This window comes from Oncorhynchus mykiss, chromosome 12 (genome assembly GCF_057628025.1).
Source record: "Oncorhynchus mykiss isolate SJ-2025 chromosome 12, ASM5762802v1, whole genome shotgun sequence".
Taxonomy (NCBI): Eukaryota; Metazoa; Chordata; class Actinopteri; order Salmoniformes; family Salmonidae; genus Oncorhynchus; species Oncorhynchus mykiss.
This window is the reverse complement of record NC_143033.1, coordinates 91,041,581-91,185,759: the sequence shown is the minus strand read 5'-3', so window position 1 is coordinate 91,185,759 and position 144,179 is coordinate 91,041,581. Positions and strand designations below refer to the sequence as shown.

General features: G+C 42.6%; 8 protein-coding genes and 1 long non-coding RNA gene across 15 annotated transcripts in view; 6 read left to right on the top strand and 3 right to left on the bottom strand.

Annotated features, from left to right (window-relative positions):
* The first annotated feature begins 1,960 nt into the window (after window positions 1–1,960).
* On the top strand, window positions 1,961–5,800 carry LOC110511909 (uncharacterized). The gene is made up of 4 exons (XM_021592605.3): window positions 1,961–3,200; window positions 3,400–3,666; window positions 3,880–3,986; window positions 4,462–5,800. The coding sequence occupies exons 1-4, from the start codon at window positions 2,908–2,910 to the stop codon at window positions 4,701–4,703; spliced, it is 909 nt and encodes a 302-aa protein (XP_021448280.3). The 5' UTR covers window positions 1,961–2,907; the 3' UTR covers window positions 4,704–5,800.
* A 2,286-nt stretch (window positions 5,801–8,086) lies between these two features.
* Window positions 8,087–10,851, top strand: LOC149979440 (uncharacterized). The gene is made up of 2 exons (XR_016484812.1): window positions 8,087–8,474; window positions 10,327–10,851. It is a non-coding gene; the product is annotated as an uncharacterized LOC149979440 (long non-coding RNA).
* A 37,875-nt stretch (window positions 10,852–48,726) lies between these two features.
* Window positions 48,727–76,618, top strand: LOC110485232 (heparan sulfate glucosamine 3-O-sulfotransferase 6-like). The gene is made up of 2 exons (XM_021556291.3): window positions 48,727–49,830; window positions 74,469–76,618. Exons 1-2 carry the CDS (start codon window positions 49,262–49,264, stop codon window positions 75,085–75,087), a joined length of 1,188 nt encoding a protein of 395 aa, XP_021411966.3. The 5' UTR covers window positions 48,727–49,261; the 3' UTR covers window positions 75,088–76,618.
* Window positions 76,619–83,129: 6,511 nt separating this feature from the next.
* LOC110486843 (oxaloacetate tautomerase FAHD1, mitochondrial) lies at window positions 83,130–84,584 on the bottom strand. The gene has a single exon (XM_021558667.3). The coding sequence runs from the start codon at window positions 84,413–84,415 to the stop codon at window positions 83,759–83,761; it is 657 nt and encodes a 218-aa protein (XP_021414342.1). The 5' UTR covers window positions 84,416–84,584; the 3' UTR covers window positions 83,130–83,758.
* A 215-nt stretch (window positions 84,585–84,799) lies between these two features.
* Window positions 84,800–90,849, top strand: LOC110486842 (hydroxyacylglutathione hydrolase, mitochondrial). Of its 2 annotated transcripts, none has more exons than XM_036972969.2 (9): window positions 84,800–84,939; window positions 85,651–85,841; window positions 85,940–86,004; window positions 86,156–86,273; window positions 86,368–86,476; window positions 88,263–88,366; window positions 88,596–88,697; window positions 89,222–89,301; window positions 89,536–90,849. In XM_036972969.2, the coding sequence occupies exons 1-9, from the start codon at window positions 84,867–84,869 to the stop codon at window positions 89,633–89,635; spliced, it is 942 nt and encodes a 313-aa protein (XP_036828864.1). In that variant the 5' UTR covers window positions 84,800–84,866; the 3' UTR covers window positions 89,636–90,849. The 2 variants fall into 2 exon arrangements, with proteins under 2 accessions (XP_036828864.1, XP_090050161.1); XM_090194035.1 differs by lacking the exon at window positions 84,800–84,939 and adding an exon at window positions 85,186–85,492.
* A 427-nt stretch (window positions 90,850–91,276) lies between these two features.
* narfl (nuclear prelamin A recognition factor-like) lies at window positions 91,277–98,631 on the bottom strand. Its single transcript, XM_090194034.1, has 11 exons — window positions 98,533–98,631; window positions 97,754–97,849; window positions 97,282–97,425; window positions 96,985–97,117; window positions 96,729–96,863; window positions 95,455–95,573; window positions 93,845–93,974; window positions 93,650–93,722; window positions 93,342–93,479; window positions 92,935–93,092; window positions 91,277–92,603 (listed from the first exon to the last, which is right to left on the bottom strand). Exons 1-11 carry the CDS (start codon window positions 98,596–98,598, stop codon window positions 92,362–92,364), a joined length of 1,434 nt encoding a protein of 477 aa, XP_090050160.1. The 5' UTR covers window positions 98,599–98,631; the 3' UTR covers window positions 91,277–92,361.
* A 122-nt stretch (window positions 98,632–98,753) lies between these two features.
* LOC110486830 (hexosaminidase D) lies at window positions 98,754–116,621 on the bottom strand. Its single transcript, XM_090194033.1, has 14 exons — window positions 115,791–116,621; window positions 112,148–112,243; window positions 111,688–111,946; window positions 110,919–111,028; window positions 110,581–110,668; window positions 106,995–107,159; window positions 106,544–106,727; window positions 106,223–106,294; window positions 102,812–103,016; window positions 102,300–102,382; window positions 100,881–100,956; window positions 100,448–100,546; window positions 100,199–100,288; window positions 98,754–100,031 (listed from the first exon to the last, which is right to left on the bottom strand). The coding sequence occupies exons 2-14, from the start codon at window positions 112,231–112,233 to the stop codon at window positions 99,839–99,841; spliced, it is 1,710 nt and encodes a 569-aa protein (XP_090050159.1). The 5' UTR covers window positions 112,234–112,243; window positions 115,791–116,621; the 3' UTR covers window positions 98,754–99,838.
* On the top strand, window positions 116,616–128,112 carry LOC110486828 (transcription factor E4F1). 4 transcript variants are annotated; one of them, XM_090194030.1, is made up of 14 exons: window positions 116,616–116,798; window positions 117,290–117,432; window positions 117,535–117,625; window positions 117,852–118,033; window positions 118,213–118,333; window positions 118,440–118,592; window positions 121,468–121,640; window positions 121,929–122,168; window positions 123,436–123,550; window positions 123,894–124,111; window positions 124,370–124,568; window positions 124,866–125,038; window positions 125,340–125,423; window positions 126,775–128,112. In XM_090194030.1, exons 1-14 carry the CDS (start codon window positions 116,702–116,704, stop codon window positions 127,141–127,143), a joined length of 2,358 nt encoding a protein of 785 aa, XP_090050156.1. In that variant the 5' UTR covers window positions 116,616–116,701; the 3' UTR covers window positions 127,144–128,112. The 4 variants fall into 4 exon arrangements, with proteins under 4 accessions (XP_090050156.1, XP_090050157.1, XP_090050158.1 ...); XM_090194031.1 differs by having other exon boundaries at window positions 116,624–116,798; window positions 117,843–118,033; window positions 121,929–122,126; XM_090194032.1 differs by having other exon boundaries at window positions 116,625–116,798; window positions 121,929–122,126.
* A 1,771-nt stretch (window positions 128,113–129,883) lies between these two features.
* LOC110486827 (glutamate receptor, ionotropic, delta 2 (Grid2) interacting protein, a) overlaps window positions 129,884–144,179 on the top strand; it is a 65,217-nt gene continuing 50,921 nt past the window's right edge. The window contains exons 1-5 of one of the 3 annotated variants that reach the window (XM_090191517.1): window positions 129,884–130,438; window positions 132,157–132,213; window positions 133,316–133,569; window positions 133,873–134,205; window positions 134,385–134,539. In XM_090191517.1, coding sequence (XP_090047643.1) covers window positions 130,357–130,438; window positions 132,157–132,213; window positions 133,316–133,569; window positions 133,873–134,205; window positions 134,385–134,539 — 881 coding nt within the window. In that variant the 5' untranslated portion in view covers window positions 129,884–130,356. Of the gene's footprint in view, window positions 130,439–132,156; window positions 132,214–133,315; window positions 133,570–133,861; window positions 134,206–134,384; window positions 134,540–144,179 lie in introns of those variants that run through there. The other 2 variants (XM_090191516.1, XM_090191515.1) reach the window with 2 other exon arrangements.

Genomic DNA, 144,179 nt, shown 5'->3' with positions numbered 1-144,179 from the left:
TAGGAGAAAACAGAGAGACAGAGAGAGAAACAGCCATTTCCTTAATGTATCCATTGGCTGTATTATACAGCCCAAACATCAAGGGACTGACAATCTCTCTATCTTCTTCTCTCTCTCTGTTTTCTTCCTTTCAGTTATTGGTAGCCTAATATTTAATCCCTTAGCTAAGTGGGCAGGGGGGAACACATGACAGGGAATCATTTGAAATATGTAGTTAGGCTGTTATAAGGTATTATATAAACCAATTGTCATCTATAAGGCATTTATTCAGTGATTTTCTTCTTTGCCTTGCGAAAGTATTCGGCCCCCTTGAACTTTGCGACCTTTTGCCACATTTCAGGCTTCAAACATAAAGATATAAAACTGTATTTTTTTGTGAAGAATCAACAACAAGTGGGACACAATCATGAAGTGGAACGACATTTATTGGATATTTCAAACTTTTTTAACAAATCAAAAACTGAAAAATTGGGCGTGTGGCAAAAGGTCGCAAAGTTCAAGGGGGCCGAATACTTTCGCAAGGCACTGTATTGGACTTTTCTGTGATGTTTTCTGTGTTATAGGTGGCAGAGATGTGTCAATCAGTATATTGGACTTTTCTGTGATGTTTCCCAGCTCTGTGTTCTGTCTAATTCCTCCCCCTCCTGTTGACAAGGAGCTGCTGGTATAATCTCAGACTCTCTTGCTAACGGCTGGTCCTCCCTGTTTACCTGACCGGAGAATACGCTCACGGGTGGGTCACACTCGATAAGTCCTGCGTATCAGGCTTCAACCAGTTTTCTCTGGTCAAAGGCAGGGGTTCAGCACTTCGTTTGGGCAAAGGACTAATGCTCAACAGGCTAGACTCCCAGTGTCCTTTATGTGTGCCTTAAACACCAAGCCCCTTTTGGTTTCCTGCTTGAGCCCACAATAATGGTCTGGTAACGGGCTACCTATGGTAGAGCCCCTTAAGCTAAGGTTGTTATCAGTGTTCCCTTTTCTCCTGAACACTTTATTCAACCAATAGAGTAACTAGTTAGGGAAAACCAGTAAGACTTCATGTTTGGTTTCACAAGTGATATATATATATATATATATATATATATTTTTTTTTTTTTTTTCAATACAATTTGGTTCTTTCAGAAGAGGTTGTTTGCTTCTTTAACTCTCTTTCACAAAACCGAAACAATGACTTTTAATAGTTCTATCTTACCCTATAGCTTTCCTCATTACAACACTTCAAGGTGTCAATGCCCCACATTCTGCACTCTTCTGGCAATTAAGCCCATGCCTTCCTCAAATAGAGTTATACAACACATCATTTCCTTCACGTGATGCTGTTCATTAAACAAAGTTAGATGACACCTTTTCCCCTTCACACATGACGACGACCCACGGTGATGTCTCCTCCCACCTGCTGTTCTACAGCTCTATCAGCTCTGACCCAGGGCTTGAGTTCAACAGGTTGCTTCCATATAAGGTGAACTTCCACCCTCCTGCAGCAGAATATCTGTACTTTTAATGGGTCATGCTGTATTCCAGCTGCTTGAGGCTGGCTTTTCTTCTGCTGCTGATGATTTTTCTCCTTCTGGTTCTTTGTTTTACGACCAGCAGAGTCATGCTGGGGGACTGGAGGAGTCATTAGGTCACCAGGACTTGGGCCAATCACGACAACCCCTCCATGGAGTCATCCAATGGTTTTGAATCCTGTGACCCTGCCTCGTTCAAAAACATTCTGTTACCCCGACCCCCAATAGTCTCTTTATGTATTCTGAAAATAAATAGAAACTTGTAACAATTTCAAAGTTTGTAGTTACTTACCGTTCATATCAGGAAATCAGCCAATTTAAATAAATACATTAGGCCCTAATCTATACCTTTAAAAAAGGTAGGAATTTGTATTTTATGAACGTGTTTTTAAAAGGTTGGAATAAACCTTTACATTTCAAACCTTACAAACCTTTATCATGCTGACTACAAGTTTAGACAGCTGGCCCTAGACTCATGTAGCTGACATTGGCTAATTGTAGGTGACTTGCACCTTCTGTACCACAGATGATGTTTTAGGTGTTTGGTTGATAATGCACAGCAGTGTACCAGTAGTGGATCCAGAGACCCCCCCCCCCTTCCTTCCAAAGGCTTTAAAACTTTAAGAGGTTATTAACCAAGGAAATGTAAAGGTTTGTACCAACCTTTTAAAAACACGTTCATAAAATATAAATACTGTATATAGACCTAGTAGATAGATATATATGTAGATCAGCTGCGTGTCTGACTTGTATGTAAATAACACAGGCCCAAACGTTTGGTCAAGGAAGGATGTTAGGGAAGAAAAGGATGTTGTCAGGGAAGGATGTTGTCATTATGTTAGTGATTCTTCACCAAGTGTTTGCTTGAAGCACTTTATTCTACTGTAGCATTTATAAATGAACCACTTCATAACTGTACACCTTTGGCTGTTTGGGAGGGTGCGCCATTCTAGAACATTTAGATAGAAAGTGTGGAACAGGCATGGTTCTCAGTCATAAACAGTAGGGCATCATGTGAGCTGCTCTATACATTGCATTTCTATATGGAACACTCAGAACATCGCCCCACCCACTTAATAAACCCCTGTTCAAACCCTTACTATCCTACAAGTTCTCCCTTAAAGTACATATGTTCAGAATGTGGATATGAGCTCTTCTCCAGCAATTCCAAGTTTGAGCATTCCTCCCCATGGCCTGCCTTTTCCAACACAAACAAACAGGCCTATTTATAAACTTCATGACTCATTGTTCATTTGCTGCTCTACAGCACCACCACTGTTCTGTGCCGTCTGGCAAACATTTCTAACTGCGTCAAGAGTATAAGAGCTCAGCTCAGAGAGGACATTTGCTGAGAAACCAGAGTTGGGCTACAAGACATTGTCGGCTACCAAGAGTTGAAATGGGTCTTCCAGCCTTGGGTCTGATACCGTTTTTGGGGCCCCTTGCGTTTCCAGTAGCATTGGGAACAGTCGCAGTAGGGGGGTTTATATTGATTAAGGCGATTCATAAGAAACCTTCGTATCATCCAGGAAGTCCCATAATAACACGTTCCGTGAAGGTAAAGTCAAATAATGCTTCTGGAAATGAACCCACTGGAAATGCTGCCAGCAAGACGACAGAAGGACAGCAGAGCAGCAATGAAACTACCATCATAATTGCTTACGGCCTTGGAGTGGTTGATACTTATAAAAAGTAGGTCTATCATTTTTTACATATTTCTATCAAGTCTTCTTTACTGAGTACAATGTGCCTTTTTATTCATAAGAGCATGGATAGGCCTACCCTAGGCCATTATTTTCATGATATAATTCCTATTACATTGTATAATTCATTTTGAATTGACACAAGAATGATGTTAGCCCACTGATACTTCCTGTTCTATCCTCATAAGTGTTAAAAAAGGTAGACCATCTCAGTTTGGTCCGGGTAACTTTCGCATGGCAGAGGCAGACCATATTCCACCATTGGCTTCTCTGAGGATAGCCCGAAACCATGAACGACTGGATCGTCTCCTACAAGTGAATCCAAGGCTTCATGAGATGATCATGAGCCTTGATTATGACCCAACTGGACAGAACCTGTTAACCATGAGGGTTCTTTACCAGGATCACAGAGATGCTCTGACTACTGGAAACAGCAGGGAATCTCAAGTATCCAGGTGAATGCTTTAGAGTAGGCAACACCTTTTCTGTGTTATCGTGTATGGTTTAGCAGATATCAAGGAAAATACATTGTCCAGTTAAGGCAGAATAGCAAAATGGCCACCATGAGGATGATGTGTGACGTCGTACATGGCACCGTAGTTATTCTCAGCCATCAAAACATAGGTGTGGTCATCACCTTTTCCGTTGTCATGTTTTCTCTGTTCTAGTCGTCTGCTGGCAGAGACAATCGTAGACGGAGATGCTGCACTTATGCTGAGGAAGGCTTTTATCATGGGTCATCCTATATCTTCCTGGCAGCTCAGAGAAGACGCAGGTAAAAACACTGATTATTTCCCTGTTCCCTCATCTTACAGTAGACACTGTAGATCTTTAGTGTCTCTTACAAAAGTAACATTTTCACTAAGTTTGTCTTAGTCGCTGAGTTTGCCTGTATGTTATATTAGGAGTATTTTACAAAAAAACTAAGATATGCATACAGTATATTTCTCACCAGTCCACCATTGATATGGTCTCAGAATATCATCATTTTGAATAATGGAGCATCAGAGCTAGACTAATAGAAAACTTGTTTAGTTCCTAGAATACTGTTATCAACACTTGCTCTTGCTTTCCTGGCGACTTGAAGCTAAATGCCTTGAATGTGTGGGACAATTTGAGATTTCATAAAAAATGGACTAATGAAAAACATATTTTTTAAACATAAAAATAAAAATGCATAATTGCTTTTTGAGTAAAATGCCACTTTAAAGTTCAAATGTTCCCTATTTGAAACTATGTACTTATTCTAGGATTGGCCGCACCATATACCGATGGTAACATTGACATGTCTGATGAAGGAACAAGGCAGTACTACAGATATGGCTACATTGAGCTGGTCGAAGCATACCACAAGAAGGGGATAATCAACAAGAATCAAGCAGAACAGCTCATTTCATGGGTGAAAAGAGAGATGTACCTGGACCGGGATACCCAAGAGTATAAGGAGATCCTTGATGACATTAAACGTCATATTCGTGTTTTCCGGTGGTAGAAATAGCAAACAAACTCAGACAACACAGAGTAAATCCAGATTGTGTAATCTAACATGCTGGCTAGACCGGACGCGTCACGTGCACGAGCGTCGCAAAATACATTTTGAAATACATTTATGTACGATAGCGCACGTGCATAGATGTTTGGGTGTAACGGGAGTTCCCAAGTTAAAAACGTTTCTATGATATGCAAATTATGGAATTCAGTATAGTTGGATTCTAGTTTGAAATATACTAATTCATGTTGCCATTCTAGAACTCATTGATTAATTTACATGTATAAGGAATGCATATGCTGGGGTCAAGGAAGGGTAGATAGGGACTTGTGGAAAGTTACAGTGTAGAAAGTTCATATTCTGCTCCATGTTTCTAAGGAGGGAGTCGAAGGGCAATAGTTAGTCTCTGATAAGGCAGGCCAGCTGAGGAACTAGGGAGGGGCGAGGAATGCATCTCGAGGTCAAGTCAACAAATGAAGTGATAAGAAACCTCGGAGGCAGGCCAGAGAGACCCACCACAATGACTCTCCTACTGCAGTCCTATTTCACACATATACTTCCATGCATGAAGGTTTTAGTATCAGGCAGTGCTATAACTACACCAGTGAGAAGAACCAATTACGTTTCTGCCTAGCAACAGCGATGTATTGGCTGTCTAGATGTGTAAGGACATGATCCCACATATTAGAAGGTAATAAATATATCTGCTTGTGTAATCATGCCTTGTCTTTGCAGCTGTGTGACCCAGTGGGTGAATAAACTTGGTTTGAGCTTTGTGTAGTCGTCCGTTTGAGTTTTTGCTCCGTTTGTTCAGAATCTCACAGTATAAATATCATAATGAGGAGTATAATTTATTGTTGATAATTGTTGCCAAGTTTTGTTGGCCTACTGTATAGTCTGTGCCTGGTTGATTATGTTCAGCAGTGTACTAGTAGTAGATCCTGTCTGCCTGTTGCATTTGGTAAATGTACAGCCTATAGATTCTCTGCAAAATGTTTAGATTTCCTGATTCTCTGCAGTTATTGTAACATTATGCAGTGTGGACTAGCTCAATGTCTGGGAAAACCGTCATTAAAATATCATCTATTTTGGAAGCAGCAGACAGTGAGTGGACATTACTTTCTTATTTGTATTAAATCTTCTGTTTGTCGTGTGTAAAGTTTAGCTGTGTGTAAAACCCTCTACTTCCACAGATCCTTCATCTACCTGAAGAGTGCAGTAGCAGGTGTCCACCTGTTGATGGTGCCGTCCTCTTTCATAATACAACTCTGAGGTCCTGGTAAATAAATGTGATCAACGCTGCCGTGTGTTTTGTCCATAATTATGACACACCAATGGACAATTGTAACGATGTACGCTGAGAGTCGGGAAGCACTAAGACTTGCATGGCTTAATCTTTGGGACAAGAATATGGCAGGATCAACCAGGTAGAAAAGGGGGGAACAGTCTCCAAAAGAAGCACAGCTGATGGGAGGCCTCCCAGGGTGGATCACGTGGCTCATGGTCAAGAGGAGTGAAACTGGTAGGACAGACAGAGAAGGAGGAAGGGGATGGATGGTCTAATGCAGGGAGCGACAACCATGAATGCAGATAGTCCGGGTAGCCATTTGAATAGCTGTTCAGGAGTCTTATGGCTTGGGGGTAGAAGCTGTTAAGGAGCCTTTTGGACCTAGACTTGGCGCTCCGGTACCGCTTGCCGTGCGGTAGCAGAGAGAACAGTCTATGACTAGGTTGGCTGGAGTCTTTGACAATTTTTAGAGCGTTCCTCTGACACCACATGGTATAGAGTTCCTGTATGGCAGGAAGCTTGGCCCCAGTGATGTACTGGGCCGTACTTACTACCCTCTCTAGTGCCTTGCGGTCGGAGGCCGAGCTGTTGCCATACCAGGCGGTGATGCAACCAGGCAGAATGCTCTCGATGGTGCAGCTTTAGAACTTCTTGAGGATCTGAATTGTGTTACATCAAGTGGACATTGCTTTTAGGAACAAAATATAATCAATCAGAACTATTTGGAAATATGGACTATTGTTTCTTGAAATAAACTTATGTGCTATAACTAAAAGAGTAAGTGAAGGGAATTTGATTCATTATTTTAATTCATTTACTGAAGTTCAATGTTCCACTACCTTACATGGGACCGTCACACCATGGGACAATTGTCACGTTTGGTTCGAAATTGTAAGAAAACATTGCCTAAGAATACTCATGATACAATTAAAACAAAATCTAAGCTATTTGTGTTTGCCACCATGGACAAAACAATGGGTCGTCATGTCAACTACCCATATGTGTTGTAAGTATCCCTATTAATCACTCATTGCAGTATTAAAAGTGTTGACGATAATAAGTATGAACACACTTATTAACCATGACTATATATCCAATTAATTATATGTATAATTATACGTGTTAATATATACAGTATCTAAATCATCTGCCGACCGTTAATTAATACTCTCTTAATGATTTCATGAACCAATAACAGGTCTGTTACAACTGGTTTGTAATTGCAATAATAATAAATGTATATCTAGTTTATAAATCAACTATAAAGTATGAAAATACAATTATCAAACACCTTTTAATGGATCTTCTTAATCATTAATACATCATTTATAAGAGTGTTTATGAATTGATAAAATGCCATTTATGAATAGCTTACTAATATGTATACATTTAGGCACAATGCTCTCTAAATGATTAATAAACTATTAATCCATCATAAATACTTTATTTGAACAGTGTTTTTGTTTTTAAAGCTGTTGAATGCAGACTTCTGGGGCCAAAGCTGTCTGTATAAGTACACCTTGGACAAATGTTCTGGTGGTATTGTGACCATTTCCAGAAATCATATGAAACTTCACTGAATGATACTAGACACCTTGAAAATGGATATTATATTACCCATTTGTTGATAAGTACAACTTTAACTTCTCTAGAAACTCTAAAGTACAACAGCTGCCACAGCTATAAAAAATATTTTTCTCGAAGTGTGTTTAAAGAGTAGGTCTATACTTTTGCTTAATTTTTGTGTGGAAGTACAGGTAGACCTAGGCCGAAGCGTAGAAACACACAACCAAATATTGAATTGCAGATAGAAAGGCCATGAAAAGAGACGACATGATTCCTTGATCTCCATGTCAGAGAGATATGTTTGTTCCACATAGCATATTTCTGTTTGAATGTGTGTGTACAGTATGTGGGTGTGCGCATGTGTGTATGTATCCAGGCACTCCTCACCCAGTAATGTATAAAATATCTCTTTCTCTTTCACTTAGAAACACACACGCACACACACACACACTTAGAATTTGGACTCATTGGTCATATATTGCACAACTCCGCCCATCCCACAAGCCGCATGACAAACCTGTGTGTCAAGATTATAACTTTTCAGAGTTAAGATCAGAGAGGACACATTTGCTGAGAACCAAGAGTTGGGCTACAAGACATTGCAGACTACCAGGAATGGGTCTTCCAGCCGGGCTGTTAGAGTTCTTGGGGCCAGTAGGGTGGGGGGCAGCAGCGCTGGTAGGGGTGGTTATATTCATTCAAGTGGTTAAAAAGAACAGGGAGGAGAAACGTTCTATTTCTCCAGGAACTCACAAGTGTTTTGGTGACGAGAGAACACGGTTGAAGGAGGAAAAGTCGAATGAAGCTTCTGGAAGAACTGGAAACTCTAGGAAGAAGAGAGTAGAACCGTGCCGTCATGACGAACATGAGGATGACGTAATAAAAGGTTACGGCCTTGGACATGTTCACAAATATAAAGAGTAAGTCCTTCATTTGGGTCCATTTTTGTGTGGAGTTACAGGTAGACCAAGGCCTAATCTCATCAACCCAGAATCAATTACTGTGTGAGCGGAATACTTCAGCCATCTACTCGATGTGTGTCAGTCTAAGTTACATAATAAAAATATCCCCATCAAAATCTGTCAGTTTAAAGTGAAGATAACAGATATTTTGGCGTGGGCTGCTTCTCAACCCACAGCATCCTCCTATGTCAGCGTCCCACATCTGTAGTGGAAGGTGGCCGAACTACAGACCATGAGACATCCCAAAACTCGGTCTTCTCACGAAAACGTCTGTAGCGACCAGAAGGTTTGGCCTACAAACTTATGGAAAGTGGAGAATTAACACGATGGTGTTCTCTGTTTGTCTCTTTGACCCACACAAGTGTCCCAGTACTCGTCTGAAGTTAACCAATACAAACAATGGAAGTCTGATGGTAACCCATACAAGCTAATGGAAGTAGAGATGTAGTTTTGTGCCCCAAAAAAGAAGGTGTTAAATATGTGTAAAAACAAAAATAGAAATCACTACTGTCATTTATCTGCATGTCCAACCCTTATATTTAGCCTCACAGTGAAGTGTTTCAGCAGTTTATTTTCAGGACAACCAGGGCTACAAGTAAATTACAAAAACAGTAGCATTCATGAGTTTTATTGATGGATGTCAATAAGAAAAATAAGGTCCGCCAAACAAGAACCTGATTAAAAGCAATTTATAAGAATGCAGTAAGTATAGAAATTGTTTACTCATTGGGAAATTAATATTTAACTAGTCAGTGACAACTGTGTGGAGTTTGGAGTTTGTAACAGCAACTATGTGAACTTATTAGAGTATTATAGACACTATTGATTTCCTTTGATCTTCCATGTAGAATAACTCTTTACCTTCGACCTACTATTGTGTAGCTTGTGAGCGTCATAGAGCAAAACAGATTACAAGTACATGTTTGTGAGAGTCTCAATAGTTTCTAGCTCAAACCATTCGAACTCGACCAACGTTTTTGTGAACCCCTTCGGGATCCACCCTTGTCTCACAAACATTGCTAACGTTAATCACACAGACTAATGGTTACTATCAATGGACGCAGAAGAAATAGATGAACAACAAACATATCATGTTTAAAAGGGGTTAGAAGCCCCAAGTGCCGGTGTCATGATTAAAGTCTACTTTGATAGCTGAATATAATAGGCCTTCTTATGGATAGGCCTAGGACATAATGTTCATGACAGCATGTATATAATTCCAACTGCATTGACAAACTAATAATCTTGTCCACCAGCTGGCTCTCTGTCGAACCATATGGTTTCACAGGGCCTCAGAATGGAAGTTGAATAGATGTCTATGGCAGAAGCGGATGAAACAACCTCTGGTTTTAATTGAATGATCTCTCAGTCCATCCTCTAGCCTAATCCTTAGAACCTCTCCCCTACATTTTGGACTTCAGACGCCAGCACCACGAGGGATTTAAAGTGAGCTTAGAAAATCGGAAAGTACGCATCTTAGAAATAGTTTTCAATTGGGCTTCTCAAAAATAATACGGTCAATGTGATTTAACAGACATTTTCCTCGCCGATTTTGTTCTATTTTTTAAGTCCCATCTACTGTCACAGGCTCGCTCTCCATTCCCGTCTCCATTTAGAGCCACGCCTCATAATCGTGTGATTCACTCAGAATTTTAATTGATTAGCATTTCACTCAGTAAATCCACACCCCCAGAATTCCAAATAGTTCCACACTGTTACCAGGCTCTACGCGCCAGCAATTCGAGACTGGTGACGAGGTTAAACAAATGATGTAAACCTGACCTACTAATTCTTCTTCTCTCCTCATAAGTGACAAAAAATTTCGACCATCTTGGTGTGATAAGGAGAATGAAGGCATTACAGAGGCAGACCATATTCCACCTAAAGATTCTCTGAAGAAGGCCCTAAACAATGTACGACTGGATTGTCTCCTACAAGTGAATCCAAGGCTTCATGAGATGATCATGAGCCTTGTTAATGACCCAACTGGACAGAAACTGTTAACCATGAGGGTTCTTTACCAGGATCACAGAGATGCTCTGACCACTGGTAGCAGCAAAGAATCTAAAATATGCAGGTGAATGCCTTAGAAATGCTCAAGGCTTTCCCCCGATATGTGTACTAGTTCCCTCCCCTTAAAGATTGTAAATAGTTATTCATCCTTGAGCGCAGGGTTGGGGTCAATTCAGGAAGCATCATTTGAATTGAATTTCAATTGCAGGAAGTATAATTTCATTCAAAGCAATTCAAGCCAAATCAACTGAGACATGAAACAAATGTTTTATCCAAAGGATATGCCACTTATTAATGCAATAAATACACATACCATTCCAAATATTTGTTTTATTATATGAGATGTTAGATTGTTCCCTTCCATACTGTCGTGTTTTATGTAATGCATTCTTGCCAAAAATGATCTGATGTTAAAAAATATTGAGGGATTTATTAATTATTATAGACAACCCACAATATGATCTTAGAATATTTGCAGGCCACTGTAATTATTTAAAATTGTTTTAGGAGAATGCATTTTTTAAATTAAATGTATGCTACATGGTGTTGGTAACCATACATGACAGCCTGGTCTCATAGTCTAGACGTAACATAGTGAATGTAAATCCAGGACACAATTTAGTATGACATGTTACGTTTGGTATGGTTACATAAGACAGATGGTAACTTAAGGCAAAAAACGAAAGTAGAGTGGTTGGAATACAGAAATATACAGAAAGATAGTCCTATTTGGCAAAAGACCAAGTCCAAATGATGGCAAGAACAGCTCAAATAAGCAAAGAAAAACGACAGTCCATTGACTGACATGAAGGTCAGTCAATAAGGAACAATTCAAGAACTTTGAAAGTTTCTTCAAGTGCAGTCGCAAAAACCATCAAACACTATGATGAAATTGGCTCTCGTGAGGACCGCCACAGAAATGGAAGACCCAGTTCCCTCTGCTGCAGAGGATAATTTCATTAGAGTTACCTGCCTCAGACGTTGCAGCCCAAATAAATGAATCACAGAGTTCAAGTAACCAACATATCTGAATATCAACTCTTCAGATGAGACTGTGTGAATCAGGCCTTCATGGTTGAACTGCTGCAAATAAACCACTACTAAAAGACACCAGTAAGAAAAGGAGACTTGCTTGGGCCAAGAAACACGAGCAATGGACATTAGAGCGTCCAAATTGGAGATGTTTGGTTCCAACCGCTGTGTCTTTGTGAGACACGGTGTGGGGGAACGGATGATCTCTGCATGTGTATTTCCCACCGTAAAGCATGGAGGAGGAGGCGTGATGAGTGGGTGTGCTTTGCTGGTGATACTGTCTATGATTTAGAATTTAGAATTTATTTAGAACACACTTAACCAGCATGGCTACCAGAGCATTCCGCAGCGATACACCATCCCATCTGGTTTGGGCTTAGTGGGACTATCCTTTGTTTTTCAACAGGACAATGACCCAACACACCTCTAGACTGTGTAAGAGCTATTTTACCAAGAAGGAGAATAATGAAGTGCTGCGTCAGATGACCTGGCCTCAAACAAATTGAGATGGTTTGGGATGAGTTGGACCACAGAGTGAAAGAAAAGCAGCCAACAAGTCCTCAGCATATATGGGAACTCCTTCAAGACTGTTGGAAAAGCATTCCAGGTGAAGCTGGTTGAGAGAATTCCAACAGTGTGCAAAGCTGTCATCAAGACAAAGGGTGGCTACTTTGAATAATCTCAAATCTAAAATACATTTTGATTTGTTTAACACTTTTTTGGTTACTATATGATTCCATATGTGTTATTTCATAGTTTTGATGTCTTCACTATTATTCTACAATGTAGAAAATAGTACAAATAAAGAAAAACCTTCAATGAGTAGGTGTTGTAAAACTTTGGACCGGCAGTGTATATTTTCCCCTCATCATATGGACATTTAGTGTTAAACATAAATCTTACAAAGGTATCCAGTATTTGTTTTTCCGTCAATGTTTTAGATTGTTTTATTAACTTGTAGTAGCCTAGGCACCCGATAGCGCACCCGATAGCGCTAGATCTGCACTATCATTTAGCATAGCTGCGGGAAGATGTTTGGGGTGAAGGTGCTGTGATTTGACATAGAAAAAGGCTCAGTGCACTACTTTTGTGAGATTATTTGTTTTGTGTGTAATTTTTGTTTTATTATGATTTTTCAGTGGGTGCACAGCACCCTCAGCACCTCTATGTCCTGCTGCCATGTCATTTAGGCTTGATGTGCATTCCCAGGTAATGCATTCATGTCCCCCATGGACCAGCTCATACATAAAGCATCCTCCATTCAGGCTGTAAAGGCATAATTGTCCTCACTTTAGTGGCGAGAAGGTGGGCGGGGGGTGGAAACAGGGAAAAAAATGCATACTTTCTTTATGAAACACCATTTCCACCACCATTTTTGTATTTTCTGATCATTTAGGATGTTGGACTCCTTTAATTGGCTGAACGCTGTGTGCAGCATCCTAAATTGTCTGAAAATATGAAAATGGTGGTGGAAAAAGGTGTTTCATAAAGACAGTATGCATATTGTCCCTGTTATTTTCTGCCTTCTCACCATTAAAGCTAGTTAACAAGGTAAACTATGCATTTGCAGCCTGAATGGAGGAGGCTTATATACGAGCCGTCTACGGGAGACATGAGTGTATTACCGGATATGCACATCAAGCCTAGTTTGATGATTGATGGTGCAGATCTAGCGCCCGTGCACTATTGGCTGCCTAGGCAAAATATGTAGTTGAGAAGGACTAGTGTTTGAATCACTAACATTAATTCTCTCAACATGTAAAAATCCCTTGTGAATGTGAAAATCTGCACTCTTATTGTAGGATTTGTTGACGCCGCACTACGTACCGAGGGTAAAGTTGACATGTCTGATGAAGGCACAAGGAGCTACTACAGATATGGCTACACTGACCTGGTCGATGAATATCTCTACAAGGGGATAATCAACGATGGTCAAGCAAAAGACCTCAAAATATGGGTGAAAAGAGAGATGCACCTTGACCGGGATACTGCAGAGTATAAGGAGATCCTTGAAGACATTAATGATTTCTATGACTGTTTTCATATGTTGTAGGCTTACTCTTACAGCAGTATCCAAGGGGAAAGAATCAAAAGTATACCTTCCATCACTTATCGATCATATTTTGGAGTAGCCTACAATTTCATGAATTTCATGTTGATAATCTCATTTTATAATTATAATGTTTTGCTTTACAACATTATTGGTTGATCCACAGATGTTGCAATCTCTATTGCACTCCACACTGCCCTTTCCCACCTGGACGAAAGGAACATCTATGTGAGAATGCTGTTCATTGACTACAGCTCAGCGTTCAACACCATAGTACCCTCAAAGCTCATCACCAACTAAACACCTCCCTCTGCAACTGGATCCTGGACTTCCTGACAGGCCGCCCCCAGGTGGTGAGGATAGGTAGCAACACATCTGCCACGCTGATCCTCAACACTGGAGCTCCCCAGGGGTGCATGCTCAGTCCCCTCCTGTACTCCCTGTTCACCCACGACTGCATGGCCAGGCACGACTCCAACACCATCATTAAGTTAGCTGACGACACAACAGTGGTAGGCCTGATCACCGACAACGATGAGACAGCCTATAGGGAGGAGGTCAGAGATCTGGCCGAGTGGTGCCAGAATAACAACCTATCCCTCAACGTAACCAAGACTAAGGAGATGATTCTTTACTACAGGAAAAGGAACACCGAGCACGTCCCCATTCTCATCGACAGGGCTGTAGTGGAGCAGGTTGAGAGCTTCAAATTCCTTGGTGTCCACATCAACAATAAACTTGATTAGTCCAAACACAGAGGGTAGTGGGTACGGCCCAGTACATCACTGGGGCAAAACTGACTGCCATTCAGGACCTCTGCACCAGGCGGTGTAAGAGGAAGGCCCTAGAAATTGTCACAGACCCCAGCCACCCCTGTCATAGACTGTTCTCTCTACTACCGCATGGCAAGCGGTACCAGAGTGCCAAGTCTAGGACAAAAAGGCTTCTCAACAGTTTTTACCCCCAAGCCATAAGACTTGTGAACAGGTAACCAAATAGTTACCCGGACTATTTGCATTGTGTTCCCCCCCCAACCCCTCTTTTACGCTGCTGCTACTCTCTGTTTATCTTCTATGCATAGTCACTTTAACTATACATTCATGTACATACTACCTAAATTGGCCCGACCAACCAGTGCTCCCGCACATTGGCTAACCGGGCTATCTGCATTGGGACCCACCACCCGTCAACCCCTCTTTTTACGCTTATGGTACTATCTGTTCATCATATATGCATAGTCACTTTAACTATACCTACATGTGTTATGGTGAGTGAATGAGGACCCAAAAGCGAACTAACTTAAACAGAGCTTCTTTAATAACCAAACATAGGTAGGCTCAGATAGACCGGCAGATTCCGACAGGACAGGACAAGGTTACAGCAAACATGACGATAGTCTGGCTCAGGCATGAAACACAACAAACAAGAATCCGACAAGGACAGGAACAAAAACAGAGAGAGATATAGGGGACTAATCAGAGGGAAAGGGGGAACAGGTGGGAGAAGGGGTGACGAGGTAGTCAAGAGGAGACAAGGAACAGCTGGGGGAAAGCGGGGGAGAAAAGGTAACCTAACAACGACCAGCAGAGGGAGACAGGGTGAAGGGAAAGGACAGAGACAAGACACAACATGACAGTACATGACAGTACCCCCCCACTCACCGAGCGCCTCCTGGCGCACTCGAGGAGGAAACCTGGCGGCAACGGAGGAAATCCTCGATCAGCGCACGGTCCAGCACGTCCCGAGAGGGAACCCAACTCCTCTCCTCAGGACCGTACCCCTCCCAATCTACGAGGTACTGGTGACCACGGCCCCGAGGACGCATGTCCAAAATTCTACGGACCCTGTAGATGGGTGCGCCCTCGACAAGGATGGGGGGGGGGGGGGGGAAGACGAGCGGGGGCGCGAAGGACGGGCTTGATGCAGGAGACATGGAAGACCGGGTGGACGCGACGAAGGTATCGCGGAAGAAGAAGTCGAACTGCGACAGGATTAATGACCCGAGAAATACGGAACGGACCAATGAACCGCGGGGTCAACTTGCGAGAAGCCGTCTTAAGGGGAAGGTTCTGAGTGGAGAGCCAAACTCTCTGACCGCGACAATATCTAGGACTCTTAGTTCTACGCTTATTAGCAGCCCTCACAGTCTGCGTCCTATAACGGCAAAGTGCAGACCTGACCCTCTTCCAGGTGCGCTCGCAACGTTGGACAAAAGCCTGAGCGGAGGGGACGCTGGACTCGGCGAACTGAGATGAGAACAGCGGAGGCTGGTACCCGAGGCTACTCTGAAAAGGAGATAGCCCGGTCGCAGACGAAGGAAGCGAGTTGTGGGCGTATTCTGCCCAGGGGAGCTGTTCTGACCAAGACGCAGGGTTACGAAAAGAAAGACTGCGTAAGATGCGACCAATAGTCTGATTGGCCCGTTCTGCTTGACCGTTAGACTGGGGGTGAAAGCCGGAAGAGAGACTGACGGAAGCCCCAATCAAACGGCAAAACTCCCTCCAAAATTGAGACGTGAATTGCGGACCTCTGTCCGAAACGACGTCTGACGGAAGGCCATGAATTCTGAAAACATTCTCGATGATGATTTGTGCCGTCTCTTTAGCAGAAGGAAGCTTAGCAAGGGGAATGAAATGAGCCGCCTTAGAGAACCTATCGACAACCGTAAGAATAACAGTCTTCCCCGCTGACGAAGGCAGTCCGGTGACAAAATCTAAGGCGATGTGAGACCACGGTCGAGAGGGAATAGGAAGCGGCCTGAGACGGCCGGCAGGAGGAGAGTTACCGGACTTAGTCTGCGCGCAGACCGAACAAGCAGCCACGAAACGACGCGTGTCATGCTCCCGGGTGGGCCACCAAAAACGCTGGCGAATGGAAGCAAGCGTACCCCGAACGCCAGGGTGGCCGGCTAACTTGGCAGAGTGAGCCCACTGAAGAACGGCCAGACGAGTAGGAACGGGAACGAAAAGAAGGTTCCTAGGACAAGCGCGCGGCGACGGAGTGTGAGTGAGCGCTTGTTTTACCTGCCTCTCAATTCCCCAGACAGTCAACCCGACAACACGCCCCTCAGGGAGAATCCCCTCGGGGTCAGTGGAGGCTACTGAAGAACTGAAGAGACGAGACAAAGCATCAGGCTTGGTGTTCTTAGAGCCCGGACGATAAGAAATCACGAACTCGAAACGAGCGAAAAACAGCGCCCAACGCGCCTGACGCGCATTAAGTCGTTTGGCAGAACGGATGTACTCAAGGTTCCTATGGTCAGTCCAAACGACAAAAGGAACGGTCGCCCCCTCCAACCACTGTCGCCATTCGCCTAGGGCTAACCGGATGGCGAGCAGTTCGCGGTTACCCACATCATAGTTACGGTCCGACGGCGACAGGCGATGAGAAAAATACGCGCATGGGTGGACCTTGTCGTCAGAGAGGGAGCGCTGAGAAAGGATGGCTCCCACGCCCACCTCTGACGCGTCAACCTCGACAACGAACTGTCTAGAGACGTCAGGTGTAACAAGGATAGGAGCGGATAGAATTACTAGACCAATTAATGGAAGGATTATGACAAACTAGCCAGGGATGGCCCAAAACAACAGGTGTAAAAGGTGAACGAAAAATTAAAAAAGAAATGGTTTCACTATGATTACCAGAAACAGTGAGGGTTAAAGGTAGCGTCTCACGCTGAATCCTGGGGAGAGGACTACCATCCAGGGCGAACAAGGCCGTGGGCTCCTTTAACTGTCTGAGAGGAATGTCATGTTCCCGAGCCCAGGTCTCGTCCATAAAACAGCCCTCCGCCCCAGAGTCTATTAAGGCACTGCAGGAAGCTGACGAACCGGTCCAGCGTAGATGGACCGACAAGGTAGTGCAGGATCTTGAAGGAGAGACAGGAGTAGTAGCGCTCACCAGTAGCCCTCCGCTTACTGACGAGCTCTGGCCTTTTACTGGACATGAAGTGACAAAATGACCAGCGGAACCGCAATAGAGACAGAGGCGGTTGGTGATTCTCCGTTCCCTCTCCTTAGTCGAGATGCGGATACCTCCCAGCTGCATGGGCTCAGCACCCGAGCCGGCAGAGGAAGATGGTAGTGATGCGGAGAGGGAGGCGACGGAGAGCGCGAGCTCCTTTCCACGAGCTCGGTGACGAAGATCAACCCGTCGCTCAATGCGAATAGCGAGTTCAATCAAGGAATCCACGCTGGAAGGAACCTCCCGGGAGAGAATCTCATCCTTTACCTCTGCGCGGAAACCCTCCAGAAGACGAGCGAGCAAGGCCGGCTCGTTCCAGCCACTGGAGACAGCAAGAGTGCGAAACTCAATAGAGTAGTCTGTTATGGATCGATTGCCTTGACGTAGGGAAGACAGGGCCCTGGAAGCCTCCTCCCCAAAAACAGATCGATCAAAAACCCGTATCATCTCCTCCTTAAAGTCTTGATACTGGTTAGTACACTCAGCCCTTGCCTCCCAGATTGCCGTGCCCCACTCACGAGCCCGTCCAATAAGGAGAGATATGACGTAGGCGACACGCGCAGTGCTCCTGGAGTAAGTGTTGGGCTGGAGAGAAAACACAATATCACACTGGGTGAGGAACGAGCGGCATTCAGTGGGCTCCCCAGAGTAACACGGCGGGTTATTGATTCTGGGCTCCGGAGATTCGAAAGCCCTGGAAGTGGCCGGTGGATCGAGGCGGAGATGGTGAACCTGTTCTGTGAGGTTGGAGACTTGGGTGGCCAGGGTCTCAACGGCATGTCGAGCAGCAGACACTTCCTGCTCGTGTCTGCCTAGCATCGCTCCCTGGATCCCGACGGCTGAGTGGAGAGGATCCGAAGTCGCTGGGTCCATTCTGGGTCGGATTCTTCTGTTATGGTGAGTGAATGAGGACCCAAAAGCGAACTAACTTAAACAGAGCTTCTTTAATAACCAAACATAGGTAGGCTCAGATAGACCGGCAGATTCCGACAGGACAGGACAAGGTTACAGCAAACATGACGATAGTCTGGCTCAGGCATGAAACACAACAAACAAGAATCCGACAAGGACAGGAACAAAAACAGAGAGAGATATAGGGGACTAATCAGAGGGAAAAGGGGAACAGGTGGGAGAAGGGGTGACGAGGTAGTCAAGAGGAGACAAGGAACAGCTGGGGGAAAGCGGGGGAGAAAAGGTAACCTAACAACGACCAGCAGAGGGAGACAGGGTGAAGGGAAAGGACAGAGACAAGACACAACATGACAGTACATGACAACATGTACATACTATCTCAACAATCCTGACTAACAGGTGTCTGTATATAGCCTTGCTACTCTTTTTTCAAATGTACAGTGCCTTGCGAAAGTATTCGGCCCCCTTGAACTTTGCGACCTTTTGCCACATTTCAGGCTTCAAACATAAAGATATAAAACTGTATTTTTTTGTGAAGAATCAACAACAAGTGGGACACAATCATGAAGTGGAACGACATTTATTGGATATTTCAAACTTTTTAACAAACCAAAAACTGAAAAATTGGGCTTGCAAAATTATTCAGCCCCCTTAAGTTAATACTTTGTAGCGCCACCTTTTGCTGCGATTACAGCTGTAAGTCGCTTGGGGTATGTCTCTATCAGTTTTGCACATCGAGAGACTGACATTTTTTCCCATTCCTCCTTGCAAAACAGCTCGAGCTCACTGAGGTTGGATGGAGAGCATTTGTGAACAGCAGTTTTCAGTTCTTTCCACAGATTCTCGATTGGATTCAGGTCTGGACTTTGACTTGGCCAATCTAACACCTGGATATGTTTATTTTTGAACCATTCCATTGTAGATTTTGCTTTATGTTTTGGATCATTGTCTTGTTGGAAGACAAATCTCCGTCCCAGTCTCAGGTCTTTTGCAGACTCCATCAGGTTTTCTTCCAGAATGGTCCTGTATTTGGCTCCATCCATCTTCCCATCAATTTTAACCATCTTCCCTGTCCCTGCTGAAGAAAAGCAGGCCCAAACCATGATGCTACCACCACCATGTTTGACAGTGGGGATGGTGTGTTCAGCTGTGTTGCTTTTACGCCAAACATAACGTTTTGCATTGTTGCCAAAAAGTTCAATTTTGGTTTCATCTGACCAGAGCACCTTCTTCCACATGTTTGGTGTGTCTCCCAGGTGGCTTGTGGCAAACTTTAAACAACACTTTTTATGGATATCTTTAAGAAATGGCTTTCTTCTTGCCACTCTTCCATAAAGGCCAGATTTGTGCAATATACGACTGATTGTTGTCCTATGGACAGAGTCTCCCACCTCAGCTGTAGATCTCTGCAGTTCATCCAGAGTGATCATGGGCGTCTTGGCTGCATCTCTGTTCAGTCTTCTCCTTGTATGAGCTGAAAGTTTAGAGGGACGGCCAGGTCTTGGTAGATTTGCAGTGGTCTGATACTCCTTCCATTTCAATATTATCGCTTGCACAGTGCTCCTTGGGATGTTTAAAGCTTGGGAAATCTTTTTGTATCCAAATCCGGCTTTAAACTTCTTCACAACAGTATCTCGGACCTGCCTGGTGTGTTCCTTGTTCTTCATGATGCTCTCTGCGCTTTTAACGGACCTCTGAGACTATCACAGTGCAGGTGCATTTATACGGAGACTTGATTACACACAGGTGGATTGTATTTATCATCATTAGTCATTTAGGTCAACATTGGATCAATCAGAGATCCTCACTGAACTTCTGGAGAGAGTTTGCTGCACTGAAAGTAAAGGGGCTGAATAATTTTGCACGCCCAATTTTTCAGTTTTTGATTTGTTAAAAAAGTTTGAAATATCCAATAAATGTCGTTCCACTTCATGATTGTGTCCCACTTGTTGTTGATTCTTCACAAAAAAATACAGTTTTATATCTTTATGTTTGAAGCCTGAAATGTGGCAAAAGGTCGCAAAGTTCAAGGGGGCCGAATACTTTCGCAAGGCACTGTATTTTTACTGTTGTTTTATTTCTTTACTTACCTACACACACACACACACACACACACACCTTTTTTCCCCCGCGCCATTGGTTAGAGCCTGTAAGTAAGCATTTCACTGTAAGGTCTAAACTTTGATGTGATTATGTGCAGCAGTGTGCTAGTGGAGCCAATCTGCTTACGGTAAATAGTCTCTTGAAGCTTATCACTGTTTAAAGTCTCTTTCTAATCTACATTTATCTGGAGGTCTTCATATTGACCACATTGGTAAATGTATAGACTTCCTGCAAAATGTATACATTTCCAGATTCTCCACTTTTACACAAATGGAAGGCCGTGCAGCAATTGTTAAATTAATACTACTAATAATAATATGTAATTGGCCAAAAATATATTGTTTTTCTTAATTGGATCTGTGTTGAAACGTAGGCCTATCTATCCCAGAACAGCAATAATGAAATGCTCAAGTATACTGAACAAAAATATGAATGCAACATGCAACAATTTCTAAGATGTTACTGAGTTACAGTTCATATGAGGAAATCAGTCAATTTAAATGCATTCATTAGGCCCTAAACTATGAATTTTAAATGACTGTGAATACAGATTTGTATCTGTTGGTCAAACTCTCCCTCAATGTGAGCAAGACAAAGGAGATGATTCTGGACTACAGGAAAAGGAGGGCCGAACACGCCACCATTCACATCGAAGGGGCTGTAGTGGAGCAGGTCGAGAGTTTCAAGTTCCTTGGTGTCCACATCACCAACAAACTAACATGGTCCAAACACATCAACACAGTCCTGAAGAGGGCACAACAAAACTTTCCCCCTCAGGAAACTGAAAAGATTTGTCATGGGTCCCAGATCCTCAAAAAGTTATACAGCTACACCATCGAGAGCGGTTCTATCACATCCTGGTATGGCAACTGCTCGGCCTCCGACCATAAGGCGCTACAGGGGGTAGTGCGTACGCCCAGTACATCACTGGGACAAAGCTTCCTGCCATCCAAGACCTATATGCTAGACGGTGTCTGAGGAAGGCCCAAAAAATTGTCAAAGACTCCAGTCACCCAAGTCATAGACTGTTCTCTCTGCTACCGCACGGCAAGCGGTTCCGGAGCTCCAAGTCTAGGTCCAAAAGGCTCCTTAATTAACAGCTTCCATCCCCAAGCCATAAGACTGCTGAACAATTAATCAAATGGTCACCCGGACTGTTTACATTGACTTCCCCCTTTTGTTTTTACACTGCTGCTACTGTTTGTTATCTATGCATAGTCACTTTACCCCTACCTACATGTACAAATTACCTCGACTAACCTGTACCCCCGCACATTGACTTGGTACCGGTACCCCCTGTATATAGCCTCGTCATTGTTATTTTATTGTTACTTTTATTAAATTTTTTCCGTTAGTTTATATAGCAAATATTTTCTTAACTCTATTTCTTGAACTGCATTGTTGGTTAAGGGCTTGTAAGTTAGCATTTCACGGTAAGATCTACACCTGTTGTATTCGGCGCATGTGACAAATAACATTTGATTTGATTTGATGGTAAAGAAATTAACATGAAATTCTCTGGCAAAGCTCTGGTGGACATTCCTGCAGTCAGCATGGCAATTGCACGCTCCCTCAAAACTTTAACATTGTTAAACATTGTGTTGTATGACAAAAAATGTACTTTTAGAGTGGCCTTTTATTGTTCACAGCACAAGGTGCACCTGTGTAATGATGTTTAATCAAAGTAATGATGTTTAATCAGCTTCTACATATGTCACACCTGTCAGGTGGATGGATTATCTTGGCAAAGGAGAAATGCTCACTAATAGGGTTGTAAAAAAACATGTGCTCAACATTTGAGAGAAATAACCTTGTGCGTGTGGAACACTTCTGGGATCTTTTATTTCAGCTCATGAAACATGGGACCAACACTTTACATGTTGCGTTCACATTATTGTTCAGTGTACATTTACAGAACTTCTGATCATTTTCTTGCCTTAGTACCCGTTCATGGACTATTAACACATTGTTTTCATCAGAAGAGAAATGTGTGAAATTTCCCGGCAATCAGTAAATACTACTAGGCAAAATTCTAAATCATCCCATCAGTGTCATACTATGTACAATATATGGGAAGATCTAGACAATGGGGACTGTCTAATTGTTATGATTTTTTTTTGTTGCAGTATTGCGGACATGCAGAGACGCAAACAATTAAGTTGGGTTCCTTTTCATCTCCCACATTGTGACCTTCCAGTATAGAGGTTTGCTTTGGTGTGGATTTAGACTTATATGTTCACATCAGTTGTGTTTCTCCATTGTATTCACTTTTCCATGTTCTATTGTGAATTGTGTTTCTGTGCAGCTATGGAACGTTTTTTTTAAACTATCAGCGAACCAACTTTTGAATTGAATACATGGAATTGGATTGTGATGATACCGATGAATGAGTCCTGCACACAATGTGCTTATTTTTTTTCAATGTTTTTACCAGGAATTATATTTGATTTCCTGTGTATGAAATTGTTTGGTGAAATAGTATTTGCCCATCATTCCACAGCTTTAGATAGTTGTGCTTCCAATTTTAATCATCAGGATTTAGTGACCAAAAAATAGAAATATAAATAAATGTGTTGATCTACTGGGATTTTTAAAATACTTTTAACTTCCTGTTTTGTCTGCTTGGACTCGGGAGATAAGTATGGTTGTGTTAATGTTCTTGCAGGCAGTCATGTTCTTTTGATGAATTTACTTATGTTTTGAGAAGGCAACTTCACCTTGAAAACCTTTGCAAAAGCCCACAAAGTTCTGTTTCTTGTGGATTCTTGTTATGAAAATCGACAAAAAATGCTTGTACCGGATTGAGATAGACTGTAATAAACTATGAACTGTGGTACTCTAGTAATCTAAACATTTCAATAACTAAGTGGATGGAAAAAGCTTACTGACCGCGACTGGACAGAATATAGTGGTCAGGAGGACAGGCAGGCTAGCTCTCACCAGCTCTGCATACTGTAACTATCCCAAACCTTCCACCTTCCATGAAGAGTGCAGTTACAGCTTTTCACCTGTTGATGGTGCTGCCCACTGTGATAATATTCCTCCCTTGCAGATCGAGATCCATGCTTTCTTTGTAACCTACAGTATGTTAAGCGTTTGGCTGATGGAAGATTTGTACATGAGAGGATGTATTTTGGTGTTTATTGTAACCTCAATCAATCAAAGGCCATGTGACCACAATGTATCTGACATGGAGATGGTATCAGAGATGAGTCAAGCCACTAGCCACTTCAATACGCTTTTGTGTCATTATTTCTATGTTTTGTGTCATTATTTCTATGCTTTTGTGTCGTATCATTATTTCTATGCTTTTGTGTCGTATCATTATTTCTATGCTTCTGTTTTATCATGTTTGTCATTAATTCTACAAATCATCCGGCAACTAAAGAGGTTATGCAGCCATGCAGCCCTTTTGTTAGAAAGATTCTCTGATGAAACCTCACCAACCCACCTCTCTATCCATATATCACATACAGTAGCTACAACGTCACACCTCTCTATCCATCTATCACATACAGTAGCTACAACGTCACACCTCTCTATCCATCTATCACATACAGTAGCTACAACGTCACACCTCTCTATCCATCTATCTCATACAGTAGCTACAGCGTCACACCACTCTATCCATCTATCACATACAGTAGCTGCAACGTCACACCTCTCTATCCATCTATCACATACAGTAGCTACAACGTCACACCAGCATGGTACAGTAGTACAGTACAGTATAGCACCAACAACAGCATGGTAGAGTAGTACAGTACAGTATAGCACCAACAACAGCATGGTAGAGTAGTACAGTACAGTATAGTACCAACAACAGCATGGTAGAGTAGTACAGTACAGTATAGTACCAACACCAGCATGGTAGAGTAGTACAGTATAGTACCAACAACGGCATGGTAGAGTAGTACAGTATAGTACCAACAACAGCATGGTAGAGTAGTACAGTATAGTACCAACAACGGCATGGTAGAGTAGTACAGTACAGTATAGTACCAACAACAGCATGGTAGAGTAGTACAGTATAGTACCAACAACGGCATGGTAGAGTAGTACAGTACAGTATAGTACCAACAACAGCATGGTAGAGTAGTACAGTACAGTATAGTACCAACAACAGCATGGTAGAGTAGTACAGTATAGTACCAACAACAGCATGGTAGAGTAGTACAGTACAGTACCAACACCAGCATGGTAGAGTAGTACAGTATAGTACCAACAACGGCATGGTAGAGTAGTACAGTACAGTATCGTACCAACAACAGCATGGTAGAATAGTACAGTACAGTATAGTACCAACAACAGCATGGTAGAGTAGTACAGTATAGTACCAACACCAGCATGGTAGAGTAGTACAGTATAGTACCAACAACGGCATGGTAGAGTAGTACAGTACAGTATAGTACCAACACCAGCATGGTAGAGTAGTACAGTACAGTATAGTACCAACAACAGCATGGTAGAGTAGTACAGTATAGTACCACCACCAGCATGGTAGAGTAGTACAGTACAGTATAGTACCAACACCAGCATGGTAGAGTAGTACAGTATAGTACCAACAACGGCATGGTAGAGTAGTACAGTATAGTACAGTACCAACACCAGCATGGTAGAGTAGTACAGTATAGTACCAACAACGGCATGGTAGAGTAGTACAGTACAGTATCGTACCAACAACAGCATGGTAGAATAGTACAGTACAGTATAGTACCAACAACAGCATGGTAGAGTAGTACAGTACAGTATAGTACCAACACCAGCATCGTAGAGTAGTACAGTATAGTACAGTACAGTATAGTACCAACACCAGCATTGTAGAGTAGTACAGTATAGTACAGTACAGTATAGTACCAACACCAGCATTGTAGAGTAGTACAGTATATTACAGTACAGTATAGTACCAACACCAGCATTGTAGAGTAGTACAGTATATTACAGTACAGTATCGTACCAACAACAGCATGGTAGAATAGTACAGTACAGTATAGTACCAACAACAGCATGGTAGAGTAGTACAGTATAGTACCAACAACGGCATGGTAGAGTAGTACAGTACAGTATCGTACCAACAACAGCATGGTAGAATAGTACAGTACAGTATAGTACCAACAACAGCATGGTAGAGTAGTACAGTACAGTATAGTACCAACACCAGCATGGTAGAGTAGTACAGTACAGTACCAACACCAGCATGGTAGAGTAGTACAGTATAGTACCAACAACGGCATGGTAGAGTAGTACAGTACAGTATCGTACCAACAACAGCATGGTAGAATAGTACAGTATATTACAGTACCAACAACAGCATGGTAGAGTAGTACAGTACAGTACCAACACCAGCATGGTAGAGTAGTACAGTATAGTACCAACAACGGCATGGTAGAGTAGTACAGTACAGTATCGTACCAACAACAGCATGGTAGAATAGTACAGTACAGTATAGTACCAACAACAGCATGGTAGAGTAGTACAGTACAGTATAGTACCAACACCAGCATCGTAGAGTAGTACAGTATAGTACAGTACAGTATAGTACCAACACCAGCATTGTAGAGTAGTACAGTATATTACAGTACAGTATAGTACCAACACCAGCATGGTAGAGTAGTACAGTATAGCACAGTACAGTATAGTACCAACAACAGCATGGTAGAGTAGTACAGTACAGTACAGTACCAACACCAGCATGGTAGAGTAGTACAGTATAGTACCAACACCAGCATGGTAGAGTAGTACAGTATAGTACAGTACAGTATAGTACCAACACCAGCATTGTAGAGTAGTACAGTATAGTACAGTACAGTAGAGTACCAACACCAGCATGGTAGAGTAGTACAGTATAGCACAGTACAGTATAGTACCAACAACAGCATGGTAGAGTAGTACAGTACAGTATAGTACCAACACCAGCATGGTAGAGTAGTACAGTACAGTACAGTACCAACAACAGCATGGTAGAGTAGTACAGTACAGTACAGTACCAACAACAGCATGGTAGAGTAGTACAGTACAGTACAGTACCAACAACAGCATGGTAGAGTAGTACAGTACAGTACAGTACCAACAACAGCATGGTAGAGTAGTACAGTACAGTATAGTACCAACACCAGCATTGTAGAGTAGTACAGTATAGTACAGTACAGTAGAGTACCAACACCAGCATGGTAGAGTAGTACAGTATAGCACAGTACAGTATAGTACCAACAACAGCATGGTAGAGTAGTACAGTACAGTATAGTACCAACACCAGCATGGTAGAGTAGTACAGTACAGTACAGTACCAACACCAGCATGGTAGAGTAGTACAGTACAGTATAGTACCAACAACAGCATGGTAGAGTAGTACAGTACAGTATAGTACCAACACCAGCATGGTAGAGTAGTACAGTACAGTACCAACACCAGCATGGTAGAGTAGTACAGTATAGTACCAACAACGGCATGGTAGAGTAGTACAGTACAGTATAGTACCAACAACAGCATGGTAGAGTAGTACAGTATAGTACCAACAACAGCATGGTAGAGTAGTACAGTACAGTAGAGTACCACCACCAGCATGGTAGAGTAGTACAGTACAGTACAGTACAGTACAGTACAGTACCAACACCAGCATGGTAGAGTAGTACAGTACAGTACAGTACAGTACAGTATAGTTCCAACACCAGCATGGTAGAGTAGTACAGTACAGTACAAACACCAGCATGGTAGAGTAGTACAGTATAGTACCAACACCAGCATGGTAGAGTAGTACAGTATAGTACCAACACCAGCATCGTAGAGTAGTACAGTGCAGTATAGTACCAACAACAGCATGGTAGAATAGTACAGTACAGTATAGTACCAACAACAGCATGGTAGAGTAGTACAGTACAGTATAGTACCAACACCAGCATGGTAGAGTAGTACAGTACAGTATAGTACCAACAACAGCATGGTAGAGTAGTACAGTATAGTACCAACACCAGCATGGTAGAGTAGTACAGTATAGTACAGTACCAACACCAGCATGGTAGAGTAGTACAGTACAGTATAGTACCAACAACAGCATGGTAGAGTAGTACAGTACAGTACCAACACCAGCATGGTAGAGTAGTACAGTACAGTATAGTACCAACAACAGCATGGTAGAGTAGTACAGTATAGTACCAACACCAGCATGGTAGAGTAGTACAGTACAGTATAGTACCAACAACAGCATGGTAGAGTAGTACAGTATAGTACCAACAACGGCATGGTAGAGTAGTACAGTACAGTACCAACACCAGCATGGTAGAGTAGTACAGTACAGTATAGTACCAACACCAGCATGGTAGAGTAGTACAGTATAGTACCAACACCAGCATGGTAGAGTAGTACAGTACAGTATAGTACCAACAACAGCATGGTAGAGTAGTACAGTATAGTACCAACAACAGCATGGTAGAGTAGTACAGTACAGTACCAACACCAGCATGGTAGAGTAGTACAGTATAGCACCAACACCAGCATGGTAGAGTAGTACAGTACAGTATCGTACCAACAACAGCATGGTAGAATAGTACAGTACAGTATAGTACCAACAACAGCATGGTAGAGTAGTACAGTATAGTACCAACACCAGCATGGTAGAGTAGTACAGTACAGTATAGTACCAACAACAGCATGGTAGAGTAGTACAGTATAGTACCAACACCAGCATGGTTGAGTAGTACAGTATAGTACAGTACCAACACCAGCATGGTAGAGTAGTACAGTACAGTATAGTACCAACAACAGCATGGTAGAGTAGTACAGTACAGTACCAACACCAGCATGGTAGAGTAGTACAGTACAGTATAGTACCAACAACAGCATGGTAGAGTAGTACAGTACAGTATAGTACCAACACCAGCATCGTAGAGTAGTACAGTATAGTACAGTACAGTATAGTACCAACACCAGCATTGTAGAGTAGTACAGTATAGTACAGTACAGTATAGTACCAACACCAGCATTGTAGAGTAGTACAGTATATTACAGTACAGTATAGTACCAACAACAGCATGGTAGAGTTGTACAGTATAGCACAGAACAGTATAGTACCAACAACAGCATGGTAGAGTAGTACAGTACAGTATAGTACCAACACCAGCATGGTAGAGTAGTACAGTATAGCACAGTACAGTATAGTACCAACAACAGCATGGTAGAGTAGTACAGTACAGTATAGTACCAACACCAGCATGGTAGAGTAGTACAGTATAGTACCAACAACGGCATGGTAGAGTAGTACAGTATAGTACCAACAACGGCATGGTAGAGTAGTACAGTACAGTACAGTACCAACAACAGCATGGTAGAGTAGTACAGTACAGTATAGTTCCAACACCAGCATGGTAGAGTAGTACAGTATAGTACCAACAACGGCATGGTAGAGTAGTACAGTATAGTATAGTACCAACAACGGCATGGTAGAGTAGTACAGTACAGTATAGTACCAACAACAGCATGGTAGAGTAGTACAGTACAGTATAGTACCAACAACAGCATGGTAGAGTAGTACAGTACAGTAGAGTACCACCACCAGCATGGTAGAGTAGTACAGTACAGTACAGTACAGTACAGTACAGTACCAACACCAGCATGGTAGAGTAGTACAGTACAGTACAGTACAGTACAGTATAGTTCCAACACCAGCATGGTAGAGTAGTACAGTACAGTACAAACACCAGCATGGTAGAGTAGTACAGTATAGTACCAACACCAGCATGGTAGAGTAGTACAGTATATTACAGTACCAACACCAGCATGGTAGAGTAGTACAGTACAGTACAAACACCAGCATGGTAGAGTAGTACAGTATAGTACCAACACCAGCATGGTAGAGTAGTACAGTATATTACAGTACCAACACCAGCATGGTAGAGTAGTACAGTACAGTACCAACACCAGCATGGTAGAGTAGTACAGTACAGTACAGTACCAACAACAGCATGGTAGAGTAGTACAGTACAGTATAGTACCAACAACAGCATGGTAGAGTAGTACAGTATAGTACCAACACCAGCATGGTAGAGTAGTACAGTACAGTATAGTACCAACACCAGCATGGTAGAGTAGTACAGTACAGTACCAACACCAGCATGGTAGAGTAGTACAGTATAGTACCAACACCAGCATGGTAGAGTAGTACAGTATATTACAGTACCAACACCAGCATGGTAGAGTAGTACAGTACAGTACCAACACCAGCATGGTAGAGTAGTACAGTATAGTACCAACACCAGCATGGTAGAGTAGTACAGTACAGTATAGTACCAACACCAGCATGGTAGAGTAGTACAGTATAGTACCAACACCAGCATGGTAGAGTAGTACAGTACAGTATAGTACCAACAACAGCATGGTAGAGTAGTACAGTACAGTATAGTACCAACAACAGCATGGTAGAGTAGTACAGTATATTACAGTACCAACACCAGCATGGTAGAGTAGTACAGTACAGTACCAACACCAGCATGGTAGAGTAGTACAGTATAGTACCAACAACAGCATGGTAGAGTAGTACAGTACAGTATAGTACCAACAACGGCATGGTAGAGTAGTACAGTACAGTATAGTACCAACAACGGCATGGTAGAGTAGTACAGTACAGTATAGTACCAACAACAGCATGGTAGAGTAGTACAGTATAGTACCAACACCAGCATGGTAGAGTAGTACAGTACAGTATAGTACCAACAACAGCATGGTAGAGTAGTACAGTACAGTATAGTACCAACAACAGCATGGTAGAGTAGTACAGTATATTACAGTACAGTACAGTACCAACACCAGCATGGTAGAGTAGTACAGTACAGTACAGTACAGTACAGTACCAACACCAGCATGGTAGAGTAGTACAGTACAGTATAGTTCCAACACCAGCATGGTAGAGTAGTACAGTATAGTACCAACAACGGCATGGTAGAGTAGTACAGTATAGTACAGTACCAACACCAGCATGGTAGAATAGTACAGTACAGTATAGTTCCAACACCAGCATGGTAGAGTAGTACAGTACAGTACCAACACCAGCATGGTAGAGTAGTACAGTATATTACAGTACCAACACCAGCATGGTAGAGTAGTACAGTACAGTATAGTTCCAACACCAGCATGGTAGAGTAGTACAGTATATTACAGTACCAACAACAGCATGGTAGAGTAGTACAGTATAGTACCAACACCAGCATGGTAGAGTAGTACAGTACAGTATAGTACCAACACCAGCATGGTAGAGTAGTACAGTATAGTACCAACACCAGCATGGTAGAGTAGTACAGTATAGTACCAACACCAGCATGGTAGAGTAGTACAGTATAGTACCAACACCAGCATGGTAGAGTAGTACAGTATAGCACCAACACCAGCATGGTAGAGTAGTACAGTACAGTACAGTACCAACACCAGCATGGTAGAGTAGTACAGTATATTACAGTACCAACACCAGCATGGTAGAGTAGTACAGTACAGTACCAACACCAGCATGGTAGAGTAGTACAGTACAGTACAGTACCAACACCAGCATGGTAGAGTAGTACAGTACAGTACCAACACCAGCATGGTAGAGTAGTACAGTACAGTATAGTACCAACACCAGCATGGTAGAGTAGTACAGTATATTACAGTACCAACACCAGCATGGTAGAGTAGTACAGTACAGTACCAACACCAGCATGGTAGAGTAGTACAGTACAGTACAGTACCAACACCAGCATGGTAGAGTAGTACAGTATATTACAGTACCAACAACAGCATGGTAGAGTAGTACAGTATATTACAGTACCAACACCAGCATGGTAGAGTAGTACAGTATATTACAGTACCAACACCAGCATGGTAGAGTAGTACAGTACAGTATAGTTCCAACACCAGCATGGTAGAGTAGTACAGTATATTACAGTACCAACAACAGCATGGTAGAGTAGTACAGTATAGTACCAACACCAGCATGGTAGAGTAGTACAGTACAGTATAGTACCAACACCAGCATGGTAGAGTAGTACAGTACAGTACCAACACCAGCATGGTAGAGTAGTACAGTATATTACAGTACCAACACCAGCATGGTAGAGTAGTACAGTACAGTACCAACACCAGCATGGTAGAGTAGTACAGTATAGTACCAACACCAGCCTGGTAGAGTAGTACAGTATATTACAGTACCAACACCAGCATGGTAGAGTAGTACAGTACAGTACAAACACCAGCATGGTAGAGTAGTACAGTATAGTACCAACACCAGCATGGTAGAGTAGTACAGTATATTACAGTACCAACACCAGCATGGTAGAGTAGTACAGTACAGTATAGTACCAACAACAGCATGGTAGAGTAGTACAGTACAGTACAAACACCAGCATGGTAGAGTAGTACAGTATAGTACCAACACCAGCATGGTAGAGTAGTACAGTACAGTAGAGTACCACCACCAGCATGGTAGAGTAGTACAGTATATTACAGTACCAACACCAGCATGGTAGAGTAGTACAGTACAGTATAGTACCAACAACAGCATGGTAGAGTAGTACAGTGCAGTACAGTACCAACAACAGCATGGTAGAGTAGTACAGTACAGTACAGTACCAACACCAGCATGGTAGAGTAGTACAGTACAGTAGAGTACCACCACCAGCATGGTAGAGTAGTACAGTACAGTACAGTACAGTACAGTACCAACACCAGCATGGTAGAGTAGTACAGTACAGTACAGTACCAACACCAGCATGGTAGAGTAGTACAGTACAGTACAAACACCAGCATGGTAGAGTAGTACAGTATAGTACCAACACCAGCATGGTAGAGTAGTACAGTATATTACAGTACCAACACCAGCATGGTAGAGTAGTACAGTACAGTACAAACACCAGCATGGTAGAGTAGTACAGTATAGTACCAACACCAGCATGGTAGAGTAGTACAGTATATTACAGTACCAACACCAGCATGGTAGAGTAGTACAGTACAGTACCAACACCAGCATGGTAGAGTAGTACAGTACAGTATAGTACCAACACCAGCATGGTAGAGTAGTACAGTATATTACAGTACCAACACCAGCATGGTAGAGTAGTACAGTACAGTACAGTACCAACAACAGCATGGTAGAGTAGTACAGTACAGTATAGTACCAACAACAGCATGGTAGAGTAGTACAGTATATTACAGTACCAACACCAGCATGGTAGAGTAGTACAGTACAGTACCAACACCAGCATGGTAGAGTAGTACAGTATATTACAGTACCAACACCAGCATGGTAGAGTAGTACAGTACAGTACCAACACCAGCATGGTAGAGTAGTACAGTATATTACAGTACCAACACCAGCATGGTAGAGTAGTACAGTACAGTACAGTACAGTACCAACACCAGCATGGTAGAGTAGTACAGTATAGTACCAACAACAGCATGGTAGAGTAGTACAGTACAGTAGAGTACCACCACCAGCATGGTAGAGTAGTACAGTACAGTATAGTACCAACAACAGCATGGTAGAGTAGTACAGTACAGTATAGTACCAACACCAGCATGGTAGAGTAGTACAGTATAGTATAGTACCAACAACAGCATGGTAGAGTAGTACAGTATAGTACCAACACCAGCATGGTAGAGTAGTACAGTATAGTACAGTACCAACACCAGCATGGTAGAGTAGTACAGTATAGTATAGTACCAACAACAGCATGGTAGAGTAGTACAGTATAGTACCAACACCAGCATGGTAGAGTAGTACAGTATAGTATAGTACCAACAACAGCATGGTAGAGTAGTACAGTATAGTACCAACACCAGCATGGTAGAGTAGTACAGTACAGTACAGTACAGTACAGTACCAACACCAGCATGGTACAGTAGTACAGTATTGTACAGTACCAACACCAGCATGGTAGAGTAGTACAGTATAGTACAGTACCAACACCAGCATGGTAGAGTAGTACAGTATAGTACAATACCAACACCAGCACTGTAAAGTAGTACAGTATAGTACAGTACAGCATAGTACCAACACTAGGATAGTAGAGTAGTACAGTATAGTATAGTACAGTACCAACACCAGCATGGTAGATTAGTACAGTACAGTACCAAACCCTAAACAACACTGCTGAGCAGATGTGTGTTAAACACCTACAGCCACTGCTCCAGAGGAATCCCAAACAAAGGAAGGATTGGGGGCACGTTCAAGGTCTCTAGTTCTTTATATTTCTGTGGAGCAGGTGTGGAGTAGCTCATTTCAAAGGACAGAGGATCAGAGAGGGAGAGTTCAAAGGTGGCAGTGTAAGGTATGGGATTAGGGGACAGGGAACACAAACATGCATTGTGCTTTTGAAGCAGGTTGTCAACTAATTCCTCAATATGACTGGTGTTGTTTGTTTGTCAACATTACAATAAATACCATTGGAATAATGTGTTGGTTTGATCTCTAGGATCTTTAGTCAAGAGAGAGTTGTGGTCAATCACAAATGGTCAAGTGAAATAAATCAACTTTGATTTGATTTGATAGCATATTGAGTTTCAGGCATGTCCTCTGGGGGTTCACATTCATTTATTGCAAATACTTGTTTATATATATACCTACACCATAAACTTTAACACCATAGGTACTACCAGTGGTGTACTTAAGTACAAATACTTTAAAGTACTACTTAAGTCGTTTTTTTTGTGTATTTGTATTTTACTTTACTATTTATATTTTTGACAAGTGGTACTTTTACTTCACTACATTCTTAATGAAAATGATTTACTTTGACTTTTTCCTTTACTCCCAAAAGTAGTCGTTACATTTTGAATGCTTAGCAAGACATTAAAATGGTTCAATTCACATACGTATCAAGAGAGCATCCCTGGTCATCCCTACTGCCTCTGATCTGGCAGATTCACTAAACACACACGCTTCATTTGTAAATTATGCCTGAGTGATGAAGTGTGTCTCCTTGCTATCCTTGAATTACAGTGCCTTGCGAAAGTATTCGGCCCCCTTGAACTTTGCGACCTTTTGCCACATTTCAGGCTTCAAACATAAAGATAAAAAACTGTATTTTTTTGTGAAGAATCAACAACAAGTGGGACACAATCATGAAGTGGAACGACATTTATTGGATATTTAAAACTTTTTTAACAAATCAAAAACTGAAAAATTGGGCGTGCAAAATTATTCAGCCCCTTTACTTTCAGTGCAGCAAACTCTCTCCAGAAGTTCAGTGAGGATCTCTGAATGATCCAATGTTGACCTAAATGACTAATGATGATAAATACAATCCACCTGTGTGTAATCAAGTCTCCGTATAAATGCACCTGCATTGTCATAGTCTCAGAGTTCCGTTAAAAGCGCAGAGAGCATCATGAAGAACAAGGAACACACCAGGCAGGTCCGAGATACTGTTGTGAAGAAGTTTAAAGCCGGATTTGGATACAAAAAGATTTCCCAAGCTTTAAACATCCCAAGGAGCACTGTGCAAGCGATAATATTGAAATGGAAGGAGTATCAGACCACTGCAAATCTACCAAGACCTGGCCGTCCCTCTAAACTTTCAGCTCATACAAGGAGAAGACTGATCAGAGATGCAGCCAAGAGGCCTATGATCACTCTGGATGAACTGCAGAGATCTACAGCTGAGGTGGGAGACTCTGTCCATAGGACAACAATCAGTTGTATATTGCACAAATCTGGCCTTTATGGAAGAGTGGCAATAAGAAAGCAATTTCTTAAAGATATCCATAAAAAGTGTTGTTTAAAGTTTGCCACAAGCCACCTGGGAGACACACCAAACATGTGGAAGAAGGTGCTCTGGTCAGATGAAACCAAAATTGCACTTTTTGGCAACAATGCAAGACGTTATGTTTGGCGTAAAAGCAACACAGCTCATCACCTTGAACACACCATCCCCACTGTCAAACATGGTGGTGGCAGCATCATGGTTTGGGCCTGCTTTTCTTCAGCAGGGACAGGGAAGATGGTTAAAATTGATGGGAAGATGGATGGAGCCAAATACAGGACCATTCTGGAAGAAAACCTGATGGAGTCTGCAAAAGACCTGAGACTGGGACGGAGATTTGTCTTCCAACAAGACAATGATCCAAAACATAAAGCAAAATCTACAATGGAATGGTTCAAAAATAAACATATCCAGGTGTTAGAATGCCCAAGTCAAAGTCCAGACCTGAATCCAATCGAGAATCTGTGGAAAGAACTGAAAACTGCTGTTCACAAATGTTCTCCATCCAACCTCACTGAGCTCGAGCTGTTTTGCAATGAGGAATTGGAAAAAATGTCAGTCTCTCGATGTGCAAAACTGATGGAGACATACCCCAAGCGACTTACACCTGTAATCGCAGCAAAAGGTGGCGCTACAAAGTATTAACTTAAGGGGGCTGAATAATTTTGCACGCCCAATTTTTCAGTTTTTGATTTGTTAAAAAAGTTTGAAATATCCAATAAATGTCGTTCCACTTCATGATTGTGTCCCACTTGTTGTTGATTCTTCACAAAAAAATGGTTTATATCTTTATGTTTGAAACCTGAAATGTGGCAAAAGGTCGCAAAGTTCAAGGGGGCCGAATACTTTCGCAAGGCACTGTAATAAAAAAACTAGAAAAGGGTGCCATCTGGTTTGCTTTATATAAGGAATTTTAAATGATTTATACTTTTACTTTTGATACTAAAGTACATTTTAGAAATTACATTCACTTCTGAGTATATTTAAATCCGATAACTTTTAGACTTTTTCTCAAGTAGTATTTTACTGGGTGACTTTCACTTTTGCTTCAGTCATTTTCTATTAAGGTATCTTTACTTTTACTAGTATGACAATGGGACTTTTTCCACCAGTGGAGGGTAGTGTATTTGTGTACTTGTATCTCCAAGCCAAGTTCAGACATTTGTAGACATTGGGGAACCGAGTCTTGATATCATAATGGAGGAAACAGATGGGGCTCTGCTGAAACCGTGTCTAATCCCCTTACTGGTTAATTAATGACTAGTTCCTCTTCCTCTGATACAAGACCGATGACCGGCAGCATTGACCTTGCCTGAGTCCCAAATGGCATCCTATTCCCTATATAGTACATCACTTTCGACCATCCAGGGCCCCTAGGGCTCTGTTCAAAGATAGGGCTTTGGTCAAAAGTAGTGCACTAAATAGGGAAAAGGGTATAATTGTGAGGGTGTTGGTGAATGGTGAAAGGTAGAGTCAGGCGCGGGACACAGAGATGAGTATAGTCCGACAGTTTACTCAAAAAAAAAGAAGAATATTCCAACATGGAAAACACAAAAATCCAAAGCACAAGAACACGAACCCACATGACAACAATAACGCACAAAACAGAGAGGGAAGCCAGAGGGTTAAATAAGGAACATAATTAATGTAATAGAAATCAAGTGTGTATAATGAAGACAAAACCAAACAAGTAGAAACCTTCAGATAGAATATGGTGGAACAGAGTGAGGCTCTAACTCTTGTTTTCTTCCCCTGACCTTTGGGGCTTTTCCTCTCCTGACCTTTGGGGCTTTTCTTCTCCTGACCTTTGGGGCTTTTCCTCCCCTGAGCTTTGGGGATTTTCCTCCCCTGACCTTTGGGGCTTTTCCTCCCATGACCTTTGGGGCCCCATTCTGATAATAAAGGACAGGAAAGCCTTAATCAGATTAAAGCACTACTACCTCCCCCCAGCATCAAGTCTAAACACTCTTCAGATCACACACACACATATCCACTGACTCATTCATAGCACATCTTGATCTGATGATACCACAGCCACTTGTCGGTAGATGTTTTTCATAGAGGCACCTGTTTTTATTTGGAACCAAACGGTAAAGAACCATTTCCTGTGGCAGTTGTACTGTACATACAGTATATAGGCCTTTATACAGCCTCATCAAGGTGAACACATACTCAAGGCATCCATCAGCAATTACACTGGTTTGGTGGTTTGCTTTGCACACCACAGAGGTCTTGGTCAGATGTCGAAGGCCCCTGCACGTACTGCACTGTGTATACAGAGAACAAAGCTTTTGTTTCCTGTCCTTAACACTAATACACAACCATCCTTTCATCATGGAATAATATCTACAAGATGTGTGTTACCACCACCACCTCACCATCTTACACATGGTGCTATAGGACGGCTGCCTGGTCCTACATAAGGAGGCTGCCATCCATGTGTTTCTCAGGGGCATGCCAGACCTGGTTTCAAATCCTCTTTGCTAACCTTTCAAATACTTGATCAAGCTCTTAATTGAGCTTGCCTGTTGCAATGGAACCAATAGAATAGTCCCAGAAGTCCAAACCCCACCAACCTGGCATTCCATACTGGCTAAAGCAATTGCTCAAAGTATTTGAAAAGGTTTCAAATAGTATTTGAACCCAGGTTCCGAGGGGCATACATAGCCTAGCCAAACATCTGTCTCTCTCCCAGTCCCTACGTGATGAATGAAAGCATAAACAGTGCTTTATAAATGGAATGGGAATGTGATTTTCTACTGAGGATCAAAGGGAACGTTCAGAACACCCGGGTCCCGTGACACTGCTCCAGGCTGGGCATTGTTCTAATTCCACTCTGTCAGGTGAACATGTGTTATAGACGGCGATTCAAGTGTAGAGGAGAACCTGGGAAATAATGAGGTTATTAGGTCTCTGCCTCTCAGATAGAGGTGAAGTGCAACGTAACCTGATGTGTAGTTTACAGACTGCATAAGATGAACGGTATCTATTGGCAGCATGTCTGTCACAACATACAGACTATAAACATTGCAACATTGTACAGTAAAGGCCTTTGGTGTGCTAGAACTTGTGAGAAACCGACATTGTAACAATATGATTTAAAGCTAACTCAGTCTTTCTCTTACTAGCCTCTCTTACTTAGTTCATTTTGGTCAGTTCATTTATAGTGAGAGGGTATGTTGTGGAATTGGACGACAAGTACAGTAAAATGTGAGGTACTCTACGTGAACTGCCGAGCAAGAGGGTCTCTATGTGGGTCTCTACTGAGAACATAAACAACGTGAAACATCTGAGAAATGATATAGGTCTTCAAATGGCCTAAGCTCCTTTATAGCAGACTTTATCACACCATCTACTGTACCAGGCGTAAAGCTGACATTCCTGTAACCTCCCTGCTCCAAGGGTCAGTTGGATGTTGGATGAATAGCAGGTGTTTGGAAAAACAACCTCTTATCTGGGCTGTCATCGTTGTCTTTGGAGATGGAACCGCCAGACAGAACCGGCTGGCTCTGAGAGCCTCAAAGTGAATATTACACTATACACCAACCGACCACGCTGCTGGTATTGTACTGGGTGTCTCTTGGATCAGGGACAAGTTTCCTTTTTGTAGAGGGACGGAGGGAGGACTGGGGGGGGGGAAGAGAGAGAGAGAGAGAAGGTTAATTATGTCTCTGATTGTTTACCTTTGTCTGCTTTTATCATCAAACATGATGGTACAGTAGACCAAAGCAACAGAATAAGAAAGGAAACGCATAGCAACACTATATGAAGAGAGGCTGTGTTCAGGTTACAATGTGTTTATGGTGTTGAGGCTGTGTTCAGGTTATAATGTGTTTATGGTGTTGAGGCTGTGTTCAGGTTATAATGTGTTTATGGTATTGAGGATGTGTTCAGGTTATAATGTGTTTATTGTGTTGAGGCTGTGTTCAGGTTATAATGTGTTTATGGTGTTGAGGATGTGTTCAGGTTATAATGTGTTTATGGTGTTGAGGCTGTGTTCAGGTTATAATGTGTTAATGGTATTGAGGATGTGTTCAGGTTATAATGTGTTTATTGTGTTGAGGCTGTGTTCAGGTTATAATGTGTTTATGGTGTTGAGGCTGTGTTCAGGTTATAATGTGTTTATGTTATTGAGGATGTGTTCAGGTTATAATGTGTTTATGGTATTGAGGATGTGTTCAGGTTATAATGTGTTTATGGTATTGAGGATGTGTTCAGGTTATAATGTGTTTATGGTGTTGAGGCTGTGTTCAGGTTATAATGTGTTTATGGTATTGAGGCTGTGTTCAGGTTATAATGTGTTTATGGTGTTGAGGATGTGTTCAGGTTATAATGTGTTTATGGTATTGAGGATGTGTTCAGGTTATAATGTGTTTATGGTGTTTAGGATGTGTTCAGGTTATAATGTGTTTATGGTGTTGAGGCTGTGTTCAGGTTATAATGTGTTTATGGTATTGAGGCTGTGTTCAGGTTATAATGTGTTTATGGTGTTGAGGCTGTGTTCAGGTTATAATGTGTTTATGGTATTGAGGCTGTGTTCAGGTTATAATGTGTTTATGGTATTGAGGCTGTGTTCAGGTTATAATGTGTTTATGGTGTTGAGGCTGTGTTCAGGTTATAATGTGTTTATGGTGTTGAGGCTGTGTTCAGGTTATAATGTGTTTATGGTGTTGAGGCTGTGTTCAGGTTATAATGTGTTTATGGTGTTGAGGATGTGTTCAGGTTATAATGTGTTTATGGTGTTGAGGCTGTGTTCAGGTTATAATGTGTTTATGGTGTTGAGGCTGTGTTCAGGTTATAATGTGTTTATGGTATTGAGGATGTGTTCAGGTTATAATGTGTTTATGGTGTTGAGGCTGTGTTCAGGTTATAATGTGTTTATGGTGTTGAGGCTGTGTTCAGGTTATAATGTGTTTATGGTGTTGAGGCTGTGTTCAGGTTATAATGTGTTTATGGTGTTGAGGCTGTGTTCAGGTTATAATGTGTTTATGGTGTTGAGGATGTGTTCAGGTTATAATGTGTTTATGGTGTTGAGGCTGTGTTCAGGTTATAATGTGTTTATGGTGTTGAGGCTGTGTTCAGGTTATAATGTGTTTATGGTGTTGAGGCTGTGTTCAGGTTACAATGTGTTTATGGTGTTGAGGCTGTGTTCAGGTTATAATGTGTTTATGGTGTTGAGGATGTGTTCAGGTTATAATGTGTTTATGGTGTTGAGGCTGTGTTCAGGTTATAATGTGTTTATGGTGTTGAGGCTGTGTTCAGGTTATAATGTGTTTATGGTATTGAGGATGTGTTCAGGTTATAATGTGTTTATGGTGTTGAGGATGTGTTCAGGTTATAATGTGTTTATGTTATTGAGGATGTGTTCAGGTTATAATGTGTTTATGGTGTTGAGGCTGTGTTCAGGTTATAATGTGTTTATGTTATTGAGGATGTGTTCAGGTTATAATGTGTTAATGGTGTTGAGGCTGTGTTCAGGTTATAATGTGTTTATGGTATTGAGGATGTGTTCAGGTTATAATGTGTTTATGGTGTTGAGGCTGTGTTCAGGTTATAATGTGTTTATGGTATTGAGGCTGTGTTCAGGTTATAATGTGTTTATGGTGTTGAGGCTGTGTTCAGGTTATAATGTGTTTATGGTATTGAGGATGTGTTCAGATTAAAACGTAAAATCCAAACAAACACATCCACATGTCTCCATAACCCTCCTCATATGCTGGGGGATGATTTGAATTATGGGTAATTGCCATGGTGTCCTCTTAGACCATGGTGTCCACTTAAATTATGGTGTCCTCTTAGACCATGGTGTCCTCTTAGACCATGGTGTCCTCTTAGACCATGGTGTCCACTTAAATTATGGTGTCCTCTTAGACCATGGTGTCCTCTTAAATTCAGGAGAAGAAAGGGGATCTGGATCTCCTAAGACACCCTGAATTTTTACCACAGATGTTAGCAATCAGGACTACCATCTGCGTCCTGGGGGGTCCTAACTTGCAGACACACACACGAACACACACACATGCAGACCTATGCATGCAATGCACACATACACACACACAAACACGCACACACACGCACACAAACGCGCACAACATGATCTGCATCTCATATAACACTAGAAGCCCTAACCAGAGACGAGAGAGAGGATGTGTGTGTTTGGATGAGAACAGGAGATACTGTGATGAAATAGATGGGAGATATGGAGAAGGGCTGTCTTTCTTTAGTGTGGATAAACACCAGAGTTGGAGGAAGAGAAGAGGAGAGACGGGATTGTTCCAAATTTACACCGTGGAGGAGACATGGTGTGTGTGTGTGTGTGTGTGTGTGCACGTGTGAACATGTGGGTTCATTTCTATTAACATCTGGATCCCCCTCATCACCTGATTGAGGGGAATTCCGTATTTCTACAGCTTTCTGCCCTTCAGCTCCTCCTGTGTGAACACACCTCCCTAACCTGCTTCACACACACACACACACACACACACACACACACAAACACACACACACACACACACACACACACACACACACACACACACACACACACACACACACACACAAACAAACACACACACACACACACAGAACCAAAAAGGGTTCTCCTATGGGGACAGCCGAAGAACCCTTTGGAACCATTTTTTCTAAGAGCATATAATATCCTGACATGAAAGAGATGTTGAGGGATTCATTGACATTACTTTATACTGTATATGAACAACGCCAAGACCATCAACTTCACCAGATCCTGACTATCACTTTTTGAAATAACAAAAATAATACATTCAAACATGATTAATATTTCACCATTGAAAAAACGTTGATTTAGTATCTAAAATTGGCCAGTTCAGTTTTAATATTCACACATCTGCCTTCACATGTTGCTCTTTGAATGGCGTGCCAAGGAGGCAAATACCTCCTAATCCTCCAAATCATTCAACTTATTTATTCTGTCTATTCGTCAGCTTCTTTCCACTGGGTTCAATGTCTTTGTAGCCATGTACGGAGTGTACCGTGAGTGTACTGTGGACCAGACTGACAGGTATTAAGACTTGGTTAGGAATGCGTGTTGTGTGGTCCATATTCATCAAAGACATGAGAGAGGGTTAGATTAGTCCGCTCTAAATATGGATGGTGAAATGAAATGCTGTAAAATCCTCATATTCTGTGCTTTATGCTTGTGGTTTAATAAAGTTGGGGAACCACTGCTCTATGGATAAACGTTACTTCAATTCAACAATACAACTTTTTATTAATCCAACTGTTACGTCAATGAGAAACTGGTGTTCTGCTCCTCTCTCCACCCCCATACATTTTCGAGGAGCGCAGGTTCAGCCACAGTGCAGCAGCTCTTTCAAATGTACTGGATGTTGGAACTGTTACAGCATCTTTACTTTGCTTTCAGGCTGGGGGTTTTAAACTTGACTCAGTTGTAAATCATTTTGTTACAGCAATCTGTGACAAACAAACTATCAACTGTAGAAACGGATTATGCGAATGAGGTTGAGAGAGAGAGAGAGAGAGAGAGAGAGAGAGAGAGAGAGAGAGAGAGAGAGAGAGAGAGAGAGAGAGAGAGAGAGAGAGAGAGAGAGAGGGAGAGAGAGAGAGAGACCAAACCCCCTCCATCCACTGCGGGAACACAGACGCCCAACTCCAACCCTCTCCTCTACACAAGACTGAGGTAGAGGTACCCAGAGTTCCCTAAGAGTGAATATACCAAGACTGAGGTAGAGGTACCCATACTTCCCTAAGGGAGTGACTTTTGAAGGAAACCCCCTCACCCCCCTTGAAGTTCCACTCTCATAACTGTGTCTTGTTACAGAGGAAAGACATTCTTAACCTAATACTCAGTGTCCCCTCAGGAGCATTGGCCATCCACAATGGCTCTCCCCCTCACTCTCTGAAGGAAGACATCAGACATGCACATATCTAGGTACACTCCTGTCCCCTCCGGTTGAAGACACCATGGTCTAAGAGGACACTATAATTTAAGAGGACACATGGTCTAAGAGGACAGCTATGTACTACGTATATATGCATATATTTATATATATATATATAACTGACAAATAAAATAATTCCATTAATCAATCAAGAGAGCATTGTCTCATCTATTGTGTCTCTGTGAGATCTCAGGTGATGTCAGGGTGGCATGCCACATTCCTTTGGTGACAGGGGAATTTCAAAAGGCGCATTCTTGACCAATCAATAATTACTGACTCCAGAAAACCAACAAACGGCTGCTGTTTTTGTTCTCCTCTCTCTCATGCTCTGTCTGTTTCTGTTTCCACAGCCACGTGGTATTGTGGATTGATATAGTGTTGTGGATAGGCTTTAAGTGTTAAGGAGAAAATCCAGCTGGAGAGTGATTCTGGTGTGGTCAAGCCAACCAGCCCAGGATCCAGTCTTCCCTTTCCGGTACGTGAATCGTTCAATGGAAGAGAGAGCTGGGTGGAAATGCATGGTGACAGTAACACATAAAACAAGGGGGTTGTGGTTTCATGTTGACGTCATTGCAGTAGAGGTTAAGACTATGAGGCTTGAATGAAAGAAAGCCACAGGGACTCTCCCAAAAGCATTTAGACAACACCTCAGTGTGTGTGTGTGTGTGTGTGTGTATGATACTGCAGAGACAGTTGTGCACGTGAATATGGAATACAGACAAAGATTAAAGGGCATCTTTCCCCCCCCCCCCCCCCCACACACATTTCCTCATGCGTGTGCACATATGCACTCACACTCCACAGGCACGCGCGGACATGCACACACACACACCTTTACGGGGCTGTCAGCTTTGCAGCCACAAGTCTTGGTTAATCCCTCAAGCGAGCTCCAAGGCAGGAAACTGTATACTGAGCTAATCAGAGCTCTCTCTCCCTCTTTCTACCTCTTTCTCCTTCTCACTCATTTTACTCTCTCTATCTCTCTCTCACACTCTTTCTCTCTCTCACGCTCTCTCACACAAACACACACACGCTACAAATGTACACACACTCTATACACATGTACACACACACACACACACACACACAAACACTTTGACATTCTGAACCCCTTTCACCACAGTGTTTTGGATTAGTAGAGCAGGCGTTTCCCAAACACTGTGTAGCTTATGTGATGACATAACTGTCATACAGAGTAATACCCAGCATTACTGTCAGAGTGCTCTGTACCTGATTCCCTCCCTCGGTACAATAGAGACTCCTGTGAAGGTAAATAAAACTAGATGAAAGACTCCTGTATGGACTTGTCCCTTTCAAAGACTTTGAAAAGCTCTTTAGAGCCAATGTGATAAAAACAGAAAACAAACGGTTTCTCCTCAGCTGGCTTCTGGATGTGTGACAAAGACCTGCATAGATCTTGTTCACAGTCCTATCACAGTGGATACTGTAACTATACATGTATTAAATAGGAACACATTTTTATATTGATCTTTCATAATGAACAAACCTCCCACCAGGCAAAAATACATTACATCAATTTTTTAAAAATTCAGCATACTGATCAATATATAGAGATTGTTTTCTGTTGGATTCACAAAACATATGCATATTTTAACCAGACTTCAACCACAAGTCAACAACTGGTGTGTAAACCAATGTTTCCAATCACACATCACACATACACCATCTACACCATATCTAAACCCAGCAGCATCATGTGTGCAACAGTCTGTTGATCCAAACAGCCTTTGAGGTTTTTAGAGTAAGTTCCAATAACTTTCTATTCCAAAAGACCACCTTATTAGTGGTGTCCCTACAAGCCTTAGGGTCTGCTATGCTATGACAGCCAACCTGGAGGCCAGCTGCATGGATGCACTTGTATGGGTCTGGGTAGTGCTTTAGGCTGGGGGGATGGAAGAGGGGAGGGGAGGCCTGGGGGTAGGATATACACTGGTGTAGGGACCCTGGAGGGTGGGTTAAATGGAGAGATCAGTCACCTCACCTCACCCAACCCTCCATCTCTCCATCCATCTATCATTCACCTGTGGCATTCAGATAAAAGAGGGAATGAAAAAAAGGGAGGGAGGAAGAGAGGAAGGGTGGTGCTTTCACTGTATAGAACTGTGTCACCATCGACTTTGTTGTATCTCTTTGAATTCTGTGATCCTGTCTGACTGTAGACCCAGGGGGATATCCTTTTACAATCAGAGGTGTGTGTATACGTGTGTGTGTGTGTGTGTGTGTTTGTGTGTGTGTGTGTGTGTGTGTGTGTGTGTGTGTTTGTGTGAGTGTGTGTGGGAATGGAGAGATGGACTTAGCGCACCTGGGGGTAAGGGAGATTTCTATTCTCTTTTCACACAAGACAATCTTCAGACACTGCCTTGTACTACACTAGATCTCTGGTGATTGGAGTGAGGGGTGGTCTACTTTAGATCACTACAAAAGAAGAGATACACATCACAATATAAGTTCCATTATTATTACTAAATATTCCAATATAATTACTAAATATCTTGATGAAGAGGACATAGTAACATTCAGACAAAATCTTTTGACCCGGTCAGAAGTAGTGCACTCTATTGGGAACAGGTTGTCATTTGGGAGGCAGCCACAATATAGGCATCGGGTAAGGTTTTCTAAAGGACTCCAGATATCAATGTAGACGCTAACTACCCTCTCATGGGTGGTGGTAGAGGGATCTGTCATAATGGTTTTCAACCATCTCTGCTGGGAATCTTGTGGCTCTCACAACTATAGCCCAGAGCTCCTCTTCTCCAGTCCTGGAAATGACTAAATGAGAGCGGAACGTTCTCCTTTTCGGTGGGGAGGACTTGTAATTTGCCATAATGGCTGACACATGTACACACCATCTGCCGGCCGCTAGCTATGGAAATGTATCAGTAGCACACACACGTAGACATATAGACACACACACATGAACACTAGCACACACACACACACGTATACACCGTTCCTCCCCACCACCAGACACACACATTCTCTCTTCATACATGTGTTTTCAACATCACCACCAGAAAAGACTGTTTGTTTCTACATTTTTGACGTTTATATTTCTGGATCCAGAACTGTCAGCATACAGGCCCAGATAGAGCAATTAGTACGGAAGAAAAGACAAAAAACGTCTGATGAAAGAAAGGCTGCATGTTGACCTCATTGTGACTCTATGTCCGTCTTTCCTATTCCTAAATCACAGAAATGGCACCCTATATATGCCCTATGGGCCCTGGTCGAACGTAGTGCACTATATAGGGAATAGGGTGTCATTTTGAACGCAGGCAGGAAGTCATTTTCAGAGCTGTGAATTCCACAGTGCCAGTCTGCCCTCTCCTTACATGGATTTACAATGGCTGTTTATGCTTAAAAACCTATCATTATTCTATATTTGCTCTGCAGATGCCAGTATCCATAGAGACCATTGTTTAAGCACCGTTTCAAACACGTCTTTTTCGACAGGTGTACGTTTGAGTCATGTATGTCACGTCAACTTTGACTTTGTTTTACTGTTAATTGGTCTCTGAATGGACTATGCATGGAACTATTCTGACTCCACTTAGCTGACTTCACCTAGCTGACTTCACCTAGCTGACTTGGGCTATCTGACTTCAACTAGCTGACTTGGGCTAGCTGACTTCACCTAGCTGACTTGGGCTATCTGACTTCAACTAGCTGAATTGGGCTAGCTGACTTCACCTAGCTGACTTGGGCTAGCTGACTTCACCTAGCTGACTTGGGCTATCTGACTTCAACTATCTGAATTGGGCTAGCTGACTTGGGCTAGCTGACTTCACCTAGCTGACTTGGGCTAGCTGACTTCACCTAGCTGACTTGGGCTAGCTGACTTCACCTAGCTGACTTGGGCTAGCTGACTTCACCTAGCTGACTTGGGCTAGCTGACTACACCTAGCTGACTTCACCTAGCTGACTTGGGCTATCTGACTTCAACTAGCTGAATTGGGCTAGCTGACTTGGGCTAGCTGACTTCACCTAGCTGACTTGGGCTATCTGACTTCAACTAGCTGAATTGGGCTAGCTGACTTCACCTAGCTGACTTGGGCTAGCTGACTTCACCTAGCTGACTTCACCTAGCTGACTTGGGCTATCTGACTTCAACTAGCTGAATTGGGCTAGCTGACTTGGGCTAGCTGACTTCACCTAGCTGAAGCTGAACTGAAGCATGCTGATGCCTTTATACACCTCACACCTTTTCTCCTCCTCTCTATTGCTATCCTCCCTCTCCCTTTATTACCTTGCCACCTCTCCCTCTCTCTCTTATCTCCATCCTCTCTTGCTACCCTCTCGCCCTCCATTCTCTTGCCATCTCTCCCTCTCTACCCCTTAGTCTCCCCCTCTCTCCTTCTCTCGCTCTTTCTCACACCTTCTCTGCCTCTCTCTCTCTACTTCACCCCGCTTTCTTTCTCCCCCTCTCTCTGAAAGTTCTCTTGTCTTGTACCAAAGCTTCTTCCCCCGGGGGGTGTCTGTGTGCATGTGGTTCCCAGACAGATGATCTCTCATCCAGTTGATTCAAACTGGAGATGCTGGTATTGGTCAGGTTCAAAGAACACACACAAATGCATGTGCACACACATATACTTCAGTACAGGTGCATCAAAGCTGGGACCGAGAGACTGAAAAATAGCTTCTATCTCAAGGCCATCAGACTGTTAAACAGCCACCATTAACATTGAGTGGCTGCTGCCAACACAATGACTCAACTCTAGCCACTTTAATAATGGAAAAATGTATTTAAAAAATATATCACTAGCCACTTTAAACAAAGCCTCTTAATATAACGTTTACATACCCTACATTACTCATCTCATATGTATACACTGTACTCTATACCATCTACTGCATCTTGCCATCTTTATGCAATACATGTATCACTAGCCACTTTAAACAATGCCACTTTTATATGTTTACATAGCCTACATTACTCATCTCATATGTATATACTGTACTTGATACCATCTACTGCATCTTGCCTATGCCGTTCTGTAACATCACTCATTCATATATCTTTATGTACATATTCTTATCCCTTTACACTTGTGTCCTACTAGGTTACATCAAACCATAACACTGTATCTACAACAGGTATGCTTGGGAAGGAGTTTGGGGCGGGGCCCTGCTTTTCAAGTCTTTGTTGTGAGACTTGTGTCAGTAGATATGAAAGGACTGCCGCACCACTTGTTCTTATGACAAGGAGTCTCAAGGTGCAGATAAAGTACAAGGGTTTGGATGGATGTCCTGAGGGCCTTTCTCATTCATAAGAGGAACGTTTCATCTATCATGAGGTTCAAAGGCGGAAAGGTTGTTATTCGTTTTTGGTCCTTTTCCTGAGTCAGCATGCACCATAAAAATACATCCCTTTTTCATTTTAAAAGTTAATACACCGTGTTAAATTGTGATGGTATTATTTTCTGTGGGCTGTAGATTGATTCAAATGTATGCTTATTACACACCCAGGTCTGGAAGGATGAAGAGAGGTGTATAACAAGTACAGTAGAATAAAGAACCAGTAGTTGACAATAGCTTACACCATTGAATGCTGCTAGACGTCTCATGGGGCATGTTGTCCATTGCTGGAGAAGGGAAGGGTAGAGATTGTTGGGTGTGTCAGCAATCTTTGAAGGAGAGGGGAAACCGTGCATGGGAGATCACCAGAGCTGACTTGAGTGCACAGCAAGGCAGTGGGATCATTACTCAATGAAAATTGAAGTATTGAGCCATGCAGAATGACAAATGCTTGTTTAAAAAGGTTTAAGACCCGTTTTCTGTCTTGTGTAATGATGCGTGACAACGGTATGAGGATAACCTTGATAAGTTCGACGACAATGCTCCAATTTTGGGGTGTTATGATTATGAAACTGCTACAGTTTTCAGCATTCAGGAAATAGGTTTATAGAGAACAGTTAGGCTACTCAACGTAAGGAAAAGTAGTATGCTGACAACATTTTGCTCCTTGCTCACCGAACAGGACAGCGACTCATGGGATGTAGTGTGGGCTGTAGAACAAGGCTCAACTTTGGAAAGGCGCTGTCCAAAGTATCCGTGTGTTTTACCATGGTCGTGATTTTCACCTATTTCTTCTACTGTTTTACCGGATTATGTGACTCCGCGCCGAGACAGATGTTCGACCATCACACTGTAAACAGAGACTATGATATATCGGACCGTACGTACGATAACCTGCGACCGTCAGCTCGACTCTATCCTCACCAGCCGGGCGCACCGACTCCTTGGAACAGGACAGACACTTCAACGGGCGCCGCACTCCACCGTGCAGACGAACAGGTCGCCAAGCTACAGTGGGTTGAAGGCGGACTGCTCCCACAAGAGATACCGGAGAGCACCAAGGAAAATCTAGCTGCTAACGGCATCCCGGTGTCCAACACATTTGAGAGTAAGAAGTTCCCACAAGCCATCATAATCGGTGTGAAGAAAGGCGGAACGCGCGCTCTGCTGGAGTTCCTACGGATTCATCCGGACGTGAGAGCTGTCGGGGCAGAACCTCACTTTTTCGACAGGTTCTACGAGAAAGGACTTGAGTGGTACAGGTAAGGCACATATTCTGCTACTTTACAATGTCCATGGAGTGTTTATCAGCGCCAGTAAAAACCATTCTAGCCTACTCTGATATTGCGATATCTTGAATCGAATCTGTGAATTTGGGGCCGGGGCTGCTTTTCATACATATCAAATCTGTTGCAATACAAACATCTAACATATCATTTAGTAGCATTTGTACTGTTCACAACAGTTTCAGTTGAAGCTGCATGTTGAGCCTTGGAGAAAGATGACACCTCAGCCCCTTTAGGATGATGAATGGAGATAGGATGACAGGTAGATGAGGAGCAGTGTTCTCCCCTGGGGAAGCTATTCACCTGTGAAGAACTCTGCTGAAGGTCTTGTCAATAACATACATAGATATTTGCACATTGACAGTCAGATATCAAGTACTGTGTGTGTGTGTGTCTGTGTGTGAGCGTGTGTATGTGTCAATACAACCCTGTCTGACTTGATGTAGATGAAGAGGTTATAAGTCCCTGGGGTGTTGTTAATCATCATGACAATGTTTTAAACACAATTTCTTCAGTTCAACATGACATCCCATATTAACATACAATCCATGTCTATTCTATTGGAATGGAATGGTGCACTCCCATTAAAAGCCCATGTCCTCTTGAATGATCATAGGCTTTCACCTGACTTTTTCCTCCTTACTTGCTGTGACCTTGCTGATTTATTGAGGAATAATGTACTTACTATGACTGAGGTTGTCCCACCTAGCTACGGTATTGTAAGTTTAACTGTAAGTCGCTATGGATAAGCGCATCTGCTAAATGACTCAAATGTTAAATGTTAACTTAAATGTTACAGTCTCATCTTTGTAGGTAAAGAGGGTGGAATCAATAAGCAGGCCTACCTCATCGTCTATACTTCATATACAGCAGGAATTGGTCTCAATGGAAGATATACATTTCTTTGCAGTAGTTTGATTTTGTATTTGGCCAAGAGTGAATACAGCCACAGTGTGATACAGGCTGAAACATATAATGTTTTGACATATATAGTCAAATCTCCACCCAGGCACTGTAGCTACTTTGGAGGTGATAGGATCTGCTGGTAATAGATGACGCAGCTGACCATAGCTGTAATTGGGGTGTAATTATGGCCCTAGCAACCCTATTGCAGGGATATGGATGTTGATGGCCCTTTACCTGCCTTACTGCAGGCCTATGGAGCTAGAGAAGGCTGGAGGTTCTGATTACCTTCAGATGTCTGGACTGGAGGATCCTGCTGGAGAATGTCATAGCTGAGGAGAGAGACTGTTTGACAGCGCCTAGAAGCGCTGATCTAGGACCAGGTTCCCTCTGTCCATGTAATGTTATTCATTATGATCTAAAAGCTAAACTGATCATAGATCAGCACTCCTACTCTGAGACATTTTATGAATAGGGTTTTGATGTTTTCATCCTCCCCAGTGTCAGGAGTTTGTCCAGAAGTTTTCTTTTAAAAACCATATGACCTGATTAGAAAAATGATCTGGTCCCATCATAACCCATATAAATATTTTGTTTACAGCTGATTTATTACTACAACTAGGGCCTGAAGTTGGCTAGGCTAGCCCTACTACCAGATCAGGAAAAACTCTGGGCCCCAGGAAAACTATTTCAGGCTGTTAAGGCAATTTCAGGTAAAAACTCAATAAAACAAGTTTCAAATATTAGGAAAATGTCTACACATTTCAGCTGTTTCAAAAACATTGCTCTTCTATTACCATTTAAATCAAATTCATTTTTATCTGTCACATGCGTGGAATCCAACAGTGAAATGCTTACTGTAAGAATTATACTGTAGGAGTGTTGGCTCAACAAGACAATTCTGTTCACACTGCCCTGCTTCAAGGGGGACAACTGTTGGGAGCGTGTCATGTGCTCGAAATATAGCAAGTACGCAGTGTTGTAAAAGTACTTCAGTAAAAATGCTTTAAAGTACTACGACTACGTTTTTTTTTTTATATCTGTACTTTACTTTAATATTTATATTTTTGACAACTTTTACTTTTACTTCACTACATTCCTAAAGAAAATATAGTACTTTTACTTCACTACATTCCTAAAGAAAATATAGTACTTTTTACTTCATATTTCATATTTCCCCTGACATCCAAAAATACTCATTACATGTTGAATGCTTAGCAGGACAGAAAAATTGTTAAATTCACACACACTCAAGAGAACATCCCTGGTCATCCCTACTGCCTCCGATCTGGCAGATTCACTAAACACACATGCTTCATTAGTAAATGATGTCTGAGTGTTGGAGTTTGCCCCTGACTGAAAAACAAGACAATTGTAACATTTGATAACAGATCGTTTGAGTTTGAAAAAGAAAGTGAGAGACAGCAGAGAGAGTGAGCGTGAAATTCTCATCTGTACTTTAATATTTTAATTATTTTTTCCAAATCTTTTTAGCAGCATTTAAACTTAAAACATACGAACACATGGAAACACTTCTGCCACTGATCATTTTAGCATGCTGCTGGTACCCCCCCCCCCCCCCCCTCTCTCTCTCTCCCTCCCTCCCTGCATTCCCCCCTCCCTCCATCCCTCCTGCCCTCTCTCTCTCTCTGTTCATTAAGAGTGGCAGATGAAGGAGATGAAGTGTTTATGTATAATATCTGTGACAGCACTGGTTTCCAGGAGGCAGGGCAGGGTAGTGTGGTACTATGTGTGTTTTAATTGCCGGGGCTGTAGCAGGCACAACACCATCACAATCACATGCAGATGTGGCCACGGAAACTAGAAACAGTATTCAGTCACATAAGTGATGTCATGAGCAACACATTGTTTGAACAGACAGTTGATGAAATTATACAAACGCTAGTGCTCAGCTGGTATGTTACCAGAACCATTCTGTAGTGCTCAGCTACAGTACGTATGTTACCAGAACCATTCTGTAGTGCTCAGCTACGGTATGTATGTTACCAGAACCATTCTGTAGTGCTCAGCTACGGTACGTATGTTACCAGAACCATTCTGTAGTGCTCAGCTACAGTACGTATGTTACCAGAACCATTCTGTGATGCTCAGCTACGGTATGTATGTTACCAGAACCATTCTGTAGTGCTCAGCTACGGTACGTATGTTACCAGAACCATTCTGTGATACTCAGCTACGGTACGTATGTTACCAGAACCATTCTGTAGTGCTCAGCTACAGTACGTATGTTACCAGAACCATTCTGTAGTGCTCAGCTACAGTACGTATGTTACCAGAACCATTCTGTAGTGCTCAGCTACAGTACGTATGTTACCAGAACCATTCTGTAGTGCTCAGCTACGGTATGTATGTTACCAGAACCATTCTGTAGTGCTCAGCTACGGTACGTATGTTACCAGAACCATTCTGTAGTGCTCAGGTACGGTATGTATGTTACCAGAACCATTCTGTAGTGCTCAGCTACGGTACCTATGTTACCAGAACCATTCTGTGATGCTCAGCTACGGTATGTATGTTACCAGAACCATTCTGTAGTGCTCAGCTACGGTACGTATGTTACCAGAACCATTCTGTGATACTCAGCTACGGTACGTATGTTACCAGAACCATTCTGTAGTGCTCAGCTACAGTACGTATGTTACCAGAACCATTCTGTAGTGCTCAGCTACAGTACGTATGTTACCAGAACCATTCTGTAGTGCTCAGCTACAGTACGTATGTTACCAGAACCATTCTGTAGTGCTCAGCTACGGTATGTATGTTACCAGAACCATTCTGTAGTGCTCAGCTACGGTACGTATGTTACCAGAACCATTCTGTAGTGCTCAGGTACGGTATGTATGTTACCAGAACCATTCTGTAGTGCTCAGCTACGGTACCTATGTTACCAGAACCATTCTGTGATGCTCAGCTACGGTACGTATGTTACCAGAACCATTCTGTAGTGCTCAGCTACAGTACGTATGTTACCAGAACCATTCTGTGATGCTCAGCTACAGTACGTATGTTACCAGAACCATTCTGTAGTGCTCAGCTACGGTACGTATGTTACCAGAACCATTCTGTAATGCTCAGCTACGGTATGTATGTTACCAGGACCATTCTGTAGTGCTCAGCTACGGTACGTATGTTACCAGAACCATTCTGTAGTGCTCAGCTACGGTACATATGTTACCAGAACCATTCTGTAGTGCTCAGCTACAGTACGAATGTTACCAGAACCATTCTGTAATGCTCAGCTACGGTACGTATGTTACCAGTACCATTCTGTGGTGCTCAGCTACGGTACATATGTTACCAGAACCATTCTGTAATGCTCAGCTACGGTACGTATGTTACCAGAACCATTCTGTAGTGCTCAGCTACAGTACGTATGTTACCAGAACCATTCTGTAATGCTCAGCTACGGTACGTATGTTACCAGAACCATTCTGTAGTGCTCAGCTACAGTACGTATGTTACCAGAACCATTCTGTAATGCTCAGCTACAGTACATATGTTACCAGAACCATTCTGTAATGCTCAGCTACATCAGTTATGTGGGATGTAATAAGATCATAATCATTGCTTGCTATTCAGTGTTTTGTCAGAAGATGCTGCTGAATAGACTAACGGGGCAACACTTTGGGGCCGGTGAAAGGAAGATGGAAGGGTGAAAACAAGGTGATAGGACAAGCAGGGAAGGAACATAAGAATGGATTAAACAAGAGTTATTCCTTTCTTCTTCACGGTGCATTGTTTTCCTATTGCAGAACAGTTATTGTTATCATATACAGTACAATGGCAGATATAGAGAAACAAAAAGCCTGGACCCAGATCTGTCTGTGCTGTCCTGCCAACTCCCAGCGACCATAGGAGTTGGCAAGACAGTACAAACAGATCTGCGACCAGGCTATGAAATTATTGTCACTGAATCTTGAAGAGTGTGAAAGACAGTGAATCTGTTTGCATTCACATTAGATCACAGAGAGAGGACAGTGACAGTTTGGTGGTGGGAACCCATCCATTTGGAACAATTGTAACCCTCTCACCTGGGTGTCACTGACTGGGGGTCCCCGTGAGGGTAACACACCTGACCCCTCTGTGCCCGCCGTGCTCAGTTAGCAGAAACTCAACACACTGTCACGTCTGGGTGCACACACACACACACACACACACACACACACACACACACACACACACACACACACACACACACACACACACACACACACACACACACTGTGACAGCCTCCTCTTGAGCCCTTTGCTTTGCCATGTCAGTGTGTGTGAACTTCTGTCTTCCTCTCAGAGTGTGTGTGAACTTCTGTCTTCCTCTCAGAGTGTGTGTGAACTTCTGTCTTCCTCTCAGAATACATGAGAGCTGCATACCGTCAACAGAGCTTTAGCTACCCGCCAAATGGCCTGTGAATCTCGCTTATTGTATTGGAATATAATAAACTAAAAGTATAGCTTTGAAATGCTTTAAAACGAGAACAATATTACAGTTTTTTACAATCAATTTGGCACTAATTTCGGAACCTTGATGTCATTTTTCAAAACTCTAGACACAAAACTCACAACCAATGATCAAAATGCACATTTTTCAAAGCTCTAACACTTTTTCCAATTGCTTGGATACAATACACATAAAGCTAAGATAATTTGTTCATTGAACTAAAATCACCTGCCTGTTCAAAATGACACAACTTAGCATCAAAGTATTACCATTTCAAAATGCAATTCACACATCTGAAATGACTGTCTATTCATTTCATTACAATGATCTAACTATCAATTGCTACAACTGCTCAAAATGATAAGTAACTGTTGCATTACTCTTAATGCATAGTTTTATGGAAACTGACAAACAATATTCCATGTTTAGATCATGAATGTTTCAGGATAACGAGATCCATTGACACCAATTACCGTGGAACATGAACCAATTGGACTACATTATCTATGGATGTAATATTTCATCATCATTCTTTATCAGACAATGTTTCTATGGTCCCATTTACCACTTTTCCAGACCATGTTTTCAGATTTGACATCACTGTATACTCACTGGCCACTTTATTATGTACACATATCTAGTAGTGGGTAGGACCCCCTTTTGCCTCCACAACAGCCTGAATTATTCACGGTGTTGTACGTTAAGAGATGCCCTTCTGCACACCACTGTTTTAAACGACTGTTATTTGAGCATTTGTGGCATTTCTGTTAGCTTGAATGAGTCTGGACATTCTCCTCTGACCTCTCTCATTAACAAGGTGTTTTTGCCCACAGAACTGTTGCTCACTGAATGTGTTTTGTTTATCGCACCATTCTCTGTAAACTCTAGAGACTGTAGTGCATAAAAATCCCAGGAAGGCAGCTGTTTCTGAGATGCTAGAATCACCATGTGTGGCATCAACAATCATACCATGGTCAAAGTTTCTTAGATTACGCATCTTGCCCATTCTAATGTTAGGTCGAACAACAACTTAAGCTCTCTACTCTACATATTGAGTTGCAGGCAGCCACATGATTTGCTGTTCAAATGTAACCTTCGTTGATGGGCTAAATCAGGTATGTAGAGTTGATGGCATGGCCTATGTCATTGTGTGGGATAATGTCAGGTTCCACCATGCTCAAATGGTGCAAGCACGGTTTCAGGCCCATCCACAATTTACCACCCTGTAAGTACAGGGAAAGGAGTAGTTACCACGCCATACTCTCCTTTCCTAAAACCCGATTGAGGATTTTTTCTCCACATGGAGGTGGAAGGTATATGATAGGCGCCCTCACGAACAAGTCACCCTTCTCCAGGCCATGGATGACACATGCAATGACATCACGGCAGACCAGTGTCAGGCCTGGATTCACCATGCAATGACATCACGGCAGACCAGTGTCAGGCCTGGATTCACCATGCAATGACATCACGGCAGACCAGTGTCAGGCCTGGATTCACCATACAATGACATCACGGCAGACCAGTGTCAGGCCTGGATTCACCATGCAATGACATCACGGCAGACCAGTGTCAGGCCTGGATTCACCATACAATGACATCACGGCAGACCAGTGTCAGGCCTGGATTCACCATGCAATGACATCACGGCAGACCAGTGTCAGGCCTGGATTCACCATGCAATGACATCACGGCAGACCAGTGTCAGGCCTGGATTCACCATGCAATGACATCACAGCAGACCAGTGTCAGGCCTGGATTCACCATGCAATGACATCACGGCAGACCAGTGTCAGGCCTGGATTCACCATGCAATGACATCACAGCAGACCAGTGTCAGGCCTGGATTCACCATGCAATGACATCACAGCAGACCAGTGTCAGGCCTGGATTCACCATGCAATGACATCACGGCAGACCAGTGTCAGGCCTGGATTCACCATGCAATGACATCACGGCAGACCAGTGTCAGGCCTGGATTCACCATGCAATGACATCACGGCAGACCAGTGTCAGGCCTGGATTCACCATGCAATGACATCACTGCAGACCAGTGTCAGGCCTGGATTCACCATGCAATGACATCACGGCAGACCAGTGTCAGGCCTGGATTCACCATGCAATGACATCACAGCAGACCAGTGTCAGGCCTGGATTCACCATGCAATGACATCACGGCAGACCAGTGTCAGGCCTGGATTCACCCTGCAATGACATAACGGTAGACCAGTGTCAGGCCTGGATTCACCATGCAATGACATCACGGCAGACCAGTGTCAGGCCTGGATTCACCATGCAATGACATCACGGCAGACCAGTGTCAGGCCTGGATTCACCATGCAATGACATCACGGCAGACCAGTGTCAGGCCTGGATTCACCATGCAATGACATCACAGCAGACCAGTGTCAGGCCTGGATTCACCATGCAATGACATCACGGCAGACCAGTGTCAGGCCTGGATTCACCCTGCAATGACATAACGGTAGACCAGTGTCAGGCCTGGATTCACCATGCAATGACATCACGGCAGACCAGTGTCAGGCCTGGATTCACCATGCAATGACATCACGGCAGACCAGTGTCAGGCCTGGATTCACCATGCAATGACATCACGGCAGACCAGTGTCAGGCCTGGATTCACCATGCAATGACATCACGGCAGACCAGTGTCAGGCCTGGATTCACCATGCAATGACATCACAGCAGACCAGTGTCAGGCCTGGATTCACCATGCAATGACATCACGGCAGACCAGTGTCAGGCCTGGATTCACCATGCAATGACATCACGGCAGACCAGTGTCAGGCCTGGATTCACCATGCAATGACATCACGGCAGACCAGTGTCAGGCCTGGATTCACCATGCAATGACATCACGGCAGACCAGTGTCAGGCCTGGATTCACCATGCAATGACATCACGGCAGACCAGTGTCAGGCCTGGATTCACCATGCAATGACATCACGGCAGACCAGTGTCAGGCCTGGATTCGCCATGCCTGAAGATTCTTCCCAAGATATTTGGCTAATGAAAACATCCATTGTGATGTGGATGAGAACCTGTGGCCAAATCCACAAGACAAGGTTGAGGGAAATATAGAAGTACAGTAATAAATTGTTTGTTTAGCTTTTTACAGTAAGCCAGGTAAGGAACACTGCAGTGATGTTTTACAGTAAGCCAGGTGAGGAACACTGCAGTGATGTTTTACAGTAAGCCAGGTGAGGAACACTACAGTGATGTTTTACAGTAAGCCAGGTGAGGAACACTGCAGTGATGTTTTACAGTAAGCCAGGTGAGGAACACTGCAGTGATGTTTTACAGTAAGCCAGGTGAGGAACACTGCAGTGATGTTTTACAGTAAGCCAGGTGAGGAACACTACAGTGATGTTTTACAGTAAGCCAGGTGAGGAACACTGCAGTGATGTTTTACAGTAAGCCAGGTGAGGAACACTACAGTGATGTTTTACAGTAAGCCAGGTGAGGAACACTGCAGTGATGTTTTACAGTAAGCCAGGTGAGGAACACTACAGTGATGTTTTACAGTAAGCCAGGTGAGGAACACTGCAGTGATGTTTTACAGTAAGCCAGGTGAGGAACACTACAGTGATGTTTTACAGTAAGCCAGGTGAGGAACACTACAGTGATGTTTTACAGTAAGCCAGGTGAGGAACACTGCAGTGATGTTTTACAGTAAGCCAGGTGAGGAACACTACAGTGATGTTTTACAGTAAGCCAGGTGAGGAACACTGCAGTGATGTTTTACAGTAAGCCAGGTGAGGAACACTACAGTGATGTTTTACAGTAAGCCAGGTGAGGAACACTACAGTGATGTTTTACAGTAAGCCAGGTGAGGAACACTGCAGTGATGTTTTACAGTAAGCCAGGTGAGGAACACTACAGTGATGTTTTACAGTAAGCCAGGTGAGGAACACTACAGTGATGTTTTACAGTAAGCCAGGTGAGGAACACTGCAGTGATGTTTTACAGTAAGCCAGGTGAGGAACACTGCAGTGATGTTTTACAGTAAGCCAGGTGAGGAACACTGCAGTTGATGTTTTACTGTAGTTTTTTTCTTTTTTTATAGCTAATTATTTTTGCTTTGATTCAAAGAAACCTGAGTGATGTTATTGTATTTCATCAATAAATTTCAGATTTTGTTCAATGATTCCACTGTGTCTGTAGTATTTTCTTTACCAGTCCTTTTACAGTGATGTACTTACGTGTAGTAGCATCATGAAACATGTATCACATATTTTGTACTACAATATTTAATGATTGTACAAACAACTACACAGTGAAACTATCGGTATCTTGTGTGAGGATGATCTAAATGAATGTTCCTATGGTATTTCATGATAAATGAGTTATTTGAAACAATGATTCTGCAAGTGCAAGGTTTCTTTAAAGATATGAATGCACAATGTTCTGAACATTGGACAGCCTGTGTTACAAGTGATGACCGTTTTGAGTTTTGTGTCTAGAGTTTTGAAAAATGACCACACGGTTCTGAAATTAGTGCCAAAGGGATTGTAAAAGACTGTATAAATGTTTTATCTACAACTGTAACTTATCTACATTGTGTGACCCTTTGCCTCATGCAGATTTGGGACCAAGTGCGTTGTCATTGACAGAGAGACACATGATTATGGACAGAGAGACAGTTGGGGGAGCTGACAACAGTGCAGTGTGATAATATGACTGGAGCCATGTGTCCTGGACAGTGAAATATGATGACTGCATCTGATTCTAATAGAGTGGGAGAGGGACTGCTCGTGCACTGTCATAAAAAACCTTATCATTTATGACTGTCAACCACAGGGACATACAGGGGCAATATGCATACTGGAGAGACTTAATACACACACACACACAATCCCATCCCACGCATTGTCTTCCAAAAATCATCTTCTGCTATAAGACAAAACGGCTCAGACCTCTTTTAAGTGTTTTCCACTGACTTCTCTCTGTGACTCTTGCCAGCTCTTTTCCTCAGCTTTCCGGAGCTTTTGTGTGAGTGTGTGTGTGTGTGTGTGTGTGTGTGTGTGTGTGTGTGTGTGTGTGTGTGTGTGTGTGTGTGTGTGTGTGTGTGTGTGTGTGTGTGTGTGCGTGCGTGCGTGCGAACGGTACATCCATGCGTGCTTCTATGCTTGTGAGTGTGTGATTGCTTGTGTGTCTGTGTAGTTTGCATGTGTGCTTACAGACATTACTGAACTAGAAAAAGCCACAGAATGGTCCCATCAGAATCAAAAGGGGGATTTAATGACTTTCTGTGTTGTTTCATGGGTTTAAATAGACTTAGGTCCAATGTTTTTCATATGGGCCCTGTGAGAGCCACACCAGACACAGTTGAAACAGGAAAACCGGCAAACCTCAACTTTCCGTGGCACAATGGCATGGATTGTTATGCTTATGTCCCCGCGACATGGGCACAATGAAGTACATGAGTTGTCACTGTTTTTATAGATCGGCCTCCTGTTGTTGAAGACTTTATAATGAACTAATTTGTTTTTCTGCTTTCTTATGAATGTTTTGGATCTTTATTGTATATAAATGACAAAATGCCTCGTTGGCTCATTCTGGGGGGAAAACATTTGTCATTTAGATGGCATGTAAACACCTCTACGGGAAAAGCAGGGAGGGACTGGGAGAAAACAGACTTCTTGGAAAGGCTGATGGTAGAAAATACTCCTATTCACTTTTCAATTTGATTAATGGATTGATGACTAACAAATATTACAAACCACTAAATCATTGTGTATACCAGTGTGACACCGCCTTAAAGACTTGATTTAAGACAGATGGATCAAGAGAGATCATGGAATTCTATCCTATTGAGTTATACTGTATCAATAAACCAAATTGTATGAAACATGCTTTTCTACTTTTTTGCTTTCTCCTGCTACCCCTCCCCTCCCCTCCCCTCCCTTCCCCAACACATACACACACACACACACACACCTCCTAACTTCTCAAATCCCAGCAAGAATGTCACACATATTCCTCCAAAAGAGGACCCTCTTGTGAATAGGACCACTGAATATGAAGTGAAATTTCATACAGTGTAAATTAGTGCCATGTTTCAAAGCCTGCAAGCTGGCCTCAAGATGTGTGACGTCGTTGACAAAGTCCATCCGTAAGTCAGTGCCTTCTGACATGTTTCACCCAGACAGTAGATTACATGAGAGTAGCTTCTTCATGTATGCCTCTGAGCCAGAGAGGAGATTTATTTGGGTTGGGATCAAACCCAGTCAGACATCACATCAGAAGAGCTACAGTCCAGTCGGACATCTGGACCATAAAAGTGTCAAAAGACCAATAATTCAACAAAAGATCAGAATTGGGCTGCCTGTGTAAACTCAGCCGTAGTATCTTAATAACTTCTTATGGCTGGGGGCAGTATTGAGTAGCTTGGATTAATAAGGTGCCCAGAGGTGCCCAGAGTAAACTGCCTGCTACTCAGTCCCAGAAGCTAAGATATGCATATTATTTGGATAGAAAACACTCTGAAGTTTCTAAAAACTGTTTGAATGATGTCTGTGAGTATAACAGAACTCAAATGGCAGGCAAAAACCTGAGAATAAATCCAACCAGGAAGTGGTAAATCTGAGGTTTGTAGGTTTTCAACTCATTGCCTATCAAAGATACAGTGGGATATTGGTCAAAGTGGGGGCGAATGAGAGGGGAATGAGTCAGAGGTCTGCCAAAGAGCCAAGAGCTGGCCAAGCTCGTTCACGTGAGAGTGAGCTCTGTTCCATTGAATTTCTGAAGACAAAGGAATTCTCCAATTGGAACATTATTGAAGATTTATGTTAAAAACATCCTAAAGATTGATTCTATGCATCGTTTGATATACTTCTACAGACTGTAATGGAACTTTTTGACTTTTCGTCTGCTCCTAGTGATCGCACGTCATGAATTTGGATTTGTGAACTGAACGCGCTAACAAAAGGAGGTATTTGGACATAAATTATGGACAATATCGAACAAAACAAACATTTATTGTGGAACTGGGATTCCTGGGAGTGCATTCTGATGAAGATCATCAAAGGTAAGTGAATATTTATAATGCTATTTCTGATTTCTGTTGACTCCAACATGGCGGATATCTGTTTGGGTTGTTTTGGTCTCGTACTCAGATTATAGAATGGTGTGCTTTTTCCGTAAAGTTTTTTTGAAATCGGACACAGTGTTTGCATTAAGGAGAAGTGTATCTATAATTCCGTGCATAATAGTTGTATCTTTTATCAATGTTTATTATGAGTATTTCTGTAAATTGATGTGGCTCTCTGCAAAATCACCGGATGTTTTGGAACTACTGAACGTAACGCGCCCATGGAAACTGAGATTTTTTTATATAAATATGAACTTTATCAAACAAAACATACATGTATTGTGTAACATGAAGTCCTATGAGTGTCATCTGATGAAGATCCTCAAAGGTTAGTGATTAATTTATCTCTATTTCTGCTTTTTGTGACTCATGTCTTTGGCTGGAAAAATGGCTGTGTTTTTCTGTGACTTGGCTCTGACCTAACACAATCATTTGGTTTGCTTTCGCTGTAAAGCCCTTTTGAAATTGGACACTGTGATGAGATTAACAAGAAGTGTATCTTTAAAATGGTGTACAATACTTGTATGTTTGAGGAATTTTAATTATGGGATTTCTGTTGTTTTGAATTTTGGCGTCCTGCACTTTCACTGGCTGTTGTCATATCGATCCCGTTAGTGGGATCTCAGCCCAAAGAAGTTTTAACTAGACAAAATGGATCTCCACTTATTTTTCATATTGCTTTCATACAGAAAGATATTCTAAAAACATACAGTAGGCAAGTTGTTGAATGTGCATGTCCTCTTATCATGATTTGTACTGTGTATGAATACAATCAAGCATACAGTACTCAGCCAGTCAGTTAATGTGCGCAATGATGATACTGCGTGATTCATGAAAAGATCATTACTGCATTTCAATTTCAGGAAAACTCCAATATGCAAGTGATGTCATCAATATTTGGACAGCTTGTCAATTGGCTGACCTTTACCCCTGACACCGAAGGCCTCAGCCAATCGGATTGCAATTAAATTATAGTATTAATCCTTTCAGGGCAATGGCATAAGCGCACGGGGAAATGTCAATACTACTGGAAATCCCACAGGCTCACAAAGTGCCATCAATTAAGTAATGTAGTAATCAAATCAAATCAAATTGTATTGGTCACATACACATATTTAGCAGATGTTATTGCGGATGTAGCGAAATGCTTGTGTTCCTAGCTCCAACAGTGAAGTAGTATCTAACAATTCACAACAATATGGACGTGATGATTACAACAGGTGGGTTTTCACTGTCCTTGTTGGTTATTGTTGTTATCAGTGATATGCTCATTGGTGTTATCAACCACATGTTAAAATATCTATTGCAATGACCATTATGGAAGCCAAACACAGTTTAAATGGGCTGTTTAGCACACTGCTACACCATCTCTACACATGAAAAAGGTACTGTAGGCCACTCACTGCATCAATCCATGAGGCTTGATCATAGCATTAGTACCGAATAAGAAATTCTGTGTGTAAAACTAATAATGACTCAGTAATCCATGTTTTCTGGGAATGCTATAAAATCCGGAAGTTGGGAGCAGAGGTAAAAAGTTGTCTGTTATAAGTATTACAATGTCAACTTACTTTTAACCCGTCTGTCTGCATATCTCAAGACATATGGCATATGGGCTAAAAACTTGGGAATCAATCAATCCGCCATCATTAACACAATGTAAAAATGTAATGATTTATTATTTAAATATTGAAAGTGCGTGGGCTCCGGAGAGAAACAAATGGTGCAGTTTGAGGCCATTTGGCGGAAAGTGATGCGGGTGCTGGAGATGGGGGTGTGTGCTAGTGGGTCTGGGCAGATGTCATATAGTTGATGTTTGTATTATGTTGGCGATTGTATGTGTATGTTTTGTATTGTTTATAAAATATGAAAACATTTTAATTAAATACAAATTCCAAATCAATTAAGGGTTTTTTCTTCTTTAAATCTTACACAACAATGATTTAACTCTGCTAAACTTATAAAAACATACTATTACTGTATTTTAAGGTAGAACACAAAATCTCACAGCATCACTCTCAGTCCAGACAATGTATAAAACGGACTATAAAAGTAACCCATTATTACAGTACAGTACGCAAGCCTGATTTTCCATTAGAGTAAAGGGGATTTTCCCCACACCTCATTCCCTCACTGTCCTGCCCTTGGGCCATTAATGATAAGTAGAGGCTGAATGCCGTGTTGAGTTGTCTAACAGACCAGGAGTGGCTGTGGCGTTCAGTTGCAAACAGAACAGGAAGTGGCTGTAGCGTTCAGTTGCATAGTGTTTTAATAGTGTTGGGCCTGGGTGGGTTGGAGGTAAGGTGGAGGTGGGGGTGGGGTGGCATCATTGGGATATGGTAGGCTACTAGGCCCTATACTCACACCCCATATGGTGGGAATTATAATCATTTGAGATGCATTGTGGTCCATTTTAAGCGATCCCAGAAAGTACTGAGGAGACATCAGAACGCTTTGCCGTTTTAGCTGCACTCCCAGCAGTAAAAAGAAGTCAGTCAGTCAGTCAGGAGTAGGAAGGAGAAGTGTGTTTGTGAGGAGAAATAATAGCTCGCTTCGACAGGCCAAAATTAAATGTTTCAGATGCCTTGGGTTGTCATGCATGGCTTCTCTGCCATCCCCACAAAGAATAATGTTAGGTTAAAAACGCTGAAAAACGTTTAATGGAAATAAGCTGAAATTACCCTGAGGGCTCACGGGCCAATGGCTTTGTCACACGTAATCAAACTGTTTCAAGTTCTCAATCATACGAGAGCTGGATGCAGTAACGTACAAATCTTGTAAGTGTACGTTTGTAAAGATAACTTTCATATGTATGTACATTTGAATATAGAATGGCAGCAGCATGTCATGGACTTGACCGTTGGCGTCCTACAAAAACAGAGGCCAAACCTGGGTGCAAATGCTATTCAAAATCATTTGAAATACTTTATTTGTGTCTCATTAACCTTGCCTGTTGCAATTGAACCAATAGAAAGGTCCCAAAAGTCCAAGCCCCGCCCGCCTGGCAATCGTGGGCAGTCTAAAACAAACGCTTAAAGTATTTGAAAGATTTCAAATAGTATTTGAGCCCAGGTCTGACAGCGGCTACATGGTTTTTGATTGCTTGGTCTATGTACTTTAATGTGTGTAAATGTTGAAGCCATTAGCCCTTCCCCAGAAAACTCTCCGGCGATGCATCGTTGACCTCAGACCCTGTGATGATACTTCATTATGATTGGGCTCTTCTATTCTAGTCACTAATTAGTAATGGGCTCCACTGCACTTCATCTGTAAAAGAGAAGCCTACGCATGTGCACGACACACACGCACACATTTCTTTTTTTTTACAGATTCGGCAAGTCCATCTCCTCTCCATCACACCTATGATAATGGTATCCTACTCTTGTTTGAGGAGCCTGTTACAAGAGCTTGGGACTATACGGTTCAATATGCATTTTTGTCAAAATGTAGTTATTGACATAGCCTTGTTCTGTTCAATGTTATCTACCTATATAATGCTCTAAATACCCCCAATTAATGTTGTAATTACCTTCAGAATCATATTTTTTTAAATAGAACCTGTTAGTCCCAAGCTCTGGTGTAGATACTTCCCCCTACTCTACTATATATTATGTATAACCATTATTTTCCTCTTCCTGTCTGAGTATGGGTGGTTGTGGGCAGTGGAGCCTGATGGGAGGCACACTGTGAATCCACAGGCATCCACCTCCCGTGAGACACTAACTACGTCTCTGAGACACATCAGATCCTGGTGTCCTGGCCTTTCTGGTGCTTCATAGCATAGTGTGTGTGTGTGTGTGTGTGTGTGTGTGTGTGTGTGTGTGTGTGTGTGTGTGTGTGTGTGTGGAGGGAGGGAGGGAGGGAGGCTGGGAGGGAGGGAGGGAGGGGGTGTAGAAGTGGTGTGGATGTGAGGCTGTGTCTGGGGTGTGTGGGTAGTGTTACTGTATCTTTGAGACTGTCTCTGACTCCATAGTGTTTGATAGAGTGTCATGGGGGGCGAGGGGGCAGGGGGAGTCAAGGCACCAGTGGTGAGGATGTGTGTGTGCATGTGTGCATGTTGCTGTGATTCAGATTACTCAGACATTGCACCCCCAGCATCATATAATGTAATGGGGGAGGGGGAAAGGGGGGGGAGTGCAGTGATGTGGATGTGTATGTGGTATGGGGATATCAAACATTGGCACCCCTGGTCTCTGGCTCCATAGCATTTGATAGAGTCATTTGATAGAGTGGTTGGAGGGAGAGGGACAGAGAGGGTAGAGTGATATGGTACGGATGTGTGGGTGGGTTCATGGTTAATTCTCAGTTGTGCAATCATGGGGGCACCCCCAACTCTGGCTCCATCGCTACAGCTCTGTGTGTTCTGGTCTTTACTGAGACTGGTCCAGAATGTTGTTTATTGCTTGGCTAGTGATGGGGTTCAATCTCAGCAGCCCTGCCAATTCTTAGGCCATGGTGTTTTGCACCATGTGTTGCCCCAACACTGTAGGCGTCTGGTGGCCATGACTAGCGCTGTCACGGTGACCATATAGAGTCATGACACATTTCACGCACTTATTATTTGGTATATGACAAGATTAAATCAAGAATAGTGTGATGGGTGACAATATTAGCCTATCACTTGATATATTGAATGATATATTATCACCAGCTTAAAGCAAACAGCACATGCTTTTTTGTGCGACTTTTTCAAATCATAGTCGCACACCTCATGTAGCCTAGCCCATAGGCCTATATGTTTTAATAAGGTCAGTATCACACCTCATGTAGCCCAGCCCATAGGCCTATATGTTTTAATAAGGTCAGTATCACACCTCATGTAGCCCAGCCCATAGGCCTATATGTTTTAATAAGGTCAGTATCATACCTCATGTAGCCCAGCCCATAGGCCTATATGTTTTAATAAGGTCAGTATCACACCTCATGTAGCCCAGCCCATAGGCCTATATGTTTTAATAAGGTCAGTATCACACCTCATGTAGCCCAGCCCATAGGTCTATATGTTTTAATAAGGTCAGTATCACACCTCATGTAGCCCAGCCCATAGGCCTATATGTTTTGATAAGGTCAGTATCATACCTCATGTAGCCCAGCCCATAGGTCTATATGTTTTAATAAGGTCAGTATCACACCTCATGTAGCCCAGCCCATAGGCCTATATGTTTTAATAAGGTCAGTATCATACCTCATGTAGCCCAGCCCATAGGCCTATATGTTTTAATAAGGTCAGTATCATACCTCATGTAGCCTAGCCCATAGGTCTATAAGTTTTAATAAGGTCAGTATCATACCTCATGTAGCCTAGCCCATAGGCCTATATGTTTTAATAAGGTCAGTATCACACCTCATGTAGCCTAGCCCATAGGTCTATAAGTTTTAATAAGGTCAGTATCACACCTCATGTAGCCTAGCCCATAGGCCTATATGTTTTAATAAGGTCAGTATCATACCTCATGTAGCCTAGCCCATAGGTCTATAAGTTTTAATAAGGTCAGTATCATACCTCATGTAGCCTAGCCCATAGGCCTATATGTTTTGATAAGGTCAGTATCACACCTCATGTAGCCTAGCCCATAGGCCTATATGTTTTAATAAGGTCAGTATCACACCTCATGTAGCCTAGCCCATAGGCCTATATGTTTTAATAAGGTCAGTATCACACCTCATGTAGCCCAGCCCATAGGCCTATATGTTTTAATAAGGTCAGTATCACACCTCATGTAGCCCAGCCCATAGGCCTATATGTTTTAATAAGGTCAGTATCACACCTCATGTAGCCCAGCCCATAGGCCTATATGTTTTAATAAGGTCAGTATCACACCTCATGTAGCCCAGCCCATAGGCCTATATGTTTTAATAAGGTCAGTATCACACCTCATGTAGCCTAGCCCATAGGCCAATATGTTTTGTTAAGGTTTTTATCACAGCTAAAGTGGCCAAATAACGTCTTAAAATTATGCACATTCATCCACTTCACAACAGGTGTAGAGTTTGAACGGAGTTTCAAGTTTGGGGAAGATAACTTTCACCATAAAAACACACCTTTATAATAAAAGCATTACATGCATAATCTCATTTGTGGTTATCCTGCAAACTGAACATGCGCTTTTTGCCTACTGCCTTGTGCACATTGCTGCTCTTATAATGTGAGGAAATAGCCTAATAGTTTATCAACATTTTAAGCTAAACGTTCTCATTGCTTAAAAACTTTATGGTAGTGGTTGTATTAATTTGTTATCAATCACATCTGACAACAGTCCCAGACTATGTTTGGAATATTTATTTCTGGCACAGAGTACAATAGGTCAACTTGTGTACTATGGGGGATAGTAGATTGACATAAGCTAGTGCGTTTGCTGTTCGTTAGGCCTACTCATCTTGTTGGCTGATGAAAAGTAAATGTGGACAGTTCTTCCAATATCTTCAATATGCGCCTCAGAATTGAATAAGGACCCATGCAGTTCCGTCCCCGATGTGTCGGTCTTGACTTGTAGCCTGTGAGAAAGACCCGACCACCTTACTTACTGTGAGAGGTGCTTCTGCACGCAGCAGGGAGAAGGGAATTATAATGATTATATTCAGCACAACGGCCACTGGCCACAAAAGGCATGGATTTTTTAGGGGGCATTATGGCCACACAAAGTGGATGCAGCCGGGAAATTCGAGGCATTATCAAGTGCTTGTCAAATTGAGTGAGAGACTGATGAAGTGTTTACAGCCTTGATGAAGTGTGTACAGCAGAGCTCATGCCTTTCATGCAACTTTTTTCAAATCTTCATTAGAGTCTTGTCTGCCAAATGAACTAGTGTAGCCCAGAGCCATATGGCATAACTAGATCAGGGCCTAACATAAAGACAACTTAGAGTATGCCCTTCTGTTCTTCTGAACTAGACTACATTTTCTTCATATCATGTTTCTTTAGACCTGTCTAAAAAATGTAATGGATTTATTGTGATGGTGTAGGCTATATTACATGAATTTATTAGACTTTTTAAAATGTAGATCTTCCAAAGGTCTGCATCAGGCTATGTGTGGAAGCCAGAAAATGCTCAAAGTGTTTATGTTAATTAATGGTAATTTACCGTGAGACCAGCAGTCATTTGCATGACAATCACCAGCTGACAAAATGTTATGACCGCCACAGCCCGAGCCATGACACCCTACTGGCACCACAGCCAGGCCAACACTATGACTGGTCAGCTCAGCTGTCCCTTAAGAAGCTGTCACAAAGACCTGACATCAGAGACAGTTCGCCAGCATGTCGGCCTGCCATGATCCTTGATAGTGTCATAGTGTTGGACCGGCCATGGCGCCAGTAGGGTGTCATGGCTAGGCCTAGTTAAATAAAGGTTAAATATATATATATATATTTTTTCATTGTCACACGTACACACGTCAAAGGCTCGGTGGCTCTCTTCTTGTACAGTGTGTCTCGTTTCCTGTTGTAGTGTTTCATCTGTACATCCAATCACATCATCAGAGACCAGTTAGTGTTTTCTCTTTGGGGAAATGGAAGCCTACAAATGCTCTTTTGACATGTTTACATTCTGTAGGTGAAATGCAGTTAAACTGGAAGAACGTTTGGATAGTATCTATACAGAGTAGAGTCAAAACATCCACTGTGCATTTAGAATGTCAATGTAATTTACATAACATCACATAACAGTCATTAAACCTAAAATGTTCCAGGTTTAAGCCTGATATTGTGCCATGTCATTCAAGGATAATACAGTACACAACATGCTATCAAGCTATCCAGAGAGGCAGGAAGCACTGCATGGTGGGAAAGGTTTCCACAGTCAGCCAGACAGCCCTGCCCTGCCTGTCCCCTAGGCCGTCTGTCTGTCTCTGTCCGACACCCTCTGTGCACAGCAGGGCTGCTGGGAGTTGTTGTTTTCTTCAGCTTGCTGTTTGCTCTCCTTCCTCTTTTATGAGGCTGATTTTCAGTCTAATTGGATCTCACAGGCAGAGTTCTGAGTCCATATTCAAAAAGCGTCTCAGAGAAGGAATGCTGATCGAGGATAAGTTTTGGCTTTCAGATCTTAATGAATAAGATTTTATGGGCAGGGGGGATCTGATCCTAGATCAGCACTCTTACTTTGAGATTCTGTGAATATGGGCCCTGAATACTTAGAGACTACTTCCAACAAGCTCTGTGCTCAATATGCCCAGTGAGCAGTTCCTCCAACGTCCATTTCAATCAGCTTCTCTTCTGCCTCTGAGTAAAGCGTAGGCATTATGATTACTTTACACTTCTAAAGCAGAATGGTGTGAGGTTTATACAAATAAATAGTGTTTCTTGACTATTGATATTAGAAACATTTTGGTACAGTCATGATTCTTAATTCAGTGAAGTCTTAACAATTCACGTTTCCATAGACAGAAAACTTCCCATGTTTTTCTTCCAGGAAGGCACAGTATGTTGTGTAGTAGTAGTAGTACCAGTACTTTACAGGGTTATGATCGTGAAGGCAGGAAATGTGTCAGCCACATCCTAGCCGCGGGGGGTTTTACGCTCCGCTCCGGATTGGTTGCTACATATCAGTCGTATAATCAGAAGCATATCACTTCAGGGTAAAATACCCACATCCTCTAACAGCGGGGACCCACTAGCTAATGTGGCTAGCTCAGCAAAGCTCTCCAAGAAAGCCCCAAATAGAGAACTCTACCTCGCCCTGTTGCTCCCTTTCCAAGTGCTGTAACAGTCAGACATAGATGTACTCTTAGGGTACAGTTTTAGTTAGCTCCTGGGCTACACTTTTAACTAGCTCTCGGGCTACGCTATGTTTTAGCTAGCTCTTGGGGTACAGTTTTAGTTAGCTCCTGGGCTACACTTTTAACTAGCTCTCGGGCTACTCTATGATTTAGCTAGCTCTTAAACTAAACTACGTTATAGTTAGCTGGACGATTGCTGTTCCTTGTTTTTAATTTAGAAGAATGTCCTTTGAAGCACATGTCCCAATATTCTACAGATTCATATTGATTGTGCTTGACACTTAAGGCACACAAAGACATTGATAATAGGGAGAGAGTGGCTCTTATTGATTGTGTAATGATGAGGCAGATTGTGAGGGGGGATAGATAGGGACCTGGGGAAGGTGGCGAGAAGGGGCATCACATTAACTATTTATAACTATGGAAGGAGATGTCCTTATGGCCAATTACAGCAATGACAAACATCACTTACGAGGGGAGACACCCAAGGCCAGACAGGAGACAGACAGAAGAGCCACCCAACCAACATCATCACCTCCATATCTGTTGTCACTGTCCTGCCGTATCTGTTGTCATCACAGATATACAGAGACAGACACATCGATCTGGCAGAGCAGGACTGGGGACAGAGAGACAGGACAGGTGATGAACATTTTGGGATGTTAATCATAAATGGGACGTGTTTATTTGCTACATGTAAACAGAAAAGACATTGGCTGAGTATAATGCTGCAGTGTTTGCTCCGTTCCAGACATTATTATGAGCCGTCCTCCCCTCAGCAGCCTCCACTGGTGTTACAGTACCACTGCTCTAGTCTGTCCACCTGCAATTACAAGAGACCTAGTCTACAATACCCCTGTACTTTGACTACAGATGACACTTTGAACTATTGTGAACCAGTGCTTAGCTCAGGGCTAATAAGGGGTCATGTTGTTGCTCCACTCTGTTGTCTGTATGATTTGAGCCTTTAGAGATTGTTGAAGCTCTCTAGAATGTCAACAGGGCTGAAGGTATTGATCCACCTAGTAAATCAACTACGTTAAAGTCAAAAAAATGTTATAGAGAGAATATTGAGAGGAGTTAAATCACTGTTAGTCCTCAAAAGCCAACCAAGATGATGCCCATGCTATCAATTACTTAAATATAATAGCATTTTGAAAAGTCTTTTAAATAAAATATTAAATGTACAGAGGTCACTGAGGTCATCTGTGTTTATCATGACTATAATCTGTTTGAGATGACTTATTAGTTTGATTCGCTTCCCTCCTTTCTTGGTTTGGTTTTCAATCCAACTATAGTTAAGCTAAACCATTCTGTTTTAGTGCCATGTCATGTCTGGCAGCAGACACAAGGCCTAATGAACAGTTTGATTTACCCAGAAACATCTCTGAACTGTCGTCAAAGTCTCTGAACCATCGTCAAAGTCAGTCAGCAACCACTGCCAGAGTCCTGCTGGGGAATAACTGGCAAAATTAAACTAGGATCCTACATTGTTTGGACGAACTCTTTGAACTTCATTTGATGGGCGCTTCATCTGTTGTCAATCATAGAAGCAATTGAAAGGACTCCTGTCATTCTCCATTATTGTTTTGGCGAATCTTCAAGACTTTTCATAAAAAACAAACTGACTTTTTCAAGTGCTGGCTGTCCATAGAGTATGTGTTGAAGTTGTTTATTTTCAGTAAAGCCACAATATGGTCTCCGTAAGAATAACAGACTATTCAGAAGTAGGATCTTAATTTGGTCACCTTGTTGCAGGATAACTTTCCTGCAATGCAGGAAATGTAAAACTTGGAGTGTATTTAAGGTTTAAAAAGGCTTCTGAAGCTTCTGATAAACTCAGACTTGATTTTCCCTTACCTTAAATGGATGAACCCCAACAAAAATGTCCATTAGTTATATTCCACGTAATAATTCACATACTGTTGCTCCAGGATTATTTTCCTGCTGTAGCAAACTGACTCAAATTAAGATCCTACATCTGTAGGCTTATGATGTGGATGGATGGATGGAAAAGTATTTGCTATAAACTAACATTTCTTCTCATCCTTTGTTAAGTAAAACAATTTGTTCCCTGAATTCATTCTCACCACAAAACAGCGGCCTCAGACGTCAGTAGAGGATTGGACCGTCTCCATACATTACCCACAAATCCCCGAGACCAGACACACAAGGCATTTAACAGAATTTATTCATCTGATGAAGCAGAATTATAGACAATAGAGCTAGGAGTTTTCCTTGGTCAGTACAGTACAGTACAGTAGATAAGATAATTAATAATTAGGTGGGTGCTTACATTTGTAGTATACAAGTTTGTTTTTTGCATATCCCACCCCCGAGACACCCTCTGAGAGTGGAGTCAGAGCCAGAGATCAGCCATTATCAACGGCAACCCTGGAGCAATTAGGGTTAAGTGCCTTGCTCAAGGGAATATCGACAGATTTATACTTTAGCTTGATAGTAAACTTCACTGAACTTGATTTTGGTGTTGTTGTTGAGGCAAACAGCCATGTCAGAACATTCACAGAACAGATAGGAGAACAGATGCTGAGAGAGGTGACAGAGGCTTATTCTTCTGACTGAACTCAATCTAGACTGTTTCTTATGGAACAGTTTCTTATGACACCTCAGTTACATCTTTGCCTACAGGACAGCATTGGGACTCTATGTGTTGTATCTCTTTCCAGTATTCAGTATCTCTCACCAGAGGTTGTCTATGATCTAAGACTAAAAGTAGCTGTGAGAAAGGCGGTGAAACTGAGCTAAGCAGCTTAGCTAGCCTTGTGTTTCATAGTCGTCCTGAATTTGTTTCGTCTGGTATTGCTAGATTCTTCACAGAGCCTGCCTGCGGGGGGAACACATCACTCTGCGGTGCAGGAAAGGGGGAGGACAGGGGACTGGAGAAGGAAGTCTTAAGGAAATTGCTGTTAAGTGGTTCTTGTGGCTTTGGCTCATCAGATCCATATTGGCTCTGCGGCCTCCCAGTTTCCCATGGCTCCTATACCAGGACTGGGATGGGCTGGGGACTGGTTCATAAACATAGACTGTACTCTTTTAATCATTACTGTTTTGGAGAAGGTTTAATTTAGGTATACAGTGCTGGATTTGTGGCAGTTAAGAATGCAATTTTTCATACCTGAGCTTGTAGAGGAAAATAGTATTTTTGGAAATGAAATAGTTCCACTAAAAAGAAATGGACAAAGATTTGAACTTGAAGGACGTATATCTGGCTCAGACAAAGATGTGTATCTAAAATGGTATATCTGTAATGTCTTCTCTATTTCTGTAAAAACACACAGATGTAAGAATCATATCCAATGTACAGTATATTATGAATCAGTGTTCCAGCTCTTTATGACACTGCATAGTGTCATGTTGTTGAGTGAAGGACAGTAACTGATTATTCTCCATGTCTGTTGTCAGGAACCTGATGCCTCGGACCCTGGAAGGTCAGATCACCATGGAGAAGACGCCCAGCTACTTTGTGACCAAGGAGGCTCCTCGTCGCCTCTGCACCATGAACTGCCACACCAAGCTCATTGTAGTCGTCCGCGACCCCGTGACCCGGGCAATCTCCGACTATACCCAGACGCTGTCCAAACAACCCGGCCTCCCCTCTTTCCAGAGCCTGGCCCTCAAGAATACTTCTACGGGATTGGTCGACACCTCGTGGAGCGCCGTGCGCATCGGCCTGTACGCCAAGCACCTGGAGAACTGGCTCCAGCACTTCCCCTTATCTCACTTCCTGTTTGTCAGCGGCGAGCGGCTGGTGTCCGACCCGGCGGGGGAGATGGGCCGGGTGCAGGACTTCCTGGGTCTGAAGAGGGTGGTGAGCGACAAGCACTTTTACTTCAACCAGACTAAGGGATTCCCCTGTCTGAAGAAGCCAGAGGGAAGCAGCAGGCCCCGGTGTCTGGGGAAGTCCAAAGGAAGGCCTCATCCACAGATCTCACCAGAGGTACTGCAGAGGCTCAGGGACTTCTACAGGCCATTCAACCTCAGGTTCTACCGGATGACTGGACGAGACTTTGGATGGGACTGAGCCGTCCACCAATGTTACATGGAAATCAAGCCAAAGGATGAAAATTATTACTTTAAAACATGTGGAGAGGACACTGCTTTCATCAAGACAGGAAACACAAGACTGACATTACATTTCTCAATGAGGGAACAGGGGTTCTAGGTTACCACTTTGACTTGTGACATGGTATGCATTATACAAAATATTGGCATTTTTTGGTATTTTATGGAACATGATATAAAGCTGTCGTTTCAGTTCCAATATGTGTATGTTGCTACATGTAAGAATAATGTAAGAACTCATTGTTTTGCCAGTGTAAAGTACATGAACCAGGAGATCATGATACATGTCACATAGTAAGTAGACCAAAGGACGTTGATGACTTGATACCTCTGTGTGAGGAGACTCATGTTACAATGGATTATACAAAGGATTTATAACCAACCTGTTTCTGACCAGTGTGTGTGTGTGTGTGTGTGTGTGTGTGTGTGTGTGTGTGTGTGTGTGTGTGTGTGTGTGTGTGTGTGTGTGTGTGTGTGTGTGTGTGTGTGTGTGTGTGTGTGTGTGTGTAGGTTTGTGTGTGTGTGTGTAGGTGTGTGTGTGTGTGTGTGTGTGTGTGTGTGTGTGTGTGTGTGTGTGTGTGTGTGTGTGTGTAGGTTTGTGTGTGTGTGTGTGTGTAGGTTTGTGTGTGTGTGTGTAGGTTTTTGTGTGTGTGTGTGTGTGTGTGTGTGTAGGTTTGTGTGTGTGTGTGTGTGTGTGTGTGTGTGTGTGTGTGTGCGTGTGTGTGTGTGTGTGTGTGTGCATGCTTAAGATACCGTAAGAAAAGTGTATTTATTGCAATAAGTGTACGTAGCTTTGATTATTCTTGTGACCACCCAACTAAGCAACAAAACATTTCTTTATCAGGGTTGACAATCCTTTTCTTTTGACTTTTGACTTGTGTTTTCAATGGTACTGTAGATCTAAAAACCAAATGTGTAACTATCTATCATTATCTGTCAAGTCAATCTAATACCAGACCCTGTTTACAGCATTTCCATTGGGACAGTATTACATTGGGACAGTATTACATTGGGACAGTATTACATTGGATGATGAACCTCTATTACAAAGACTTTGTACACAGAATCCTTTTTCTTCTCCTTGGGTAAAGAGTTAATTATGATGTGATACTTATTTCACCTTTTAACTCAAAGTTATTTAAGCCTCATTTAAAATGATGCTCTTACTTGCAAACCTTTGATGCATCCAACAATGATACCTCACTTAGGGTACAGGCAACCAAAACAGATTTGTATGTATAGTTTACCCTTCAATGATGAAACGCAATGTACAATGAGTATCATTATCTTGACGTTACCAGTTCACTTAACTCTACCAGGCCATTTGTAAATGTCATGCTTAAAGATTATGTTTGTCAAAGTTTATTTCCTTTCAATTCATATTACTCTGTAAAAATGTTCTATTAAACCATACTGAAGTTTACAACACTATTGTACATACTGAAATGAGAATATGTTGAGATGTTTAGTAAAGCTTCATTTGAAATGAACATAATGTTAGTTTTTTACTGAAACACACAGTGGTGCGGTTATGCTCTTGTGACCTGTCAGTGTTCTACTAGCTACAACAGGTCTCATTGAGACCCACCATCAGCAGACCCTTGGAGGTCTGTAGACCCAACTCTACCTCGTTTAGCATAGCCAGACCTTGTATTATTGTGTTCTGTGTATTCTCGGAGAACTCAGAAGCCTGGAATAAGAGGCTAAACTCTGCCTAACTCTGCCTAGTAGAAAACATGCAGACCTCCGCTTCCCTCTTTCCCTCTCCTCTCTTTCCTCTTCATCTTCTCTCTCCCTCTCTTTGCCCCCTTCCCTCTCGCCCCCCCTTCGCTCTCCCTCTTTCTCTCCCTCCACATAGTGAGACCACATGTACAGTCTGAGGGCTGTGTGTGCTGTGGCCTTAAATGATGAAATATGTCAGTTGTCTTAAAAAGACCCCATCCTTCCCTCTCTGGGCAGAATTAGCACCACTCCTTTCTTTCAAAAGGGAGAAAACACATCTGCTCTGGTGGAACAACTTTTTTAAAAAGGAAGCCAACTTTCCCCCTGAAATGTAGACTGGGATGGATGCAGAACAGCTCCAGGATTAACAGTTAATGAATGGGCTCAGTTTAGGTTTAGTACCCAGTTACCCTGGCAGTAGCACTACTTTCTGCCTCCTGCCTACCTCCACCCAGTAGTCTACAGTACCTCCATCCAGTAGTCTACAGTACCTCCACCCAGTAGTCTACAGTGCCTCCACCCAGTAGTCTACAGTACCTCCACCCAGTAGTCTACGGTACCTCCACCCAGTAGTCTACAGTACCTCCACCCAGTAGTCTACAGTGCCTCCACCCAGTAGTCTACAGTGCCTCCACCCAGTAGTATAACAGTACCTCTACCCAGGAGACTACAGTACCTCCACTCAATAGTCTACAGTACCGCCACCCAGTAGGATACAGTACCTCCACCCAGTAGGATACAGTACCTCCACCCAGTAGGATACAGTACCTCCACCCAGTAGAAAACAGTACCTCCACCCAGTAGGATACAGTACCTCCACCCAGTAGGCTATGCCTGTCACACATTCCCACCTATCCGCCTCACTTAAATACGTCTGGCCACAGGCTAGTAGTGCCCTCAGTACCATTTAATGTCCCTGGCTCACTTCATCTGTCCCACATTTTATTACATTTTATTTAGCTGTCTTGCTGATAGCTGCCTTTTCTGAGTGCCAGCCCAGTGGTAGGAGTGTGTGTGTGTGTGTGTGTGTGTGTGTGTGTGTGTGTGTGTGTGTGTGTGTGTGTGTGTGTGTGTGTGTGTGTGTGTGTGTGTGTGTGTGTGTGTGTGTGTTTGCCTGTGCCTGTGCCTGTGCCTGCGCGTGTGTCCATTTTTTCATATTCCCCCTCCATCTGGGCAAGTCGTTAGCACCAATATCTTCGGTACCAGCCTAACAGTAAACTTAATGAAATCAGCGGAACATGAATCATAGGCTACATGTTTATTATACACTGGGCTGAACTACTGTGGCTCTAATGGGACTGCAACCCGACTGCAACCACAGCATGGTATGAGTGGATGCTCTGGGCAAAGCTGTCCCAAAACACTGCACAATGGGACCCGGAGGAATGGCTATGTATTTGAATCATTCCATTCTATGGGCATGGTCTCAACTTGAGGTGCATGCATAACATAACTCTCATTGATATCCACTGTCGGCATCCGAATTGACAGCTCTATGCACTGAAGATCTATGTATCTGCTAGATATGATTCAACCCTTTAATAAGTCCGGTAATGTGACAGATCATGTAGACAGTCAAAGACTCCATCCTGGTTACATTGAACATGCCATCGTAAAACAACCCTGACATCATTGCGCCCCATCGTGAAAACAGTAGTACCAAGACATAATTTCTCACACGCGAGCCAAAAGGGGGATTTTGTAGTTTAGAAGACTCTACTAAGTTATCCAACAGAAATGACAAACTGTGACACTATGACTGTAGTATTACTGTAGTGTACAATAACCAATCATTGCACTTCAGTTTCCATACACAGATAATTCCACAGATAAACCCAGAGGGAAACTGTGATCCAGTTGTTCTGACTGATTTGTTTACATTGAAGAGGATGGAGGTTTTAACAATGTAGACCTATAAAACCCGTACATGACTGAAGGCGTACATCAATTAAATTACAGGTTCATAAACCTTAATGTCTTCCGTTCCCCAACTAGGCAACTTGTTGTGGCCCTAGTGGTATGCAGCTCTTAAGAATGAGGCCAAAATTTGATGCATGCCATCACTTCCTAGCATTGTGGATTTGTTTACCCTTATGAAAATCACCTGACGTGGATACGGTTACAGCCCTGTAATTATTGGAGATGAACCGGGATGAGGGACCTATATATTTTGCGTAAGGGACGGATGAGACATATATGGGCATATGGCAGACTAATCAGAACCAGTCACGAAGGAGGGTTGAACGATTTTGAGGGTTCTCAGTTTGAAGAAAAAAGGCTGATTTGTACACACCAGATAAAAGCAGGGTTACAGTGTAAAAGAGGTTTCTTTTGATTACTCATAAATGAAGACAGTCCGTTCTACAAGACTCCACACACTCTGTGGTTAGGGTAGTACACTGTATCTTGTTAAAAGAGTGACTCTGGCTTTAATTGTTCAGAGTAATTTGGGTCAAAATGGTTTAACTTTAAACTGGTGGTGAGTACGCCTGTTTCAGGGAATGTTTTTTAGAGATGGGGATTAGGAAGTTTTACAATGGGACTTCATACTATTTCAGGACAAAACTCTTGCTTCAATACCACTTAGCATCCAAGTTGCTAGTCATTTATAATTAGCTTATTGGGTCTTTTTTTGAAAAATCACACAATTACATTTCATTGGATGGCAGACACCCATAAATGGCAAGGTGCATAGCTAAATTGCTATTACCAATTGGACGAGAAAACTTCACACTTGAAACTATAACAGGGTTTTAAATCAATTATTTTCTACAGTACTGTCGACAGTCATCACATTCCAGGCATTCTGTTTTCACTAACAACTGAATCTATATCACTTAACATCTGAAAAGCCAAATGATATCACCGAATTCTTTAAGACTAGAGATTGCCTCGAAATATACATCTACTACCTAGTGCACCGTTGAATATGTCTTCAATTGATAACATAGTACCTTCAGAGACAATGAGCCCTACACTCTTAGAAAAAAAGGTGCTATCTAGAACCCAAAAGGGTTCCATAGAAGAACCCTTTTTGATTCCAGGTAGAATCCTTTTGGGTTCCATGTAGAACTCTTTCTACAGAAAGATCCACCACATTGTACCCCCCTTTCAGGTGCTACCGTGCTAAGCCTTAATGAAGTGCACACCTGTTATGTTACAAGGTTCAATTTCAGCTGCCAAGGACTCCATTCTGCCATAAGTCAGTATATAAGTTCCATGGTATAGGACAAGTTTTATATAAGTCTATGTAAAGCTTTGCCATGTCTATATAAAGCACTAATTGGTTCTTGATATGTTCCATGGTTTTATTAAACCCAACCACCCACTTATAAATTATTTATGATGGATTGACTTGAACACAAAGTAATTACTTCCATGTGTGGGAGATCAACTATAGTCAAAGATTCCATCATTAATTAGGACATTTATGAAGCGGACAAGAAGATAAACTATGTAACTATTGGTTTCCTAGGCTGACATACATACAGACGCACACACACACACAAACAATCCAAACTTACACACAAACAATCCAAACTTACACACACAAACAATCCAAACTTACACACAATATTTTTCTCAGCTAATCGCCAGCAATGAAATCCCATACTATCTATTCCTCGATAGTTTCCTATTCATTGCCATGTGGACATATCTGTGCCTTGTTGTCATGCATGTGATATTGAATCCTCCCTCACTCAGTCTTTCCACTAGCTGTGTGTGCCTGTGGCGTCTGCTTTCTTAGGATGACCACACCACAGTACAGTCTGGTGACATACATACAGCACAGCACGCAAGTAGAACATCACGAACTGTCATTTCCTAAACGGAGACGTGGCAAGACTGTATAAAAAACTCTATAGGACTCTCAAAGTCAAGTCTATAGGACCTCAATAGTACACTTGAAACAGACACAATAACATGTTTTAAGTTGTCTACTGTTTCCCAATCACCGCCAGCCTACAGATGAGCTTGAGCTTGGAGTGAGAAATCGACAAAAAGGTGGGAGCTGCTGTCTGTATGAACCCAAATGCAGGAACTCAGTGTCCTCAAGCCAAGAGAGGAGAGTTAACTACCTGCTTCTACCTCTACCACCCAGTCATGAGTTGCTGATGAGTGCTGAGGATGGATGAAGGTGTTGTAGCGTGTCATACAGACTGTCTGTGTAAAATGAACCGCCAAAACTCATCTGCCTTCCTTCCTGCCTGTGTGCCTCACCTCTGCCTGCTCCTGGAATGACAGCTACCAGCCCTGTCATCTTTTAAAGATCCACCACACTCACCTCTGCCTGCTCCTGGAATGACAGCTACCAGCCCTGTCATCTTTTAAAGATCCACCACACTCACCTCTGCCTGCTCCTGGAATGACAGCTACCAGCCCTGTCATCTTTTAAAGATCCACCACACTCACCTCTGCCTGCTCCTGGAATGACAGCTACCAGCCCTGTCATCTTTTAAAGATCCACCACACTCACCTCTGCCTGCTCCTGGAATGACAGCTACCAGCCCTGTCATCTTTTAAAGATCCACCACACTCACCTCTGCCTGCTCCTGGAATGACAGCTACCAGCCCTGTCATCTTTTAAAGATCCACCACACTCACCTCTGCCTGCTCCTGGAATGACAGCTACCAGCCCTGTCATCTTTTAAAGATCCACCACACTCACCTCTGCGTTCACACGCAGGGGAAGCATTTCAGACAAATTAAATGGTAACTGATACCTTTCTTGTGTGACTGAGTGAGTGAGTGTCAGTATTTGGTCATGTTAACTTGGGGCTTATTTTTGTGTAGAAATGCAAAAGCTATACCCTACAGCAGAATTGCTTTTGTTTCCCCACTCAAAATAAATAATGATGTGTTTTCTTTTCACAATGGGATTCCCTTTCTTCAAAGAGCGACTTCACTCTTTGGCTAACTTTTACCCCACTGGCTTGATGCCCTGCAATGAATGACATCATTGTTACTGTCAGTGTGTGAGTGTTAGGTTGGTTTGAAGACACGCTGTGGTCTAACTGCAGGTAATCCACTCCCTGAGAATGTTAAGTGTACCTTCTCAGGCCTCTCGCTCGATGACAACATGCCATTTCACTGTGCTGAATGCTAAGCCATGGCTCCACACTTGGCTTTGAACCTATTGTTCAAGCCTAAGAGAGGAGACTAGAGGATAATACCCACAGACACATATAAGCTAAGATGACGATAATCATATCTCATAAAAAGGAGCACCTGAAAGAGTACACATGCATATGCTATAACCTATATGCATATGCTACGACCCAATCATAGTTCACCAGACTGTATCATAGACGATAGTTGGGTACAGTTACAGCTACAGTGAGATTCTTAAGACATATTAAAACGGAACCTTTCATAGTTGCCATGATGATGAACAAGTTGGACATAACCCTAGTCCCCTGGAGGCTGCTGGGACATATAGTTGTGAGGCTGGGTGATAGAATGCCTCTGAGGTATGGGATGATGATGGTGTATACTACACACAGACTCAGGTTACAGGGAGAGACAGGCTGAGACTGTGATTGATCCTGATAGCAGAGGCCTGTGGGAGAAGTGTAATTCAACCTGGAACAGATGTTAAAACCCCTGGAAGAACGTGGTTACGGAGAGGGCAGAGCTGGCAGACCTACGCTGCCCTTATTTACCGCCATTATAGACAATGGTTGAGCCGCACAGCGCGAGCCAGTTACAGATGAGAAGATACATTTGACTGTGGATTTGAGAAACTGAGAAATGACGGACTGTAATCAAGTCAGACAGAAGTTACACAAGCCTGAAAATCTGGAGTCCTTTCCTGGAAAGAAGCTAAATGAAAAGGCTTGTTTGATCCTATGACAAGAAACATTCCAGTTGAGAGTTGTTGTAGGTTGAAAGAAATCATACCATTTTCACACTACCCTGCCGACCCGAATCAAGCTTTGGCTCCGATATCAATATCAACTAGCCACTATGGTGGACACATGGAGATGGAGGGTGACAAGGAGTTACCTCTGGCCAGAAGTCTGATACTCTGATCACTTCCAAAAAAACACAGGTGTAATATGCTGTCTCATAAAGCCAGTGGATGAAGACAGTCTCCTCTCCACTGTTATAATGGGATAACATGCAGCAGGCCCACAACACAACTAGAGCAAAAACCTCCCTAAAACCTCCCTAAACTCAATAAGTCACGTCTTAAAAATCACTCATCTGTGACACTGTAGTGGAGACTCAATTTCATCTGTGAAATGTTGGAGATGATAAAAGGCACGCCAATATAAATTAACAGGCTGTAAATGTTTAATGTGACTACTTCTTCAGGCTGATTTGGCTTTGAAGAGGATTGGATCTGTAAGAGAAAAATCCCATGATTGTTTTTCCTATTCATAGTAGAGTAGACAGGAGTTCAAAATGCCATGGGCAATGTTCCTCACAAACAGGAGAAAAAGACAAGATTTTTTAAGGCGAACATTCTAACTGTGATCACAGTGATGTGCTGTGGCAGAGGCTGTTGTCTAGAGCAGAAAACAACAATAGGTCAGGATAAGATTAAGATCAGCACCTGGCCCACTTATTGAGCATCTGATTTAGTGAAATCTACTGGACCAGAAATTCAAAACAAGACTTCAAGTTTTGTATCTATCATATTTCCCATTGTAAAATCAATACATTTTTTTAGTCTAATAGGCTACATTGTAATTCTGTATTAGAATCTTTGAGTAAGCACTGCCCTCTGCTGGTTTCAGAAATGCAACAATGTACTTGATCAGTGTGGCCATTCTGCATGAAATAGGCCTGCCTAATGACTCTAGTGTAATTCCATACATTTCATCCAGCTCTCTGCTCTGATTAAAAGCAAATTACAGAAATGTACCATACAACACAGATTTTAAGAGTTTGCTAATGATCTGTCAAAGTCTGCCAACTTTAAAAGTCATGCTGACAACATCATCTATGCCAGCATGTAGTTCATCGTGCACCTGCACAGCGGATACACCCTTGGGAGTCCCTGTGAGAATCAGATCCCCCTCTTCTAGGGTGATGATCTCACTGATGTAGCTGATGAGAAAGGGAATGGAGAAAATCATCTGAGAGGTGCAGCCATTCTGGCGCATCTGGCCGTTCACATTGAGCCAGATCTTCACGTTTCCCGGGTCGGGTATCCGCTCTTTGGGGATGAATTCACTGACGGGACAAGATGTGTTGAACGCTTTGGCCAGAGTCCACGGAAGACCTTTAGACTTGCAGTCATCCTGGACGTCCCGAGCTGTCATATCCAAACACAGGGCGTACCCTGCGACGTGTTGCATCGCGGAGGATTGGGGGATAGCGGTGCCTCCTTTCCCGATGACCACCCCCAACTCGATTTCATGGTGTACACTGTTGGAGTATTTGGGAATGAGGATAGGTGAGCCCTCTGTCAGATATGCAGATGGAGTCTTCAGGAACAACACGGGCTCTGTTGGGACGACGTTATTCAGCTCCTTTGCATGGTCGGCGTAGTTCCTTCCAACACAGATGATCTTCTTTCCCCACTCCCAAAATCGAGATATATTTCGTGAAGTCATTGTAAAGAAATATTGTCAAGTCTACAGCTGCCCGAAGCAGTTCTTACCATCAAAACGACCTTTGCCCGCTGCAGCTTCCTTGAACAAACCTGTCAAACGTACGGTATCCCAGAGTGGACAAAAAAAGTTGACGTGTTACATAATAAAAGTTCATTCAAAAATATGAGATATTTCGATACGAAATAAATGCATTATATAAATATTACAATGAAGCTAAATCAGTGCATATATATTACAAACTCAACCTGATTACAAATATGACGTCGTAAGGTTCCGTGGGTTCGCTTTCTCCAGCCTATCAGCTGATATTCACGAGCTACTCCCCTCGCATTCGATTGGTGTATCTGTGGAGGTCAACGTTAAAGAAGGCGGAACTCTTCATTAAACCAAACGAGTTTGGTTCCTGTACATGCGATTGCGATATTAGCAAACAGCTACAGTGTTGCTGGCTATGTTTTACAGGTCACTGGTAGCGAGTGCCTGCACTCTTGGCGTTCTTGGAGCCGCTGCAACGTATAAAATTGGTATGTTTCGCTCACATCCCGATCTTTCAGGTTCTTTACACAGCTACATAACAACCCTGAAAGTTTCTAAACGAACTGTCACTGATGGCACGCCAACGTAAGGTTAGCTAGCTTTCATATTTGTAATTTACACAGCATATTCAAATGCTAGCTAGCTACTGTCAAAGCAGCCATATATCTTTGAAGCAGCTGTCCCGGGCTAGCTAACTGGTGTTCATTAGCGCTTAGCAAGCCCCTGATGCTATTACATCATCCCCTTCCTTGTCTGGCATTTCCTCTTACAATTCTCTCACACACAGACTGAACTGAAGGCTTAGCTACGCATAGAATTTGGCAGCATCGAAATATTTGCAAACCATTGGATTCCAGTTATTTTAATGTATTATTCTGATCTTACTCCATAGTACTTCGGTTTTGTGTTCTCTGGCTGGCTTGTTTACTTTCATGTGAATGACAGCTTGAATAAATTGAGAACAAGCTCTCTCTGACAGGGTTACAATAGCTAAACTTTACTTGGCTGTTCTCCAAGAACCACGTAGCCCTTGTGTACATTGTAAGCACGTTTACCTTCTGTTTACCCTGTATGTGAACTGTATTTTTCAACGAAAATGGATTGGTTAATATTATGGCAACTATTTTATATTTTTACGATGACAAATTGGTTAGTGAGTTCTGTTATGTCTAATGTGATGAATTGTAAATATTGTGTAGCCCCTGCGCACGTCCAAGCAGCCCTTCTACACAAGGAAGCTCCTGATATCCCGATAAGGAAGTCTTTACTGGTGGAGCAGAGCGACATGAAGGTAGAACTGCTGCCAGCCCTCACTGACAACTACATGTACCTTCTCATTGATGAGGAGTCAAAGGAAGCTGCCATCATAGACCCAGTTGAACCAGTGAAGGTATGAAATGAAATATAGCCTGCTGTAGGTTTGTTTTGATGGATCAACAGTAGGATATGATGTATATACATTTTATAATCATTTGATTGTCTCTTCAGGTTGTAGAAGCTATCAGAAAGCACGGTGTGAGACTTACAACAGTTCTGACTACCCATCACCATTGGTAAGTCCAGATGTCAATCATTGTTTTGAATATCACTCAGTGCAAATGACTCAGCGAAATTACCATTGTGAGCAGTCCAATAACACTGAGATTAGATATACCGACATAATAGGATTTCCATGTACCATGCGTTGTCTCCTTCTCTCTACAGGGACCATGCGGGAGGCAATGAGAAGATGGTGAGGCTGGTGCCTGGTCTCACTGTGTACGGAGGAGATGACCGGGTGGATGCCCTCACTAAGAAAGTCAAACACTCCAACACGTTCAAAGTAAGGCCTTTATACCTGAGTAACTACCAGCAGAATAACCTATGTAATAACCATAACAGACCTAAAACAAAACACCTGTCTATTTCATTGCCAGGTTGGTTCACTTACAGTCAAGTGTTTGTTTACGCCATGCCACACCACTGGCCACATTTGCTACCTTGTGACCAAAGACAACAGCACTGAGCCTCCAGCTGTCTTCACAGGTAAGCTACTGATATATTTCCAGTTTGACTGTATCACCTACTGTAATAGAGAGCAATAGTAATGGCATGTTGGCTAAAGCCCATGAGAAATTAAAAGGGGTTTTGGATAAAAGCCGAAAATAAGAACTGTGTTAAACACAGGCTTAGGAGATCTTATATGTTTTGTTCTATGAGATCATCTGTCAGCTCCCTTTGTGAATTTTGAAGCATTTAGTAATCAAAACAGCACATAAAGGCTTCATAATTCATAAAGGTCATGTTAACTGACTGATATTCTCGTAGAACAAAACATATAAGCACTCCTGAGCCTGTGTTAACCTCAGACCTTATATTTTATATCCTAAAACCACATTCTTTCCAAATTGGTTCGTTCAGCCATTCCTGAGGTACACTGCATGACCAAAAGTGTGTGGACACCTGCTCGTCGAACATCTCATTCCAAAATCATGGGCATTAATATGGAGTTGGTCCTCCTTTTGTTGCTATAACAGCCTCCAGTCTTCTGGTAAGGCTTTCCACTAGATGTTGGAACATTGTTGCGGGGACTTGCTTCCATTCAGCCATGACGTGAGGTCGGGAACTGATGTTGGGCGACGAGGCCGGCGTTCCAATTCATCCCAAAGGTGTTCGATGGGGTTGAAGTCACGGCTCTGCAGACCAGTCAAGGTCTTTGACACCAGTCTCGACAAACCATTTCTGTATGGACCTCTTTGTGAACGGGGCATTGTCATGCTGGAACAGGAAAGGGCCTTTCCCAAACTGTTGCTACAAAGTTGGAAGCATTTAATTGTCTAGAATGTTATTGTATGCTGTAGTGTTACGATTTCCCTTCACTGAAACTAAGGGGCCTAGCCTGAACCATGAGAAACAGCCCCACACCATTATTTCTCTTCCACCAAACTTTACAGTTGACACTGCATTAGGGCAGGTAGCGTTCTCCTGTTATCCGCCAAACCCAGATTTGTCCGTCGGACTGCCAGATGGTGAAGCGTGATTCATCACTCCAGAGAACCCGTTTCCACAGCTCCAGAGTCTAATGGCGACGAGCTTTACACCACTCCAGCCAATGCTTGGCATTGCACATGGTGATCTTAGGCTTGTGTGTGGCTGTTAGGCCATGGAAACCAATTCATGAAGCGCCTGAAAAACGGTTCTTGTGTCGACGTTGCTTCCAGAGGCAATTAAGAACTTGGTAGTGAGTGTTACAGATTATTTTTATGTGCTACTCTGTGGTCCCGTTCTGTGAGCTTGTGTGGTCTACCTACCACTTCACGGCTGAGCCGTTGTTGCTTCTGGACGTTTCCACTTCACAATAACAGCACATACAGTTGACTGGGGCAGCACTAGCAAGGCAGAAATTTGACAGACTGACTTGTTGGAAAGGTGGCACCCTGTGACGGTGCCACGTTGAATGTCACTGAGCTCTTCAGTAAGTCCATTCAACTGCCAATGTTTGTCTATGGAGATTGCATGGCTGTGTGCTCTTTTTTTTTATACACACGTCAGCAATGGGTGTGGCTGAAATAGCCGAATACACACACTTGGAGGGGTGTCATGTATTCGGCTATAGAGAGATCTAATTTTCTTTTTTTTTAATCTAGGAGAACTCTATTAAGTCTGAATAGACTCGTCGTAATGCAGTTCCAGTCATAGGGGACATCAATCTCTTAACAGTTCTGATCATTAAACATAAGTTACCTAAGTAAACCTACAGTAGTTATCTATGTATTATTAAATCAGCAGATTTTCATGGCAGCCCTTTGACCCTTGTTATCTTCCTGTTTAGGGGACACACTGTTTGTTGCTGGCTGTGGGAAGTTTTTTGAGGGTACAGCTGAACAGATGTACAGGGCATTGATAGACGTGCTGGGACGTCTGCCCCCTGAAACAGTAAATATACCTCTATCACACTGTGTTAAATGAACTTCTACATATGATAACTTTCTTTACATGTAATGACAGCTACTGGATTAACACTATTCAGTGTCTGTCTTTTATAGGTTAGAAACGGTCAGTTATTATTACATTATATGTGACCAAGCACGTGTGCTGACAAACTCTGTCGTGTTAACACGACAGTCACGCAGCAGATGGGAACAATAGTGTGTTTGTGTTCCAGCGTGTTTACTGTGGTCATGAGTACACCGTCAACAATCTGAAGTTCGCTCGACATGTGGAGCCCGACAACGAGGTCATCAAGAAAAAACTAGCATGGGCAAAGGTATATCTTGATACATTTCATTAAAGGCCCAGTGCAGTCAAACACATGATTTCCCTGGGTTTTATATACATTTCCTCACTGAGGTTGGAATAATACTGTGAAATTGTAAAAAAAATAGGATTAATGCCCTTAGTGTAAGAGCTGCTTTTAAAAGATTGTCTGAAATTTCTGCTGTTTTTGGTAGGATGGAGTTTTGGCCTTCCATGGTGAAATCACCATGCGGTTAATAGACCAATAAGAAAGGGTTCCAAACCTCTCTGCCAATAACAAATGTTCAGGTTTCCCCTCCCACTCAGACCACTCCAAGACAGTCATAGCTAAATATTTAGACATTTCCCTTTTGCTATAAGAAGCTATTTTTGACCATTGTTTTCAATTAAAATCACATTAATTTATTGAATTGTTACCCAGAAATGATATTGAGAAAAACAGCTGCATTGGACATTTTGTGTGTGAACACATGGCCATGGTGGTCTTTAATGTAATCAAGAAAATGTATAATCTGCTTTTTATTAAATCCGTAGGAGAAAGTCAGTAATGGAGAACCAACCATCCCCTCCACTGTGGCTGAAGAATTCAAATTCAACCCCTTTATGAGAGTGAAGTAAGTACAACTAGTGATGGACATTTTTATAAAGCACTTGCTCAAGTGGGCACAAGCAGCACTGATCTCTTATACGAGCATCAGACAATCCACAAGTGCCCTCTTGAGCTTTGTGTCATAGAGGAATGCGGGGAAGATGAGGGAGAGGATTTTTTAGCATGGAAATGAAAGTGCCAATGCTCACTCTGTATGTAGTGAAATAATTGAAGTGACATTCTTTGCTTTCTATTCCAGAGAGAAGTCTGTGCAAGAGCATGCTGGGCAGAATGACCCTGTTGAAACCATGAGGAGTCTCCGTAAGGAGAAAGATGGCTTCCGGGTCCCCAAGGACTGACTGCAGAATGGAGTCTAGTGAAATCCGTTCCACTACATGCGTACCAGTGCACTGGACTTGTTACTAACAACTATGGCAAAATATTTCCTACCTGTTTCATTCACTACATAAAATACTGTATTTACTACATTTCAACATTCTGTACATTAGCTTGTAGACCTAATGCAAGCATCAAGCAAAATATTGTAGTCTCGTCACGAGGAAGACTAGAGATGGGAGTATGAACTGGATTTACAGAATACAATTTGATATGTATTGCAGAAGATTGATTCAAGAATCTACTGAAATGTACAGTTTGATGTAGAGTGAATACAGTATTGATATTCTGTAATGTGAAAAATAATACTTTAATAAACCCCAACAATTCTTATCTGCAGAAGCAAAGCCAAACTATAAAGAGCAGGGTGAAGCTTGAATAAGTAGATTGTCTTAATGTGCAATGTTTGTAAATTAATTTAGACTTTTTGTCTCTGTATAAAGGTTTCTTATCAAGTGTTTTATTATTTTAATATGGTATATTCACTCAACAATATTTCCGAGGTTTGGGGTATAGTCCCTTTAGAGAAGCCAGGGCTACCTTAGTGTGATTGCTGGACATTTAGAAAATCAAGACTGAAGCGCTTCCAAACATCTCTCATACTATAGAAAATAAGACAACTTATGCTCTTTGATAATCAAAAGCTCCATTATATATGCATACACACATCAGTCTTTGAGTGCCAATGTGAAGTTCGTGATGCATAGGTTTTACTAAAAGCTCCATATATATATATATATATATATACACACATCAGTCTTTGAGTGCCAATGTGAAGTTCGTGATGCATAGGTTTTACTAAAAGCTCCATATATATATATATATATATATATATACACACATCAGTCTTTGAGTGCCAATGTGAAGTTCGTGATGCATAGGTTTTACTAAAAGCTCCATATATATATATATATATATATATATACACACATCAGTCTTTGAGTGCCAATGTGAAGTTCGTGATGCATAGGTTTTACTAAAAGCTCCATATATATATATACACACATCAGTCTTTGAGTGCCAATGTGAAGTTCGTGATGCATAGGTTTTACTAAAAGCTCCATATATATATATACACACATCAGTCTTTGAGTGCCAATGTGAAGTTGGTGATACATAGGTTTTACTAAAAGCTCCATTGTCTCCTTCACAGAAAAAGCAATAAAGCAGCTTGTTTATATTGTTGGCCTAACAATTAATTTCATATTTGTGAGAGATTCATATCCCTAATGACTATTACCCGCTTGCAGAATTCTTAGGGTAAAACGGTGATGTTTGCTTGACATTCTGTATTAACATTTCACCACATCTATAACAAGAGCTGCTAAACATTTAGTTTAATATATAACCAATATATTTTGACATTGCTAATATTACTTAATCCATATTAAATGGTTGAACCTAGCTGCTTAACTGACAGAGCATACCGTATGAAGGTATGTGCCTCTTGTTCTCACCATGCCATACAAAGGAAGAAAACACTGAAAACATGAATGTAAATATTGAAAGTGTATGCTTATTTCTACAGCTAAAACTGTTCCTTAGTATCGTGTCAGTATGTATATCAATGACTGCTGGTACATGGTGAATAACGTACTTGAAAGTTACACTAACATTTTAATATGCAAAATATGTATCATAGATTCATTATAAATAAGGCAGAAATGATATACATTTAAACTAAAATATTTCTTTAGAATTCCATCAGAAAACATTTCAAGAGTCCAAATCCTTTTCAGTGCATACAAGAGAAATATCAGAATTTGCTGCTGTATTCATAATTAGTGCACACTTAAATGTAGTAATAATTATCCCAACCATACCAGTGGTCTGGTATGAATTAGCTTGTGCGTATACAATCTATCTAGAAGAAAAATAAACACACCTATTTAGGCAAGGTGCTGGCTAGGTGCTGGCTAGGTGCTGGCTAGCGGAGTAGAAAACTTGAAAAGAGAGCCGCACACTCTAGGAGCTCAGATGCAAAAATTGAATTACCAACGTTTCGACAACCAAGCTGTTTTCATCAAATTTTTGCATCTGAGCTCCTAGAGTGTGCGGCTGGCTCTCTTTTATTTTCAAATAAATAAATGACAGGCCACCACAGTAATTAAGCACTTGGCGATAATGCTCTATTTGATCTGACAGACAGTCCTTTAAAGCACAGACAGAAGGATAGAGGGATGGATAGACAGAGAAAAGAAATGGGGGGAACTTAAAAGCAGAGAGAGGAGAGAGACAAAGAGACGGTAGAGGAGAGAGACGGTAGAGGAGAGAGACAAAGAGACGGTAGAGGAGAGAGACAAAGAGACGGTAGAGGAGAGAGACAAAGAGACGGTGAAGGAAAGTGCTACATTCAGTCATCCAGTACATATGGAGCATAAACATTAACCCAAGGTCAAGTTGTGTGATTTCACTCAATGGTTCAAATAATCCTAGAATAGGGATGCATCTCAATAGACAAAATGTATGAGCATCATGCCTTTTTCTTTATTTCTACTGATATTAAAGAACTAAGACAGGTGACAGAAAATACCCAACAAGAACCGGCCATGTTGCTTCCACCTAACCTGTGTTAAACTCAATGGAGATGAAACAGAGAGGGCTACTTTAGACTATTGAGATGCACCCTGACACTTGAGGACAGACCATTCACTTACAGAAACCCTTCAACATCCTTTCACCCTCTTCTTCACCATTTGACAAGGAGTCCGTTGGTGGCCTTGTCCACTGCATGGTACTGTGTGTGCAGCAGCTCCCTGGCTCTCTCCTCTCCTACACTCTGTAGCCAGGACTGGTAAAGCTCTGCCACGTGCTGGTCCTCCTCTGGCACTAGAGGGCGCTCCTCCTTGTACAGATCCTCCACCTGCTGCAGCAACTCCTTGTTGTTCTGCTCTGGTAAGGGCTTCACCTGGCCTCCCCCATTCAGACAACCTGTATACACACACAGTGAGGAAACACAACACACAACTGGTTTTACAAGTTCACTTTGACTTGAACCAAAAAAATGAATTACAAACAGGAAACATTCCCCAGGGGAATTCACGCAGTGTGCTTTCTAACACTAGCTGCTGCCTGTGGTAGCTTCTGTGCAGATGTAGAATAGAGACTTCAACCATAGCAGTAAAAAAATCAATGGACGAGACATAATTCAATTCCACCCACTTGAATGTGGGATGAAAAAAAACATGCATTTGAATATAGTATCTTGTGTTTATATTAAACGCAAATGTAAACCAACAAACAAAGCCTCCTCTTTCCTCACCTGACGGACAGGCCATGACCTCTACGAAGTGGTAGGGTGACTTTCCCCTCTTGAGTTTCTGCACCAGGTTCTGGATGTTGCGGAAACCGTAGGTTGCTGCGAAACGCAGCACGACCACACCGTCCCTTTCCAGGGTCACCTCCTGGAAGTCCTTGTTCCTAAAGGGGACAGGTTAATCAGGGTTGTGTTCATTAGGCACCAAATACAAGAAATCAAACTGAAACTTGGATTTGTCCAATCAGAAACGCTGTTTCTTAAACATGCTCTAATCTCAGGGTTAATTCTTCTCAACAAATCTATACATCCATGGCTGATAGGAAGCAGAGACAGACTTCCCTGAAAGCTAACCAATTAGCAGAGGTGAGCTCCTAACAGGGCTTTAATACTGCAGGGCCAGACTGACTTACTTGAGTGTCTTGTAGGTGAGCTCCTTCACCTCCTCTCCAAACAGCTGTCTGGCAGCGTGTGTGAACACATGATGGAGGTATCCTCCTGAACCGCTCCCTGCATGGCCCAGCAACTCATCACCACACACACTGCTGAACCTGCAGGGACACAAGTGCATGCACACATCAGCAAGTGTAGAGTTCTTCTGACACACGCTGCGCACACGCACACACGCACACACACACACACACACACACACCTTCTGGAGTTCTCCTGACACACACGTATGTATTAATTTATAGGTAAAAGATGAGGTTCAAACCCTTACATTGTATCTAATGGGGCTGGCTCCACGTCGCTGAGCAACATTTTCTCTTCTTCTAGCATCTTCAGAACTTCTCCTGTCATGAAATAAACAGAAACAGACATCAGAAAATGTACATTTAAAAATGTGATTCAAAACAGAAAACACACACAGAGACTTTGAATACTATCTGCCATAGTGGTTTCATGTCCTCCCTACCTGAAGTGATGACACAGTCCACCTCTCTGGTGTCAGCCTCCTCCAGGTAGAAGTCAGGCCTGGAGGCCTCCAGTTTTTTATCATAGCAGGGCATCACAGTCACATGGTAGATCTGCTGTGGGTTCAGGCCCTGCAACAACAACAACACACACCTGTCAGTCATATCTCTTAGAAGATCTCATCCTACTATACAGACATGATGGAATCATCATCCAAAATGAACACAAATTCTTATCATCTATTAAACGTTACTCTCCATCTCTGATCTAGATCCCCTGACTCCATTTAGTCTATTCCAAAACTAACATCTAGATATTTAACCCTGCAGTCTTCATCGCTGAATGTCAGACTCCTGCATCATCAGCTGGCGGAATTATTGGGGGGCTTCCGGTTCCGAACAATTATATTGCAGGTCAGAAGCTTTTTAAATTAAGAAAACACTTCTTTTTTTTTACAAACCCAGGAGCTGGTCGTTTTGCATTATGTGAATTCCATTCTGTGAGCGGTGAGGCAGACATAGAAGGCTACCAGCAGGGAACTGTCCATTATTTGTGTTGAGCTGAAACATTTTTATTTGTCCATATGTAGAGCTTATGTTCCCTTCCCCCACGTAAGAATACACTGCCAAGTTGACTTCCCCTGGCTAGCCTCTCTCCATGTGAAAATGGCTAAAGTAACAGGACAAAGAAAGAAAAGTTCTGATGGAGGAATACACAATCGTGGAAACAGGTGCTGCGCGAGTCATTATGGACACGGTCAACAACTCGCTAGATGGATGCACAGCCTGCAAAAAGAGCAAGCAGGTATGTGTTTATGTTTATGATAATTCAGGTCATTATTAGTGGATGATTGTGTTAATTCAGGCTGTCGTACATGTAGACCGTACGCAGGACATATAACATTTAAACCAGTGCTGCTGGTAAAAGTGCAGCCTAGTAAATAAGTTATTCTGGGAATAAGTACTTTAGTGACTTGTCAATATTTTTTAAACCTCCCGCTTTGGTCTGGATGTGTCAATGTGTAGTTTATATACGGCTAATCTATGAGCAGAATTACTGTCTTACCTCAATTAACCACAAAATCCCTAGTTTAAAAGCGACTGTTTTCTGTAAGCTGTGGTGTGCCATTTTCCCTAACTTCCCCCTTTAAGTTTCAATTCAATTATTTGATTATCTAAACAATATTGAATGTAAAGGTCTTGTTTCGTTATGTCGGCTACAGGCTCTACAGGCTTTCATGAGGTAAGAAGGTTAATTGGAAGGCTCCTTTTTACAAAGCAATTTGAGTTGTCAATGTGACGCATTGCATAGTGAAGAAAAAATATATATGGTTCTTAATTCATGTTGAATAGACATGCAGACAAATTCATTCATGCAGGGAAGAAGAATATTAGCCTACTACACAGGAGTCACAAACACTAAATAAATAGATGTTATTTGGCGGGTTGACGGATCAACTCGCGGAACAATTTTATGCGGCTCGGTCAGATTGCACAGAAAGATCTCTCTTGATGTCGGGTAGGCTCAGAATTTATGTGGCTGGAGTGGGGTGGGTGCAGCTCCAAAAAACAGACCTATGCAGGACTCTAGTGTCAATGAGCCCCGACCAACCTGCTGGCCAGCGAAGAAGCCCTTCACCAGAGAGCCCATCATCTGCTGTGGGGAGCGGGTGGAGCTGACGTAGGGCAGGATGAACTCTCCATGGGTTTTCTCTGCATAGCAGATCCAACCTGAAGACAACACAAGCCTGTATTATTACAGGGCCTGAAGACAACACAAGCCTGTATTATTACAGGGCCTGAAGACAACACAAGCCTGTATTATTACAGGACCTGAAGACAACACAAGCCTGTATTATTACAGGGCCTGAAGACAACACAAGCCTGTATTATTACAGGACCTGAAGACAACACAAGCCTGTGTTATTACAGGGCCTGAAGACAACACAAGCCTGTATTATTACAGGGCCTGAAGACAACACAAGCCTGTATTATTAATGAACCTGAAGACAACACAAGCCTGTATTATTACAGGGCCTGAAGACAACACAAGCCTGTATTACTACAGGGCCTGAAGACAACACAAGCCTGTATTATTACAGGGCCTGAAGACAACACAAGCCTGTATTATTACAGGGCCTGAAGACAACACAAGCCTGTATTATTACAGGGCCTGAAGACAACACAAGCCTGTATTATTACAGGGCCTGAAGACAACACAAGCCTGTATTATTACAGGGCCTGAAGACAACACAAGCCTGTATTATTACAGGACCTGAAGACAACACAAGCTTGTATTATTACAGGGCCTGAAGACAACACAAGCCTGTATTATTACAGGGCCTGAAGACAACACAAGCCTGTATTATTACAGGGCCTGAAGACAACACAAGCCTGTATTATTAATGGACCTGAAGACAACACAAGCCTGTATTATTACAGGGCCTGAAGACAACACAAGCCTGTATTATTACAGGGCCTGAAGACAACACAAGCCTGTATTATTACAGGGCCTGAAGACAACACAAGCCTGTATTATTACAGGACCTGAAGACAAGCCTGTATTATTACTGGACCTGGAAGAGACCAGGGCCTATATTTATAAAGTGTCTCAGAGTAGGAGATTATCTGTCCCCCCTCTTATTCCCTCTTCTGGCCGTGACCCCACTCTCCTAGGGTGTCTCAGAGGGAGTTGGGATATGCAAAAAACACATTTCAAATTAAAACACACTTGTACATGTGTGAAACAGGACAAATAGAAGTACCCACCACTTCTAATCTGATGAACCTTGTGAAATTGGGCCCTGGTTTCTGAAGTTCTATTGGAAGGATTCTGACCTGGAGATAATCAGGGGCTAGTTAAGGTGTTGAGGTACAGCTGGTTACCTGGGCAGGCAGAGGCCAGCATGGGCAGGGCCTGCTTGTCTTGCTCCTTCCGATGGAACCGCTCCACAAACTCTCTCTGACTCTCCAACAGGCTGAAGGTCCTGCTGAAGCTGGTGTCAAACACGTGGTGAACTCCTGAAACACAACAGTCAGTATATTTGATCTAAATATAATGTATCTCACTAATGTGTCAGATAAACCGATGTCCTATATTACACAGATACACAAAGATTTATATTTTAACCTTCGCACTCACCCAGACCCTTGAAGAAGGCGGTGAGCCTCCTGCCTGCATCACTGCTGCTCAGGCCGTAGCGTGCTGCCAGGGAGGCTCTGGACTGTGGGGACACAGACACCACCACCACCTTCTGCTCTGCTACACCTGCCTGCTGGGGAGATGAAGGGAGACTAGTTACACACAGAGGAGACAGATACAGACACCATCATCATCACTAAACACGCTGGGTTGAGTATGACTGGTGGGTCCTGTTAGTGGGTCTTCAGATGGATGCCAACACACACACACACACACACACACACACACATACACTACCTTGTTGCTGCGTAGCACCCTGTAAATCTCTTCATGACTCTGCTGTGTGATAAGGACACTCTCAGCTGAGGTGATGCAGCCACTGCAGGCCAGGCAGTCATTCAGAGTGATCTTAGCTTTCTCCAGCTTCTGCTTTCCACCATCCTGGAGACACAAAGAACAAGTTGGAGTAATATTGTACTGTAGGTTAACAGTGAGAAAGAAAAAGTTTGTCTCAAAAAGTAGCATCTGCTGCTTAAATTAATTTGAGAAAGTACTTGACAAAACAAATCCCATAAGGCAGCCATATTGCTTTTACCGATCCTGTGTCTTCAGAACAAGTTCAGGTGAAGGAGAGATGAGAAGAGCAACAAGAACGTTTTGAGATTCACCCTCAGTGAAGTAGGCTCATGCCAGTTGACATGTTAGTCAATGTAACATCATCACAGCTCCAGCTGTGGTCACTATGTGGGAAACATTGAAGCATACGCACCTGTTTAACCTGGAAATAGCTCCCATCATCTTCTATTTGAATTTTAGCCACAGATCGGCCTTGCTTCTTCTCCACCTTGACTGGTTTCACACATTCCTAAGAAAGGACAAGGGGAGCAAGTAGCAATCAGTTTAGGGGGGAAAGTACAATCCCAAACAATACTAGCTAGCTTAGTCACATCGTGCTTACAGTACAAGAACCAATTCAATTAAAGTAAAAGGAACTAATGGTGTGTCTGATGACAGATACAAGTGGACATCTTTGGCTAAGTTATTCAACCTAGGAAGTTAACTAGTTAACGTTAGCTAGTCAAATGAGTCACATGTCATTTCGATGACCTAGCGAGAGCGCAAAGCAACTAGGTAGTAGAGGAGGCTGGAAGGAAACAACATCTCTGAATCCATTCTAATGATCTCATTCCAGTCATAACAATGAGCCCGTCCTCCTAAAGCTCCCCCACCAGCATCCGCTACGAGTTAACTAGGTTAAAAAAAAGAACAAAAGCGGGTTCAATTGAAACCACCATTGCTTCAATCAATTTACACAGCAATGCCAATAACACAATATACGCATTTGGAGTTGGACAGATCATACTCTATTTGACAGCTAGCCAGTACTTTAGAGGTTAGCTAACTACAGTAGCTAGCTAGCTAACTAGCTACTGAGAGTGGCGACCCACTAGTGAGTCATTAACATTAAAATAACCACATTATACCTATGCTAAAATTAAATAAAACGTGTTTAATAACATGATTGTTGTATGGTTAAGTGTTATTTACCTGGGAAGGAGTGATAAAATCATCTAGATCTGTCAACTGCAAAACACCGCTAAATTGGGACACCATGTTTAGTGCTGCTGTAAAGCAGTTTGTGTTTACTTTGAGTGTCGTAAAGATGTTTCGTCAGAGAATGTGCTTCTCTCATACCAACCAGATTTGATCCTTGGTATTTTTAAACAGTACCCAAGTTTACCGAAGCGATGAAATGAAAATAAATAATGTGCGTATGAACCCCATTTATTTAAGCTCTCAGAATTCACATACCAGAATCAAATCATATAAATCTATGAATCAATGTACTTTTTAGGCTATGATAAAGGAAACCAAAGGTGACCAAAACTTGAAATGTGATACCATAACCTACATATCCAGGGAACTGTCAGAGCTCCTCTTTAAAGAAAATATCAAGTATTAACAATAAAATAACAATAATCAAGTTAAAAACTTGATAATCAAGCATAATCAACTAATATGCGCAAAATACACAATCTTCAATTTGTAATGACTGCACAATTAATTTGTAATGACCAATGTTCAACAATGTTGTACAATCAGACAGTGTTTTAACCTGAGACTGTGCAGCAGCATATCAATAGAACATAAAGAGCTACGCTCTAAAGGCATGTAAAGGCATGTTAACATTGCAGTAAAATATAGACTGCATGAATCTTACAGTGCAATTTGATCATAACAGGATCAGTGTTCCTTTCTGTAGTCTTCATATTCAAGCATACACTTAATAATTAATTTATATCTGCTCATAACTCATAGACCATCCAAGGCCCTCATGCTAAAATTCCAAGCAGTAAAAACATATTATGCCATGGTTACTGGCAAAACCCTTAGCTGCATCATTATGTGGCAACAGGGAGGATCTAGAAAAAACATATACAGGAAACCTATAATGATAATGCAATACAGACAGTGTTATAACAGAATGTCATTCTCATCAGAACTCCCCTCTACAAATAAACAAACAGGAAAACAAACATACAAAGAAACAGATTCAGTGCAGATTCTGCTACCATACTGTATACAAAGAGCTGATGATTTGCAATGTAAATATGAGCCATGTGACACGTTACTATTCAGCACAATCAAACAGTAAATGGCTTGTAAAGCCAGAGAACCAAATTGTGGACCCTAGTTCCAGGCTACAACTAGCACCAGCATAACTATGGTCCAGAGTATTTCCTGGTCAAGTCACACGGTCTTGAAAAACTCCTTTAGACATACCATCAACAGGTACTATGTGCAAAGTTACAACCCAACGGCATCAGGTCTGGAGACTGTACAAGACCAGTCACTATAAGGTCTTCAGTGACTTGGGCTGTCCGTTCAGTTTTAGGATTCGCTCGGCATCCCGGGCGTTCTCTCTCAGTAGATCCATGTTGGCGTTGACATTCTCCTCCATCCACTCCTCCACTGTGTCTGGGAAGTAGATAGCCTCCATCTCCATACGGAAGTTCTCTATGTACGTCTCCCACTTATCCAACAGTCTGGAAGAGGAGACAAGGGTTTAACTAACGAAGAAGAGGCACTTTTTATTCCATTGTCCTCCAAGTGGCTGAATATCTCTCATACATCCAGATAATGTCTCTGTGGCGTTAATGATGAAGAGAAAGGTGATGGCTAACCATCACGAATTTAAAAAAGCAATACTTACTTCTTCAGCCGACCTTGGAAGAATCCTATAATTCTTGGATTTGCAAAATTATATTTTCTGTGGTAGCGACTGAAACCCCCTTTGATGTGGCTGTATGAGATAATCATCAGACGAATAGACAATAAATTGTCATCAGAAAAATATATGGTATTTTCTTTGCATCTGAATTAATTATTTGCTTCTAATTACTTAAACTGTATTCTTCATACTCTGGAATCACAAATAAAAATTGAAGCGATGGATGCTTACTAGTGTTTCATGAGGGCCTCCACCTCCTTCTGCAGGTTTGTGTGAATGTAAAACACCATGTGGTAGATCTGAGAGCCTGAGAAGGCTCCACTCCCCTCACTACAGAGGCAGACAAACAGGAGAGAAAGGTCAAGCACTTTACCAAACAACATATGTTTTGTTAAGTTCACAAAGCAAGGCATTTCAAGTAAACCATATGTGACATGGTACAGTACAGGTTGACTTAAGAAAGGAATGTAGCCACACACTCTTGCTCTGACACAAAAGAGAAATCACCAAGTTCCACCTCCTCACCAATTTTCAGGTGTACGTTTTCCTTTCTCTAGAAAATTGCAATTGGTCTTTCTCATAATACAAAACAGTATTTCAGTTGAAGTTGACTCACATTTGATTAAATAGTACTGTTCTACTACTAGCTGAGACTACTACTAACCAGATATCTTTCTCCACCTTGATGTTGCAGCCCAGTATGTGGTGAGCCTCCATCTTTGCATTTTCATCAAATGCACCTGTCCAACAGACACATGCATAATGTTAGTTACAAGACCGGTGTACTGTAATACTTTACCGATCTCATGTCCGTAGTGGACACGTTCTCTGGAGAGCTCACAAACTGCACAACACTTCTGAGTAAGAAGCTTTGGTTAATTTCATTATATTCACTAGGTTTCTGTCAATTGCTTTATTGTCTTTTGTTTGGAGCACATGTCTGGTTTCTCAGTCTTGTAAATGTTGAGTGCACCCACGCTCACATAGTGCCAGGATAGGTCTGGTTTATTGTATTTAAAGAAAGAAATCGACTCAACAACTATCTTTTGGTATTTTTTTCATTACTCTACCGTTGATACAGTCCCTACGTTTTTTTGTCAGCAGTCAGGTTTTCAAGATATAGGATTTTCAAGAAGCAGTGTCACTTGCCACATCATCATGATGATGATACGTTTTGAATCATATGATGCATTTTACAAAATGTAGTTGTTGAGTGGATTCTTCCTTTAAGTGTTCATTTGGATATGTTCTCATGAGTTCTGGTTGAGAATTTGTTTGGGGAGGCTGTAACTGAGCCTAGCAGACCCCACCTGTTAGAGCTCTGCTACCAACCAAGCCCGGCTGGACCAGACATTATACATCGGGTTAGGACCGGATAGGGCCTGTTTTTTCATCAATAGCTAGGGTATAGGCAGGACTTGGGTATAACTAAACTGATCACTATCATTTTCAAGCTGAGCCATTTGCGTGTGCTTTGCTGCGCAGCACAGTCATATCTGACTAAGATCATAACAAGGTGTAAGAAGTGCTTCAACCTCATCAAATATAAGCCAGGAGATCATTTCACAGGAAATAATAATGTTCCTAGAGTTTTGTCAGTGTTAGAGTGATGAAAAGTAGCTTACAGCTAGCTAACTGCTGTCTCATGTCTCTTCATTGAGCAGAGAAGCCCAAGCGGAGCTGTTGCGATGGATATTCACAGTTATTTCTGATTTCTGGTTTCGGGCAGGGCCGGGCCTTAAATTTGGCAGACGCAATCAGGCCTGGGTAGGGTAGGGCCTGAATGTCACGGGCATGGGTAGGGCTCGGGCTTAAAATTCATGCTTGTGCAGGGTTCTACCACCTGTGCCTTTATGCTTAGGCTAGTTTTTGCCTGTTAGGAGGCTTTTTCTTTTTGAATACTGACATTTTGAAGTCAGACATTTGCAAATATATCAACATGTACATGTATCACCATCATCAACAGCACTGTGCAAATAGAATAAATAACACAAATTTGCACCTCTACTTGCCTGCCTCCTGATGAATCTTTGTCCTTATGACTGCGAGAAGGTTACTATTTTACAGTTCCCCTGGCACTTACCATGCTTTAAGCTCTGTAGACACATAGCCAGGGAGGGAATGCCAACTGGGAGGAGTTCACACAACACGGTATGGTGCTCAAACCTGGAGGGTAAAATATTTCAAACACTTAGGTGCAGCACATCATAACACAGACACACAGTAAAAGACAGGATCATCCTGTTGATTTAGTTTAATGGGCCAACGGAATGAGTTATGAGTCAATTAATCTAGTTCAACTATATAACATCATGCTTTATACAGTATATCTTCCGCATGCTCTGGTTTAGTACACACACTTTGAACATTACCAAGACATCAGTATCAGAGTCAATGGTGGTTGATTAGTGTCAGGGTTGCAAAATTCTGGTAATTTCCCCCAAATTACCAGGTTTTCCAGAAATCCCTGTTGAAAGATTCCTGGAATCAGAAGGGAATAAGCATGAAATCCGGAACCCTCCAACCAGGATTTCTGGAAAACCTTGGAATTTCGGAAAAGTAACAGAAATGTTGCAACCCTAATCAATGTCTTACCTCTGCCATCCTGTTAGCAGGATGCCATGGAGGGTTATGGAGGGGTATTTGGTCATAGAGTTCATGACCTTTATCCAGGACAGATGGTTCTGTAGCTGATAGTCAAGAGGGGTCCATCGCTGGTCAATACCTGTGCCCCCTTTAAATGCACTGGCGAACCATATACCCTTGAAACCGGCCTCATGGTATCTAGATATCAATGTTCCTGTTCAAAATAAAAAACAATAAAATGGGGTATTGGTAAACATCATATTTTCCCTCTCTTATTCTAAAGCTGTAAACAGTTTTACAATGGTCTAGATTCTCTGTCATCGGTAATAACAATTACCCCACCGAAGACATTCTGTAAAAAAGTATACTCGGTCATAACATACTTTATATGGACAAATAAAATTCATAAAATAAAAATGTGACATCTTTTCCAGTCGGAGGGTGGTTTAACCTTCCAGAATTGGAATTGTATCAACTTGCTACCCAAGGCTTTTACTCGTGACATATAGTTGAACTCACTAAAGAGGAACAATGAGTTCATATTGAAGATGCACATGCTCATCCCCAGAATCTTTTCATGTGTCTATTTTCAAAGGATAAAGCTAAGAACATTGACAACTTCATAGTTAAGAACACTTTAACAATATGAAGAAAATGAAATGTATTCTATAAGAACCAATATCACTGCCATACAATTCAACCCTATGGAACAATCCTTGGATAGCTTTTCAGAATTCACCAATAAATTGGTCCACATAGAAAACTAAAGGCATAGAAACTGTAAATGACTTGGTAACAAGAAATACATGTATTTCCATGACAGAATTAAAAAGCCATTTTGGACTGACCAATGTAGATATTTTCAAATATATGCAATTTAAAAGTTGCATATCACAACATTTCAATTTGAAATCTTTTGGACATCAGAGCAACCTTGAGGGAATCTTATCTGAGTCATAAATGGATGTTCATATGATAGGTAAGATATAGAAAAGCTTGCAGAGAGCCTATCCAACTGACAATCTCTTAGAATTATTTTTAAACTGTTGGAACCAAGACTTAAAAGGAACTGACATTCAAAACTGTAATATGTTATGCTTTACGGAGTCGCGGCTGAACAACGACACTATCAACTTACAGTTGGCTGGTTATACGCTGTACCGGCAGGATAGAACAGCTGCATCTGGTAAGACAAGGGGCGGCGGACTATGTATTTTTGTAAATAACAGCTGGTGAACAATATTTAAGGAAGTCTCGAGCTATTGCTCGCCTGAGGTAGAGTATCTTGTGATACGCTGTAGACCACACAATCTACCTAGAGAGGACTAAGATCAAATCGTACTACACCGGCTCTGAAGCTCGTCGGATGTGACAGGGCTTGCAAACCATTACAGACTGCAAAGGGAAGCACAGCCGAGAGCTGCCCAGTGACACAAGCCTACCAGGCGAGCTAAATTATTTATATGCTGCTACATGGCAAATAACACTGAAACATGCATGAGAGAACCATCTGTTCCGGAAGACTGTGTGATCATGCTCTCTGCAGCCGATGTGAGTAAGACCTTTAAACATGTCAACATTCACAAGGCCACAGGGCCAGACGGATTACCAGGATGTGTACTGCAAGCATGTGCTGACCAACTGGCAGGTGTCTTCACTGACATTTTCAACCTCTCCCTGGCCGAGTTTGTAATACCAACATGTTTTAAGCAGACCACCATAGTGCCTGTGCCCAAGAACACTAAGGTAACCTGCCTAAATGACTACCGACCCGTAGCACTCAGGTCTGTAGTCATGAAGTGCTTTGAAAGGCTGGTCATGGCTCACATCAACACCATTATCCATGAAACCCTAGACCCACTCCAATTTGAATACCACCCCAACAAATCCACAGATGATGCAACCTCTATTGAACTCCACACTGCCCTTTCCCAACTGAACAAAAGGAACACCTATGTGAGAATGCTATTCATTGACTACAGCTCAGCGTTCAACACCATAGTGCCCTCAAAGCTCATCAATAAGCTAAGGACCCTGGGACTAAACACCTCCCTCTGCAACTGGATCCTTGACTTCCTGAAGGGCCGCCCCAGGTGGTAAGGGTAGGTAACAACACATCCGTCCTCAACACATGGGCCCCTCAGGGGTGCGTGCTCTGTCCCCTCCTGTACTCCCTGTTCACTCATGACTGCACGGCCAGGCACGACTCCAACACCATCATTAAGTTTGCAGATGACACAACAGTGGTAGGCCTGATGACCGACAACAATGAGACAGCCTATAGGGAGGAGGTCAGAGAACTGGCCGTGTGGTGCCAGGACAACAACCTCTCCCTTAACGTGATCAAGACAAAGGAGATGACTGTGGAATACAGGAAAAAGAGGACTGAGTACTCCCCCATTTTCATTGACGGGGCTGCAGTGGAGCAAGTTGGGAGCTTCAAGTTCCTTGGTGTCCACATCACCAACAAACTAACATGGTCCAAGACAGTCATGAAGAGGGCACGACAAAACCTATTCACCCTCAGGAGACTGAAAAGATTTGGCATGGGTCCTCAGATCCTCAAAAGGTTCTACAGCTGCACCATCGAGAGCATCCTGGTTGCATCTCTGCCTGGTATGGCAACTGCTCGGCCTCCGACCGCAAGGCACTACTGAGGGTAGTGCGAACGGCCCAGTACATCACTGGGGCCAAGCTTCCTGCCACCCAGGACCTCAATACCAGGCAGTGTCAGAAGAAAGCCCTAAAAATTGTCAAAGACTCCAGCCACCCTAGTCATAGACTGTTCTCTCTGCTACCGCACGGCAAGCGGTACCGGAGTGCCAAGTCTAGGTCCAAGAGGCTTCTAAACAGCTTCTACACCCCAAGCCATAAGACTCCTGAACAACTAATCAAATGGTTACCCAGACTATTTGCACTAAATATGACTCAATAATCAATGCTTTCTGGGAATGCTATACAGTCCAAAGGTTATTGGTGGAGCTAGAAAGTTGGCATGTTATAAGTATTACAATGTCAACTTACTTTTAACCCGTCTGCTTGCATATCTCAAGACATATGGCATATGGGGGTGTAGTGAGATACAATGGGCTGGACAATTCTCTCATCACTCATCTTGAAAAACATATACTAAAAACTTGGGAATCAATCAATCCGCCATCATTAACACAATGGAAAATCTCATGATTTATTATTTAAATAGCATGGGCGACCGAAAAAAAGGCCATGTGAGAAAAAAATGATGCAGGCACTAGGGATTGGGGTGTGAGCATGTGAATCTGGGCAGATTAACTCTAGTCAATGTTTGTGCGCGTCTGTAAATTGTTGTTCGTATGTGTATGTTTGTATCTGGGGTGGAATTTTTGAATAAAAAAAACATTATTACAAAAAAAGTATTAATGGCTGAAAACATAAACATACCAATACCATCTGTATCCATTTTCTTCAAATAGTTCCATATTGTTGGGGAAGCAAGATCCTGCAGGCCTGACTCTAGGGGTATGAACAGATGAACAATCAGTTATAGAGCAACTAGTCAGACACTTAGTGGGGTTTAACAATTTCCATTGTAATGCACATGGCATAATTCATTGTAATAAACATGGTATAAAGTTTTAAAATAAAGATATAACATAGAAGCACTTGTGTGTCCTGAAGTCAGTCAGTTCTAATTAGAAAAACATACATTCATTTAATCAATCCACAGTACAATAGGACTGCTAGGATATCTCATCATCACACCTTTAATAGTGGCAGGGCTGATCTTCCTCAACATGTCATCCCACAGAATCACTCTGACCCCTGACCTTCTCTCTGTGATGAAACGGGCCAATGACACTGCATGGTTCAGGAACATTTTCCCAACATCCCCCTTATTGCTATGTAACCAGTTTTTAGAGTCCTGGCTCTCTCCCAGACCCCTTACCTGAGGAACATGGAGAGACACACACACACACTGTATTATGAATGGAACTATACAAACCAGGGGGTATGAAAAATGTAGGCCTATCTCATTGGTATTATAACAATCTACTTGCACTTTATTTGCATATCTCAATATCCTGCAGAACTGAAAGTCCTACAGACAGATACAATTACATACATTAGTAGTGTTCTAGTTCATACACATACAAACACACGGCGTACACACACACACAAAATCATGCACGCACGCACACACCCACCCACAAACCTCATCAGCCCCCATGTGGAACCAGCGTGCGTCAGGGTGACAGTCCATGACCTGGGAGACCATCTCCTTGACCAGAGCCACAGAGCCAGGGTGGTGGGGGTTCAGACTGTTAGGGAAAGCACTCACCTCCCTCAGGTGGAAATACCTCTCATGCTTCAACACAAACTATCAAGAGGAAAATAAGAGGAGGACAGATTAAAGAGGAGATTTGTGGCATAGTTTTTACCCCACAGGCAACAGTGGTTAAATTTCATTACACAATACAATGGAATAGTATCACTCAGAGCCATATATTTAGATAGATATCTAGCATGGCTCTGGTCTCACTTAGTGCAGTCATGACTGAAAATGAGCATTCCAAGGATTATATAGTTATTCTTGCTTTTCTGGTATGGTTAGAATATGAAACAAGTGATCCGCTTATTTAAGGTAGCCTCAGGAGAGACTGAGGAACCAATATGAGTATAATACAAACAGACCAGCTGTGTAGTGTTTCAAGTTTAAGTTTTATTAGTCGTAAGGAACGGAATACACATACTATGCATCATCCAATGAAATGCTTACTAGCAGGTTCCTTCTAGACAATGCAACAACAATAAGAAATAATAAAACAGTATGGAAGTGGCGTAGCGGTCTAAGGCACTGCATCTCAGTGCTAGAGGCGTGTGACGACCCTCCCACTCTGTCTGCCCAATTCTTTCTCTTTGCTCTTGTTTTCCTTAATAGGGTGGGCGGAGCCGGGAGGGTCGTCAGTGAAATGGGACACACCTGGGCTCGGGTGTGTCCCAGGATAAATGCACCTCTTCCCCATTCATTGAGGAGACTCTCTATGCAGACACAGACAGATTTTGGTTGTGGCATTTTTGTGGCCATTTGGTTTGCTTGCGTTGGCACCTTTCAACACCCCTCGCTATCACATGTATACACATGTATACACTACTGACTAAACACACACCATTGTTAATTGTATTTACTTTACTTCAGTTAATAAATATATTTTGTTATTCTTTATCTCCACGTTGTCTCCCTTTCGTTACGGGCTTCGAGCCGGTTCGTGACAAGCGTCACTACAGACCCTGGTTCGAATCCAGGCTGTATCATATAGGGCAGCGTGCAATTGGCCCAACGTCGTCCGGGGAAGGCCATCATTGTAAATAAGAATTTGTTCTTAATAAATCCTCTTGAAACTAGGGGGCACTATTTTTATTTTTGGAAAAATAACGTTCCCAAAGTAAACCGCCTATTTCTCAGGACCAGATGCTAGAATATGCATATAATTGACAGCTTGGGATAGAAAACTCTAAAATTTCCAAAACTGTCAAAATATTGTCTGTGAGTATAACAGAACTGATATTGCAGGCGAAACCCTGAGGAAAATCCAATCAGGAAGTGCCTCTTATTTTGAAACCGTTGTGTTCCTATGCACCAAGATTGACCATTGAACGGGATATCAACCAGATTCCTTTTTCTACGTATTCCCTAAGGTGGCTACAGCCTTTAGACGTAGTTTCACGCCTTTATGTTGAAGAATGAGCGTAAACGACTACATTGCATAAGTAGCCAGCTGAGGGCTCTCAGAGTGATTCTTGCGTAAAAGACAGAGGTAGTCATTTTTCCTCTCGCTCCTACTGAAAAGCCAATTGTCCCGGTTGATATATTATTGAATAGATATTTGAAAAACACCTTGAGGTTTGATTATAAAATACGTTTGCCATGTTTCTGTCGATATTATGGATATAATTTTGATTTTTTTCGGAGTTGTTGTGACCACTATTTCCGGTGGATTTCTCAACATAACGTGACAAACAAACTGAGGTATTTTGGGTATAAAAATCATCTTTATGGAACAAAAGGAACATTTGCTGTCTAACTGGGAGTCTTGTCAGTGAAAACATCCGAAGAGCATCAAAGGTAAATGGTTAATTTGATTGCTTTTCTGATTTTCGTGACCAAGCTTCCTGCTGCTAGCTGGACATAATGCTATGCTAGGCTATCGATAAACACAAACGCTTGTCTTGCTTTGGCTGTAAAACATAATTTCAAAATCTGAGACGACATGGTGATTAACAAAAGGCTAAGCTGTGTTTCGCTATATTACACTTGTGATTTGATGAATATGAATATTTTCTAGTAAGATTATTTGGCCGTTGCGCTATGCTAATTAGTGTAGTTGATGACAATTCTCCCGGATCCGGGATGGGTAGTTCCAAGAGTTAACTGACTTGCCGAGTTAAATAAAAATAAATAAAATAAGTAAATATGTAAAATAAATGGCTTAGTAGAATAAACATTTTACCATAGGTATAATAGACTGAGGAACCAATATGAGTATAATGCATACAGACCAGCTGTGTAGTGTTTCAAGTTTAAGTTTTATTAGTCGTATGTACGGGATACACATAGTATACATCGTCCAGTGGAATGCTTACTAGCAGGTTCCTTCTAGACAATGCAACAACAATAAGAAATAATAAAATACAAGAATACGAACATAAAGTAAATGGCTCAGTAGAATAAACATTTTACCATAAGTATAATACAGGTAGGCACAACTTATGGTCCAATATTTACACGTGTTTTGGTGAAGGGGGGATGGAGGGCAAGTGTTAAATAGTGCAGCATTTAGTGTCGGGTAAATGCTGTTTACGCAACTTTCTTATTTTGTGTGGGCGTTTACCCACCTTTTGCGGAAATATTTAATTTTTGTATTTTTTATTTCACCTTTATTTAACCAGGTAGGCAAGTTGAGAACACCTTTATTTAACCAGGTAGGCTAGTTGAGAACACCTTTATTTAACCAGGTAGGCTAGTTGAGAACAAGTTCTCATTTACAACTGCGACCTGGCCAAGATAAAGCAAAGCAGTTCGACACATACAACGACACAGAGATACACATGGAGTAAAACAAACATACAGTCAATAATACAGTAGAAAAATAAGTCTATATACAATGTGAACAAATGAGGTGAGATAAGGAAGGTAAAGGCAAAAAAAGGCCATGGTGGCAAAGTAAATACAATATAGCAAGTAAAACACTGGAATGGTAGATTTGCAGTGGAAGAATGTGCAAAGTAGAAATAGAAATAATGGGGTGCAAGGGAGCAAAATAAATAAATAAATACAGTAGGGGAAGAGGTAGTTGTTTGGGCTAAATTATAGATGGGCTATGTACAGGTGCAGCAATCTGTGAGCTGCTCTAACAGCTGGTGCTTAAAGCTAGTGAGGGAGATAAGTGTTTCCAGTTTCAGAGATTTTTGTAGTTTGTTCCAGTCATTGGCAACAGAGAACTGGAAGGAGAGGCGGCCAAAGGAAGAATTGGTTTTGGGGGTGACCAGAGATATACCTGCTGGAGCGCGTGCTACAGGTGGGTGCTGCTATGGTGACCAGTGAGCTGAGATAAGGGGGGACTTTACCTAGCAGGGTCTTGTAGATGACCTGGAGCTAGTGGGTTTGGCGACGAGTATGAAGCGAGGGCCAGCCAACGAGATGCATTGAAAGTATAAGGAGCATTACATTACTCACTGTGAACAGCGTAACCACCTATTTCTTCCCCCACTACATCACTGATACAGTATCCCTGACTTACCTCGAGGTGTCCAAACACTTGCACTAAAGGAATCAGTTCCAGCTTGTTGAGTTTGGCTAGGCTCTTTATCTCCTCTATATCTTCCATACTGTTTAACAGAGAACACAGAGATATACAGCAGACTGTTCATCATTGTGACACATATTTAAATAGAACACCAATAATCCAATAGAACGGTAATACAGGTCTCTATGAATTGTCCATCCTAGTTCTGACTTAGTTTTATCACCAGGGTCAGGAGTTTCTCTTGTGACATGCGATCTGACAAGGAAAACTCCAGGCCCTAGTTTTTTCCTATCAATCATAAATTGACTGAGACATCACCATCTGGTGCTCACCTGTAGGCATACGGTGACCTGAGAATCGTCAGGTTTCCATGATAGGGAAACATGTCCTCGTACTCTAGCAGAACACCATCAGCACCCAGAGAGGAGAAGAGGGGGAAGATCTGGAATGGAAACCGTTACAATGACTTTGGTTCTGGTAGATACAGCTGTTATACTGCATGTTTTTCAATTCAATTCTAATGCTATACTATATCATCAAGACTACCCATATGCCAGTATCTCCATTAAAATATACATCTTAAAACCTTTTACTGCAGTGGGCTAAATCAGGGTTACACAGAGTGTTTCTTTGTAGTCTTAAACAATTCAACTTTGAAACAAAAGTATACACCTCACACACATGGTTACGGACTTCAAAAAAGAAGACACCTGTACCATGTCAGATATAGAGTTGAAATGTATTACGTTGGGAGTTTGCATCCAAATTTGACACTTTATATACGTACATCACAGAACACTGAAATATAACAAAGCCGTTTGACATAGAAACACTGGATTTTTTATGTTTATTAATTATTAAATGATATGAACAACATTCCACCCATCAGGTCACTCAGTCATTTGACTGCAGGAAAGGGATACACCTTATAAAGAATACCTTTACATTTTAGTCATTTAGCAGACGCTCTTATCCAGAGTGAGGCCCTGCAAATAACATTTTAGTCATTTAGCAGACCAGTCATTTAGCAGACTTATCCAGAGTGAGGCCCTGCAAATAACATTTTTGGGGGATCCACCTCAAGGAGAGAACTTTTCTCACCTGCTTCATGTATTTGACTTTGGGTGCAGCACCTTTCAGATCCAGGTGCACTATTCTTGCAGGGCCTTTGCTGGTTTCCAGAGGTGCTGTGCCTGCTTCTTTTTTTACTGGAGGCTCTGGAACCTCTGGTTTCTGGGCCCAGTTAAACAAAGAGTTTATATCCTCTGACTTGTGTACAGTAACAGCCTCCTTCACCTTTGGCACCTGATGCCAAAATGAGCCAGGATCCATGGTGGCCAACTTCTGTTTCCTTTCAGTTCTGGAACAAGACAGATTTAAACAGTAACTTTTTTAATGTTCTTCTGAAGACTAATAAAGGCTTGAGAAAGTTTTAATAAAATAATCTCAGCACACAGACCGAACGGCTGACCCATGAGGCCAAGAAAAACACAATATTATATCATTTAAGTCTACAAACACCTCACTGAATGAGGATTGTGCCCATGGTAGGATGTCTCACCTGTATTCCGAAAGCAGAAGTTTGACAGCAGCAACAAGCACCAGACAAAGTACAACAGCTCTGAGGGCCTGCCTTTTTGTTACCATGGTGCTTCCGCTGACAGAAAGAAATAGAAAATAGTATTTCAAGTTCATTTTCATGTTAAAGTTTTTAATAATACCCACATGGCAGTCAAATATGCAAAAGCCATGACAGGGAGACATAGTGGAGTGGTAACGCGCGTGCAAGCAGTTGCTCCCGACGCCACTTGGATACACTGCAGCATCCACTGAGAGGCTCTTGCTGCCAAGGGAATGCCTGACAGCTTGAAAGATGTTTTAGACACTACAGTGAAAATGGTTAATGTTGTTAAAGCAAGGCCCCTGAACTATCATGTATTTTCTGCATTATGCATTACTTTGGGGCGGCAGGTAGCTTAGTGGTTAGAGCGTTGGGCCAGTAACCGAAAGGTTGCTGAATTCAATCCCCGAGCTGACAAAATAGAAATCTGTCGTTCTGCTTCTGAACACGGCAGTTAACCCACTGTTAACCCACTGTTAACCCACTGTTAACCCACAGTTAACCCACTGTTAACCCACTGTTAACCCACAGTTAACCCACTGTTAACCCACTGTTAACCCACTGTTAACCCACAGTTAACCCACTGTTAACCCACTGTTAACCCACTGTTAACCCACTGTTCCCCGGTATGCCATCATTGTGCAATAAGAATGTGTCCTGAACTGACTTGATTAAATTTAAGTTTAATTTTTTTTTAAATATGGGCTGTGACCATGTAACGCTTTTACAACATACACTGGTGATCAAGGGGCAATGTATTGACACGTTTTTTAAAATTGCGAGACGAGCTTAAAGTTTTCTTTACTGACTATAATTTTCACTTGTCTGACCGCTTGCATGATGATGAGTTTCTCACACGACTGTCCTATCTGAGTGATGTTTTTTCTTGCCTGATTGATCTGAATCTAGGATTACAGGGACTCTCCACAACTATATTCAATGTGCGGGACAAAATTCAGGCTATGATTAAGAAGTTGGAGCTCTTCTCTGTCTGCATTAACAAGGACAACACACAGGTCTTTCCATCATTATATGATTTTTTTGTGTGAAAATGAACTCAAGCTTACAGACAATGTCAAATGTGATATAGTGAAGCATCTGAGTGAGAGCATTTCCGCAGGTACTTTCCCGAAACGGACGACACAAACAACTGGATTAGTTATCCCTTTAATGCCCTGTCTCCAGTCCACTTACCGATATCTGAACAAGAGAGCCTCATCGAAATTGCAACAAGCGGTTCTGTGAACATTTTTATTAATCAGAAGACACTGCCAGATTTCTGGATAGGGCTGCGCTCAGAGTTTCTTGCCTTGGCAAATTGCGCTGTTAATTAAGACACTGATGCCCTTTGCAACCACGTACCTATGTGAGAGTGGATTCTCAGCCCTCACTAGCATGAAAACTAAATACAGGCACAGACTGTGTGTGGAAAATGATTTAAGACTGAGACTCTCCAATACAACCCAACATTGCAGAGTTATGTGCATCTGTTCAAGCACATCCTTCTCATTAACCTGTGGTGAGTTATTCACAATTGTTGATGAACAAATAGGGTTTTATATGTAAGATGGCTAAATAAAGAGCACAATTATTGATTATTATTATTATTATTTGTGCCCTGGTCCTATAAGAGCTCTTTGTCACTTCACATGAGCTGGGTTGTGACAAAAACTCACACTCATTATTATGTGTAATAAATGTATTGTATAGTGTGTGTGGGTGGGTGGAAGGCTTACAATGATGGCAAAAAAACAACATTTGAGAGTGAGCTGACCCTGGTGCTAGAGGGGGTACAGCTGACCCTGGTGCTAGAGGGGATACAGCTGACCCTGGTGCTAGAGGGGGTACAGCTGACCCTGGTGCTAGAGGGGTTACAGCTGACCCTGGTGCTAGAGGGGGTACAGCTGACCCTGGTGCTAGAGGGGGTACAGCTGACCCTGGTGCTAGAGGGGGTACTGCTGACCCTGGTGCTAGAGGGGGTACAGCTGACCCTGGTGCTAGAGGGGGTACAGCTGACCCTGGTGCTAGAGGGGTTACAGCTGACCCTGGTGCTAGAGGGGGTACAGCTGACCCTGGTGCTAGAGGGGGTACAGCTGACCCTGGTGCTAGAGGGGGTACTGCTGACCCTGGTGCTAGAGGGGGTCCACAGCTGGAGGTTGAATGTTTGAAGGGGTACGTACGGGACTATAAAAAGTTTGTGAACCACTGCTCTATAAGGAATTTGATGTAGGCCTATAGCATTGACTTTTACTTAAGTATGACAGTTTAGTACCTTTTCCATCACTGTACTTAAGTAAATTTGAACTTTTACTCAAGTAGAATTTTACTGGGTGATTTTCACTTTTCAGTCATTTTCTATTAAAGCTGCAATATGTAATGTTTTGGGTGACCCATCAAATTCACATAGAAATATGTGTTATAGATCTGTCATTCTCATCAAAAGCTTGTCTAAGGAGTGGTAGATCTGTTCTATGTGCACTTTTGCTATATTTCCCGTTCTTAAATTTAAGGAATATGGATGTAGGTAAGCAGACCCACGAGCCACTGCGGCCCCTCTTGATGAGGTCCGTTTTTGTGTGGCTTCCACCCCTATCAAAGTTGCTCATCCATGCTGTACACTATACTTGCTTGTTTTGTCACATTAACTGAACACAATTAAATAAATTGCAACCAGGAAATGGCCCGCTACCGATGTCGTTCTTCTGTGAGCTGCTCCAAGCGGCTGCGCGCTCTTGCTGCCTGAAAGAGGGGTGAAAGTAATGCGGTCCAGTACCGTGTCCAGGCAAAATAAATAGAGGGGTTACGCCGTACCAGTACCGGTCAAACATGAGCCTATCACAATAATTAAAACAACATGTCAAGGAAACTGTAGGCTATTACACCACTTTTTATCATAACCGCATGACAGAGGCATGAATATGTGAGCAGCCTACTCTCCAAAATGCGTTGCTGTTCTACGAGCACACTGACATTTTGCCAACGCAGAGAAGAGTGGACGACACACGAGAGTCGCGCGGACAGCGGTGGGCGCATACATTCTAGCCTAAATACAATTGCCACATGTCATTAGAATTGTTGGGGTTTTGTGTAATATATGTATGTTTCCATTCACCACTGTTTGTTTGGAGGCTGGCAATATGTTGCGAGTGGAAATAGGAGGTCCCGTACCGGGAATAAATTCATTGTACTTTCACCCCTGTCTGAAAGATTGTATTCGGTTATAACTAGGCTGTGTGCTGCGCCCCTGCGAACATGCCTCACGTACTTTGCGATTGTGTAGTATACTTTGTGCATGATTTCACTATTATACTAGCCTACATAATTGCTAAGGTGTATACCGCCACTATACTAGGCTACTTTGATATGCATCAGTGTCGATAAAAAATTTGCAATTCCCACTTGGAAAAAGTGGATATACTTCATATACCTGCGTATTGCCTCCACTACAGTGCTGCCATTGTTATGTTCAATATGAATGAATTGCATGAACAGTAGACTATCCAACTTCACATGTGTCAACGCATCAACTCAATGACGATTTAGATTAACACGTAGATGGCGGTAGTCTACAATAAATCCTTACCCAGTGAAGAGCGTGCATGTAGTTTGTTGTCCTAATGTTTCCGCATTTACAATTCCCGGGGAAAAAAGGAACTTGAACACCGAATGTTGTGGAAGGTCTACTGTACACGAAATGCACGACAACTTTCAACGAACTTCCGCGTTACACTAGTGGTACCTCGTCACACACACTACCCACTGAGCTATAAATGAACGCACCCACCCAGCATTTAATAATAAAAAAAGCACTGCGAAAAGATAGCGCTCTGCTCTGTGCAGCAGAATATACTAGAGTAGAGAGAAGTTGCACCCATCCTCACATAATTAAATCATCCAGGCTAGTAAATGGACATTTATCTGATCTGTCCACGTATTGTTTGACGTGTGGGAAATAAGGCACGCGCATTGTTATCATAATCTTTGGAATAGCTACTGTGCCTGTGTTTCATGCATGGAATTAGTCTCAAAAATTCGACCCCAGGCAACAATCGGGTTACGTTGCATTCGTTTGACAGTTCGCGGCTCGGGTGTCACACCGCACGGTGAATCTCCAAATGAAAAGAATACGGAAATCATAAGGCCATGCTGTAGACAAGTTTGCCCTCTTGTAGAGAATGACAGGTGCATAGATTTTATGGAATACACTCACATTGTAGAGCAGACATGTCGTGATATATATCCAATTCTGGAATATTTTGCAAATTCTTGATAATATTTATTTAAATCCTGCGCATGATAATTTCAGACATTAGAGTTGGCCAATTTTTACCAAAATCTGGTAAAACGCATAATTCAAAATCCAAGTCGTCCTATGATTTGTCTCTTCTCCCTCCTTCCCTCTTATTGCACCTTTGTTGTTATGACTACGAGGTCGTAAATCCGCCATGTTTTCTCTCGAGTAGCGTTGCGACAGAGACGGAGAACTCAAACGACATGAATGTAGAAAATAATAATACGGCAGAAACAGTGAGCGAGCAAACGGATCACGGCAACAACATCGTCACAATTCAAACAACTCTCGGAGATGAAGGTAAAGACAGTTTACGTGCAAAAAAAGTCATATATTTTTATTGTCGTATATGTAGGCCCACTCCAATTGATTCAATTTATTTAGCTGCTAGCTAGCTTACTTGGTAGGCGACAAAATAAGGTCGGTGCACTCTAGCTTGCGCTGTATCGGGTCAATGCTATCTATCTATCCACCTAGCTAGCCAACTAGTGTAGGTCGCGCTGGTCAGATTTAGTTAGTTAGCATCCTCGGATTGTAGTTTAACTTTACACTTATCGGTTTTAGCCTTGCCAGCCAGCTAGGCTTGCTAAATATGCTAACATTAGCTAAGTTAGCTGGCGGCTGCACATGCTACAGTAGCTAGCTAACTTCGCTATGTCAATGTCCAATCACTTGCATGTGTCAATTAATTAGCTAGCCAGTTAACAACAACAACATTGAACGTTTTACAATTTATTTTTAAGTGTGTTGTTCTTGACTGTACGCATGTTTTTCACGCATTTCACTTGCAGATGAAGATGTCCACAAGTGCGGACGCTGCCAGTCCGAGTTTTGTACGCTGGAGGCATTCATCCAGCACAAGCTTCAGCAGAACTGCACGCGGGCACAGGAACCCCAGGTGCCCGTCAATAAACCCCGAGATGACAACCAAGAGGTAGGCTTGCCCGGGCAATTGTACACCCGGTGCCTACTCGGTTGTCATTGTAGAATTCATAAATGAATGGGGTGATATGTCAAAAAGTTTGTGTTTGGTCAGGTGTTTGCCCCAGATGGAACCTCTGCTACCTTGACAAGAATGGACGGAAGTGGACTGTCTTCAGATGAACCAGACAAGTCCAACAACAACGGTCAGTCAATGTTCCTTGCCTTTTTGCACTCTGGCACCCTCCAGTATCATCTGTCCGTAACTGATAAGACATTATTTGATTGATTTATGGTTTCTTCTCATGGCAAAGACTTTATATTCTGTCAGAAACCAATTTCCTCCTGTTTTGACTTTCATGCTCAGTTGAAATGGGTTAATGGGTTAAATTATTTGAGGGGACTGAATTAACCAGCCTTAAGTTCTCTCAGGTGAGGTAGAAGTTGAAGGCCACTCCTCTCGAAGTCGCAGGAAGAGGGGTGGCACAGGGAAGGCAACTGTCCAAACAGAGGGGACCGAGGCCCACAGCCCTGACGGTGCAGACAAGCCAGTCTACAGGGTCAACAAAGATGGACGCTACATTTGCCAAACATGTGAGAAGACATTCAAAACGGTGAGTTGTACTGCACCTGTGCTTCCTGTTGATATAGATCTGAGAATGAACCTGTACAGATTGTCACTACCTTGTCTAGTCTGGAAGAAAGTTTTGAAATCATGACTATCAGCGATTTTGTTCTTCCCTTGTTTATGCTCAATCAAACAAACCTATTTTTCTGTCTACCTTTTTTCTAGACAAACATCCTGAGAACCCATATGATCACCCACAGTGAGAATAAGAATTTCCCCTGCGAGCTCTGTGGGAGTGCCTTCCGCACCAAAGGCTCACTGATTCGTCACAACCGCCGTCACACAGGTACAGTGGACTGGAAGGGGGGGGCTCAGAATGAGATTTTGCTGCATGTGACATGCAGCTTCGTTTCCTATCTCCATCATCAGTCTCTCTCCCTTTCTTCCCCCAGACGAGCGCCCGTACCACTGTAACCTGTGTGGACTCTCCTTCAGGGAGTCAGGGGCTCTGACCAGGCATCTCAAGTCCATCACCCCATGCACTGAGAAGATCCGATTCAACCAGTACAAGGAGATCCTCGTCAGCAAGGACGGACAGCAGAAAGGTAGCAGTCTGTCAAAAGATTGAGGGATCATGCATGCATGCATGGATAGATATATGGATAGATGGTAGGATACATACACCACATGACTGAAATGATGTGGACACCTGCTTGTCGAACATCTCATTTCAAAATCATGGGCGTTAATATGGAGTTGGTTTCCCTTTTTCTGCTATAACAGCCTCCAATCTTCTGGGAAGGCTTTCACTAGATGTCGGAACATTGCTGTGGGGGACCTCTCTTTGTGCACGGGGGCATTGTCATACTGAAACATGAAAGGGCCTTCCCCAAACTTTTGCCGCAAAGTTGGAAGCATAGAATCATCTAGAATGTCATTGTAGAGTTAAGATTTCCCTTCACTGGAACTAAGGGACCAAGCCCAAACCATGAAAATAGCCCCAGTCCATTATTCCTCCTCCAACAAACTTGGCACTATGCATTCAGACAGGTAGTGTTCTCCTGGTATCCGCCAAACCCGGATTCTTCCATCAGACTGCCAGATGGTGTAACGTGATTCATCACTCCAGAGAACGTGTTTACACTGCTTTACACCACTCCAGCCGATGCTTGGCATTGTGTATGGTGATCTTAGGCTTGTGTGCTGCTGCTCGGCCATGGAAACCCATTTCATGAAGCACTTGTAACGGATATGAAATGGCTAGCTTAGTTAGCGGTGGTGCGCGCTAAATAGCGTTTCAATCGGTGACGTCACCTACTCTGAGACCTTGAAGTAGTGGTTCCCCTTGCTCTGCAAGGGCCGCGGCTTTTGTGGAGCGATGGGTAACGATGCTTCGTTGGTGTCAGTTGTTGATGTGTGCAGAGGGTCCCTGGTTCGCGCCCGGGTATGGGCGAGGGGATGGTCTAAAGTTATACTGTTACACACTCATGAACAGTTATTGTGCTGACATTGCTTTCAGAAGCAGTTTGGAACTCTATAGTGAGGATTGCAACTGAGGATAGGTGATTTTTACGAGCTTCAGCACTCGGCAGTCCCGTTCTGTGAGCTTGTGACCTACCACTTCGCGGCTGAGCCGTTGTTGCGCCTAGACGTTTGTACTTCACAATAACAGCACTTACAGTTAACCGGGGCAGCTCTAGCAGGGCAGAAATTTGATGAACTGATTTGAAAAGTCACTGACCTGCCACGTTGAAAGTCACTGAGCTCTTCAGTAAGGCCATTCAACTGCCAATGTTTGTCTATGGAGTTTGGATGGCTGTAAGCTCGATTTTATACACCCGTAAGCAACAGGTGTGGCTGAAATAGGCGTATCCGCTAATTTGAAGGGGTTTCCACGTGCACTACCAGTCAAAAGTTTTAGAACAACTACTCATTCAAGGGTTTTTCTTTATTTGTACTATTTTCTATGTTGTAGAATAATATTAAGACATCAAAACTATGACATAACACATATATGTAATCATGTAGTAACTAAAAAAGTGTTAACAAATCAAAATATATTTGACATTCTTCAGAATAGCCACCCTTTGCCTTGATGGCATCTTTGCACACTCTTGGCATTCTCTCAAGCAGCTTCACCTGGCATGCTTTTCCAACAGTCTGCTGAGCAGTTGTTGGCTGCATTTCCTTCACTCTGCGGTCCGGCTCATCCCAAACCATCTCAACTTGGTTGAGGTCGGGGGATTGTGGAGGCCAGGTCATCTGATGCACCACTCCATCACTCTCCTTCTTGGTAAAATAGCCCTTACACAGCCTGGAGGTGTCCTGTTGAACAGGACAAATGATCATCCCACTAAGCCCAAACCAGATGGGATGGCGTATCGCTGCATAATGCTGTGGTAGCCATGCTGGTTAAGTGTGCCTTATTCTAAATAAATCACTGACAGTGTCACCAGCAAAGCACCCCCACACCACAACACCACCTCCATGCTTCACTGTGGGAAATACACATGCAGAGATCATCCGTTCACCCACATCGCATCTCAATTTGGACTCCAGACCAAAGGATATATTTCCACTGGTCTTATTACTTGTATTTCTTGGCCCAAGCAAGTCTCTTCTTCTTATTGGTGTCATTTAGTAGTGGTTTATTTGCAGCAATTTGACCATGAAGGCCTGATTCACACACTCTTCTGAACAGTTGATGTTGAGATGTCTGTTACTTGAACTCTGTGAAGCATTTATTTGGGCTGCAATTTTTGAGGCTGGTAACTAATGAAGTTATCCTCTGAATTAGACTTTGGGTCTTCCATTCCTGTGGTGGTCCTCATGAGAGCCAGTTTAATCATAGCGCTTGATGGTTTTTGTGACTGCACTTGAAACTTTCAAAGTCCTTGAAATGTTCTGCCTTGACTGATCTTCATGTCTTAAATGACAGTCCATTACTTTTTCTTTGCTAATTTGAGCTGTTCTTGCCATAATATGGATTTGGTCTTTTACAAAATAGGACTATCTTCTGTATACCCCCTACCTTGTCACAACACAACTGATTGGCTCAAACGCATTAAGAAGGAAAGAAATTCCACAAATTAACAGGCACACCTGTTAAATGAAATGCATTCCAGGTGACTACCGCATGAACCTCAAGAATCTCAAATGTAAAATAGATTTTGATTTGTTTAACACTTTTTTTTAGTTACTAAATGAGTCCATATGTGTTATTGCATAGTTTTGATGTCTTCACTATTATTCTACAATGTAGAAAATAGTAAAAAATAAAGAAAAACCCTTGAATGAGTAGGTGTTCTAAAACTTAACCGTAGTGACCGGTAGTGTACTTCTGTTTATATGGAAAGAGGGAGATTACTATATGGAAAGATAAATATATGGATAGAAAGATTAAATATATGGATCTATCAGTAGATAAGTAGCTGGACAGGGTAATATATAGGTATTGATGGTGTCATGTTTGTATTTCAGGAGTAGAGGCAGAGGCCGCCTCATTGGCTGCTCAGCAGGAAGTGGAGCAGCAGGAGGAAGAGGAAGCACAGGCGGCAGTGGTCAGCGTGGTGGAGACTGACAGCGGAGGACAGGAAGTCATCCACGAGGTCCACTTCCACATGGAGGTAGAGGGAGAAGGGCAGGAACAGCAGGTGTGTGGAGATCTGGATGCATTCCAGTACTGTAAAATGTCTTACTCGTCTCCTCTCACACCTGTTAATTTGTAGTGATCTGAAATCACAGGATAGGTGAAGGCCATGTTGTGAATGCCTGTCCATTTCTATCACATCAGTGCAGATGAAAGAAAATAGAGAAACCCACCCTCAAGCATTTCCTTTGTATCTCAAATCTCTGATGTTTAATATAACCTCTTTGGATGTTACACATTTTTCCTAGGGCCACGTTGGACCCACTTTTCTTGTCTGGTTCCCCATCCCTAGGTTATATTGGACCAGGCTCAGGCAGATGCCCTGGTGGCCGAGGGGGACAACCTCATCTGCCAGGCCATCATCAACTCTGGCATCGCCCTGGAGGCAGTCACTGAGGAGGTGGAGGAGGCCGAGGAGCAGGCACTGGACGGGATGCCTAAAGAGGTCCTGCAGGTCAGGGACATGGAGGGCAGGATGACAGAGATCCAGGTGATGGAGGAGTGTGTGGAGATGGAGGCTGAGGAGATGGTGGTGAGTTAGTCAATGGGGAATGATAAACATGGTGTATACTCTCACCTACAGCAGGAGGTTGATAAACATGGTGTATACTCTCACCTACAGCAGGAGGTTGATAAACATGGTGTATACTCTCACCTACAGCAGGAGGTTGATAAACATGATGTATTCTCTCACCTACAGCAGGAGGTTGATAAACATGGTGTATACTCTCACCTACAGCAGGAGGTTGATAAACATGATGTATACTCTCACCTACAGCAGGAGGTTGATAAACATGGTGTATACTCTCACCTACAGCAGGAGGTTGATAAACATGGTGTATACTCTCACCTACAGCAGGAGGTTGATAAACATGGTGTATACTCTCACCTACAGCAGGAGGTTGATAAACATGGTGTATACTCTCACCTACAGCAGGAGGTTGATAAACATGGTGTATACTCTCACCTACAGCAGGAGGTTGATAAACATGGTGTATACTCTCACCTACAGCAGGAGGTTGATAAACATGGTGTATACTCTCACCTACAGCAGGAGGTTGATAAACATGGTGTATACTCTCACCTACAGCAGGAGGTTGATAAACATGGTGTATACTCTCACCTACAGCAGGAGGTTGATAAACATGGTGTATACTCTCACCTACAGCAGGAGGTTGATAAACATGGTGTATACTCTCACCTACAGCAGGAGGTTGATAAACGTGGTGTATACTCTCACCTACAGCAGGAGGTTGATAAACATGGTGTATACTCTCACCTACAGCAGGAGGTTGATAAACATGGTGTATACTCTCACCTACAGCAGGAGGTTGATAAACATGGTGTATACTCTCACCTACAGCAGGAGGTTGATAAACATGGTGTATACTCTCACCTACAGCAGGAGGTTGATAAACGTGGTGTATACTCTCACCTACAGCAGGAGGTTGATAAACATGGTGTATACTCTCACCTACAGCAGGAGGTTGATAAACATGGTGTATACTCTCACCTACAGCAGGAGGTTGATAAACATGGTGTATACTCTCACCTACAGCAGGAGGTTGATAAACATGGTGTATACTCTCACCTACAGCAGGAGGTTGATAAACATGGTGTATACTCTCACCTACAGCAGGAGGTTGATAAACATGGTGTATACTCTCACCTACAGCAGGAGGTTGATAAACATGGTGTATACTCTCACCTACAGCAGGAGGTTGATAAACATGGTGTATACTCTCTCCTACAGCAGGAGGTTGATAAACATGGTGTATGTCCCTTGCCCTGCCATGTAGGACATATCTGACAAGCAGGAGGATCTGCCGCCGTCTAAAAGTCACAAGTGTCCTCACTGCAGTCGCTCCTTTAAGGCGCTCAACTACCTCCGCTTCCATGTCAAAGGTCACCTCGGTAAGACCACTGTCTCCATTTCTTTTTAATGATTTCCTTTAACGATAGTCTCGGCATAACACGTTGTTTCTTTACATCATTAGTCAACACACACCATAGGTGATCCATTGATATCTAATGATTGGGGTGGTAAGAGGATTCCGCCAAGGTTTCAAAATCAGATACGTCTGTCTATATCATGTATTCCATGTTTATTACATTTTCTCAAATCTCCCCAGTGTCTCTCTCTCTCCCTGGGTCGTGTTCATTAGTCTCCAAGGAAACCGGTCTGAAGGGGAGGGACTACCTGTTGCGTTCACTAATGAACACGACCTACAGTAGCTCATCTGTGTGTTCTCTGCAGGCTGCAAGCCCTTCAAGTGTGTGATGTGTCAGAAAGAGTTCCTGACAGGCTACCTGTTGAAGAAGCACATGGAGGTCCACCTGAGTGAGAGGCGGTACAAGTGTGGTGAGTGCGGCAAGCTGTACAAGACCATCGGACACGTCCGGGAACACATGAGGGCCCACTCGGAGGAACGGCCGTACAACTGCAACAGCTGTGACAAGGGATACAAGACCAAGGTTTGTTCATACTCAACTTTTATTTCAACCAAGGTAAGCCGTGAGCATGCAAAATATTCCGACTGAACGTTGTTGAATTCGTACGTTTTATTTAGTCTCTTAAATGGCAGGAGTCTGCTAATGTTAAGTCAAGTTTCGGGGTGCCTCTTCGTTTGAACGGTTATCTCAGTCATTTTTCTCGCATGTCAGAAGTGAATTGGTTGACTAACAAATGTCGATTAATTAATCATTTTCCCCCCCCCTCCCCTTTTGTCCCAGAATGCCTTGCAGGTGCACCAGCGGACGCACGCCCAGGAGAAACCATACGTGTGCCAGTTCTGCTCGCGGGGCTTCAGGGAGAAGGGCTCTCTAGTGCGCCACATCCGCCATCACACCGGAGAGAAGCCCTTCAAGTGTCACAAGTGTGGGCGGGGCTTCGCTGAGCATGGCACCCTCAACCGCCATTTACGTGCCAAAGGTCAGGATGATTAACACTTGTCTCCTGGGTCATGTATATTATTCAGATCAATGTCAGATTCATAGAATCTGATGTATCTGGCATTGATCTTATCAGTGATATTAGTGTTACTATTCTTTATGCGTGTACTCCCGACGTACATTACTTTGGATAGGCTGACAATGGCCCTGATTTTTAATTGATGAAGTAATCGATTTTCCATATTAGCCTATACATGTTATCAATTCCACAATTGACACACAAGCAAAGAGCCAAATAGCACTACACAGGATTACATTGATGTGTTTGTGTGTCCAGGTGGCTGTTATGCTGGCCAGAAGGAGGGGTCTGGGGAGGAAGGCATGCTGGTCTCAGAGGAGCAGGTTTCTGCAGACAGCCTGGCCACAGCAGCCATCATGTCAGACGACCCCCACGCTGTGCTGGTGGAGTTCTCCTCTGTGGTGGCTGACACCCAGGAATACATCATTAGGGTGAGACCATTCATAGATGGGCGGGGGGGTTATTCTCCTTATGGATCTATTACCCATTTCACACTGCCGAAAATGTGAAAGTAATATATCCAGACTTTTTGCTGAATTCACTGAATGTTTCAACTTGACCTGGCAGAGCTTTAGGCACCAACACAGACAAGGTGCTGATGTAAACACAGTTGTTAATAGAATATTCATCTGTTTTTCTCACAGAAATTAGATGCATCATCACATTCATAAATGATGCTGTCAGTATGTATGGAAGGTTCTGTAGTTCACGTGTCCTGTCTCTTCTCCACAGGCCCCAGGAGTGGAGGAGGAGGAGGAGGAGGAGGAGGAGGGGCAGGGCGAGGAGGTGACTCTCATCCAAGACAACCAGAATCAGGTCAGTGCTCTGCTCTCCTATTTCTCCTGGAGCCAAGAAATTGTGTTCACTGTTTGCTTGGTCATAGACATATATTTAACATGCGACCAAAGCTACGTTTCCATCCAATTGGTGACAGATTTTCATGCAAATATAAAATCTGCAGATTATCCACCGGTGTTTCCACCAAACTGACTTGCTGCTGATATCAGTGCACACGTCCTTTTTTTCCACCCCCTTTTTCTCTCCAATTTTGTGGTATCCAATTATTAGTAGTTACTGTGTTTTCTCATCGCTACAACTCCCGTACGGGCTCGGGAGAGGTCGAGAACCATGTGTCCTCCGAAACACAACCCAACCAAGCCGCACTGCTTCTTAACACAGCGCAATACCGTACACCTAGCGAAGTGGTCAGCGTGCACTGTGCCCGGCCCGCCACAGGAGTCGCTAGTGCGCGATGAGACAAAGATATCCCTACCGGCCAAACCCTCCCTAACCCGGACGCCGCTAGGCCAATTGTGCGTCGCCCCATGGACCTCCCAGTCGCGGCCAGCTGCGACAGAGCCTGGGCTCGAACCCAGAGTCTCTGGTGGCACTGCGTTAGACCACTGCGCCACCCGGGAGGCCCTTCAAAACGTCATTTTTTTCGGCTTACTTTTTCATATACCGAATAAAAATCTAAAGTTAAATGTGTTTTCATCTCATTTTCAACTCTACCAAAAACTGTTAAAGAGCAAATATGCCTCCTCTGGCATGTGCGCTCTAGCCAACAGCTCTCAGATACATTGCAGGTAGGCTAGTCTACATGATGAGATTATTATGGATACGAGAGAGAATATTTGTCAAACGGCTGTCAAGCATCGATCATCATGTCATCAGAATAATAAGACCCTCGCCACCCTGTGAAGTTCATCAATACACAAAAAGATCCAACAACTGATCTGTCTACATTTCAAAATTGCAGTGAAACTTATTTTCGTTCCCCAACTGGCGGGTGGTTTTATTTGGCCCCTCGCAAAATGTATTAACTAAATGTATTTTGTTTAAAGATTTTCATTGCTGGACATAAGACTGTAAAAACACCAGGAAACCATCTCCAAGTGATTTTAATTTAAGGAATCTGTTTCCAACTATTCCCACGTGATCATATACAAATATAAGCAGGTCTTGAAATGCCTATGTTTTAGTCAAACATATGTTTGGACTTTTTGTGGTCAATTTACAGTCTACGTTTCAGCCCCCCGACCATCCGCTCAGGAAAAAATCAGGCCGCGGCTGAATCTAGTTGATGATCCCTGGCATAGATAAATCAACTATTAGGTAGACATTAAGAAGGCATCTCAATACTCACCCTGCTCTACCCACCTTTCAGATGGGCAACCACATCATGAAGGTGGTGCAGCAGATCGTCAACCAATCACGTGGTGGCATCGGCGGCCACCAAATCATTGTGCGCAATGTCTCCATGGACGAGGGCACATCCATCTCCGACTGTGGCGACACCATCACCATAGCAACGCCTGAGAACCTGACCGCGCAGGTCGCCATGACCCTGGCCTCGGCCATCAGCGACGGAACCCTTCTGGCAGGAGGCGGCGCACTGGAAACGCCCGATGGCACGGTCACCATGGTAACAACATCGGGGGGCGAGGACATGGTCGAGGTGATGGAACAGCAGCAGGAGGAGGAGTTTGTTATTACGTCATCGGAGGAGGTGGAGATCCAGACAGTCATTATATGATTTCTTTGTGTTATGAAGTGTCTTATGAAAACTCAGGACTTTGCATGAGTTATGAATACGGTGTGTTTTTATAAGAACAGAATGTCTTATGAAGAGTTTCTTATGAGAACTCAGGACTTTGAATGGGAACATTGGTCTATGTTTGAGGAGTTAGCTTGTATTATGGACAGTTTGCATGAGGACTGTCGTTGTATAAGGTTGAAAGATTCTGTTTGTATAAAGTTTGACATTTTATTTGACAGTATTAGTCCATTTCTATTGGGTAAGGATTGCAATCAATTATTGGAAGAGTATTATGTCTTAAGTCACTGAAGTAAGGAGGACTGAAGTGTAAGTTTTACTTGGACAGGAGTGGAGCTGCCTTCATTTTAGTACACTTAACTGTAATGTCATTGGTTGTCAACACTGCTCAACCAATCACAAGGTACGAACAGTAAGCTTATAGCGAGGTCACAGGAGCTCAAGTACTTACCTTTGCCTTGATAGTCTCAAAAGCCTTAGAATGTTCACTGTTTCTGTTACACTTAGACATTACACCAGGAGATGTCAACTTTATAAAATACCCCCCCCCCCCCCCCCTTAATTAAAACAATTATACTACCTAATGACTGGAGTTGTTTACCTTGGACAGATTAATTATAAAATATTCTGTTATGCTTGACCATAGACTTAAAATGCTTTAGTGATTGTTCGTGAGAGTCTCTGGATTGTATTCATTAGGGCATACCATTATTAAAATGTTTGGCAACGGAAGAAACTAAATGAGCATTTCTTTTTAGACAATTTCTACTCTTGGTTGCCCAGTGAATATGACTGTGATCTGATGCTGTTGGACTGTACTGCTGATATGTGTCTCCATTACACATCACCCTTACAGTAGACGGACAGACGCCTCACTACTGCCAAATGCTGTGATCTATTACTTGACTGGCTACGTTTGCGTGGAATGAATAAATGCTACTTTCAGTACAACTTTGTCATCTTTGAGAATTGAGTTTCTGCAGAAGACTAAAAGGAATTTTTGTCCTGTGGATGTGAAAAATGTGCTTGTTATGGATGAATGGTTCCTGTGTACTGTATACCTGACTGAAAAGCAGGCTGAGAAGTGATCGGTTGATTCAGTTATTGATCGATTGATTGGGTCTGGTGTTTACAGTTGCCGTGGGCAACCCAGCAGCTCTCAGTGAGCCCCAGATGGAGGAGCGGGAGTGGATTCATCAGCCTGGCAGATTCAGGACAAAGCAGCCTTGCTGCTCACCTTGCCCGTGGTTGTTGTTGCCTTCTGTCTCTTCTCTCTTTACTTTTCTCATTCACTCTTTTTACTCCCATGCCTTTCGCTCGCATTCTCTCAAGACGGTCAGAATGACGACAAATCTTTTCACCCCTCTGGGTTTTTTTGTACAGCTGCCCTTTACTCTGAGAGAGTCCTTTGAACTATCATAGATGCAATGGGATCAGGCTACTTGATATGAATAAAACAATCCTGAAACAAAACGTATAATCATGTCTTTGGCTTTTTCCTTATCAAAGTCCGAAATCCCCCATAGTCTTCTACTGTAAGATGAACAGGGCATTTTCACATGATGTAATGCCAATGGTGTGTTGATGTATATTTTTCTGCAATTGTGTTTCCTTTGAAGTATTTTGTACAAGCTCTTTTTGGTTGTGGAATTAGGAAATATAATTGTGTGTCCCCCCCATGGGGGATTTGTTGTCCTGCCTGTGGCTAGCAAAGTAAATACAGTCAATTATTAGGCACCTAATGAGGATGTCCCCATCTCTACTAAACAAAGCATTGATTCTGGCCCGTTGTATTGTACATACTGGCATGGTGATCCAGCCATTCATAACTAAACCTTACTCTGCTTACGTTGTGTCCAATCAAAGACACACCTACTCAAACATCACAATCACTGTTTCCCTGATTAGTTTCCTCATACTGTATGTTGTTGAACATGATCGTCTCTAGAGATGTATTTGGCAGAGTTTCACATGAGCCATGATCACTGTTAGAACAGAGAACACTCCACAGCTGTAGTGCTGCTGCCTGCATCTCCCACTGGAAACATACTGATCACGATTCCATTGAGGTCAAGTCAGCCCCGGAGGGGTAAACACTTACCAATAGGATATGGTTTCCTCAGGGCTCATACTGAGGGATACTGCCAAATTTAAAACTGACACCTCACCCCTACTCTTAGACACTAGATCGGAAAGGTTATAAGTGTAGGCAATGTGATGGCTGGTCCACATAACCTATTACAGTGCAAGGTGGAGCTATCACCATATTGCTATCATTTCAGATCTACAAGAGTACTGTAACGGGTGATTTGAAATTGAACAGGTCTCACTTTCAGGTAGCCAGATTGGGGGGGTGCAAGCTTGACGTCAGTGTCTAACAGGGAACCAGGATTGCTCTCGTGCTGATCCTCAGCCAAGGTTCTGGAAGTTACCATCAGGTATAATAGACATTTACCAGCCTTGCTCCTTTTCTTCGCCTCAGGATTGTAAGGATGGTATGCAACCTGGAAGGTGTGTACCTTTAACCTGTTCCCTCAATCTCAAGTTTCCTAGATGAACCTTGAGGAGCCATTGTGTGTTTACTGCCTATAGACTACAGTGCCTCAACACTGAGGTTGACACGCTCTAATCAGTGAGAAGTGTCCCTGGCTGGCTCTCCTCACTGTTTCTGGGTCAGTCCTCAGCCCTTAGAGAGGGCCCCATCTGAAAGAACCAGAGCGAGAGAGGGTAGGAGGAGAGTGTGAGAAAGAGAGAGAGGCAGAGGTATTTATAGAAAAATGGGGCTTCGCGCTACCTTTTCTCACGAAAGAATCATTAGAGGACAAAGTGTCCCAGTTTTTGTATGGGCGCTCCGCGATAGCAGCTAGCTAGGGCTGTGGGCCGGCAGATTTTTACCTGCGATGGGGAGCCTGACTTACAGACCGTCTCCTCTCTCTCCCAGCCTCCTTCTCCTCTTTTGCCTCATATCTCTGGTTCTTTGATCCGTGAAAGGGAGACATCAGCCTACTTGTACGCTGATGTGACCTCTTGAGAGGGTTTGGGTTGTAGGTCTTGGTTGGGGTGCTGGAGCTGGGTACAGGAGCCAGAGAGAGGGTAAGGGCGTGACTGGGCACCAGAGACGGGGACTTTGGGCCGTTGACTGGACGTGTCCTCGCAAACCTTGACATCTCAGTAGACACCACCAGCGTCAAGATGAGGCGGTTTCTGAGCCGCAAAGGCCGCTTCTCGCTGCGCCAGAGCAAGTCTGGACCTCGCGGTGCCTCCAAAGATTTCTGTAAGTCTTTAATTCCTTTTCATTATTCCTCTTATCTGCTTCATCCCTCTCTTCTGAAGAGAGGAGGAGAAGAGACAGAAGAGAACAAAAGGACTAAAGCTGTGTGTGTGTATCTAGGTCGCGGGCTTCAGAAGTATTTCAGATTTGGAGAAGAGAGAAGAAGGCCGTGGGAAGTTTAATCTCGACGGTGGGGTTGCGTGTCCTGGTACATCGGAGAAAGAAATGTTTGATTTAACCAATGTACTTTCTCACAGGTCTAGATGTCCCAATTTATTTTGACACGTTACTTTAGACTTAGTTGTTTTATGACACAATACACAGAGACTTACAAAGTGAAATATAGAACGACCTGTTCTCACTGTGTTCTGAACTTTTATTCAGATAATCCGGGGCTCGTACATTTTCATAACACCATCACTTTTTTATTTTCCCTGCAAAGTCAGTGTAGAACTATGTAATGATGCCACTGTTGCCAGCTTTTCTCCTTTGAATTGTCTCAAACTGATCTGACCATCCATTTCTTGTTCACTTTAAGAAATCCACATACAATAGGCTACCTTTACACATTGGTACTGAGTGAGAGAAAGAGAGAGAGAAAGAGAGAGTGTGTGTGCGTGAGTGTGTCTTCATGCACCCGTTGATAGAGACAGAAAGAGAGAGATACAGAAAGAGAAAGAGACAGAGGGTGAAAGAAAGAGAGAGAGAGAGAGAGTGTGTGTGTGTGTGTGTGTGTGTGTGTGTGTCTCTTCATGCACACCTTCATAATGAGAGAAAGATTGCCACTTCAATCATTGAAATTGCATAAACTGCCTGCTGTAGTCATGGAACCTATTAATCTTTTCATTAAACATTAATCCTCATAGGATCATCATATGGCCTATTAAATGAATAAGGCTGAGGCTGTAGACTTCAGTGTTAGGAGGTTAACAATCTGGTACAGGAGAGAGTGAGGAGAATTAATGGGTACATCTCAATAATCTAAAGATGTTTCCTCTCCTTGTATCCAGCTTTCCTTCAACTGCACTGATCTGAAACAACTTGACAAGATAAAGCAAGTCATTTTGATAGGCCTCGATCTGCCACTTTGCCTTCACCTATCGCGTCTGTTCAGATCAGTGCAGATGAGTGTGAGGAGACGAGAATAGGAAGCCATTTTGTGGAGTATTGAGTGGCACCCGCTGACTGCAGTATGAGAATGAGGCCAGTGACCAGGGGAGGGCCAGCAGTTCAGAACAGAAAGCTATGACAGACATAGGCTGAGTCCCAACAGTCTAAAACAGCATCATTTGCTCATGTTCTGTCCATCATGATCACTGGTCTTAAAGCAAGTTGATCTGTAAAAACAGTATGGTGGAAACGTATTCAGTTTGACCTGTTCTTGATGGAGAGGACAGGAGGGCTCAAAACTATGTGGTGCTAATATTTGATCTCTCGAAACATTGACTAAATTCACTCTTCAAAATAAAAGTATATTTGTTATTGATTGGGTTATTTCTCATTGATTGCTATTATATAATAAAGTCAAGTTTTTTCCAATAGTTGATGTTCCACTCTCGAACCCTCCAAGCGGGGCGTTATACTATGGAGGTATGATAGTGTCTGTTAAAAAGTGATACCATTGTGTTCGACCATTGTGGATGTCCCTTAAGAGCAGAAAAACCTTCTCAACCCATTTCATTCTTGTGACGCTTCAGTCTCTGGTTCTCTCGCCCATTCAGATGATGCTTTCCGTCAACAAATGGGCTGTCCTCCAATGAATAATCCAATGAATATCAGTAAGACTTTTAAACTAGTTTCAAGTCCCAGATCTGGGTTCAAATACTTTTAGCGTTTGGTTTAGCCTGCCTGGGGTTCCAGATGGGTAAGGTTTGTAGTTTTGCAACTATTCCATTGGTTCCATTGTGCCAGGCAAGCTCAATCAAGCCCAGATAAAGTATTTCAACCCAGGTCAGTCAAGTACAGCTACATTGTAGTAGTGTCTTCACTGCCACTTGTCTCCGCCTCGGAGACAAGCAACTGTGAAAAGAGACTACAATGTAGTTAAAGGTAGACTCAGCGATACAAATGTACCATTAGCAGATCGGGACGACTTCCAAAACATCAAAGAGCGCGAAGCAAGAGGCAAATCTCCTCCGCAGTTGTTGTCACGCAGCTATCATGTTGCAGGAGAGTGACGCAAACTCTCGTGAACATGTGCAGATGCTCTGTGGTGTGCATGCTCACAAGTGCAGCCTCTTGCATGGCACTCACTCTCCAGTATCTTTGGTTCTTCACACAGCTGCTCATATCGCTGAGTCTCCATTTAAATGGTATCATAATGTGACATTGCATGACATTGTTATTAAAATAATCTACACTCTTATGCCCCAAATACATCAAGGTACCCTGGTTTTACCTGGCTCTGTCTTCAGTGTGTTCAGGTCATCCCAGGTTATCAGACCCTGCTTTGGATCCCTGGTCCAGAGGCAGGTCTGACCGTGGTCTTACCTGGGTCTCCACCAGTGTATTTGGGGAAACCTGGATTCTCATTATAGTCCCTGAATTCCTGCCACGCCTCCTACTGATGTAAAAACAAATAAGGACCCATGATGTTTTACCATTCTACCACAGCAGGAGGCGTGCATGTGACTGGGTCTGTAATCTGGTATATTTGGGGATAGTATTTGAGAAAGGCATGGACTCTAGACCCTGGTAATAGCAGTGTTTGTGTTAGAAGTATCCTGGTCCCAGATCTGTTTGTGCTCTTGTCAACTACATTGCTGTCATTGCCAAGTCAAACATGTTCCATAAGGAGTTGTCAAGACAGCAGAAACAGACTGGCACCCAGGCTATGTATAACAGGCTTAAGTAACCAACCCAATCCTGACTACTCTCCAGACCTGACCCTCCCGGCTACCAATCAGAACTGGCCGGAGGAGTTTGGGTTCACTCTGGGGGGCGCGGGCCCCAGCTACATCCTGTCTGTGATTGAGGGCAGCAGTGCCTACCTGGCGGGCCTGCAGCCTGGGGACCAGGTGGTGGACATCGAGGGCCAGGAGGTGTCCTCTCTCAGCACCCAGGCCCTGGTGGCCCTGGCACAGACTCTGAAGACTGTACCCCCCAGCATCGGAGTGGTGTCACGCATAGAACAGGTCTGGAACAGTTGGGAAATCATTTAGGCTTCAGTGATGCAGATAGTGGACATTTGACCTCGGTTTTTCACTTGAGACATTTTTTAAAGGCAGATAGGAGTTGGTTGTGACAGTGTTGTTGCATGTTACCTAAGCCTCAGTGTGATCACTACTACTGATCTGGAACTGTGAGCTGGGTAACACATAAGTCTAGGGCAAAATGACATGTGCTTTCAAAACAATCTCCGTTACTTTCCATGCAGATAGTTATCAAATAGACACTTTATTGTCTTCACATCTAATTCTAATCTGACTGTTCCCTAGATGGACATCAACCCAGGCCCCGACGGCCGTTTCGGCTTCACCATCGTGGGAGACTGCCCCCTCTTGGTGGATGACTGCCTGCCCAACTCCCCAGCGGGCCGCAGCGGCCTCCGGGTCGGCGACTACGTCATGGAGGTCAACGGGATCCCCGTCAAGCATCACGAAATGGCGGCGGCCATGATCAAGGTGGCACAGGGACGCCCACTGCGTCTGGGCGTGCTCAGTATGAGACGGAGGATCAAGCGCCTCAGCCACAGTATGAGGGAGGTGTCACTGAGCGGGGATAGTATCAGGCAGGACCGTGCACACAAGGCCCTGGAGTTTAACAAGAAGGTGTGTGGGTGGCAGGGGTGTGTGCCTGCATCTTTGTCTTCTGTCTCTGCATCTGTCTCCACCCCTGTGTCTGTTTCCGTTTCCAACTCTGTCTCTGTCTGCGTCTCCATCTGTGGAGGTCTCCACACTCAGAAGCCCACAGAGGTCAACAGGAAGTTGTGTTTATCTTCTTCTTGCAGGTGGAGGAGGTGCTTGGTGATGAGCCAGATATAAAGGAACAGCTGTTTGGTGTTCTGAAGCAGTACGCAGCCGAGCGGAACGTGGAGAACCTAGCTGAAGCCCTCCCAGACATCTTAATCAATGAGGACCATCAGCAGCTGATTGACAGCGTCAGGTACCAATCAGCTGATTATAACATGCTATCATGCCGCCTCTTTGTGGCATTGTGTCATGGTCGGGTCAGACAAGGGCCCGGTTTCCCGATAAGCTTACGAATATTTGAACAATGCATTGTTCCTAAAACGGCCAAAGTTGTCACATGCTTTTCCCAAAACACCACATAGAGAGCACGTTCACTAAGTGCGTCATTACAAAGAGAATGATTCCACAATACTGACGACGGATCAGCTCCTAGAGTGATATTGTCACCTATGGCTGCAAATATTGAGGCGATTTAGACTATTCTAATGCTTACCCTACAAGGGACAGTTTGAAATGTACTGCGTAAAATGTATATACAGTGCCTTGCGAAAGTATTCGGCCCCCTTGAACTTTGCGACCTTTTGCCACATTTCAGGCTTCAAACATAAAGATATAAAACTGTATTTTTTTGTGAAGAATCAACAACAAGTGGGACACAATCATGAAGTGGAACGACATTTATTGGATATTTCAAACTTTTTTAACAAATCAAAAACTGAAAAATTGGGCGTGCAAAATTATTCAGCCCCTTTACTTTCAGTGCAGCAAACTCTCTCCAGAAGTTCAGTGAGGATCTCTGAATGATCCAATGTTGACCTAAATGACTAATGATGATAAATACAATCCACCTGTGTGTAATCAAGTCTCCGTATAAATGCACCTGCACTGTGATAGTCTCAGAGGTCCGTTAAAAGCGCAGAGAGCATCATGAAGAACAAGGAACACACCAGGCAGGTCCGAGATACTGTTGTGAAGAAGTTTAAAGCCGGATTTGGATACAAAAAGATTTCCCAAGCTTTAAACATCCCAAGGAGCACTGTGCAAGCGATAATATTGAAATGGAAGGAGTATCAGACCACTGCAAATCTACCAAGACCTGGCCGTCCCTCTAAACTTTCAGCTCATACAAGGAGAAGACTGATCAGAGATGCAGCCAAGAGGCCCATGATCACTCTGGATGAACTGCAGAGATCTACAGCTGAGGTGGGAGACTCTGTCCATAGGACAACAATCAGTCGTATATTGCACAAATCTGGCCTTTATGGAAGAGTGGCAAGAAGAAAGCCATTTCTTAAAGATATCCATAAAAGATAAAAGATTGCCACAAGCCACCTGGGAGACACACCAAACATGTGGAAGAAGGTGCTCTGGTCAGATGATACCAAAATTTAACTTTTTGGCAACAATGCAAAACGTTATGTTTGGCGTAAAAGCAACACAGCTGAACACACCATCCCCACTGTCAAACATGGTGGTGGCAGCATCATGGTTTGGGCCTGCTTTTCTTCAGCAGGGACAGGGAAGATGGTTAAAATTGATGGGAAGATGGATGGAGCCAAATACAGGACCATTCTGGAAGAGAACCTGATGGAGTCTGCAAAAGACCTGAGACTGGGACGGAGATTTGTCTTCCAACAAGACAATGATCCAAAACATAAAGCAAAATCTACAATGGAATGGTTCAAAAATAAACATGTCCAGGTGTTAGAATGGCCAAGTCAAAGTCCAGACCTGAATCCAATCGAGAATCTGTGGAAAGAACTGAAAACTGCTGTTCACAAATGCTTTCCATCCAACCTCACTGAGCTCGAGCTGTTTTGCAAGGAGGAATGGGAAAAAATGTCGGTCTCTCGATGTGCAAAACTGATAGAGACATACCCCAAGCGACTTACAGCTGTAATCGCAGCAAAAGGTGGCGCTACAAAGTATTAACTTAAGGGGGCTGAATAATTTTACACGCCCAATTTTTCAGTTTTTGATTTGTTAAAAAGTTTGAAATATCCAATAAATGTCGTTCCACTTCATGAGTGTGTCCCACTTGTTGTTGATTCTTCACAAAAAAATACAGTTTTATATCTTTATGTTTGAAGCCTGAAATGTGGCAAAAGGTCGCAAAGTTCAAGGGGGCCGAATACTTTCGCAAGGCACTGTAGGTTCAAAACTTTTTGTGAAACATCACAGCACATTTGAAAAATATATGGCAAATAGAATATCATATATGGCAAATAGATCCAAATGTGATTCTGTTCAGAGATGGAAGGGTTGAGGGTAGCTGAAGGATGGGAATAAAAACAAACAAAAGATAACTCATGTAAAATATACTGTGTCTGTAAAATGTATATAGTATGTACTATATGAGCTGGAAGTAGAAGCCTAAGTGTTGTCCATTAGTTTACTTAAATTAGGGGAGGGGTCGCAGGGTTAGGGGAAAACATATATTTAAAAAAATGTACCAGTCAAAAGTTTGGACACACCAACTCATTCAAAACTATGAAATAACACATATGGAATCATGTAGTAACCAACAAAGTGTTTAACAAATCAAAATACATTTTATATTCTTCAAAGTAGCCACCCTTTCCCTTGATGGTAACTTTGCATCCTTTTGGCATTCTCTCAACCAGCTTTACCTGGAATGCTTTTCCAACAGTCTTGAAGGAGTTCCAACATATGCTGAGCACCTGTTGGCTGCTTTTCCTTCACTCTGCGGTCCAACTCATCCCAAACCATCTCAATTGGGTTGAGGTCTGGTAATTGTGGAAGCCAGGTCATCTGATGCAGCACTCAATCAATCTCCTTCTTGGAGCCCTTACACAGCCTGGTGGTGTGTTTTGGGCCATTGCACTATTGAAAAACAAATGATAGTCCCACTAAGCAAACCAGATGAGATGGCCTATCACTGCAGAATGCTGTGGTAGCCATGCTGGTTAAGTGTGCCTTGAATTCTAAATAAATCATAGACAGTGTCACCAGCAAAGCACCATCACACCTCCTCCTCCATGCTTCACGGTGGGAACCACACATGCGAAGATCATCCATTCACCTACTCTGCGTCTCATAAAGGCACAGTGGTTGGAACCAAAAATCTCAAATTTGGGCTCATCAGACCAAAGGACAGATTTCCACCGGTCTAATGTCCATTGCTCGTGATTCATTATTGGCCCAAACAAGTCTCTTCTTCTTATTGGTGTCCTTTAGTAGTGTTTTTTTTTTTTCAGCAGCAATTCGACCATGAAGGCCTGATTCTTCTCTGAACAGTTGATGTTGAGATTTGTCTGTTACTTGAACTCTGTGAAGCATTTGTTTGGGCTGCAATTTCTGAGGCTGGTAACTCTAATGAACTTATCCTCTGTAGCAGAGTTAATTCTGGGTCTTCCGTTCACTGTGGTGGTTCTCATGAGGGCCATTTTCAAGCGCTTGATGGTTTTTGCGACTGCACTTGATGGTTTTTGCGACTGCACTTGAAGAGACTTTCAAAGTTCTTGAAATGTTCCTCATTGACTGATCTTCATGTCTTAAAATAATAATGGGCTGTAATTTATTTTTGCTTATTTGAGCTGTTCTTGCCATAATATGGACTTGATCTTTTACCAAATAGGGATTATTTCTGTATACCTCCCCTACCTTGTCTCAACACAACTTAAACTCATTAAGAAGGAAATACATTTCACAAATGAACTTTTAACAAGGCACACCTGTTAATTGAAATGCATTCCAGGTAACTACCTCATGAAGCTGGTTGAGAGAAGAGTGTGCAAAGCTGCCACCAAGGCTAACTATTGCTACTTTGAAGAATCTACATTTTTGAGTAAAGCCAGACTGTCTATGTATGAGGATGACTCAACACAATACAAGTCAGCTACTACAGTGACTGAAATGACTGCAACACTCAACAAAGAGCTGCAGTTAGTTTCAGAGTGGGTGGCAAGGAATAGGTTAGCCCACAATATTCCTAAAATTCAAATCATTGTATTTGGAACCAAACACTCACTAAACCCTAAACCTCAACTAAATCTTGTAATAAATCATGTGGAAACTGAGCAGGTTGAGATGACTAAACTGCTTGGAGTAACCCTAGATTGTAAACTGTCATGGTCAAAAAACATATTGATGCAGTAGTAGCTAAGATGGGGAGAAGTCTGTTTATAATAAAGCGAGGCGCCGCCTTCTTAACAACAATATCAACAAGGCAGGTCCTTCAAGCCCTGGTTTTGTCGCACCTTGACTACTGTTCAGTTGTGTGGTCAGGTGCCTTTGCAATTGCAAATTGCAATTGGCTCAGATAATATGCATGTCAATCTCTCCTGGTTGAAAGTGGAGGATAGATTGACTTCATCACTACCTTTATTTATGAGAGGTTATTGACATGTTGAATGCATGTCAACACGCACAACAGCTCGGACACCCACAACAGCTCCGACACCCATGCATACCCCACAAGACATGCCACAAGAGGTCTCTTCACAATCCCCAAGTCCAGAACAGACTATGGGAGTCACACAGTACTACATAGAGCCATGACTACATGGAACTCTATTCCACATCAAGTAACTGACGCAAGCTGTAAAATTACATTTTAAATACACCTTATGGAACAGCGGGGACTGAGAAGCAGCACAATATTGGAGCAGGCACGCACGCGCACACACACACACACACACACACACACACACACACACACACACACACACACACACTTACACTTACACTTACGTACTTAGTAATGTGTATATGTGGTGGAGTAGGGGCCTGAGGGCACACAGAGAGATCTGTGAATGTATTGTAATGTTTTTAAAATTGTATAAACTGCCTTAATTTTCCTGGACCACAGGAAGAGTAGCTGCTGCTTTGGCAGCTAATTTTGGATTTGTTTAACACTTTTTTGGTTGCTATATGATTCCATACGTGTTATTTCATAGTTTTTGATGTACTCAACTATTAAACTACAATGTAGAAAATAGTAAAAATAAAGAAAAACAGTTGAATGAGTTGGTGTGTCCAAACTTTTGACTGGTATTGTATATATTTAAAATAATATATATATTTATCTAAAAATATATAAGGCGGATTGGAAATGATGCAGACAATTACATTGATAGAAGCTACAATATATATGCAATAATAAAACTGATCCACCCCCTAAAAAAAACCAAATGCACACACACACAATCTCTTTGAGAGTCATATAGGTCTCTGAGTCACATCCTGTCGTAGTGACTAGTGACTCTTCTCCCTGATGAGTTTTTTAAGGAGCTGCCAAGCATCACAAAACACAAACACCTTTGAGCACAACAGATTCAAACAAACTTCCTTATCACACCCACCCACCCATAGCAAAATATACAACAAAGACTAACAGTGACAGTATCATTGGTACAGACTCATACACAGTGGTGGACAGATATTCAGTTACAGTGACCTTCAACCAATCTGATATAATCAGGACAGCATATTCATATTTTAGTGTGAGTGAACAGCCTTGGTGCCAGACCTGAGTTTGAAGATGCAGTTTGTGTTTGTATGTGTGTGGTATGATTAGTGCTTTGATATTGGATATGTTTCATCAAGGTTGCTCACGGGGAAGGCTCAGACATGTGAAATGCTATGATGTCCATATGCATACTGTATATAATGTTTATGATCTATGGTAAAATCTTAGCAGTCCTGGAGCAGTCCTGGAAAACGGAACCCTTTGAGCAATCCAAAATTCATCTCGCCCATTTAGATTGATCGGTTCAGTTCAGCTCACCTGGATGACTTACTGTGCATTGGATCAGAACAATTGATTTTACCCACAGGGGGAGCTTTGAATGTTCATTGTAATTAATCATGTTCAAGTGGTCTACCAACACCCTTTGTGTTTTAGTGTTCTACTACACAGAAATGAGCTTGGGGAGAGTCAAATAGACCTTAGTGTGTTTAATCGACCAGGACCAGTAAGTGTGCTGATTTAGGATTAGTTTAGCCTTTTAGATCATATTGAATAGAATTATATGGACAGGGGGGACCTGATTCTAGATCAGAACTCCTACTCAGAGATGCTTTATAAATACAGGCCCTGGCTGAGGTATTCATCGATATGGTAGTCTTCAACAACAATAGGTCTGCATTGGAGGAACAAGAGCAATTTAATTGCGTAACAATCAATATTTCATAGAAAACTGCTTTCCTCATACTTTTTCCTCAGAATGGTGGCAGGAACAGAATCAGTTATGTGGTGAAGCTCAATGACTTTGATCAGATGTCACCAGTGGGCTGTCTCATGGTGAGGACTGCCTGTTTGAAATCCTCCTCAGGCTGGAGATGTCAGTTTGGTTTGCATACTCCATGGCAACATCCCAAATGGCGCCCTGTTCCCTATAAGGTGCACTACTTTTGACCAGGCTCTTCTCTAAACTAGTGCACTATGTAGGTAATAGGATGGCATTTGGGGACGCAGACCATTTATCCCTCCGGTACAGAGGAAAACTGTCAAAGTCCCCAGGGAATATCACGTTTCTTTCTTCTCAGCATTGATAGCAAAGTATAAAATAAACACTTTTGTGTGCGCAGGCACTTTCTGTGTGTCTGAGAGACTTATACACACACACATTTTTTGCATCTCATTGTTGATTATGATCGTTTTTTCAGTCCCTATCCAGCACTTAGCTTCTCTGCAGACACTTTGCTGTTGGTGGTAGAGAGATGCACACGCAGTCACTCTCACATCTGCTGCATCTGCACACTGCAGTGACAGGCTTTGGACACACACACACACACATAAATGCACACACACACACACACACACACACACACAGTTCCTTCCTCTGGTTTGGATTTATGAACCCTGCAGAAAGCGATGCTGCTGATGATGACCTGCTTCAGGTGAGTACTGCCGCTTAGTGATCTGAGTGATGTCAGTACTGTGATTTGGGCAGGTGTTGTGAAATAGACAGTTATGCAGGTGTTGTGTACACCATAAGATACAGTAGAGGGGTGGCAGGTAGCCTAGCGGTTAGAGCATTGGGCCGGTTGCTGGTTCGAAAACCTGAGCCGACAAGGTGAAAAATCTGTCTACGTGCCCTTGAGCAAGGCACTTTATGCTAATTTGATCCAGGGGCGCTGTATTATTATTTGTGACCCTGTTAAACACATTTCACTGCATCTGTCTAGTGTATGTGACAATAAAACATATATTTATTTGTATAGTGTGGGTAGGATTTTGGTTTGTTTGACTAAGCCTTTGGCCAGTTTGATTCGTTTTGTGTTCCTCTCATCTTCCTGTACTTGATAATGCCCTGAGGCCAGTTGTGATGGTGAAATGTCTTAGAGTTTGGAGTTTAGAAGATAGCAGCTATTTGTCAACAACTGTACTATTGATGGTTGGTAGACAGGACTGTTTTGTTAGAACGCAATGGTACTAATACTTAGTTGATTGCTACTGTAGGCTTCCAACGGTGGGGGTTCTAGTTTATGTGTTATCAATTGTCAAAATAAATGAATGTCCTGGCTTGGGCGTTGTTTGTTTCTCAAGGGACGTTGTTTGTTGCTTTCTGCTTCTTATAAATTTTGTGCAGTGACGATGAGTTTCTCTCACCATCAAGGAATATTCCTAGCTCACTCTCCTCTCCTCCAAAAACAGAAGGCTCATATTATTATTCCATAACCAGTGTTGACTGGAGACTGGAGAGAGTTTAGTCTGCTCCCTCCCTCAGTGGGAGGGGAGGTAAGAGGTAATGTAACATAATGTGACAGATGTGATAAGGGGAGAAGATAATGTAGTTTGGGTCTCATTTGTATGTGTCACAGCAGAATCTTACTCCCAAAAACTTCTCTCTTCTCTGCCCTCATCAGGGGTGTTTTGTAGGATTTGGGGCCTAGCCCAAAGCCAGTAGGGGTGTCCGGAGGCTTTCTCCCCCAGCCAAAAAAGAAAGGAATTTCAACAGCCAAATGCATTAATTTGGTGCACTTTGAGATGAACATTGAGAGATTAGAACATTGAGAGATTTCATTTATTATGGATCCCCATTAGCTGCTGCCAAGGCAGCTACTCTTCCTTGGTCCAGCAACAGATAACTTGCACATTCCCACCTCCCACAGCAGACACTGCCAGTACTCAATTACAAATCTACTGTGTCTCTACTCTGGAACACTCTCTACTCTCTTCTCTGGACCAAATACATCTACGATGTATTGCCAAAATCCTCCATACCACTCAACAACTTCAAACAGACTCTGGCCTGTCCAATGAGCCAAACTGATTAAAGAATCCCACAGTACCCAATCTCTCTCACTCACACGCACACATGCATGCACGCACGCACGCTGTGCAGTAATTTGAATCCATAGAGCAGCTTCAACGTCTTATGGGCAGGTGGGATGTTTAGCATACCACCTGGCCAACGTCCTGTGAAATTTTAGAGCGCGAAATTCAAACCACAGAATTATAAATATTTAACATTCATAAAATGTGTAAATGTTCATACAAGTGTAATACATCAAAATAAAGCTTAACTTTTTGTTAATCCAGCCGCTGTGTCAGATTTCAAAAGGCTTTACGGCGAAAGCACACCATGCGATTATCTGAGGACAGCGCCCCGCACACAAAACCATGAAAAACATTTCAACCAGGCAGGTGCGACACGAAAGTCAGAAATAGTGATATAATAACTGCCTTACCTTTCATGATCTTCTTCTGTTGGCACTCCAAAAGGTCCCCGTTACATCACAAATGGTCCTTTTGTTCGATAATGTTCTTCTTTATATCCATAAAAACTCAGTTTAGCTGGCGCGCTTCAGTAATCCACCCAGTTTCCCTTCATCAAAATGCATGCAAAATAAATCCCAAACGTTGCTAATAAACTTTTCCAATCAAGTCAAACAAAGTTTATAGTCAAACCTTAGGTACCCTAATAAGTAAATAAACAATAACATTTAAGACGGAGAATCGTTATTGTCTTTAGCGGAGAAAAATACTAAAGAACGCACTCTCTTCCACGCGCTTGGAAACACTACAGCCAAAATAGGAGCCACCTAGAAAACTACCATTTCTGGCTCATTTTTACAAAAACCAGCCTGAAACTCTTTCTAAAGACTGTTGACATTTAGTGGAAGCCCTAGGAACTGCAATCAGGGAGGACTTCGCCTTCTAATAAAAGAGACCGCCATTGAAAATAGTGGTAGGCTGAATTATTTTTTGAGGGGGGATGGTTTGTCTTCTGGGTTTCGCCTGCCATATCAGTTCTGTTATACTCACAGACATTATTTTAACAGTTATATAAACTGTAGAGTGTTTTCTATCCAAATATACCAATTATATGCATATCCTAGCTTCTGGGCCTGAGTAACAGGCAGTTTACTTTGGGTATGCTTTTCATCCGGCCGTGAAAATACTGCCCCCTACCCAAGATACAGTCCACTGTGTGCTCACCCCTCCTCTGCCGCTCCCCATCATTTTCTCTGTGTCGTCTGCCCTCTTCTGTTGCTGTATCTTAGTCTTTTATGTTACTGTGTCTTGTCTACCCTCCTCTCTTTTCCTGTCCTAGTTGTAAAAAATGTTTTAATAGTCATTTCAGTGGCTTTTTCACCTAACCTGCAAATTCACTGCAGGCTCCGTGTCACTCTAGGTACATTTTGCAGTGCCTGATACTGTCTAGCACAGTATATTGTACTGTTTATTTTTGTAATTACAATCTGCCAGTAAAACTTTAAAAAATGTACACTGCATAGTGATGTGTGGTTATGGAAACTCATATCAGACTGAAATGAGACAAACATATTTTTACATTTTTGGGCTGGACCAAAAACATTAAGTGTTAGGGAATAATGACGCCACTGACTCTCATTGCCCATAA

Coding starts and splice junctions, on each gene's coding strand:
- LOC110511909 (XM_021592605.3), top strand. CDS start 2,908: ATGGGTCTTCCAGCCTTGGGTCTGATACCGTTTTTGGGGCCCCTTGCG. Junction 3,667..3,879: donor AGGGAATCTCAAGTATCCAG/GTGAATGCTTTA, acceptor TCTCTGTTCTAG/TCGTCTGCTGGCAGAGACAA. Junction 3,987..4,461: donor GCAGCTCAGAGAAGACGCAG/GTAAAAACACTG, acceptor TACTTATTCTAG/GATTGGCCGCACCATATACC.
- LOC110486843 (XM_021558667.3), bottom strand. CDS start 84,415: ATGACTTCACGAAATATATCTCGATTTTGGGAGTGGGGAAAGAAGATC.
- narfl (XM_090194034.1), bottom strand. CDS start 98,598: ATGGTGTCCCAATTTAGCGGTGTTTTGCAGTTGACAGATCTAGATGAT. Junction 97,850..98,532: donor ATTTTATCACTCCTTCCCAG/GTAAATAACACT, acceptor GTCCTTTCTTAG/GAATGTGTGAAACCAGTCAA. Junction 97,426..97,753: donor GCTATTTCCAGGTTAAACAG/GTGCGTATGCTT, acceptor TTGTGTCTCCAG/GATGGTGGAAAGCAGAAGCT.
- LOC110486828 (XM_090194029.1), top strand. CDS start 116,702: ATGAATGTAGAAAATAATAATACGGCAGAAACAGTGAGCGAGCAAACG. Junction 123,551..123,893: donor CCATGTCAAAGGTCACCTCG/GTAAGACCACTG, acceptor TGTTCTCTGCAG/GCTGCAAGCCCTTCAAGTGT. Junction 124,112..124,369: donor ACAAGGGATACAAGACCAAG/GTTTGTTCATAC, acceptor CTTTTGTCCCAG/AATGCCTTGCAGGTGCACCA.
- LOC110485232 (XM_021556291.3), top strand. CDS start 49,262: ATGGGATGTAGTGTGGGCTGTAGAACAAGGCTCAACTTTGGAAAGGCG. Junction 49,831..74,468: donor AAAGGACTTGAGTGGTACAG/GTAAGGCACATA, acceptor GTCTGTTGTCAG/GAACCTGATGCCTCGGACCC.
- LOC110486842 (XM_036972969.2), top strand. CDS start 84,867: ATGTTTTACAGGTCACTGGTAGCGAGTGCCTGCACTCTTGGCGTTCTT. Junction 85,842..85,939: donor ACCCAGTTGAACCAGTGAAG/GTATGAAATGAA, acceptor TTGTCTCTTCAG/GTTGTAGAAGCTATCAGAAA. Junction 86,477..88,262: donor GCCTCCAGCTGTCTTCACAG/GTAAGCTACTGA, acceptor CTTCCTGTTTAG/GGGACACACTGTTTGTTGCT.
- LOC110486830 (XM_090194033.1), bottom strand. CDS start 112,233: ATGGTAACAAAAAGGCAGGCCCTCAGAGCTGTTGTACTTTGTCTGGTG. Junction 103,017..106,222: donor AATGGATACAGATGGTATTG/GTATGTTTATGT, acceptor TATTTTGAACAG/GAACATTGATATCTAGATAC. Junction 100,957..102,299: donor TCTACAGAGCTTAAAGCATG/GTAAGTGCCAGG, acceptor TCTGTTGGACAG/GTGCATTTGATGAAAATGCA.